The sequence below is a fragment of the Toxotes jaculatrix genome, chromosome 21 (assembly GCF_017976425.1).
Source record: "Toxotes jaculatrix isolate fToxJac2 chromosome 21, fToxJac2.pri, whole genome shotgun sequence".
Taxonomy (NCBI): Eukaryota; Metazoa; Chordata; class Actinopteri; family Toxotidae; genus Toxotes; species Toxotes jaculatrix.
In genome coordinates this window covers 15,984,984-16,129,162 of record NC_054414.1, presented here as the reverse complement: position 1 = coordinate 16,129,162, position 144,179 = coordinate 15,984,984, and the positions used below count along the sequence as shown (strand labels likewise).

The following is a 144,179-nucleotide window of genomic DNA, read 5'->3' as shown; positions in this document are numbered from 1 at the left end:
TGATTGACCTTCAAGCCATAAAAGAAAGCTTTTAAACATTTGTGGGCTGGAACAGTACTGAAATAGGTGGTGTCAGGGACAGACGTAGACCTCGATAATGGGATTTTATAGGCAGTAATATACACTGGAGATGTATTGTCATTTAAAAGACCTGATCGATAACTGAAATGTGGAAGCCTTTGTCACTCTGAGACAAGCTGTTTTTATTTTGTCTCATCTTATATATTTTATATGTTTTTTTTTCAGGTTTTACAACATTTTGACAAATATTTATAATATTGAGCAGAACAGATAGTATATTTTGAGCTGTAACTTTACAGTATGATAAAGTTGATAGAGTTTTTTTTTGCATCCTTTTAAACTTAGAAATGAAAATGTGTGTATTGTAGTTAATATACACACAAACACATACTAAAACAATGCAGCCAAGCATAATTTCACCCCGCTTTCTTGTAGTGTTTGTTATAGTGATTTATTTATTTCAGAGTCCTTTTCCATGCAGTATTGATGTTATTTTCTCTGTAAAACAAAAAGGAGGCTACCTGTCTGGACCCTATGACTTTGTCTCCGTCTTTCTTGTCTTTGTTTTCTTGAGTGTTCTTGGACTGTTGCATTAACTGTCATTATCTGTCTGTTGGAGGAGCAGTGACTTTTTTTTATATTAAATCAATTTTAATCTTCCTTCCTTGTTTTCTATTTAAAAAGAGAATAGGAATGAATGCAATAATCCATATCTGTATGATTTTCCCATCAGAGTTCGGAGATAGCGCGTCACATTCAGAGTTTATTTGCCAGACCTATTTGATTGTGATGGGCTTGTCTTTTTTCTCAGACAGACACCGTCTTGAACTCTGTCAGCGTGAATAGATAGAATGAACATGGGACTTTCCTGAGAGAATAAGTAAAAGGTTCAACAAAGGCCAACACTGTGAATTATTAAATCTCTTTATCTCAGCTTGGTAACATAGCCCATCATTTGAGAGATGAGGGCTTTGCAACCTACTCGATTAATTTGACAATTTTGATGGAAAGCCTGCGGGATGAAACCTGAATCAATTGTTTTATATGTTTTTCTGTGTTTTCTCTCACTTTTGATGTCTGCAGAGACTCATTATGGGCTCTGAATTTCTCTTTGCTCACATTCTACTTTCAGAGCCTCACTGAATTTTTTACAAGGCCAGAGGATCTTCAGGTGGTACCACTATCTTTAAATCCATTGAGTATGCATTGGTCTGTATCTCTGGTATATCTATACATAATGAATGGAGTGAGTCTGAGAATGGCATGTGCTGTACGCGGCAGGACTGTGAGTAAACTCATTATAGAGCTAGAACATGTACCGTATAGCTACTTTTATGGTGACAATACTGAATTTTTATCTTGGATCAAACTGCCTTTTTGTTTTTCTTTTTTGAAATACAAGAGTCTGAAGTACAAAGTACATTTTAGGTTTTTGTTTTTTTTCTCCTCTCCTCTAACTTTTTAATGCTGGTTGCCACTCTGGCTGCAGAGGAAAATTTATTTTATTCATTTCACAAATGTTGCACTAAACATTTTCATTAAATGATGAATAAATGTAGTCCTCAGTGTTCTCAAGTCTCTGCTCTTTCGGTCCTTAGCAACCCCTCACTCATCACACCCCACGCACACAAACAACTTGCACATGCTACGTCGCCACAAGTATAATTATTTGTAAGAGGGCTTTTTAGGAGAAGTTCAATCCACTCTGTCAGTGTTTACACTCTCAAAGCTGATGTGGAAAGCCACTGAGCCAGAGAACATTCATGATGAAGGACTAGAAGGGCCACCGCCCGAGTCCTGTTGTGGTCCGAGCGTGCCCCCATCAGACGTGAGCGTTACCACCTCTGTGTTTACTCCTGGACTTCAGTGTCTAACAGGCCATGAAATTACATTTCCACTCTGTGAGGAGAGGTCATCTCTTCAGTGCTTCACCTGAAGACAGCAAGCCAATACAGAGTCAAACTGTCATTTTAATTCGTGTCTACTGTCTAGTGTTGGACACCTATTTTAGTTTGTTCTCTCACTCGTTGATCTGTCCCCTAAAGGGTTTTAGGAATTACAGCAATTCACACACTGAGAAAAGGGTCATATTCACTGAATTGAGATCCACCTTTTAACAGTACTGTCTGGACATTTGACTCAAGGACAGCGCACAGCTAAACCCCACAATCCATCTACTTCAACAATGAAGAAGGGAAGAATAAGGAAGACATACTCCCCTATGGCAATTCTATGGACACGATAAATGTCTGCATTTCAAAAAAGACAAAAAAAAGGGAGATTAATTCAGCATAGCCTGAGTTAAGTTTCCTAGCTTTTTTTTGGCTTGTGATCCCTTAAATCTTAACAGTGTCTCCTCACACTGTTAGCATAATTATGTCTATGAGCTTCGAGCAGTTCGACCAAAGAGGGATTTCCCTTCCTGTATTGTTTCATTTGAATACATGAGACTCGAAGAGGTAAAACCTTCCAGGATTTCACAAGACAAATGCAAAGATAAGAGAAGTATCTGAGAAAAAAAACAGTTTTGTGTAGCAGCAATGTTTTTCTTTCTTATCCCTTTAATCATCTCATGGTCGCCCACTTTTATCTTGAGACCCCTTGGGGGGGGTCCTGACCCAGAGGTTGGGAAACACTACACTTAGTCTCAGTTTTTCTCTCTTTCTCTGCAGATTTACCTTCAACCCTGTAATATGAAGACATAAACAGCAATAATATAGCTCTACCAAGCATTATTTAGTCTACCAGCACACGCACCCAAACAAAATCTTTACCCCTCTCCCACTGATAAAGCACACCCCAAAACCATCATAACGATAAACCAGTGAGTAATTGTTTAATAAATCAAAACTGTCAAGCCAGCCGGGTACTGTCTCTACTCAGGCTAGGTTTCCTGTAGCATAGCCCCAAAAAAAAAAAAAAAAAAAAAATCCACAACTTTCATGGAAAGAAAGATTTAAGTTCTCACAAAAAACTATAACTTGACAAGACTTTTAAGGTCACCTAGGACACCTTGTGAACCAAGGTATCATTATTTCATGCTGATGGACATTAATGACAACAAGAAGGAAAGATCAACAGTTTGTACAGAATCCTAATTTTAGAAAAGTTCCCAATCAGACATCCAGGTCATACACAGTGAAGCTACTGTGTGAGCTGGATACTGAACATTATTTAGGAATCCATCTTCATGAATATAGCCTGGTCTGAGCCTCATTTCCGTATTTCTACATGCTGTAGTATGATGCTTCATACATGTCTGACACAAGTTTCTATCTCATTTGCACGAGGTTGATGTGGGTTGCATGTAATTCCAGGACAGCTTTTGTCTGCATGTATGAGATTCATTATACACACAATATATACATGATATTCCTTCATACATTCCACTTCTTGTGCATGTGTTTGTGCCACATACAAATACTGTTGCTTCATTTTTTTAATCTGCTCAAAGAAAACAGCTGATTTCAGCTGAAAATCCTTCGCAGGGATGCCATTCCTTTGCTGATCAAATATTCATTGATCAGTTTCACAACTTGTTGGATGTGTTATGTCTATTTTCTTTTGTTGCATTCTGTTCACAGCCAAGGTGGCCTTTACTATTCAGATCAACGAACAGAGACCTATGCTGCTTTTAATATTTCCAACCACATCATTCAAACTGCCAAACGCTAATGAAATACACATACTGTAATATTCAACACCTGTGCTCCAACTCCCCTGGTAGGTCTCACAATCTCCTTTCATATTCCAGTTTCAGGGAAATGGCGATATTCTCCTCTGAAGATTACCGGAGGTCATTTTGAGCAGAGGCAAAATAAGACGAAATAGAAATAAGGAGAGGTGCTTCTTAAAAATTCATACTGTGTTTATCCCTGACGTGATTTTTCCATATCACAATGGAAGACAAGACAATGCATGGACGATAAGATCTATTGGGTTTATTTTCATTGTCTCTGAACTCCCAGTCTCCTCTGAGGCGATGCCCTCTCTCAGCCCTGACCTTCTCCTCACTTACATCACAAGTTTTCTCTCCAGTTGTTTTCTTTCCTTTTACTACTTTCTTTTATTTTTAATTATACAGGTCCACAACTTGAAAAGACCCTTGTTGCCTGCAAGAAAAGAAAGAATCAAGACAACTTGTGCCTTGGTGTATGCGAAAATTGTCAACACTGGTGTGCAGCAGCCAGTCAAATCCTGAAGTTATTAATGCAGGTCATGTAAATTGGGCTTTATTACAGTACATGCTCCAGTTGTGCAATGGCAAAATAGTAAAAGCAAGGCAATTAGACAAGCTCCAAATGTGTGCTCCTTTGAAATCAGCATTATGTTTAAGATAAGAGTGTGCTGGTTTGAAACTTGTCAGGGGACTCTGAAATCCCTTTAGTTTCAGAAAACCACCATCCATAACTTTCTTATTAATTTTTCAAAGCAAAGCCTTCACCTAAGAGTCAACCGACATGATAAACCAAGCATTTCACTACTAGTATTTTAACAAATAATTGCTGTTAAGCCAAGTAAAACCTCTTCCCACCATTAGAACTGCTGTTGTAGAACCCGGGAATAATTAACTCTCAAAAGTGTCACAGCAGCTTCTTAAGCCGTGTCTGTTGAATTTGCAAGCAAACGGCTTTGATTTGGTGTCTGACCCAGCATATTTGCAGGAACCACTGCCTGTGTGGCAGCAGCATGGCTGTCTAACAGTATGGCTCTCTGTCAGCGTTGCTGAAACCTCAGATGTAGACATGAGACCTGATTCAGACCTGACTTTGAGATCAGTTCCCTAACATGCTTGACTTGAATAAATATTCAGATCAATGTAAGTCTAAGGTTTTGACATGTCAATTTGGCATAATTGGCAATGAAAAAAAAATCAATAAGACTGTTCACATCTTGAATATTTAATTATTAGGCCCGTGCACTGACAGAAATTAGTCTCTGCAAAACAAATGCTAGTGGTTGTGAGAGGCTGGAATTATTCTCACTGTTGTTTTGAGCTAGATAATGTTAGCACTGTGCGCAGACTGCATTAGTTTTAGCTAGGTGTTCCTAATAAACTGAGTAAAGTGAGTGTATATGCTTCGATTTTAATCAGTCCAGCTGTCTACACAGGTCATAGAAGGTGGAGCACTGAAACTGTTGCTGCTCCTCTGCCAATTTGCAGAAAATAACAGTGAAAATAAACTTCCCTCCAAATAAAGGGAATTTAATTTAAAATGCTGGTTAATTTCAATAATCAGCATGCAGCAATCTGAAAAATTTACAGTTCACTTGCAATTGTCTTGTCATGCTTGGGGCATGATTTAAGGACTTGCCCTTAAGGCCTTGACTTGTCCCAAAAGACTTAGAAACAACTCTGGCCGACGCACATAACAGACATTCACTTAATTACTTGCACTTCTGGAGACCCTAAGAAAAAGAGCAACTTTCTTTCCCTGTGTCCTGCCATCACACTGGCCTACAACCTTACACTCTTCTCCTTTATAGAAAATAATGGCCATTATTACATTTTCAGTTAGGTTTTCTTGTATTGTGTTATACTGAGAGCACGCTGTGGAAAAAAGAGACAGGCCTTTAATTAGCAGTGCTTCTAAGTCCCATGTCTCCACGTTCTACTTAGGGCAGAAGTACTGACCATTCATTCGAGCTAAGATATTTTAAGGACAGCGATAGCAGCTCACAGTCAGGGGAAGGTTTGTGATTAAGAGAGATCCACATCCGTTTTAAGGATATACTTGAGACCAATCTTTGCTTTCAGTGAAGCTAATAAGTGGCTTTTTTCTCTTCACAAAAAATAAAAATGGTTGTATAATTTGACTGGTAGAGGCAATTTTCCGTAATAACTCTTCTCCCATTGTGATGTTCACATAATTAATCTCCATTAGTGGAGAGAACAGACCATGTATAACCAAGGGAGACCAAAACCAGTTGGACTTATGATCCTCTGTTCCTAAGGCAGCAATCGGTAGGTCAGCAGGTGAACCTGGCTTTCACTTGATTTTAATCTTTCAGTCAAACCACTGCGACATTCTCTAAAACTAAACGTTAAAAACACTTAAATATATATTTCTAAAAGTAATGGATAAAGAGTTTAAAGAAGAAAGGTTGGGAGTCACTGCTTTTGACAATTAATATATATAAACTTTTGGACATATTGGACTTAAGCAAATATGTCAAACAGCAAAAAAACAAAACAAAAATAACCCATAAAACATCCTGCATGCTGTCTCCCACCCCCTTTTACTTCACACATTGTTTTCCATACCTTCATTCTGACATTTCGGCTGACGTTCATGTGCAGTGATTCACCTCAGCTGTAGACAAGCGTGATGCCAGGTGTTTACTCCAGCCTGCAATCAGCTGTCGAGTTTGACACTGAGTCTCCATGATCTTGTCAACAGGCGCACATATTGTACGCTACATCAAACACACACTTGCGAGCACACACACTCACATCACACAGACATAGAGCCTACATGGGTTGTTCATCTTGCAACTTGCATCAGTGGGATAGATCTGTTCGGCATTGAGCCTTGTCATTGCTGTCATCTTAATTTTGGGCTTGGCACATCCCCAGATCGCCCCCCTGCCACCACACACCATCACCACCAACAGCTTCCTTTGTACCATCTTCAGAGTGGAAAATGGATGGGACACCAACCACGGACTGTTTCACTTCTACGAGGTTGTGCCTCCCTCTCCCAATCAACACAGAGCAAACTTCTTACAACTCTCTGGAAAAATGGGCAAAAAAAAAAAAAAGAAAGACAGTTTTATCTCACTTTTGCAAATACTCGCCCCTCATTTCATCAAGCTCTCCCCTGTGAAATATATCCCTCCTACTCAAGCCAAAGACCACAGGGGCCAAAAGCCAGTGAAGGCTCTTATTGAAATTGCCATCTTATCAGACGAAATATCGCCAAGACATCGCCTCACAAATAGAGTGGTAATAAGTCTCGGTCAATTGAGGTGCCTTTTTATATCAGCCCCCTTAGCGTACGATGCAGCAGTTTTGCTATTACACAGATGTTTGGAAGATAAAATGGCATCACAGCGGTGGCTGGCTCTCTGAGCTGCTGCAGGGAACAGCTGTCAGAAACGGTGCTCAATGAGAGCGAGAACACACACACACACACACAATGCTACAACACTATCATAAATTATGCCACTATACAGTAAATCAGATTGTTTTTTTACACTCTTCAATCAAGTAGGGCAGAGCACACACAATAACGGAGCAGGAAATTAGTGTAGATGGAAAATTTGTGTCCACACAGAGTGGAAAACAAGTCATACTCCTGTCAAGAAATTCATCTAATTTCACAGAGCGCAGAAGGAGAGAGGCTTGATGTTGCACATTTCAGCATCATCTTTATTGAATTCTAGCCGGTTCTTGCTTCAGCCCCTTGACAACGGCGCGGATCAATATCTAAACAGGTCTATATGCATTTTCTGCTGTGTACTTTGAAAGGCCTGCATTAAGATTTTTGCCTTTCTCTTTTCTGTCATTCTGTCTTTTATGAACATACTCGCAGTTCAACCCCTCTCAATGCGCCCTGATTCGGGACATGCTCTAATCTCAAACCACTATCTTCAAAAGGCCATATGCCATGCCTCTCTTTTGGGCCTGCCTGAGATTGCCTCCCGGTAAGCACTTTCTGGGGAGCTCTATGGGGATTGCAGTGTTTGATCTATGCTACCTGGACTACAATGGAGCTGCAGAGGAGGATCCCCTCTCTCTGATCTCTTCCACATACTGGCAGCACTCTCCGTCTCCCAGTGGGCTAGGCTAATGCCTTCTGAGAAATACAACCTATTTCATAGCTGCTCTATTCCAGCTATTTCAATTCCAGTCGTTCAATGTCTCTAATCCAATTGGAGCTTTGAGATATCGGTGGCCACAGCTAAAGCCAAGTAGTGGTTCTCCAGGGTCAGTTCTCTATCGATAAGAAAACCACCCTCATGATGAAATACCGGTCTCATGCTTACTTTTCTTCTGCCAATCTAGAAGCTTTATTTTAATGAGATTGGTGATGGAAAGCACATAGGACTTACTTGTGGTCATTTTGTGGCCAGGTTTGCTTGATATGACTAATCACTGCTGAAACTGAGATGATATTAGAGGCTTCAGTCTGCAAAAGGCATAAGACAGCTATGTTCAGGGTTTGGTTTGGGTATGGGTTTGACATCAGTTATGAACAGTCCTGTCTTTCACAAAGGTCAATCCCAATAGGAAACTGAAATATATTTAATGGAGCAACTTAAATTTGCTGGAAGGAAAATGACACATTTGATTTCTCTGTAGTTCTGGTGGTGAGAGAACTTTTGCAGGAAATTGTTCACTGATATTACAGTAAAGCCAAATCTTGAACTTACAGGAGCCTGAAAGGCTTTGGCTCTTTGCTTGTATTTCTACTGTGTTCTACAAACCAAAGCACTGTGGATATACACCATTAAAAAGTCAATACCAAGACTAACAGCATTTCATTCGGAACGAATGCAATTGTGAGACAGAAAACGATGTAGTAAGCGTGGCTAATGCCAATTTTCTTTTGCATTTAGGCTTTTTTTTTTAAACATGAGTATCTTTAAATGAATGGAAGGGCAGCAGGAAGTGAATGGAATAAAGTATAGAAATGAATGGCACCAGAGCCACTCCCACCCTCTCTTCAAATCAACACAAATTTTAAATAACTCAAACCATGTCACTATCAATTCTGAATTCATGGGCCAAGCGTCAAAACCTAGAGTGACAGTCGTTTCAAATAACACACGTAACTACTCACTGAACTCTTTATTGCCTTTTCCCCCATCAAGGAGAATTGGACGCCACCAAACTTCCGTGGGCAGAAATTGCTTGGACCGCCATAACAATGATTAAACAGGTGTGACAACCAAGCAAGATAGCCCCTTATGCACATAAGACCCAGAGTTATTGATTTATTGACTGACAATGTGACACACCGATCTGTTCATGAGTAAGCCTACCTTAAACAGGGGGACAGAAAAATACTTGGGCTGACAGGGTTAGTAATATACTTGACTAGCATCATCTTCAGAATAGTAAGAAAGCTGATGTAGTGTGCATGTGAAAAACATTAAGACATTGAGCTAAATAGGACGTGGAGTTAAACAAACTACTTAAAAACAGCTAAATAATCAGATTGGATAAGAAGTGCCAGATGCACTAAAGAGACTGCTCAGCTCAGACACTAATAAATTAGGCTGATAAAGTAACAGGGTAAAAAAAAATGCAAAGGCATATGCTTCAACAGCTGAGCCTCTTATCAAGCTCGAGTCAGTTTATACCTTCAAGCTGACCAATAAATAAGTGCCAGCTACTCTAAATGAAGCAGTTAGGATCAATGGCTGAACAACAAATCTGGCTAACTCCATAATTCATTCCTTCATTTAGTTGCTCCACATTTGAACACAGTGTCAATCACCCTCTGGACTATAAAACCCAAACACCTAAAATCTATTTAGACAGACTAATGGCATGTGTGCTTCAGCTCTCAGTGCCACAGGCTTTGACCCCCATAACTCGCATTACCAAGCAATACATATGTTTACCAGCTCTCCTACTGCAGGGGTCTGTTGCCACAAAATAATCTCTCTTGTTTGATCTATTTTGTGGATTTTTCCCTTACAGGACAAAATAGTAAATGAGCTCAGAGTCATTTTAAAGGGCATGCATGCTGAGCCAGGCCTGTGTCGTTACCTGAGGTTGTATTAGTGTGTATGCAAGGGCACAGCCTGTACTGTTTTTTTGTGAGTACTCTGTGATGCGATGTCTTCTTCTGTGCAGTAAATATGGTTTCATACAGGTTATGAGAACATACAGAGAACATACTGACCATCAAGTTAACTTGATGGTCAGTATGTTGATGGTCAGAGTGTAATAATAAGGCCATCTTTGCCCACTGCTGTTCTGTCTTTTTTTTTTTTACACATACCCAATCAATTGCAAATGCCCTTTCTGCATAATAATTAAAATTCAATTACCTGCAGATATGGAGAAATGACTTTCCTTCTGGAACGTACGTTTTGCACATCTATTTCCCCTTTGTCGCTCCTAATGCAATTACAGAAAAGCGTTAATGGGAGTGAAGATCAGAAATGGAGAAGTGTACGAGGGGGAGTGGAAGGATGAGAAGACGTGGGTCAGAAAACTGATAATTCATATTGATGTCTGCAGTTAAATGATAAAGCCGCATGCTCCTCTTGGTGCCTAAGGAAGAGACTGGTTGGTGACGTGACGCTGTGATGCAATTTAAACTATCAGAAGTTTTTAAAATGAGCAACATTTCTTTCCTCTAGTTTGTTTTGGCGAAAAATGTATTATAATTTTGACATTTCTACAAGCAAAGTGCTTATTTTAGAATTTTATACCAAGTTTCCAAAGGGCTTTTCAATAAATCACTGACAACACAGAGGAGCAATCACTGAGATTGAAATAATGAAAACGAGAAAAGGGTGTTCTCTTGAATATATCATTCCACAATAAATCTGCGATCGTTAGTAAACAAAGGGAAGACAAATAGCACTATTGTCAGATACATTCTTCCATTTTCTATTTTTCCTACCACTTCACATACATGTTGCACACAGGAAAATTAGAGCGAGTCGCTCAGCTAGAGAAAACAAATAATGTAGCTTAAAATAAACAATCTGTGCTTTTTCTTCTGCATGTGATAACAAGACACAGAAGCTTGATCCATTACAGTTTATATCCCTTGCAAATCTTATCCAAGCTTTAAGAATGTCTGATTTGTGAACACGGGTCTTATTTTTGTAGTTTTGTAAGAGACTTTTCCCCTCAAAGTTAAACAAACTCAGCTTTCTTTAAAGCTAAGGTACAGTCGGTTTGTCAGAGCAGTTGTACACATTCTGTCTTCATGTGTACAACTCTCAACTTCACTGAAACAAAACAGTAAAGTTGCAGAAAACCAAAGCAATAAGATGCTAAAAGGCTCTATAATGCCAAAAGGAACTGCAGAGTCACATAGTAATTCTCTGTGGGTTTGTCAGTATTCCAATTTTTCCGATTGTTCTGAACAATTAACCTCGGTCCTTCACCAGCAGCACTTTTGATGAATCTCGAGAAAACACAAGAAGCACTGAAGGCAAACCTGAGGAGTACAAATGCTTAGGAGTGAGTGAACATCCTCAGAAGAAGATTCCCTTTTAGAGCAACATCTGATATACAGCACAAGAGCAAATACATGTCTTGTACATGATGTTTAAATGTGTATATATTGACTCATTGAAGTGGTCCTGGATCCCAGGGCAGTGAAGCATGAAGCTTTATGATAGGAGATTACACCAAGAACTGGGCCTCCATATCTCTGCTGAAGCCTAGAGGGGCTCAATAGTTATCTGGCCTTTTCTCATTAACTGGGAGATGAAAGTGGGAGTTTGTCTTCGGTCATGCATCCCTTAGAGAAAACCTGGACTGGGACATTAATAAAGGCCTAAAGTCTGAAGGGAATCACTCTGGTCCTATCTCTCATAGCCAAAAACGAGTCATTTCTCACAGTGATATTCACATAAGCCGCAGCTTCCACTTCTGTCTTTTCTATTTCCACAAAACCCCGTCTCACACCAACCCCTAAATCAAACAAGAGCACTGTCTCCTCGAACCAGAGAGGGGTTAAATCTCACAAAGCCCTTGAGATTCATATGGTGTGTTACAGTTTAACAATGAGGCAGTTATGGCTGGCTGCCTAATGTTTAACATTATAACATCACATGTGTATACTTGTCCTGAAGCACCAAAGAGACTTCTAGTGAAGGGAAAACCCTGACCAGGGTGAAAGGATATGAATACATGACCGTATGGTGTCACTATTATCAAAAAGAAAAGCAAGTCTTAAACAGGTCATGGGCAAATAGGACTTTTTTTTTTTTTTGTTAATTTTCCTTAAAAGACAATAGTGTAAAGAACCCCTCTCCTTTTTCACAGCTTCTCTAAAAAGCATACGTTAACGCAACGGAGATCCACAGCCTCACGTTCACAAATGAATAGGCAAGGCCAGTGTGGTTACTTTGAAAGATCCACATGCAGTCAGCAATAGCTACTCCAGCAAGCTAATTTCTGTTTACTTTCAGTCAGTCTGAATTAGAAAAAAAAGCATTTGAAATGATTGATGTAGAACTGGTGTTTCCTTAAGCATCAGGAGACTAACTTCTAGCTTGATATACATTGTTTTGACAAAGTCTGTGTATCCTGAATCTCTATAACAGAGGCAGTGAGTACAGTGTCAGTATGACCTATAGTGCTTAACATAACTATAACAGTAGGACCCAAATGATCACAACATGTATGTTTATCCTCATATTCCTGGCAAAATGGGCAGTAAAATAAGTCTGTGTGTCTGTGTCAATAGTGTGCTGTGAGAAGCATGGGGATGTTTAAGGTTACATCTCTGAAGTCCTGCTTATTACCACCAGTATCAGCTTTTTCTCATATTATCACAGATACAAGATAAAAGACCTGAACAATGTCTGCATTTAATTTTCAATCAAGTTTTCTCAGCTGAAACAGATTACATCTGGATTTTGATGTAAACAAAGAGAACAAAACGTTGTTTCTGGCTTCACAACAACAGGTCTCTCACTGTTAAGTTAAACTCAGACCAAGTCAAAACATTTAAATAAAATTCAATAAAATATAAACAAATTACTTTGGGTCTATAACATACTTATCACAGTTCAACACAGACTGAATGAATGAATATGAATCATTTTTACACTGGTCACTGCGTTCATCATCACCACTAGATGGAAAATTAAGCAAATATACCCAAACTGGGTGCATCTTTACAGTTGTCTAAGTCATCTCTCTGCCAGGCTTCCATCCCTTACCCTGTCCACAAATAAACGCAATTTAAAAAACAAACAAACCCAACTACACTTAAACCTGACCTAAATAACCCCATGTCGCTTGATACTGCAGTGAATCTTGTCCGCGATTGACCGTAAAAAGCGCTTTACAGGGGCGGGAAAAATTCCCCTGTCGGGAGGCCTCCCTATGTGCCGACGCCAAAAAAACATAAGAATCGCAAAACTTTTCCTCACCACACCACCTACTCCAGTCTCCCCTTGGAACAAAACTTGGCAGAGTGAGACGAGCCAGTGTTTGAACTCAAAGTCCAACTTACCCTCCCTGTATAATAAAGCTTCTATCAAAATTTGGCTGGTGATGATGGACAGCAATGCAACTATGCTCAGGACACAGGCTGAATACTATTAAAAATAAAACAACTCTTACTTTGGAGGATCCCCAATCCATCTACATCAGACCTACCGGTGTACCTCCACCATTTACTGATGGAAAACTTACTGACCTAACAATTATTTTACTCAATATCAAAAAATGTGATCACAAATGTATTTCAGATGCCAATACAGATTTTTAAAGCATTCATAAAACATCATCCATGGTAAGAGTCTGTGCTTAATCAGCACTTGAGCTTCACTACGAGAAAATCAGTCCATTCACTTCCTGGATGCAGCAGATTCACTTCTGGCCGTGTCCTGTAGTTTGAAGAGCAGTTTGCAGACTTGTGCGATGTGGGCTGCAACAGTCCTTCAAAGGTGAGGTCCGGAGATCTCGGCAGTGTCCAGGGCTTGGTGGATCAGGTCAGGCCGCAACATTCCCCTTCCAGCCTTTCTTAAGGTTGCACATATGACCTGAACAGAGGAATAAAAGACAATCATTAGTAATAAATAAAAAGCAAAGAGACTTAAGAAAACCTTCAACATGACCTCAGATCTTACCTTTGGTTGCTACTTGCTCACTTTCTCTGACTCTGGTGTCTGCTGCTTTCACATACTGTCGTGGAAGAGTCCAGTGCATCCATCCCTGCATGGTGGAAAGTCTGCTGGGAGTCTCTGAATTCATCTATTCATCAGTCCATTAACTAACAACTTCATCACATTCCAGTTCTGTATTGCCTGTGGAACTCCCCTTCAGCATGTTCTGCCTTGGTCTTGTGATGTTTGCAAACCCTTCCACAGAGGCTCAGCAGTAATTAGCATGTCCAATGTCCTGACGTACATGGGGACAGTCTGAGAAGACACTATTGTCTTCTACTGCACTTTGCACCTTGCACCTTTTGCAGATGAATAAACAGGTTGACAGCTCCATGTCTTTGGCTCAGAGACAGAATAGTAATGATCAAGCGCTAAAGAGTGCAAGATTTTCTTCATCCAAATTACAAAGTTAAATAAATTCACAGTAACAAAAAAGAATTACAAAAAAGGATAACTATGAAAACAAAAGAATAAAAAAAATACACACAAATATGTAAAGTCAAACTAAAATAAATAACATGACAAGTATATGAAAAAGGTGCTAAAAGACAGGTTTATAAAGATCAGCAGTTCTACTTCAAGACAAAGCCTGTTATCCTTAAGACTTTCTCTTCAATTCAGCCCATGACAATGTCTCATTTCAAGTATGTCAATAGCACATAGCTCAGTAGGAGCAAATTAGCAACTGCTGTTCAACCTGGTAAACTTGACATATATATTAGGTTTTCACAGTGGTCACTGCGTTCATCATCACCACTAGATGGAAAATGAAGCAAATATACCCAAACTGGGTGCATCTTTACAGTTGTCTGAGCTATCTGAGTCGTCTCTCTGCCAGGCTTCATTCCCTTACCCTGTCCACCACACAAAGAAAAAAAAATCAAATGGCACGAACCCACCTACACTTAAACCTGACCCAAATAACCCCATTTCAATTGATACTGCAGTAAATCTTGTCCGCGATCGATATGACCGTATGTAGCGCTTTACAGGGGCGGGAAAAATTCCCCTGTTGGGAGGCCTCCCTATGTGCCGACGCCAAAAAACGCAAAACTTTTCCTCACCGCACCTACTTCAACCCAGAAAGGTCCTACTCCAGTCTCCCCTTGGAACGAAACCTGGCAGAGCGAGACGAGCCAGTGTTTGACCTCAAAGTCCAACTCACCCTCCCTGTACAATAAAGCTTCTATCAAAATTTGGCTGGTGATGATGGACAGCAATGCAACTATGTTCAGGACACAGGCTGAATACAATTAAAAACAACTCTGGTAACTTTGGTAAAGTAAGTAACTCTTACTGGTAAAACTTCAGTTCCAACAACAGAGTCAATAAATGGTCACAGTCTGTGCTTAATCAGCACTTCAGCTTCACTACGCAGAAAATCAGTCCATTCACTTCCTGGATGCAGCAGATTCACTTCTGGCCATGTCCTGTAGTTTGAAGAGCAGCTTGCAGACTTGTGCGATGTGGGCTGCAACAGTCCTTCACAGGTGAGGTCCGGAGATCTCGGCGGTGTCCAGGGCTTGGTGGATCAGGTCAGGCCGCAACATTCCCCTTCCATCCTTCCTTAAGGTTGGACATGTGGCTCAAACAGAGACAAACAATCATTAGTAATAGGTAAAAAGCAAAGAGACTAAAGCAAGCCTTCAACATGACCTCAGATCTTACCTTTGGTTGCCAATTGCTCACTTTCTCTGACTCTGGTGCCTGCTGCTTTCACATACTGTCGTGGAGCAGTCCAGTGCATCCACCCCTGCAGGGTGGAAAGTCTGCTGGGACTCTCTGAATTCATCTATCCATCAGTCCATTAACTAACAACTTCATCACATTCCAGTTCTGTATTTCCTGTGGAACTCCTCTTCAGCATGTTCTGTCGTGGTCTTGTGATGTTTGCAAACTCTTCCATAGAGGCTCAGCAGTAATTAGCAAGTCCAATGTCCTGATGTACATGGGGACAGTCTGAGAAGATATTATTGTGTCACACTGTACACCTTTTGCAGACTAATCATATCAACATGTTGACAGCTCCATGTTTTGGGCTCAGAGACAGAAAAGTCCAAATGTAAAGTTAGAAATTAAAAAAAAAAAAAAAAAGAAAACAAATGATCAAGCCCTACAGAGCACAAGATTTTCTTCATCCAAGTGACAAAGTTAAATAAATTCAAAGTTTAAGAAAAAGGATAACTGTGAAAAAAAAAAACATACACATAAATATGTAAAGTTAAACTAACATAAATAACATGACAACTATATGGGAAAAGGTGCTAAAGGACAGAAAACTGAAAATTTGGGAGCAACGTCTGCAAAAGACAATGTAAATAGTACATAGAATGAATAAAGAGTAACACCATCACTAGAAGTTGAGCCACAGAATAAAGCCTCAGTTCATTCATAATCAAACTACGGCAGCTACAGAATCATTTAAGCAGAATTTATGGTCTGCCTAACTTCAACATGTCTTCCTCACTCGGTTCTTTCAAGCACTGGAACAAGGCCTTAACTGTGTCTTACCCTCTAGTGTGTTTAACATGGTTTTTAAAACATAGTGAAAGATTTTTCTATCATGTGTAAGCATCTTTTCAGGTTTGCCTTCTGAAATGGCTGTCACTCTGTTCAGGTTTATGAAGATCAGCAATTCTACTTTAAGACAAAGCCTGTTATCCTTAAGACTTTCTCTTCAATTCAGCCCATGACAATGTCTCATTTCAAGCATGTCAATAGTACATAGCTCAGTAGGAGCAAAAAAATCCTTATTGTTCAACCTGGTAAACTTGACACATGTATTAGGTTTTCACAGTGGTCACTGCGTTCATCATCACCACTAGATAGAAAATGAAGCAAATATACCCAAACTGGGTTCACCTTTATAGTGGTCTGAGCTATCTGAGTCGTCTCTCTGCCAGGCTTCCTTCACCCTGTCCACCACGCAATTTAAAGAAAAAAAAAAAATCAAATGGTACAAGCCCACCTACACCTGACCTAAATAACCCCATATCACTTGATACTACAGTAAATCTTGTCCGCGATTGACTGTATGTAGCGCTTTACAGGGGCGGGAAAAATTCCCCTGTTGGGAGGCCTCCCTATGTGCCGACGCCAAAAAACGCAAAACTTTTCCTCACCACACCTACTTCAACCTCCGCTTGGAACGAAACCTGGCAGAGCGAGACGAGCCAGTGTTTAACCTCAAAGTCCAATTCACCCTCCCAGTATAATAAAGCTTCTATCAAATTTATATCTAGAAATTTGGCTGGTGATGATGGACAGCAATGCAACTATGCTCAGGACACAGGCTGAATAGTATTAAAAAACAACTCTTACTTTGGAGGATCCCCAATCCATCTACATCAGACATGCCCGTGTACCTCCATCATTTAATGATGGAAAACTTTCATTCATAAAACATCATCTATGGGCTGAATAACTGCTTGAGAAAGCCAAAATCAGAAACAAATTTACAGTCAATTCATCAGATAACAAACAGCAATGTTCTAACAATGATTCCATTTAAACCAATCATCAACAACCAGCCAAAATACAGGCAAGTCATTATCAAAGTCTTTGTCCTTATAATCAGTTATGATAATCTTAGAGAAGTTATCACCAGGGATTAACAAGGGTAATCAAGAAATTAAAAGAATTTACAGAGAAGCACTTGGAGACAGTTAAAAAAAAAAATAAAAACAAACAAATAAATAAATAAATACACACACACACACACACACACACACACACACACACACATATATATATATATATATATATATATATATATATATATATATATATATATATATATATATATATATATATATATATATAAAACACCCTTACCCTAACTTCAACTATCCAAATTGAAAGTTGAAAGGACAGTCTGACTTATCAAAATGCCTGTTTTACTTTTTTTTTTTTTTTTTGCTGTACATTCTGCCAATCATCTGTCTGCCCAATGCTGGGCCCCCAGATCAACCCCTAGCAGGCTGATTAAAGGGAGAGAGAGAAAGATGTGTGAGTGTGAGTGTGAGACAGAGTGAGACAGAAGGACAGAGACAAGGTAAAGTGATGGCACAGTGGCTAGGCAAACAACCTCATACCTCTTGAAGACTAGGGTTAGGGAGCCACGTCGGAGGGATGGACAGGAACAAATTCTCTAGGAGGAAAAGTTATGGCACGGCGGCCAGACATCCCAGCATCAAAGAAGTGAAACTCAAATACCTTGTATAGCCTCTTCTCCTCCCACGTAGTCAAAATCGATGCTAAAAAGAAACAGGCAGGCAAGCAAGCAAACAAACAAACAAACAAACAACCGCCCGACCAATAGAGACTGAGAGATGACCGCTGGCAGCCACAATGGATGGACCGGAACAAATTCTCTAGGAGGAAAAGTTATGGCACGGCGGCCAGACATCCCAGCATCAAAGACGTGAAAGTCAAATACCTCGTATAGCCTCTTCATCCAACGTAGTCAAAATCGACGCTACAAAACTAAAAAAAAGGGGGGGTGGGGGTGAGAGGGATTAGACCAGGGGTCGGCAACCCGCAGCTCAAGAGCTGCATGTGGCTCTTTCATCCTTCTGCTGTGGCTCCCTGTGACTTTGGAAAATAAATAAGGAGTATTTAAATGTATTTTATTTTAGTTCATTTGTTTTTTAAATATAATTCTATTTGAGGATTACAGTGATCTTGTAACATTAAAATAAAATGTTTTAAATTTTTTGTCGCTCAAAATATGCGTCACAAACGCTGCTGTGCGACACCCGGTGGCAACATTTTCAGGTTGACAGCTGACTGCACGCTCCAGTACACTTGATAAAGTGATGACGGAACACAGAAGCAGACGGCATTTTTGGTTTGCTGCAGCTGGATAATTTAAGATTTTTATTTCATAAATACGAGGAGGACTCAAATTGACATTGAGTATTTTATATGAAAGTTAGCATTAACCAAGCGTCTTTTCTACGGAGTTCAAAATGTTTTTGTTACATGCAGAAATAAAATTTCGTGTTCTCTGTAGCAGTTCACTGATTTCATAACTGCAACACACACAGTTTTTTATACAAAGCATACATGGCTCTTTAAGTATTCAAGGTTGCCAACCCCTGGGATAGACACACTGGCGATTGGTCGGGCGGACAGTAATAATTATGGCACAGTGGCCGTGTGTGAGACAGAAAGAAAAAGAGGGTGAGACAGATTGGCATGGTAGCCGTGTGTGTATGTGCGTGTGTGTGTATGCGCGTATGTGCATGCGAAAGCCAGGTCAGCACAGAAGCCGACACCCCAGCAGCAGAATAAAAACTTCACTCACAACTTGTTGATTTCTTCTCATGCTGATCTGTTTGTGGACCTGAAAGAAGAAGCAGAAGAAGAACCAGCTCAGTCTGAGTCTGCAGGTCAGCATTCACCTGTGAAGACTGGTGGTTGGACTGATCCTGTCCAACACTCACACTCTGTGGACATCAGTTCACTGAATATAAATCCATCTGTGTGAAGCTTTATACACAGACTGATGAGGGAATAATCATTTCCTGTCATAGTTACTGATCATATTGGAGACTGTGATGTTTGAGTGAGGATGACTGTGGTGCAGCTGCCGTCAGAGCAAACCACAGCCTCAGGTTCAGCTTCACCCAGGCCGCTGCTGCACCTGTGAGCCAAAGGAGCAGGTGCGCTTGAGACAGCCGCAGTCCGCGTGCACTGACCTGCAGCTCTGGACTCTAATATAACTAATAAAGTTTATGTGGGTAAAAACTGTGTCTCTGTCCAACTCTGACGACTCACAGGCCTGTCTCCACATACCCCTGATAACCTGAGCCCGTAGGAGGTGAACTGAGGGTTTACTAACGTGAACTGAGGAGGCTGCTGAGGCCTAATTATCTCCGTGCCGCTCCGCTGTCCCGCGTGTCATATTCAGCCTTTATCTTGACCACATGAACCACATCACGGACCAGAATTTAAATATGTCAAATCACCAAGACTGAATTAATATTTACTACAGAACCAGGTGAGCTCCACCTTAAAACATAACCCCAGTTAGCACGAGCGCACAGTGGTACCGTAAACTGTGACTGTTTTCGGAACCGTGTCGTTGGCGCGCTCGTTGCGGCTCGTCTGAAATCGTGGATTGAAATGCTGTATGTACTCACCTTCCGTAGAAAGTCCAGAAAGCCGTTTCCAAAGCGTCTGTCCGAGGTGAGCGGTGCGATGGAGACACGCGGACTGAGGCTGTGTGCGCGGGCGTGAGCAGAAAATGGCGTCTGCGGCTCACGCGGTGGATAGGCCCGGGCCCTCTGTTAGCAGCATCTGCAGAACAGAGATTCACAGGCTGATAAACCCGGTCTGATACACCTGGTCTGTTTCCCTCAGTGTGCTCACACTGTCTCCATACTCACTCAGAAACTCGGTGGATGTCTGTGTTCCGGGCACACGCGTTCTCCTCTCCTCTCCTCTCCTTCCAAACCGGCGCGGTAATGGCGGACTCGGTGCCCCGTGTGGTGGTCGCAGTTGTACCGTGGTTTAGCTGAACTACGAGCTGAAACCAGCTCCAACACACGGCTCAGCGTCCGGTTTTATCAGGTTACACACTGTCTCAAAGCCCCGGGTCTTCACCTGATGAGCAACAGTATTTCGCAGATTTGAATGAATTCACAACCAGCGTCTCGAGTCTTCCTGTTTCTGGCGTCCCGCGGGACGCGGCCTGCACCTGCCCTTTTTAAGTCCCACCCCTCTAACAACCAGGTGAGTCCTCATCTCTGATTGGCCAGTGATAACTGGGCCAAACCATTATATCACAGGTCATGTATTATGAAACCAAACATAGAAACCCATAGGGGTGTACCATACTGAAATATTTGGTATGATCTCCTACCAAGTAAATACAGCGCCGGTACTGTTGATACCATACCAATGCCAATACTTTTTTACTCAAAAAAGCAGCTTATCTACTTTTGTGTGGGGCAGAGCAATGCATCATAGTTTATGAAGTGAATGCAATATGCAAACTTGAATGAAAATTTGAATGTTCATGATCATTGAATGATTTTGTGATTTTTTTTCCAACTCAATCATGATTATAATCATGATAAACACAGGACAAAGATTTTAGGCAAATAAAAATACTTAAGTCGAAATTTAAATTTTACTTTTTCAGTTAAGATTTTTGTTCAGCTTTTTGTTCAGAAACAATATCAATATATAAATACAACAATATATAACAAAATGACAATATCAAGACTATAAAGATATAACAAAAGAATTTGCTTGTATTACAGACAATTGTCTGTGAAAAATAAAATCAACAGGGCAAATAACTAAACAAAAGCAAAAACTACTATTGGCTGTCATTCACAACCTTTACCTAAGGTCCCCTTTTGGGCCCTGTCCCCATGTTTAGAGCCACAGATTTATAGGTTTTTGTTCATAAATAATAATGTTTACATTCTTCCCTTTTAGTGCACTTGCTGCAATTGCATTTGCTGGCCACTAAATCTGCTACTGTTACTACTTTTATCTTTTTTATGTTTGACTTTTACTGCAATTAGTATGACTACTGTTATCACTGCTAATCACAGTAATAATTTGTCTGATTCTAGAAATGGCTCTAATGTGCCTGCACCATGGGACACTAGAATCCTCACAGGACTTTGTTTTCTCTTGTTTTCTTGCATGCTGATGTTTTGCCTCATTGTCCAGTAGCAATGTAGTGCCCTGTCCAGACTGTTTCTCTATGTGGGCCGGCCTGTCACGTGTTTCTCACACACAGCTTGTAGCACACTATCCGCTGCTGTTGCCTCTTTCAGTTGGCTGAGTGTTTCATCACTCAGGGAGTCTGTGGCCTCCATGGCATACACTGCTCTCTCATCACAAGGGTTCTCGTTGGCATTTTCACCATCTCCACTTGCTGTGGCATGTGAGAGCGTGTCGGCGATGTGCATGTGCTTGCCTGGCGTGTATGTGACGTTTGTTTAGCAGTTTTCGCTATGATCAGACTGCACAGTTACTGGTCTACCGTAGGCATACTGGTGGACTCTCTTGGTGGCAAACACTATGGCTAGCAACTCTTTTTTTATTTGAGCATACCTCGTTTCTGTGTCATTTTTCTTTGTTGTAGTTCACTCACTCTGTTGTTTCATTGATGGGTGTTATTACTTTCCTTTTCTGCACCACTAGTGGCTCAGTCATTACAAACCCTATTTTAAACTTGAGTGCAGAGCCCAGAGTTTTCACCAAGGTTCTAAACATGCTATCTTGACATGGCATGTTTGACTAAAATAGAGATCTTGAACATTTCCATTTGATCAAATGGTGCAGCCATTAGACCAAGCACTCTTTGGTTTGAATATTTCAGTCAGTGCAAGCATAACAGAACTTCAATCACGAGCTGGAGCAAGATGCACGAAATATGTAATATAGTCTGACAGTCTGGAAAAAGATTTTTTTTCCATCCTCCAGGCTAAGGACAAATAAAAGGGGAAACTGGATGTTAAGGGGTTAAATATTGGGAATGTTCAGTGTATTCCCTTCTTGGTTTTTCTTGTGTGGTGGATGTTATTGGCAAATGGTCTTTATGAGCCAGACACCCTCACATGACCAAGTAAAAGTCAACCTGTCTGACAAACATATGAAGATTTGGCAGTCCTAAAATAAAAACTCAACACATTTTCTACCTCTGTGCCCAGGTTAGTAAGTCATCCATGCCCAGAGTTTATACCTGGCTATGATACAAGGAAAAGAAAAAAAAAGATAGCAGCTGAGTTAAGGTTTGGCAGAGTGAACCTTCAAGCCCCTGAAATCTACGAAGATGGATGTCTGGAAATGCTTTACAAAAGCACATCTTATGAATTTTAACTGCTCTCCCTTCCAACTCGCCTGGATAGAACAAAATAGAGAAACACAATGTTCTTCCTTGGAGGTTTGACAGAGATATCAAAATAGACTTTGCCAATTTGCTCTTTGAATTCAGCCAATTAGGCCAGGAGAGCCAGATGAAGCTTCCTGACAGTGTGACTGATCTGAAACGCTGCTTTAAATTAGGCCTATAGTTTAGACTCCTTGGCTGTCAAGGTGTACACTTTCATTTGTCTCAGCAATTAGCCAGATCCTGGATGATTATCGTATTCATATTCCTGTCCATCTCAGATGACGTAATAAATCTAAATTTGGAATAAAGAAGGACAGATGAAAAGAAACAGGCTGTACAAGGAAGACAGGAATGTAAAATTGAGATTTTCTGAGCCAAGGCGGAGGGGAAACATTGATCCAGGTGGAGATGGGAAAAACAGGTAGAATATTACAATATCACTACAGATGAATTCTGTGCTTTACCTGACTTTTGTGTGCCAACTTCCCATCCCCTCTGTTGAATTTGGTGCACAGATCTGCTGGTGAACTCATATCATCAAATACCAAGAAGCAATCTTCAAAAATAATGGAGCTTGGAATGAAAGATGGAAGCCAATAAGCCATGAATAGAAATAGATTTACATCATGATTATAATTTGAAATAGAAGCAGAGTTTGTGGTCAATGTAGAGTACAAATATACATTAGAAAAGCATACTCTGTGTACAACTCAATAAGCACCCCTGAATGACACCAAAATAATGGCTTCCCAGAGTTCAGTAATAGTTTCCACTGTGTGAGGAAGTTTTTTTTCTCTTTTACTTCTGTTTCTTCAAAAAGATAATGCATAAAGTTTATATGGATTTTGAGAACAGCTCTCTCGGAAATGTTCCAAGGCCTTGTTTGCTCCGTTTTATCTGTTTAATGCTGAAGTCTCGGACGCCGGAAGACAGCGTATGACTTAATTAAATGTACTCATTTTCATTCAGATTCCTTGGCAAATAACTTTGAGCTTTTCTTAGGATTCTCCTATTTGATGAGAAGATGCCAGAAGAAATGAAAGCCCATCTTTCCAAATGACAGCGATTTAGCTCATAGACAGGAGATTGTGGGGGAGCTTTCTCAGTTGGGCAATTTGATATAATATCTTCATCTAATAACAGCCATTTCTTCAGCCTGAGCCTTTCCTGGTTTCTAACTGGGTTTTGTATGACTACCTTGTGAATTACCTGCGAGAGTCATTCCACTAATGGCTTTTTAATCACCTTGAAAATCACTATATCCACCACAAAAACCGTTCCCTTCTACTTGTAGAGAAACTTCTCACTTTTCTTTAATGATCCTTCCAAGCACACAGTGTTATTGTTTTTCTGTTGGTGCGTCTTTCTGTTTGGGGTGAGGACGGCTCAGTCTTAATGGCGTCTTCCTTCGCCAATTTTCAATTTATTCACCGGTTCTCCTACATCATCTCTGACAAAGCAATGAGAAGCCACCGAAATAAAAAAAGGAAGGAGAAACAGAAGGAGACACTGTGATCCCTTTGCTGAATGTAAGGGGAGGTAATCTAAATTGAGTCAAATCCATAAAAAGATGGTATTAGACTTTCATGGTGTAGCATCACTGTAGAGAGTAACTAATAAGGGAATTAATCCTACTGCTGCGGCTCAGAGGCTTCTCCTGCCTCGTCCTGCTTTCCTAATCTATCATTTCCTGCTCTTACAAACAAATACTATGCTCATTCACTCATGTCATTGTGGCTATAATGGAGTAAGCATGAAAATGCCACCAGTTTAGGTGTCAACTCTTGTTAGCGTAAAACTTGTATATCTGAAAATGCAGCTTGCAGAGACTTGGCACCATGTATGAGGGGGCAGCTGAAAGTGAGTCACATTTTGCACTGACTGTTTGCCAATTCCTCACAACCATTAAACTGATAGCGTAATGGTTCAGGAAAAGGCCAGAAGCCTTGATCCACAGTGCTGAATGAGCATGCTGAAAACATTTAACCGGTTCAGTGGTGTCCTTTATTACATTCTCAGAAAATAAAAGACAGTGCTTAGGCGCCAGTTAAAGGCAGCAGCAAGGGACTGTAAACTACTCCGTACACGCATGAATACAGTTGCAGAGCAATATTAGCAGAGCTGGAATTGAGGAGTGTCAATCCAATTTAAAGAAGCTCCGAGGGACTAATATGAGGATAATGAAAATACGCCAAATTGTGCAGACAGTGAGACAAAATTAAGTCAAATGAGACTTCCTTCAACTGTTAAAATCAAACATGTCTAATATCGTCCTTCAAAAAAAGACTCTGTTGCACATAGCTGGGATTGTAACTTTGGAATATGAAGGACAAATCTTCATCAGTTTTAACTGGAAGTATATTTGTAGGGAGTGAGAGATGTCACAAAGAGGGCTGCAGGGCCTAACAGTGTTTTGGCCCAGAGTTTCCCCCATGGGGAAGATCCATAATTCATATGGGAGTCATGCACTTGTCACAGTGGTTCTGTATAGTGAGTTCCACAAAGTGGAGTTTTGTGGGTAATTGGCAAACACAATTATAATGCATCTTCCAGCATCATCCTCCAACGGGAATCATGCATGGTTCAGTTCCTTCACTTGTCTACATGGTAATGTGCAACTGGTGGTGTAAACAAGGGTGCCCTTATTGTGTGCATGCATTTCTAACATATGATTGTTGATGACCAGTTACTCACACAAATACACACATATGCAGACATGCATAGACTGGAATATCTGCAGAGTTTTGTATTAACATTACAGAGTTGTGCAAAAACAAGTCTCATACTCTCCAAGTTGGAACTAATTGCTCGTATCAGCATATTATTCCATAATGTAGAAGGGGTGGCCACAATGACACAAATACCTGTGGAATATAATACAATCCAGTATGACACCACCAGAAAACAGAATGTCACAAATTACCATAAGGTTCGGCCAACACCTTTCTGGCATGTGCTCAACAGAAAATGAGCATTCTGAGCCTCACAAAGCTCTTTACTTCAGACCTTCCTCATTAGCTTAGACTGTGCAGGTGTTCATATGATTGTGTTGCCACCTGTATATGCTCCATGCAGATTCTCATGTTGCATTAACACATTTGTGGAAAACAGTGCCACTACTCAAGATGTGAATCATGTAAGCACATGGCTTTGTGCAGACTTGTTGTTGTTGATCCTTAGGAGCATTGTGTATGGCCAGCCTGTGCTCTTAGCTCAACATGCACCACTGAATTAATGCTAGGCAGAGAAGAAATGTGTTAGAGTTTCACCATCTACAAATGGAAAAGTGAAAGACTAGTAGGCTTCATGCCATGATTGGCCAGGTGTGGAGATAAGAGGGAGCTAGGGTTCTCTCTCTCTCTCTCTCTCTCTCTCTCTCTCTCTCTCTCTCTCTCTCTCTCTCTCTCTCTCTCTCTTTTTTTTTTTTTTTCCTCCTCCATTCTTAACACAATTATTTCTGCCTCATTTCAAATGAACAAGCAAGTGCAGTGCTATGAATGCGTTCCGGGAGAGACTTTCCAAAAATGTGCTCTATTACCCTAAAAAAAAAAAAAAAAAAAAAAAAAAAATACTGTGTCTCCCCCTTTATATGTTACTCAGTTTTTCCACTCCGCCTCACAGTGTGGCTTTTCGCAACACACTTAATTTGCAGCAAGGTCAGTCAACACATCGTTCGAGCTAGCTCTGATTGAACATAACCCTCAATTGAGATGTATTCAGGTTTACTCGCTTCTAGCCTAATGCACCAGTCATGTCCTCCAGATTCAAGCAAAGGAAGGCTGCTGAAAAGACATTTGGCAGCTGTACTTAGAAAATATTCTGTTAATCATCCTGATTAACCACGTCATTATACCATTATGTCCTAACTCAGACAAATCCAAGTCTACTGCACTGAATGGAGCATAGCATTAAAAGCAACACACTAGTGGTGTATAGCACATGACATAAACATGTAAGCCCACACACTGGTAATGCTTTGACACACATTGTCATGGGCTGACACATGTCACGTTGTCAGATTACACTGCCGTCAAATTAACCAACCTCAACTCTACAGGAAAACGGCAATTTTATCACACTCGCTTCTGTAACGGCACATTCCAGCTGCTGTACCATGACTGTTCCTACTGACACAAACACAAACCGGTGTGTGTTGCTCTTCAGGCGGTTGCATTAGCTGAGCTGCATCATCTGCTTCATTCATGCTTCACCATCAGCAGCTAATTCACCAACTGTAGCCTGACACATCCACTACATTAACAGTATGTGCTAAGTTTTTGGGATCTAACTGTACAACTCTGGTAATGGTTAGTTCTTTGACTAATATCCAGAAGAACAGTTACCACATTATTTTATGTGTGAGCTGAAGTTATTTCCATAACCCCATTATCGTAATATTGTAATTTGATTGTTTATCTAACAGTATTTAATTTTATCACTTATTTTTAAATATTAGTGAACATTTTTTGAACTGCCTTTTCCCTTCTGAATCCCATTAAATATGTTGGTAGAATGACCTAATTTCTCCACAGAGACCCATAATATTTCTTTTTTAATATTATTCTCTTTGATCTCTCCTGCTAGAGTTGCTACTCTCCTACAATACCACTCCTCCCCATGTTATCGCCATTTTGTACTTTCAATGGAGTCCCACTGAATTTTAAAAAGTGTACAGCATATTCTAAAAGGCTATATACCGCCTATGATCTGTAACTGCACAATTCATATTTGTGAAACTCCAGTTCTCTTACAGAACTAAAAACGAGAGGTCCGTGACTGTGGTGATGTCCTGCTATTGAACAATAAATAAATAGGATAAATCATGAATGGGATTATGATTGTGGGTATAAAAATATGAAACCAAATACACGACTTGTCCAGATTTCCCAGGATATTCTGTTGGCTTCTCTCACCATAAACTCTAAATCCTCTAATGCATACCATTGGTAACTCAAAGATGTTTTCCTAGATCAGGAGAAAGGGAAGAATTTGGGGTATAAAACATAAAGCACAAATTAATAGAGATTATTGAACCTTTTTTTCTTTTAGTTAAAAAAAATAGTCAATCCTATCCCTAATTTCAAGAGACATTAGATGAAGTTAAATGCTCTCTATTATACCAACTTGGCACTATTAACACACGTGGGTGTGCAAGAGTGTCTGCGGGTCAAACCTCATCTGTGTTGCCATGGAGAAAATGGCTCAGTGCTTCAAGGTCAAGACTGGGTCAGTAATGAAAAAGAAAGGTAGTTATCACTCTTTAAAGACATTGCCTTGGCCTGTCAAGGTGGTACACTGTCTCTTAATACCTACTTAATATCTGGTGTTAAGTTGGTATTAAGAGACAGTGTACCACCTTGACAGGCCAAGGTGGTACACTGTCTCTTTATACTTACCTGGTGTAAAGTTGTCTGTGATTAGAAAAACCGAAAGTGTCCTTAAATAAGCAGGAGCGGAAAATTTATTTACTGTTACTTCTTCTGTCATTTGCACCAAACTAAAACATTTCCACAGAAAGCTGTTTAAATATTTTGTATGATAAAGACACCGTCCCTTAAATCCATTAACTTTTTTGGACTTTTGATCCATCTCCTCCTCCTCCTCCTCTCCCTCCCTAGAAGAAATATCCTCACTCACTGACTCTCTCTCTCTCGCTCTCTGTGCTGCCTGAAAATGATCCTCTCATCTTTAAATTAAGTTTATGAATTTATATTATTGCTTTTATCAAAAACAACTATGACAGATATATAATGATGATTTCTGATCAGGTTGACTAAACGATGACAGATAACCTGAACCAAGTTATGTGACCTCGGTACAAAGATGTGAGACAAGACTTTTGATAAAAGACAACTTGATTAGGTGAAAACCTTCCATCATAGCCCCTACAGAATGCTAAAGAGTTTGTACCTCCCAGTTACCTCCTTTTATCAATATAAAATTTCAAACGGTGTCAGAGTGACTGGAGAGGGGCATTTCTTGTTTTTAAGCTGTTTGAGTAGTTTCTCTGTGACTTTCATCAAGAAAGAAATGTGCATGCCTCCATTGGCAGTCACTGAATGCACAAGTTACGGAATAGATAAATAGATCCATTTTGTTTTGGAGATCGTAAATATCTCATCTAACTAAAACAGTATGGTGGCGGACAGATTGGATGAATATTCAGTGACGTGAGGGGAGTAAGTGGAAAGGGAGAGATTTCAATATACCTCCATAAAGCAGTAGACTGCAGCGGCAATATTCTCTATGCACAAAATGGCAAGTGCTGGTTAACTGTTTTTGGCATGTGAAAATAGATTCTCAGCCTGGTGGCCATTTTATAGCTTAATCAGGGGATTCAAAGAAGGACTTATCTATGATACCACCCATTGCCCTCAGAATTCATCTTAATATCTTTTGGTACAGATCATCACCTAATTACCACTGACAAAGAGCAGCTGGAAGGTACATGGTATTAGCGGAAGTAATGATCCAATGGTAATGAGAACAGTTAGTGAGATATAGACATTATGTAGATATGGAATGTACTGATTAACCCAACGGAATCAATTTTATGGCCATACTAGTTTCAAGTATTGAAAAAAAGGCATTCAAGCAATGTAGAGGGAGGAGTGTGGTGTTTTGTTTGACTCGTGACAGGATGTGCTGCAAAGGGTCATTTGTATACAGTTGTCATGCCAACCATCTTAGACTACTGTCTCATCAGGGTTATCTTGGATTGGGCGTGAAACTTATGAAAGTTCTGAGCAGGGCTTGTTGAAAGGTGAAGGTGAATATGTAGCTAATGAAGGTGCATGTTACAGCAGAAAACACTACTTGGATTGACTGCTTCCACGCTAAGGCTTTATTCACGCTTAACGCAAGGGGTTTACGGATGTCCTGCTGTAGATACATGTACATTTTGATCTATAGTTAATGACTGGATAGCTCCTGCTGGTAGCATCACTGCAACACCAGATTCATGTATTGTGCATGATGCATATTGCGCTCTAATTACATTCCCCACGCTAAATCTCTTTGTTAGGTGTGTGTTATCGAGAAGCAGCAGATTTCTGGGGTTTTCTCAAACTTCCTTAACATCACAAACATGTTGGAGGAAACACGAGCACCCAGTGACAGTTGTTATGACAGTCTTGGTATCTCCCATAGCCGACGTAGCACACAGTTATATTTATGAGGATGTGTAGTTTCAGCGGATATGGAGCCAGTACATGTAACTGCCAAAGCCACGTCCTGAAACCTTCACATACGACTATAGCTTAATTCTACGCGGGTAACTAAGCAGAATTTCTGTCAAAAGCACCAATTCACAAACCAATGAAACTTGTCATCTTGATTACTGCATTTGTAAGCTGTTCCAGTGTTAAGAGCTTCTATAGCCGACGGCCTCTGAAAACACAGAGGCCAGAAAATGGTAGCTGGCTAGTGCAAGCCTGCTGTCAGCCAAGACTGACACTGTGGGTGCAGAGTTGTGCAGGCAAGGGCAATCTGACCGAGGGCATGTGGGACAATAGACATCCTGGCACTGCAGGCTGGCAGGTGTGTGTATGTGTGTGCCGGCTGGAGGGAAGCAAGTGGAAATTGATGGTTGTACAGATACTGAATGGCAGCTGGGCAGGTCTCAGACATGGTCCAGAGGACAGTCAGAGAGAACTACTTGTTCGTGATGTTCTAGACTCTTCTGTACAGTCAGAGATGAGTCAGAACAAAACTGCCTGTACAGAGAGTTTCCATGAGCCAGAGGCACGCTGAAATGTTGTCGTTTTGTTGCCAGGGAACTACTGTACAAACCCAGTACAGCCCTCTCTCTGATATTCAATAAGAAGTCTGAGACATTTTGATCCTAATCAAAAGGAAGAAGATTAGTTCAGTGGTTAAAAGTTCTCATCTTAGAACAATGAGTAGTCGGTTTGATGAATCTTTAAATGCAGCAGTGAGTATACTTTTACTGTTCAGGAATTTAAGCCCAGAGACCACCAAAATGGTGTTCATCTGTGTAAATATCACTGAAATGTTTATCAAAAGGAAGTTAACAAAACAAGACTGAAAAGATAGAAAAACGCTGAAAATGTGTAATAAGAAGAATTTGAAGAGATAAAACTCAGCACCACTCCTCTTATTCTTATGCTATCTTCATTATTTCTCTGTGTAACACTATTCTTTCATTTTATTTTCTCTCCTCACTCTTCATAAAAGACAAAAGCCTTTTTTCTCAAATTCTGTGTCCAGAGTAAGATGGCCTCCAGCTGCAATTCACCTTGTTTACCCTCATTTATTCTTTCTTTCTTCCTTCCTTTCTTTTGTCTGTTGAGACAGAGCAGAAGTTTGCTCCCATGCCTGAATTAATCACATTTATCCTGTGATTCTTGGGCCATGGAGTTTTGAGTCGATGCTGGCTACCAACTTTGCATGTACATCTGTTCCCACATTTAATGATTCCACTTAACCCTTCCACTTCAGAACATCTTTTCTCTTCCTCTGTCCTTTTGACCTGCCTGCCTTTGTTTCTACACTTCTGTCCACCTTCAATGTAATGTCTCTCAGTATAATTCACGGCAATGGTGGTCGAGTTTGTCAGCCCTGAGGCCCTGCACAGTGGTGAAAAGTGGAAAAAGGCCTGCGGGCTAACAAGTGGGATAGATGACTGCGTGGCCTGGATGGAATAGGTAATCTCAGAATTCTTCTGTGCCAGGGTTTCTTAAAATTGTAACAAAGATTTAAATTTTCCACCTGTGAAACATTCACTGCAACCCTCAAGCTCAGGGTCACCCTTATGGTTGGCTGTGACCCCTGTGACCTCCTCTCACAAGCTCTCAATGCAGCTTTCAAATATGCAAAATACAACTGCTGCCAACTCTGGTCTGAGGAGAAGACTCTTCTTCTTCCTCCTCTCTGCTCTCCTCCGGTTTTCCTGGCTTGACCAGGCCTGAACGGCAGCAAGTTGTGACGAAAGCCACACCGATTTGTCACACAGCAACTTGCAGTGACACATTGGTCTTTGGACATGATAACTGAGAACTTCACAGAACTTTCTGAGCAGTTGTGGCTCCTCTGACAAGTCTGAGCACATTCACATTGAGATTCTGTCAGGGTAAACCCTCAAACTCCCTAATAATCTCCCCTCATTTGCAGATGTACTTTAAGTTTGCCTCTGATAAGGCTGTCACAAAAGGGAGCAATACTTGACAAATCAATCTGATCAATGATCATGGAGATTAGTGAAGCAGTGCATTAGAGAGGATGCTGAGGTTCTCTCCTCTTGCATTTCTAATGACAGGCGCACTTGAACATAACTTCAATGACACAGGCATTCATTTCCATTTCACATTAACTTTTTAAGCTTTTGTGTTTCATCCCACATTATCACCGGCGGTGATTTCGTGAGGTGAATAACATTTTGGATACAGTTAATCCTTTAAATTAAAAAATAATTTAAAAAATAATCGTTATAATAAACCCAACCACCTCTGTGCTATTTTGCAGTGCATTCATGCCAGACATGCATTTAAAACCTTCGACCAACTTCATGACTGGAGTAAATCCAATAATGATGGTTCAGTAAACTATTTCTGGTAATCTTTTGTTGCTTCTCAGCCATAGATCAAATTGTGATTAATAACAGAACCTGCCGCTGAATTACTCATTAGCTCCCTGGTGGAGCCGCTTCTGCTGTTGCTCATACAGGCCTGCAGGCAGAAATGATGTATGTCATTACTACAGTGTCTGTGGTAGAGCTCCTGAAATTCCATCATCCACGCTTTACGTGTCTGTTACAGTTAAAAAGCATCTCTGAGCTAAGATCTTTTTTTTTTTTTTCCTGTAACCTCACCATGTCTTTTTAATAAGCCAGTGCATGGTTACATGGTACGATCATCCTTCAGCCTGAGGACACATATTTTTATTCCAATTACTGCCTTTACACAAAAAATGGGATTATAGTTTTGGGCAACTATTTTAGGACCAGGTGTGTCCAAATAAATAAATAAATAAATAAATAAATGAGTTTTCGGTGCAGGATGAATTCACAAACGAACACTGCTGTGTAAATAAATTAACAGTCGCCCTAGGTGGGCTCTCTGAATCCTTTTTTTTTTTTGGCAATGAATATAATAATTTGTGAGTATCTTGCATTGTGGACGTATGCTTGGAAGTAGAAACAAAGCTCTGATGCACTGATCAGTAGATCATAGTCCTAGGGTTTATGTTATAGAAGAATTTAGGGGCACAAGTCTGATGATAAGGGGTGTACTGGTTAATTCTGCCAACATGACATTTAAAACAAACACATTTGATTGCATGAATGTCATGTTAGTATAATTAACCAGTACACACAGTACATTAACCAGTACACCCCTGAATGACATTCAGTCCTGCAATTAGTCCCTTTCCAAAGGACAGACAACTAGTGACTGGCAGAGTCCATTCCTTGATACACAGCGTCTCCAGTTGTCATCAATGAGGATGAGACGCTGTTCAGCTCCATATTAACAATTAGTCACTGCCCTCTGCTGTTCAAAATCCAGCACTGCAATTATGAAACCACATTTAGAATCAGACTGGGTTATTACAAGCAGCTTGGCACAGAGGACCATGTTTGTTGCTCTGCGAACAAATGGAATAAAGATCATCCCGGTGCAGAAAGAGCTTTAGTTAAACCTTGCATGGTCATTCGTTATAATCTATGAGGCTAAGCTGATTCTCCATTTGCACCCTTACTGCAATACATCCACCCCTCACTGATATGGACACTCAGGATAACAAACAGAAATAGATGATATAATAAAAATGGGAGAAATATGGGGAAACACACACACTCTTACACGCTCACGTACATGAATTGATAAAATTAATAACATCAAAATTATACAGGAAAATATACTCAAAACACACATAACACTTCATGTTCGGTCTCATATAAAAACCATGTAACATTGTTTTTACAGCTTATTACTTAATGACTCATCCTTATTTTATGAGAAACTGACAAAATACTTTTTAGGGAGGTCTCAGAGACTCCAGTCGACAATACTCACACTCCTCCACAGATAAGTCTATCTAGTTATCTGTTATTGGAGTTTGTTTGTTCACTGTGGTATCTCAGTAACATAACTATGAAGGATAACACACTATGAATTCATTTACCTCGATGATTTTTTGGCAAACAAAGGAATAACCACTCACCCAGCACTTCATGGGGAGCACCATTCAGATCCTGAGTAGTTCCTCCCTTGGCTCTCAGCCTCAGTTCTTCATGGCATGGATTCCACAAAATGCTGGAAACACTCCTTTGAGATCCTGGTCCATGTTGACACGATAGATTTCTACAGATTTATCAACTGCACATTCACGCTGCCAATCTTGTGTTCTGCCACATCACAAAGGTGTTCTGTTGGATTCAGATCTGCTGTTTAGAGAGACCAATGAAGAACACTGAACTCCTTGTCATGGTCGTGAACTTGGTTTGCATTATCATTCTGGAAGTAGCCATTAGAAGATGGTAAACTGTGGCCATAAAGGGATGAACATGGTCGACAACAATACTCAGATGGTCTGTGGCATTAAAACCACAAGTACCTGCCTGAACTTTTGACACAAAGTAGGCCGGGTCCATGGATTCACACTGCTGATGCCAAACTCTGACCCTACCGTCCACAGCCTCAGCAGAAATCCAGATTAATCAGGCTAGGCTATGGTTTTCCGGTCTTCAGCTGTCCAGTGTTGGTTAGTCTGTGCCCACTGTAGCCTGAGTCCTGTTATTGGCTGACAGCAGTGGAACACGACATGGTCTTCTGCTGTTGTAACCCATCCAGCTCAAGGTCCGACGTGTTGTGCATTCTGAGATGTTTTTCTGTTCAGTTGTAAACAGTGGTTACCTGAGTTACCGTGGCCTTTCTCTCAGCTCCATCCAGTCTGGCAATTCTCCTCTGACCTCTCTAATCAACAAGGTGTTTGTGTCCGCAGAACTGCTGCTCACTGGGTGTTTTTTGATTTTCCACCATTCTGAGTTAAACTCTGGAGACTGAAGGGAGCGGAAAAAATCCCACAAGATCAGGAGCTTCAGAAATACTCAAACCAGCCTGTCTGGCACCAACCATTCCTTTGGTTCTCAGTGATAAAGGACACCTTTTATGATCTTTAAAAATGGATTTGGGACTCAGCAGCGTTTTACGGAAGCTATGAGCTCCCCTTACATTTCCTCATACATGAGGAAGGAGATGTTTTACATCAGCAAAGCCAAGCTGTGTGTAGGAGAAGTGTGATTGAATGTCAGTTGGAAAAAGACAGCAGGCAGCAAGGACTACAAAGCCATGCTGAGATAAACTATTCAAAAGAAAGAAATGATTTGAGACTGTAAATAAGCACAGAAAACAGAAAGGGAGTGATGGCAAAAATAAATAAATAAACAGCTGCATTCTGCAGCATGGTCTTTGAGCCTGTCCTTGTGTTGCGGTGACTGTGGAGTCAATGAGGTCCTCCTTTGAAATCCTGTACCATTATTGAAGCAAACCACTCTCTGTCTTTTACCCTGATTGACACAAGATTGCTGAAAATTTAAAATCCTGAGAGAAACGTGTCCAGTAGTACAAGCACTGATTGAGTATCTGGGGGGAGATGGCCTGTGGACACGGGCAGACAGGTAGATAGCAGGTTAATTAAAAACGACTGCTTTGGTGTTTCCTGTCTTTATGAATTAATGCCAAAGTTAAAGTGGATCTCCATGGAAACGGACTACCTTAAACTAAAGAAATGTAAAGGAAATTGACTCTTACTGTTTCACAACTCTGACTATCCAGCAGGACTGGCTCATTAATTGTGCTCTGCTGCTGTGGAAATATATGGAATTATTTTTGTCAGGTTGCAGGGATAATAGATGAGAATTTCTTCGGTGTGAACCGTTTATATACTTAAAGGCTTATTATTCTGGCACCCTTTGGATTTATCTGTCTTGACAGTAAAAGATAATTGAACTCATAAGTCAGCAGGTATGGTTGTAATGTGTGTAGTCTCAGAGGTGTCTCAAGCAAATCTTTTTTGCTTTTTTTGAAACAAGCAGCCATAATTTACAGTTAGTCTGGAGCTGAATACCTGACAGAATATATACCACAAAGGCACAACACAGCGGTTTTGCAGGAAACAAACTGTAGGGTGCAAGCAGTTTCTTCAATTTTCTTCAATTTTCAAAGACGCAATTATGCAAAACGTAAAGCACTTTGATTTCTCCCTACAGCTCAGTGCTTTGGCCTGAACTGGATGACATGCCTGCTGTCTCCTCGCTCAAATATTTGTACCTCTGGGCGTACAGCCTCTCTGTATCCACCTTACCTTCAGTTTAAGAAGAGAAAAAAAAAAGAATTAAAAGTGGAGTAAAGTGGATTAGAGGAGATAGACAGATATAAAGAACATATTCATAACTTTATTTGAGCCAGCACATAAAGTATTTCAACAATCAGAAGGCACATATAATTGGATTAAATGCAGCCTGATTTGGCTGCTTATCTTCTTCCTTTATAGACAGGAATGTTGCCTCACTCGGAGACAGTCTTGACCTTGGGCTGTTAGATAAACCTGGAGCACTGACTCAACCTGCTGTGTGAACAGCAAATTTTTAAAAAGTATTTAATTAGAGCATGAAATGTGTTTTCAAACTTGCCTTTGATCCTTACAAAATAATTTATTTTTCTAGCAACATCAAGTTTTTGGAGGCATCACTTTTGAAGAAGTTTCATTGTCTATACAAGATGAGCTGTACTTGACTTTTTCTCCATTGAGTGGGTCAAAAGGCAGAAAGGTTGCAGACATAATTAACTGTTGAACTGATAATTAAATGTGAAGAAAATCAGGGTATTACACTTGTTTTTTTGATCAAACAATTTTATTCATGCTGCCTGTACATTGTGTAAGACATTTTCATTAGTCAAACAAACTGCAAATCCCTCTGAGACTTGTGAATTTGGGCTATAAAAAAGTCTATTTGATTTCAGGTAGAGGTAAGGCTCACAACGCAGACCGAAGATGGATATGGGGACTTGATTCTGCTCTTGAACTCACTTTAGTACGGGGCAGCATGCATCATCAATCAGAGCAATGTTCCAGGTCACCACCACAAGTGAAGCCCACCAGGATGGCCTGCTCTGCCAACAGCTGTCACCACCAGTGCTCATGTATCACGGAGTGCACCCTGTAGCCATCCACTTTGTGAGAGACTATGCTCTGTTTGTCCATCAACATACAGTATGTGTTGTACCAGAAAAAAAAATCCATGTAAGGTCAGATGATCACTATTCACCGAGGGACAGGAACAGAAACTGCATATGGTCCTCTGCTGCTTTACAGAGCTGGATGAAGAATGGTGTCATCAGTGAACGATGACAAAAGCACCGTACAGAGGGTGAGGAACGACCTTTGTACATAATAGTCATGCTTTGCTGGCATTATTCATATTATGTATGTGGCATTATGTCCTGTAAGATGCACACTGTGTTGAAGAAAGGGGCGTATGTGTATAATTTGTGTCCAGTTAAGCACCAAATTAATAAAGTCCAGAGGCAACTGATCACTGACGAGCAGCAGCCCAAGACGAGTTGTGTACATAAAGCATGGATGAGATCATAAATAAATAAATAAACAAAAAAGAATATGAATAGTCATCCATTACACTTTTATGTCTCTTTGTCGGCTCCTTTACAGTTTATTGTTGTTAAGAGGGGGAAACCTGTTTCACATTTGTTTTTTTGCGCTGACTTTAAACTCTAAACTACCCAAATTAACCACAGAATCGAACTAATTCGCCAGTTTCCTTACAACCTCACCACGTGTGATTCGCTTTTCTTGATTAAGATTGGCCCTCTGCGGGTGCCATAGTGAAGTATAAAAGCTCTTTGAACCGGAAGTCCCGCCCCTTTTCATCCCCTCTCTGGCAGACTGAGTGAGTTTAACATTGGCACACAAATAAACTTACAATTTCAATCATCATCCATCCTCTTTATTGCTAATACTTACATCCCATTTATCCTAACTTTTAGTCGTTCTCTTCAGCAGCTAAATAACACGATAATAATTTATTATCCAACACTTTTCTAGCCGGTGTTATAACCGATAAACTGACACCATCTTTCTCTGTTCTTCCGCAGCGCTCAGTCCGCTGAAACGGCAGCATGGTAAGGATTTCTTCCTATTTCAGTGCTTCACTTGCTAAGTCTACATAACCGATAATGTTGTAACTTGTGACTGGAGGTGTATCGTACCGTGAATTGTGTATTTGTAGTGAAATATTAATCAGCATAGACAGGTTGAATAGTGACTAGCATTGGTGATTTAGCGTTAGCTTAACGCTACTCTCAAACGCGCATAGGCCACCCGGCCTCCGTCTGTTTCTGAGGACATGTCCACCAACCCGTAGTAGTGTTCACGCAATTTATCTGCAACTCCCAAACTAGAAGATAAGATTATAGTAGCTTCTACTGTTCTGAACTGGCGTGGGTACCTGAGGTTAGTCACTACCAGGAACCTTCAGTAACGATGTCTTTACCGCCGGCAAGACGTCCAAACATCCGAGGCTGCTGTGCCCGTGATGCATTCACAGTCTTGCAAGAATAATGATGGACCAAGTGCTGAGTTTCGATATTTTTTTCCAGAAACGCCAGTTCCACCGGTCCACTAACATCGCGTTACTGTACAGCCTGTCTGGATCGAGCTGCAGTGCTCTGTCTAAAAATGATAATCTGCTTTGTTGTTCTTTACTCGTAGCCTCGCAAGATAGAAGAAATCAAAGATTTCCTTCTGACAGCCAGGAGGAAGGATGCCAAGTGTAAGTTAAACTCTTACTGTCTTACCTTGATTGATTTGTCTAACCTTCCAAAACCCGGTGTCTTTTAGTTGCACACAGCTGGTAACCCGAACATGCTAAAATGTGAAGTTGCCTATAGGAAAGCATAGAGATTAAGATACATGAAGTTCCAACAATAAATGAATAATGAACTGACATTTTCTTGGGTTGAAATGTAGCATGTCTGTCAGGGAAATGACTATTTTCTAGTACCATATCTTATAAGTGTTTTCAGGAAATTATGGTGATGCAGAATAAAACTTTAAATTAATCTGGTAAGTTAATCCGAATAGATATTTGTATTGGGGTGAATCTGAACGCAGCCTTGTTTGTTCATCCGATATGAGGCTCTTAGGACAGTGTGTTGTTTGCTGTGCAGATTACAAAGTGCGATTAGTGATATTGTGCTGCATAAATAAAATGTGATCTTGTCTTTCTCCAGCCGTAAAGATCAAGAAGAACAAGGACAATGTTAAATTCAAGGTGCGCTGCAGCAGGTACCTGTACACCCTGGTCATCACAGACAAGGAGAAGGCTGAGAAGCTCAAGCAGTCCCTGCCCCCAGGTCAGTAGTAATAATAAAGTTAGCATGTGAAACTAACACATGATGACTGAGACAGCAGTGTAGAAAAAGGAGGCTTAGTTTGAACAGGGAAATCCCAGTTGGACATATTGAAGGGTTTCTGCATTTAAATGAGTTTTGTACACTTGACCCCGAGCATGAAGTCTTACATTGCTCTGATTTTAAGAAGTTTGCATATTTCCTGAGTGTAATTAAAGGCAATCTGAGGAATTTTGGACGACTAGTGTCTTAAGAGCACGTTTCCATCAGTTGGTCCTGTTGTTTATCTTGTACCAGAATGTGTTAAATGATGCTTATGCATCAGGCTCAGGCTAGTGGAGAAAAAGGGACTTTAAATGTTAGGTAGAATAGTCTCCTCGTTGTAACATGGGCCATAATATTACACTTACTGATATGGGACAGTTGGCTGGTGAACTGCTCTGAAGCAGTTTTCACTCTTAATTTGAATGAGCGTGTGGCAAAGATGTTTCTCTGCTTTCAACTATAGGATGTTATGTGGCTGTTCACAATATCAAAGATTTTAATGGTGCATAGGCCTAAAACTACAGCAAACCTATTTCATCCCAGCTTTGAAAAGGGTTGAGTAAATTATTGTGCGGCTGATAATGATGTAGTTCTTGTCCGAGGAAAAACACATTCGAGCGTAAATAAAACATTAAGTGGCATCTGTCTTCTTTGGAAATGGTCCAAGCTGATGCAGTTGTAATTAGTCTTTATTGACTGCAATGATTAGGTTGTGTGCTGGATTGTGTGCATTCAGTTAAGTAATTTATTTCTAATTGGCTTGACAAAAAAATACTGTGTTGTGCAGAGTCATTTTACAACAGGCCTTAAGTTTTGAGTAGAAGCCTCATTGTAGGAAACGTATGGATGAATTAAAAGTATTTCTTCAATCTTTAAATGTAACTAAATTTTTAAAGGTCAAGTCACTGGTGATCCAAGGTTTGTCTGTTTGACTTGTCAGATGTTCAGTGATGGCAAATGTATGATGGTATTTGCAGTAATTATCTCCTTTTAACATGGGATTGTCATGCATGTTTGTGTCCTGAAACAATATTTGTTCAGTGAACATATTTTTTATAGATTTTTTTTTCCTTGTCTTTACAGGTCTGGCTGTGAAGGAGCTGAAGTAAATCCGTGATGTACAGATAATTGTAATAAAAAATGGAAAACTGACCTAAGAGTATTCGGCTTTGTGTCTTTTGTATTGTATTGTCATGCCATGATACAAACATGATGGGTTAGTAAAACTGGACTGCATCACAAAGTGTTCAGTGTTCTGGTTATAATGTGTAGCCAGCTTGTTAGAATTGGAGAGGTCATACATGGTGTCAGATCATTAATCAGCCTGAAAAGTACAGGCTCTGCCCTCTGTCTCAAGGACAAGTTGAAATAAAACCACAATATGCAAACTTTGAGTCCTTCATTTTCTCCAGGTGTTTAACTGCCCTGGCCACATTATATCTGACAGTTTTTGTGTTGTAGCAGGTGCAGCTCACTGCTTATTCTAATCTGCAATGAAATAAATATACATACCCAGTGGGGTCTAAAAGATTGTGACCACTTTCCCATTCACTTAAACGGTGAACTGTTTGTGTTACAGTTAATTCCAGATGCCGACATTGAAGATTAAAGCAATAAATTCCCTACCAAAGGATACAAAATGAATGTCAGTGAAAAAGCTTGACAAATCAGGTAAAATGCCTTGAAAGTAATTTATTCATTTGTCCATCAAAGTAACTTGAACAACTCTTTATTAAACCAAACGGCCGATATCTGTTAAATACAGCACGTCTGAAATATTGTACACAAAGGTGTGTAATTAAGGACAGAAGCCAATCTGCATAATGAGCAGCAGGTGAATCTTGTTATATTGTGTGGCAGTTACAACATGCATAAAACATTATTCTTCCTAAATGAAGCTTCACACGGACACGATATAAAAACACGGTGGGGTTTAAAATATGAAAAATGAAGGCAGTGATTGCAGAAAGGGTGAATTTATCTGTGAAACATTTATGAACAACCGGCACTCGGTGGGCTCATTTGAAGTGTACTGCAGGTTCAAGCTGTAATTCTCTCGGGTGACCACTAGGTGGCAGCGCAGTGATAAATTCCGCTGTGCGACTGATAAAACGATATTTAAACAACAAACATTACATTAATGTGGAAATATTACTACTCAGTAAACGTGTATTTATTAGGTTAAGAGCTTTCCCTCAGAATAGCTCGCAGAACGATGGTTTCAAACTCCTTAGTGTGCCGTCTTCGCTCGCTCCCGTGTCATGCCCATGTCCTGAACCTTGTATCGGTGCGCGTTCCCGCTGGTGACTGCGCTCTGTGCGCTCGGAGCAGCTGTCGGTCGGATAGTAGCTGTGGGTCCACACAGACACGGAGACATGATGGACGCACTGTGATTAATTCTTCTTTCATGAGAAGCGCTCGTCGGATTTCACTTTGCAGTAACGCCGCGGTCCGTGCAGGACTTCACGAACGTTTTGTCTCACGTGTGGCCCAGAGCGTGTTTCCACGAACCAGCATGCTTTTATCGCTGCCTTTGTTTGATATGAGACTGGATTAGGATCTCCGGCGGCGGACTCAACTGCCCGCTTTGGTCAAGAGAGAGGCTAATTTACGCTGTAGCCTAACTTTTTTTCTCGGGGCAGGGATGTCTCCGGCTCGGGTGGATTACATTGCGCCCTGGTGGACTTACTGGCTTCACAATTTCCCTCATATCAACCTGAGGTTTCAGCCCATTGACAACAGCTTCCAGCCTGAAGAGGAGAACTACCAGCAGGTCAGTAACGGGGCTTTATCAGGAGCCCAGTTATCAAGCACAACCGGGGGACACAGTTTGCCTACTGAATTTAATGGTATTATACTGTGCTATTTTATATTTTTCCTTTATTAGGACTTATGCACTCCTTTGGTGTAGCTAAAATCAGTTGTAGGGTGTTTATTATCGTTACGCCTTCTGATTCAACTTACATTTTACATTATTGATGACAAAAGTGGTCCATAATGTCTCTCTGAGTGTCCTCCAGTCCACCCTGAATAGCCTGCCACAGTCATTAGGATCTACACCCAGTTCCATAGATCAGTGAACAAAGTCCAAAAAACGGGCTGTTTGTTTGTTGCTGTCTGGTTTTGGTGTAATTTTAACCGGTCTTTCTAAAAGCGGTTTTACTCCTCACTGGAAGCTGGTAATACACCACGGAGTCATTTTTTTTAATCAGGGAAAATTACAGAAATCTTGTTTCTGCTTCGCTTTGCTGTTTGCTGGTGGATGCAGAACATGCACATGTTGTAAATACTGCCTTCAACTGGTCTTGCTGACAGTTTTCATGTATTTTTAAGTGGGACAAATAAGTAGTCTTTGGAAAGGCAGAGTGCGGCTCAGGAAGCACACTTGTGGGTGAATGTTGGCATAGATGTGTTTCTCCCATGGGAGTCAAAGTGGTTCCCATCCAACTCCAGAGGCGGAGACAGGACTGTTTCACACAGCTTCAAAGCAGGTTGGGATCAACTGTTGTGGATGACTAATGACCAGCTTGTAAGCACATGTCAAATACTATGAATGTTTTATTATTTCACTGTTTAATTTTTCAAGGGCACAGCTTAGCTCCTGTCAGTGCACGTAGTTACATCGTGGTGAGAACAGATGGCATTTAAGTTCACCACCGTGGCAACTAAGCATGATGGTCTCCAGTGTCAGGTCAGAGGTCCTTCAGTTTATACTAATGATGGAGGAAAGGAAGGGTGCTGCCATGTTTTGTAGAATCACAAAAAACAATAGTGTGATATATTATCTGATAGTACTTTGTGATCAGGTTTTCACTTTTTCCATCAAGGATTGCACACAAATATGGGCAACAGGGTGGAGCTGAGGTTTGGCAATCCATCAGCAACCAAACCATGCTATTTTCACCTCTGTGGTTCTGTGAAAAAGGCCTCTAACTTACTTTTAGACCCCCTGGGGGCAGCAGAAACAAGCTGTCAACAGGGTGCATGACAGAACCTGTTATCAGTTTGGGTCTCCACCAACTCCTGAATGAAACATCGGGCTCTCAAGCTATTAAATAATCTACTCTTGTCCATAAGCTAGTCACTCTCTTTTTCCATCCTCTGTTTGGTGCCAAGCAGGTAGCTGAAGTGAGTCTTAGATATTTTAGAAAAAAAACGGCTCCATATTTCTATAGATAATTTGAGGTTTACACCAATCGCTTAATTTTTTTGGTGCCATCATCTGTAGCATCATACAGGCTTCAACATTATCTGTGGTGCAAACCTTAACTTTTAGCTGCTATCTCTTCACCAGCAGCAGCTGTGATAGGTTTCTGCTCCACAAGATATCAGATGGCAGCACAACTGAATTGGATTTGTTTTGCACTGGTATCAGGGAGAGACAGAGAGAGGCAAAATGAGGGAGTTTTTTTTTTCTTCACATGCTGCCTCTTTCCATTTTCTGTAGTAGTGTGGAAGCAGACTCAGGGCCACGGGTTGTGGTAAGGGAGGGTGGTGAGTCTCAGCAGGAGAGCAGAACTTCCTCCTGAGGAGACTGTCATGCACAGTCAGTCAGTCAGGGGTGGGGAAAGCCCCGTCAACGCAACCATCAACCTTTCTTGTTCTCTATGATGTTTTTTTTTTCACTGCCTTGTCTCTGACACAGCTGTGCTCCTGTTCTCTTTTGTACTTCTTTCCCATATATACATCAAGCCCTTCATGCCCCCACTTTGCAGCACAATTTTCTGTAAAGCACCAAAGCTAATGACACAATTTCAAGCTGATGCAAAGCTATTTAGGGCATTACATTTCCTGTCCTTTGTGGGCTGTCAAGCTAAATTCTGATCACCACATCCTGTGCAGACCACATTAGAGGCAGTAATAATGTGCTATATGCAATCATGAAATGAAGAGCTGGATAAACAGGTGATTTATTTCCCCAGGTTGTAGTTGTTAAGTTTATTATTCTTGAATTATCGAAGGCTGGTGTTAAAGTTGCTAATAAAGTGACTCATATCAATATAATCAGTTTAATATGGTCAGCAGCCACTATAATACAGTTATGGAATGTGGATCTGTGTTTAAAGGAGTTTGTTTGTAGTGCTTTGCAAAGCATCACACTTTGGTATTAATGAAAACTATTTGTGCTCTGGGATGTTTAACTGTATTGGAACTGATTTTTGTTTTTGAAGTGTTTGATAGTAGAGAATTCAGTTCAACAGTAGAAAAACTTAGCTTATAATCGATGAGTGTAACGTCCACTCCCTTCGTAAAGGAACTACTGAATCGATGTTTAGTCTGATACTGCTGTGGAGAGTATATTGAGCAGCTGAGCCATGTCTTTAACCCAGGCCACATGCCTTGTCAGTGGAATTGGCTAGTTGTAGTGTGGGCAGTCCTGGTGAATTCCTCTGTTGGCTTAGGGCCACTGAATGTGATGGAATGTAAGGGGTCAGGATCTTTCACTGTGCTTTGTCTGCGTGTGTGTGTGTGTGTGTGTGTGTGTGTGTGTGTGTGTGTGTGTGTGTGTGTGTGTGTGTGTGTGTGTGTGTGTGTGGTGGTAGGTGTTTCACCCTCTGTTGGAGACTGCTGTTGTTACTGTGTAAAGGAATGCCCATCAGCTGAATCGCCTGACCAGAGTTTTTCCTCTAATTTCTGTCTTCTGACAATAAGAAAAGCCATTTTTCTTTATCTCAGTCCTCTTCAGCAAGTTGTGTGCGATTGTGAAATGTATTTCACTGCTTCGTATTTCCCTGTCCTGAGGCCTGAAGGATGGGAAGACTGAAAAAGCTCACCCAAAAATAGGACGGGGGCCTAGTTTTTCTAATATTTGTGTGTGTGCTGAGCCAGACATCATGTGTAGGTCAGCAGGTCCTACTCCATCTGACTTCCCTTTCCATTTCCTGCTTTGTGACCAGATACTGCAAGATACTGTCTGTGTCCATCACCAAATGGACAGATGGTCCCCATACTCATTCAGCCAAGAGACTGAGATACGATCCAAACAGATATGCTTACAACATTTTATTTTAATGGTTAATTTGTAGTACTTATAAGTGCCATCATCAAGGACTTGATTAACAAAAGGTGAGAACCCCAGAATAATGCTGAGAAAAAAAAACTCTTGTGCTTCAGTTTGCTTTAATTGTGGTATGTTTATGCAGTGTGCTTCACTCTTTTGGTCTCAGCACCAGCAAGAAGTGTTACTGCTATTATCGAGGCCAATATCATCGAAAGTTGGAAACTAGGCCGTTGTTTTCTACAGTAATGAACTGAGCCGCGACTTAGAACCGTCCATGGTCCTGAGTTCAACAAATCATGTTGTAGTGTTGGTCTCTAAGGAATGAATGAAACAAACAAACTCTAAAGTATTAATCAGTTGGATTTTCATACCTTTGGACAAAGCCAGTGTAGCTGCTTGCCCCTGTTTCCAGTCTTTATGCTAAGCTAAGCTAACAGGCTGGTGGCTGTAGCCTCACATTCACCTTTGCCCATGTTTTCTATGAACAATAAATATTTTCCCATGTTTGTACTTGTGTTCATTTTCCAAATTCAGCCCACCCCACTTAATAGAGCAGCATTAGATGATTAGTAAAAGGAGATTCTTATGCAAAATAAATACATTTTATTACCTTAATTAACATGAGCAGCTAGGTAGATAACAAACTTCCTGTACGTAATTGGAGATGATAATAGAGCATTTGTCTTTCCCCAGGCACAGGACAACAAAGACATTTTGCATAATAGCAGCACCATTTGTCCTTGACAGCACAACATCCTCCTCTCCCATCTCACTAGTGATCACTTTAATGTCCAGCTCAGACAAGTTTCTATTGAAAGCTTTTACCTTGCTATTACTGTGGCCCAGAATGATACCAGATAAATGAACAAGCCATAGACGCATTCAATTACAGGAGCAAACACACACTCTTAACACACTCGGTCTTTCTGCTTCAATGGTTTTTCTTACGGAGATTCTCTGGGAACAATGTTCCACCCGAATGCATCCAAACAGTCTCCTCCTCCAGATCTTTCTATTTTTTCTGTTGTCTTTGTTTTCCCTGTGTTTCTGTTTTTTTTTTCTCTGTTCATCAGCATTTCCTCCACCTTCCCTTCTTTGTTCATTTATGTTAGACCTTCCTATACCAGTTTAAACAGACGGGCCTTTGTGTCACAGGCAGACTTGAGAGAATTTATGTGAAGTTGTGAGCGTAAAATATGTTTTTTCCCATAATGTCTTTCAAGTAATTAAATGCGATAATTGCCCACTAAAATGCATTTATTATTTTTCTCATTATACTCTTACATTTGTTAATATTTCTAATTGTACGGTTTCAAGTATTTGATTGCATTTGTGCATCAGATAACATCATCAAATCGTGCCGTTTCAAGCAAATTTTACTGATTACATCTAATTTCACAACTAAATGCATATACTGTGCTGTTTGTGTTTAGTTTGTGTGATGGAAAATGGAAAATTATTCATGCCAAGGGCTGAAAATCCATTATCTGTTCAGCTATCACAGCCACTCTGATTGCATTGGTAATTTACCAACTCCTATCGCCGCCTCCTCAAGAAAATCAATCTTAAATCGTTCTTGTCGTCGTTGATTTCCATGCTCCTTGTCTTAGCGCAGCCTCTCCCTGTTTGTGTGAATGATTGTGTAATCTTATTGTTAAAGCAGTGATTCACCTCAGCTCAATCTCTGTAGCTCTCATGACGTCTTTTTTTTTTTCTCCATGCAGCCGTCTACTTATTCCTCGTTTGTGTCATTCATATGCACAGAGAGATGCACTCACAGTGGCCCCTCTGGCTCTGCAGAAGGTCATTAACCCCAATCTGTCTCCGTAGTGCTTGAAGCCTGTGATTAGCATCACCTGATTGGCTTGATGGTATGGCCGAGGTCTGTACTAATAAGACGGTATGTCCATACCTCATGTTGATCTAACAACATTCAAACAGGATATGACAGCAGTAAATGACTGTTCTTGGTGCTGTGGGGTTGTGATTGCTTGGTGTTCCTCTGCTTTTTCCTGCTTTCATCATTTTAGTTGGCGATCAACGGCGCAATAAGAATCTTAAGCAGGTCAGATCAAATGCGTGTGCCCACTCGCCAGCACTGGATGAACTGGGACAAGTGGATTCATGCAAACACATTCCCCTCCAGCGGAAACAACAATGAAAGTCTACTCCTCCATGGTGGCTTGGGGGTTGGGTTTCCTTTGTTGTGGGGGTATAGCATCAAAACCATGACCCCTGTCTCCCCTGAGGGAAGGGTTTGGGCTCTGGGTTCAGAGAGGGTGTCAAGGAAACAAGGAGATAACACACTTGACTGCACTCCAAAGATGTGCTGGAAGCGTGGCCTGCACAGAGAGGCTGCTGGAAGGAGATTCATGCGGGCTATACAGAACTACAGGAATATGCCAAACATTCCTTTTTGCCAAAAAGCTAAAGACTAAATCATAGGAAATGAGAAAGGACAATACCTCACAAAGCCCAGAGACTTTCAGTTTGTCCTGCTAAAATGTTGACGGCAACAAGGAAATGCAGCTCAACAGATTTAAAGGATCCTTTAGCAGTGAAGTCCCTTCTTCCTGCCTTTTCTTTTTATCCTCCTCTCATCCATATCCCATGGGTCACATGGGTCACTTTGCTGGCACTTAGTGGCGTCCCAGCTGTGAACATGGGAAAGCCCATGCTAAGTGTACACTGCTGGAAAAGACCCCAGGTCTCCAGGGCATTCACCTGAGTGTCAGAGTGGAACAGGCAGCAGCATAGAGGAGGACAGTGAGTTGGACTGCTCCACTGGTGAGCCCCGCGGTGATGCCATTTTAGCCTGGGTTTCTCAAGGCACTTGAGAATTATACTGTGCAGTTTGATTTCTAACCGCAAGAAGAGACTCTGCTGCTGACTAGGTTTTGGTTTTTAAGGTGGAATTTCCCTCTTTGTCCATGTCTTCTTCTTTCTCTAACTGACCTGACACCCGTTTAACCCCTGTCCCGTTAAAGGAATGTCACTGTCCATTCAGGCTGCACACATCCTGCACACGGTGCCTGGAGACCTTCTCCACCTACGCACAGCTGTCTGCCACCTGCTGTGGAGCAACCATGCTTGCTGAAGGCACTTCATATCGCTTAGCGTGCACTCCAAGCTTGTGGAATTCCACCGTTACAAGACTTAGTCCTGCTTAGCAGATGCACTGTAGCAGATGGAAGCACTTTCCATCTCTGTATTTTAATTATGGTCACTACTTGTGTATTAAAAATACATTTTTAATGGTTGCTCAGCATAAGTCACGAATCCCACTTAGACCGCTGTGAATTTGCATCTGTGTTGACGTACAGCACATCCTCCGTCTCCACTGTTTTCTGTCTCTTTTTATTCTGCTCCAATAAAGCACCTTTAGTGCTCATCAGGCGGTTTATATTCAGGTCAGATTTTCTGGGTAAAGCTTGCCATTCCTTTTACATGGACATCGAACATTTGGAAAGATTTTCTGCAAGAAATGACTTTTTGGGGTTCCTTTGATGAAATGAAGTTGAAGCTGCCGGGCTGTGAAGCCTTAAATATGGACTTTTACATCGTACCCGTGAATTATACCTCCCACAATACCTTTCTCACAACTGAAAAAGAAGCACCCACAAACTTGATCCTGGGCGGTTCAGATTCTTCTCCGCATTGATTTCTGCATCCTTGTAGTCTTCAGAGTATTCAGAGGTATATATTTCAGTACTTTTTCATATCATCTCGTATAAAGAATTGATAGTTATTCTGCAGTCATCTAAAATCATATCCAAACATGTCCGTGTTTGTTATATTTTTCAAAAGGCTTCCTAATAGGCCATTATAGCATCACCGTCCGTTTATCTGACTGTCCCATCTGTGCTGTCATCCTGCGATTGGTTTTCATCATACCTCTGATGGGACATGGGGGAGTGTAAATGACTCACCCTGTCCCCTGTGGGTCATTTCTGCTCCAGGCTGTTACTGCCTCATTATGCTTTTTCCTTTGTCCTATAGGTGCATGGTTGAGTGTGTGTCTTTGTGTGCAGGCCTCTTCTTGTGTCTGTTTCATACTCTGCTCTATCTATTTTCTTTCTTCTATTAAAAACATAAAATTATTTTCCAGATGATTAGGTACACAATCGCACACTTTTATTATGCATTCAGCTAATACTGTGTCACAGGACTTGATTCAACTTTTTGGACATGTTGAAGGCTGGAATTGCTCTGAACTGTTTTTTAAAAACTGTTTCCAGTATTGTCCAACCATGGATGGATGAACATAAACTGGACAAAAACAGAATATAAACAACACAACAGAAGGAATTATTGTCGAGCTTTTGCAAATGCTCACAGGTTCTAGCTTCACCTCTACTCTATGACTTTATAATCGTAACCATTTACGAGGAAAAAAAACAATATATTTGTCAGTGATGATAATAATGTTTTGATGCAGCCATAATTGTATTGCATTGATGTGCTTCATAAACTGACACCTTTGCATTTGGTTAGGTTCATACAGGGGCCACATGATAGTATCAGTGAGTAACAGATGGCTCAAAAGTTCCTTTGAGTTCATTTGTGTGTCATCCATTAAATGAGTCCATTAGTCATTCTTTGAGGCAGAGCTCATGGCTGATTTGTCTTGTCACACACTTGTGTTCATTTTTGTACATTAAAGAATGAGATTCTTAGGTTTGCTCAATATTTTGGGGAAATCGTAGCATTATGCAATGTTCCCGCCTCAGGGCGAAGTCATCTACAGTGGGAAACTGGGCCGTGCACTAAGTAATGAAGAGTCTGTCTGAGGTAGCCATGTGGATGAGGTAGCTCTGTCTTTGTCTTCCCATTTCGGACAAAGGCACGTGCAAACACACACTCCGTCTTTGTTACCACCGCCGCCCCTCTTTTTATCTTCACTGTTTTTTTACTCTTTTTCATCCACACCCTGCTGTCCCGATGTTTTCATTATCTACAATATTCCCTCCATCATTCTGTCACTCTCTCTTTTTATCCCCCCCCCTCCCCCTCTACTCCCTCCAGATCTCGGGGATTGCCTTTCCGCTCAGCCAGATCTTCCTTCCTTTCTTTCCTGTGTCATTGCCTCCAGCCACATGCTCACCCCACCCCCTGTCTGTAGGGACAATTGAGAGGAAACAAAACAGAGAAGACAGTGCAATTGGCCTCTTGAGCTAGGAGTGAGTAAGTAAGGAGAAGGGTGTGAACATATCGAGTCTGCTTTTATGGGAAACTACTCAGACCAAATTTAGGTAGCAGTTAAGTGGTCAGAGCTGCCAATTTGATTTTACCAAAGAGCGAATGTGTGCACACTCTGGTCTGTAAAAGATAAATGGTGTTTTTAAAGTTAATGGAAGGTTGGAGCACTTGGGAAGCGATGGTTCCAGGATGGGTTTGTGGTATGTGTCTTTGTGCACGTACAGTCTCTGTGTGCGTCCTTCCACTGAATGGATGCTACATAATTCAGAAGCCATTATTTTTGCGCCTCACTACTGAAGAGAAAGGACAGTAGACACAAAGAGTGAAAGATAGAAAGAAAGTGGAGAGCGTTGTTTTGGCCATGACTGCTTTAAAAGCAGCAGTGGAATAAATGTTTGTCCAAAAAAGTGTGTATTTTTAGTTTCTTCTTAAACCCTATGTAATTTTTAAATTATACAATGGGCTTTGAGGGGGTTTAACATCTCAAACACTATGAAACTTAATACTAAAAAAATATCATTCCTTTGATGGTCTATGTGAGCCCTAAGGAGCCAGTATCCTTAAATGTCTACCATTTTCCTCACTGGTCGCCCCCCTCCCAACATTCCCTCCTTTTTTCTGCCTTGCTTGGCTGCAGAGGAATCACAAGACAGAGGCATGGCAGTTGAAGCAGGCCTGTCACATGCTGCTTAATTCAAATAGGCTGTGATAATTCGCCTTTTCAGTCGTCCTCCCTCCCTTTCGCAAGGGCACCAACTAACCTGTGTGTTACCATGACGATAGGAGCGGCTGGGTGGCCCAGCGTTTCAGCAGGAGTTTCCCCCCTTTTCTCCCCTGGTGAACAATCTGAGGCTGTCTCCCACCCATCCCCCCACGTTCATATTATCCACCTGCGCCCCATATCTCCATCTCATTTACTTTGTTCACCTCAATTACACCCAGTTTACGCCAGCTCTCATCGCTCAAAACCCCACCCTGCTTTCAGATCAGACCAGGAGCTTCTCTCTCTCTCTCTGTCTCTTTGTCTCACCTTGGTGCACACTGCCATTCATCTGTCTGAGGGCACCCATTAACACATTTACTGTCCATTCTCTTAAACTGCGGCACCAAATTTCCACTAATTTCTGCACCTATTTTATGGGGCACTGGAGAATATGTGAAAGTGAAGGGGGGTCAGTCACTGTAACTTCTAACTCTCAACCCTTGACATTTGTGCCTTTTCTTTTTCTTTTTTCTTTATTTTTTTGTTAGCAGATGTGTGGCCCTCTACATGAAAGGCATGTAGCCGTGAAATGGGACATGATGGGGCACTGCACCCCAACAGATGGAGCTGTGGGAGAGGAGCAAGGGTAGAAAGTATGATTGTTTAAGGGGGAATGGAGCAAATGATAAAAACATCCATGGTGCAAAAAAACAAGTGGGTGAACACACATAATAGTGATATCTATATATGTTTTTCAGTTGCATTTTTTTTTATCTTTCATTAGCAAATTTGACAGGATAAGAACTGAGTCAGTAAACAGCTGTTTTAGGCTGCTGCGGGGCATTTTTCAATTTGCAGTTGACCTGGCTTTTTTACAGCAATCGCTGACATAATCCTGCAGATTCATCCATTTTTGGATTTTAATCCCACTACTTGACTTGTGGGACACATGACATCACAGCATGAGAACAGATGGCTCAGCACCAAAAAGATTTCAGACAACCTAAAAGGGAAGAGCAAGGGGGGAAAAAAGTGGAACTGTGCTTGAATAAACCCATCTGCTCACAGATGGCTGCAGAATTCATTTCAGGCTGTTAGGACAGTCTTGTTGCTATTTTCGTCACGACACTCCATCTCTCGCATAAGGTGGGATGGGGGCTAAAGGAGGAAGGAGAGGGAGAGAAGTAGATGCAGAGATGCACGAGGAGGTGTCTGCTCTCCAGCTGGAGACAGGGGACGCTGGGAAGGAGGATAACAGGCTCCCAGAATGCAGCTGGCCCTGTTTCTGGGGCTGGTGTAGACATATTCATTAGTTTTTATGTGTCTTATTACCTCACTAATCACATTAGCTGCTGTCGTTAGTTTGAAATTGTTTGTCTGGAGTCACAGAACATCATCCTTACATTATGATGCTCTAAATACAGAGCTATTTTGTGGAGAAGAAAAGGATGTTTTATGCAAAGAGCTCTTGTCATTGTGAGATTTGGTACAGTGGGACTAGTTGAATGGAAATAAAGGAACCATTTTTTTAAAAAACTGGCCGAATGGTCCAATTACTTGTTCGGTCATTACAACACAACACGTCAGCAAACAACTGCCTCTTTACAAATCCAGCAGACACAGCAGCATTAGCATTCCCTCTGACCACCTGACTCATATATAAGTCCGATTTTTACTTTTATTTAGAATGGAGTGTCGTTAGCAGCTTTACTTACCAAAGGATCTGAATACTTCTTCTACTGCTGTGTACATTTTACTTGTTGCTGGATGACTTTTAATCTAAAACACATTGAGAGGGCATTGGTTTTAATTCAATATGCTAGATAAGCAAATTTGCTTTGCCTTCCCTTAACAGGTACATGAACCAACAGGCCAGTCCCCCAGAAACTTAAGTTACATCATTCTGATTTTGATTTCAGTTGATGTTTGTTTCTGGGAAACATTAGTCATAGGTGACCTTACATTGCAGGTAAAAATAGTTGTTCATGATATGAGGCCTGAGATCTGACACTACTTTTTGTCCCTGACTCAACTGTGTCATGTCATTTCCTCCCCCTCTCTAGTCTCTCATATTCCTGGGCTGTGTGGCGGCTGCAGGGCTCGGCCTCAACCTGCTCTGTCTGGCCATCTACCTGAGCTGTTTGTGCTGCTGCCGCAAAGATGAGGACGAGGAGAGCAAGAAGCCCAACTCCTGCTGCGTCACCTGGTCCGCTGTCGCTGCTGGCCTCATCACATGGTGAGAGAATCAAGGCGCAGACAAGCTGTTATGACTAACTGCTGATTACAGTGCACACACGCTCTCTGTTGATGTCTGCCACTCTGTTGTGTTTTCCCATTTTCCCATTTTTCATTCAGTATTCCTGACGGTGAGCTATAAGTGGCATGATGTTTTCAGTGCACAGGCTCTGTCTCTGCTGTATTCCCACATGAGATCCATAACTTATTGGTTCATAGTGTGTAGACTCTTTGTGTACTTGTCCATAATGTATATGTGTACATGCATTCCCCTGTCTTTGTTTTCCCAGTCTTATTCTTGAGGCGTTCAGGGTCACTCTTTCTGGTCTACACGCTTGTCAGTCAGATTCTCTTTTGAAATACTCTAAGCTTCTTCTTCTTAGTGGTTCTGCAGATACTTGTGATCTGGTTTCACATTAGCAAAGCCAGTAGTTTGTATTACCTTCCTTTTGATGAGATTAGTCGTTGATCTGTCACTTCTAAGTCTCTTTTTTTATCTCTGCGAGACACTGATGTGGCCGAGGCGGACGAAATCTCTCAGATAACTGGTTTAAAAGCCAGATGTAAAATTAGCAAAAAGGGAAGGTTTTGATATTTGTATAGATAGCAGACACCCTGAACACCCTGAACCATGTATTTTTCAAAACAGCTCCTGAGGAAGCTGTTGCTTCTGGCTTTGAGTGGGTATTGACACAATCAGCTTATAATTATATGGGTCTGAGTTTATACTGGCGTTAACAAAATATCCTCTTAGTGCTCTGACCACCAAGCGCTATACCACCATTGTGGGAGCAGCCATTCTGATTTGGGTGTAATGTGAATATTCTGCTGACTCTGTGCATTACTGCCCGTGACAGCCCACTGGCAGACAAATCTCTTCACCTTGATGCCTTGAACCTCTGGATACAATGCAACACCTGAGTCTGCAAAATAAAATAGGGGTTGAGGGTATTATACAATATATACACGAGAGACAGATGAAAGAATCTCTTTGTTCAGTAGCCTAGTACTGTATATCAGTGTAGGTGCAGGCTACACTACAGGAATATTTTAAAATACTATGGAGATTATATACATTTGATTTAAATAAAGCATATGAAATTCACTATACACTACAACATACTTCGTATATGACAGAAATATTATAGAAGTCTTGACACTAAGTGCAGCGCAGGAATAATAATGGGTTTTTCATGCTTGTAAACAGCATTTCTCCCGGCTTAATGCTCACCTGAACCAGCAGACTATAAAGTTTATCAAGCATAACCTATTTATTTTGCTTCAATGAAAACCTCCTGTTTACATCGCTGGATGGATAATGCAACGCGGTGCAATTATGGAAAGCAGGTTACAGGTTACTAGTGGTGAATAAAATTAACATTTTTGTTTAGTTCCATTAGCAAAGATCTTGTGTTACAAGACAGAAAAAATAATAATCTGTAATGAATTTCAAGCTTAGTTATCGCATCTTATGCACGAAGAAATGGAGTTTGTTTAACAAACCACTTAAATTATTCAAATGAGACTATTTTAGAGGAGGAGAACTGTTTCCTTATTTGTAAGATGGTATGTGACCCAGTGCTTCCCCTCAGACTTAACTGTGGTGGAGCAGCGTCGATGTGATTTATTTTGGCTGGAGGCTGCTGGATCTCATCAAGTTTGTGGTGAACTGAAAACTTTCCTGATGTGAAGCGACATTATGTTTAGCTGCAATAAAGATTAATGATATCAGTGTTATAGCCTTTAGCTGGTACACAGACAACCTAGATTTTTTTTTTAAATTTAAATCCAACTTTTCATTTTCTTAACATCATGCTGCTGCTGTGTCAAACTTGCAAATCAACCCGTTACACTGCTGACAAACTGTAACAGTAATCTTTTCAAACCTCAAACTAAAGGGACAAAGATTCACTAACAGTCTGTAATTAAGTTACTGAAACACATGGACCAATGCCACATAGTCAGCACTTACATCACCAGAGAGAACCTATTAAATCAGTCAGTGAAATATGCTCTATCTGTATGGTAGCTAACTGAATTTGCTGCCAGAGGAGCGGTTTCTTCTCTCAGCCACGTGAGAGTCATGTTTAGCAACTAGTAATATTAGATCAAGCTTCACGCATTACTGTGCATTATTGTTTCAGTAAAAGGTTCATTGTTAAATCTACACACATTGTGGTTTTGTGGCAGTGTAAAAAAACCAAAAAAAACCAAAACTCTTTCTCAGCACAGCAGGCTAAAGCATGTGTTCTGTACCACTGTGGGTTTTAAATATGCCAGTGATTTATAGTACATAAACTTCCTTCGTGGTCCTCAGCTACAGAATGCAATTTAATAAAGTGCAAATGAAATAAAGAAACAAAATAAAAGCTTCATCCCACAGACTTTTGAAAAGGGAACATTTAAAATGATGACGAACGCTCTGAATGTCAAATTACCTTTGAATCACTGCTCGGAAAAGCGGCACTGAAGCACCAATCATACAACACTTAGCTTGGTTCGCACATATTCAGTGATTTCTCTCTGTCAAGGGCTGCAAATGGCTTCTGTTCCCAACAAGTCAACCAGTCTTCATTACGTGATATTTAATTATTTATGTGCAGTTTCTTAAATTGTGGAGTAGACTCAAAAGTGGCAGCACTGCTCGCGTTAAAGATGTGTGTTGCAAAATCAAAATTAAAAGGGGAAAAAATACAGCTGCAAGCAGCAGCTGACAGAGGACGGGGACACTGGGAAATGTGTGTTCTGTTGTGTAATGTGATACAGTATATTCACCAAGTCATGCTGCATTTTGACTTGAGAGGTTGGCTCAGGTTGTTGGCTGCTGTCAGAAGCCCTTATGAGTTGATTTCCTGGGTAGTGGGTTAGATTTGAAACCTAATTGAAAAATGTCTTGCAGCTTTGAGGGTTTTTGTTTTGCTTGTATTTAGAACTATTTAAAAAAAAAAAAAAATCTTACACGCAAAACAAATGATATTAAAACTTTTGCTAAATTTAGATAAAAACTTATTTTGAAATGCCTGAATATACAGTGTGAGTGTTATGAATGCGTAGGTCTTTGTATCCTCGTCCATGTACCCTCTTGAGAGGTTGTAGTGGAATAAACTTTAAGTTGATGTCTTCTTTATTCAGTGACAGAGATGGTCTTCAGACAACCCCCACACTTTACACACAAAATCATGACCATCTGTCTGGTCGTCGCTTCTGTGGAGCAGCTCAGGCTTTAAGTGGAAACCTGTGTCATGTTAGATCCTGTAAAAAATACCACGTCACATTTGTTCATCTCTAAACTTTGTGCTCAGAAATAATCCCATTACAGCGACCTGTTTTGTTCTGAGAGTTTACTTGGCCCAGCTTGATAAACTGTAGGACTTGTGAGATGAATGAGATAGGATTTCCTGTGGGAAATCAACTCTCCTTCATCTGATTCCCAACTTTGATTATGTCAGTCCGCTGGATATACCAGAGGATGGATGTGATTGCCCGGTGGATTTTGCATTGGACCTGAACTGAAGAGGAAAACTGGCTTAATTTTAATCTCATCAGTCCAGGTTCTTTCCTTCTTTTCAGCCTCTGTTTACTCGTCACTCCTATTCCCTGTTTCCACTTTCATTTTTGCTTCCTCTCCCTCTACACACAGTCCTGCTCGTCCTCCCCTCTTCCGTATGTTTCTGCTTAAGGTCCTGCCGTCCTCCATTCTAATTATGTTTGACAGTGGCTGGAGCTGATACGCCGTGATGTCCATCCTAATTAACACTGGTGAAGCCAGAGCAGATGTCACTCAGCTGTGGTTGCAGCCCTGCCCATGGTGTAGCACATTAACTGTGTAATTATACTGTACCATAACTGATCAGGCTGCTCATGTGGAAGACATCTGGACAGTGACAACGCCGCTTGGTTTACTATAACTATGATAGTTTGTAGTTTATGATATTTCTAGTGTGTATATTACTGTGACAATTTAGAAAAGAAAAGGTCTTTAATATCCTGTAAAAAGTTAAATGTTGTGTGTAATCTCCTAAACAGTAACAGTTGGTCGGAACAAATAATTGTGGGACATTCACTGAGTTCATTTCAGTTCAATTTGAAATACTTTACTCATCCAACGAGTTAAGCATGTTTGCATATACAAAAACCCACAAACAATTCATCCACGTATAAAATCAGTCTGAAAATTCAAAATAAAATGATGGAAAGCAAAAAGTTGAGTAGTTCAACTAGAGCGAGTGGTTGTGGCCAATCTGTGACTGTCCAACAACATCCAAAGCCACAAAGACACATAATCTCAAAAAGGAAGTTATTCTCTTTTCCAGGACACTTAACATATTTATTTGTGTTTATTGTGGTAGGTATCTGTTGCCAGACAGAAATCAGAAATGAGAAAGGACTCCACATGAAACGGAACAGAGCAAGATGGCAAGAGAGATAAGCTGCCTGTTTACATCATATCAATGTCCAGTACATTGGCTCCAATAGAGAATTGCTTTGGCACGCGAGCAGCTTTAAAGGAATAGCTCCTAGCAATAAAAATGTACCAGCTGTAGTGTTTTAAAACCTTCATTCACTTTTTCAGGGTCATCTATTCTGACAATTTATAACTTTGTTTTCCCTGCGTCTCAGGCCTTAAAATGGTTGTTTTGGAAATTTTCTAGCTCTGAAAACAGAGATGTGTTCATGAAAATATGAAAGGAAAGGAGCTATTCGTGTTTTATATTACAGGCTCGCTGCAAGAGGACGTTTGGGGTGGCCCTTGCTGGGACTTTAGGAGGGCAGGGTAAAATATAAATCTATCTGTCTATATTTATCGTCTCAGGAGAGTCATTGCTGCCATTTTGGGGCAAAGTCTCAAATATTCAAACATGTCTAATTCTATTTAAAGTAGCCAAAGGCCTTTTTCTGCTGCAAGTTGAAGGTTCCTTTTCTAAATTCCCTTCACTGTCTTTTATCCACTTTGTCATTTATCAACATGACAGTTTGGACTTTTGTTCAGTGCATGTCTACTCAAATCTATGAGATTGTCTCTCTTTGAATTAGACCATAGATATTTCAAGGAGCAGCATTAAGCAAACTGGGAGGACTGATGGAGGTAAGGAGGGGCAGAAAAGCAGATTCTCCCCCTCTCTCTCTGTGCACATGCCCCTCTGTCCTCAGTTTCCTCATATTAATTAGATTCTGCTCCTAAAATATTTGCACGGTTCAAAGAAGTCAGTGTTTCTCCCGGCTACTTTTACCCAATACATTTTTCTGCTTCTGTGGCATTAGAAGTTCTGTGATCAGAGATAAAAGGAGAACAGTTCCTGTGGTGTGTTTTCTTTTGTAGGTGATCCTTTCTGGTGGGGAACAAAAAAACAATCCAGCAACAAAAAAAAAAAAGTATCAGTATTTGCGTCATCAGTGGATTGTTATTAAATGTGGGCACATGAAGCAGGGCAGATCTTCTTATATTTGTTTTCTGTTTTCTTCTGTCTTGCTGTGTTTGTCCCATTGTCCTGCTCTCGGCCTTTGTGTCATGTTATCTGTTGTAAACTGTCTCTCTGTACACAGAATGCAGTGCTTGCTTGGTTCACTGTCAGTCTGTCTCTTGTGGTTTGTCTGTATCTGCCCCTTCCCGTCTCTCTCTCCATACTGATGATTTTATTCATGCCTTCTCTGTCTTTGGTGTATCTCCTCCTCCCTTTCTTCATGTCTGTCCCTGTGGGTTAAAACCTGCCGAGTGGGAGGTTTACCTGCAGGGGTTCGGTTAATGAGACTCCATCCTTGTTGTACTAATCAGGAAAACAGCCCCTGCTGTTCTGCCCCACCTGCACTCAGCATCGACTGCCAAACTGCTGCACAGCTATCTCTGCCAGACTTCAGCTACTCCAGTCGAACGTTGTAGGAAGCATCGTTGACCGTGGATTTATGGTCTCTCTTTTCTGCTTAATGGTTATCCGGAGTATCAGGGAGGATTCAAGGCCAGTCAAGAGGTTAAGAAGACTGCTCTACATCTCAATTAGGCTGCCTCCTGCTTATCTTCCCTTTGGTACTGACTTGACCTGCCCCTGTGGTTTCATCTGGAGCACATTTTGTGATGGGGCAGTGGTGGTTTATTCCGTTGGTTCCCAACCAGGGCTCTTTACCCCAGGAGGTACTTTGCTTGGGGAAACAAAGATTGTGGGATAGCTCACCTAATTAGAAAAAAAAGAAAAAAGAAAAGAAATCCTAATTAGAATAAGAAAAGCATATTTTCATATTGAGTCAGCTGTGACACCTGAACACCATGTGAGTCTGTAAAAACTAGCAGGCAAGCAGAGAAGATGGGAAAGTTAGCTTAACATGATGGATAACTGATTAAAATAGATTGCAAAAGTAACAGATAAACAGGGAAACTGTTGAAATAGGTCAAAGTAATGGATAAATGGTTGAAAGATAAGTGGATGGGGTGAGATTGGAGAAAAGCCCCACCCATAGGAGCCTACCAGCAGTAGGCATACCAGACTTACATCATCCTGGTAACAGTACCAGACACCCGACACCAAACTTCTTCCTTGGCCCCCCACATAATAACTACGGCCGCTAGAGGTCGCCTAACAATACATCACTGCAGATCGTAATAAGCTGCTCGTACTGATGACTTATCGTACGTACTGATGACTCATGGGCCCGTTTTTTTTACAGGACATTCAAGAAAGCTCTACTAATGTTTTATGGTTTATTAGATAAGTGAAGAGGAACCCACTTATCATTAATTCTCGTAAAACCTTGTAGAATTAATGAGGTCATAAAATATTGATTCATAATAAATAATCAAGTCAAATAGCCACGAACTGCATCTGCTCAACTCTAGGCAGCGAAATGTGCCCCAGTTAAAGCATTATTCCTCCCTGTTTTATATTAACTGACATCGATTATCAGATAATGTACTGAGCCCCGAGTCAAAATGGAGGTGCATCTATGAGTTAGCTGCAGCCAAAGTAATCGCACACAACGGCTCTGCAGTTATGAAACTTATATTCAGTCAGTGTGTATCGATTCATCTATGTGGTTATTTCAGAGGCCACAGTTTGTGCTGCTGTTGAACTGTATTGTGTCATATTGAAACATGACGTTTGATAAATTAAAGGAAAAATCTGAATAAATGAGTGGTGAAACAATTATCGCAGATGCGGCACCAGCTGAGGAAGGTGTACTGATGAACTCAGAGTATGAAAAGTTTCCTCCAGCAAATACATCAGCGGAGGTTTTAAGCTTTGTCCTCTCCTGAGTTTGACACATAGAGACTGCGTCTCATCTTATGATAAATTTAGTTGCTGTGTGGTGGTGATTAATGTTTTATTTCATAAAAGGGTAATAATTTCCTGCAGAAATTAGCAGAGGCAGTCTTGGCAGGTGGGGTATGCTGCCTCTAATACAAAATGTTGTGGAAAATCTTGGCAGTTTACTGCGCTGGGTTACCAGTGTGACCTTCAGTTCTTTACACTAGCTAGACTTTCTAATGTATCATGGGCATCATTGTGTTTGCAGAAGATTCTCGTGCCTCCAGAATACGCTGCAACACATTACGTTGCTACATCAGATCTGTTTGTGGGGTTTAGGTAGAGAAAGATTGTGTAGCTGCTTCCAAATCCATTCAGATGGCAGCACAATATGACAGCACTTTGGGGAAAACCGAAGCTCGGAGAGACTACTTAAGAGTTTGTGTTTGTGTTGGTGGTTATTTTGTTTGTGCTGATGCTCCAGCTGAACAAATGAAATCCTCGGATGACTGAATCTGTAAAAACGGTTTCAAATTATGCACACATATTCCAGAACCCTGTATGGTGTAATTTCTGGTTCAAAGAGAGTTGTTTACATAAGTGAACACAGAAATTCAAACAGTTTCAAGCAGCTTCAGTGCTCTATAGATACAGTATATTTATTTTCCCTGCTGTAGTAAAGCATTCTGTTTTTGAGGTCTGAATAAACATGTCCATCAAAAGTAGATTTGCTTTTTCTTTTTTTTTTGCTGCACACAGTATCAATTAGTCTTTATGCACTTCTTTAAACTATATTTTATCACATTGTACAAATAGTAAAAGAAGCAAGTCGAACATGGTGGTGGTGAAATGTGGGGCACACAAACATTTCATGGAAGGGATGCAAACTCTGAATTAATCTGATATCATGTCTCCCACAACCTAAACTGTGTGTGAAGTCCCACAAGATGCTCCCCCAAGAGACACACACAGCAGCTCTGTCTTTCCAATGCACAGTCAATCACGCTGTTTGGATGAATATGTTTACCCTGACAATAACTATTCAGTGGAGAAAATATGCCCTATAACAGTCTCATTCCAGGGATTGTCCCAAAGTGCCTCATTAACTTTGTATTTTTTTTTTTCCAAAAGTCAGTGTTGATGGGGAAATTGATGATACTGCTTTATGATAATGCCCAAATGCCAGGGTGAAAAAGAAGGCATGAAATATTCATAAAATGTTGTGTAGGTGCTGGTGTTGTGTTGTGCCACACTCCTTGTATATTTCTACCGCAGGATCGCACAGTGTTGTGGAACTGAAAGAAAATCAGTACTTTCAGGTTCTTTAATTTTGTTAATTCAACAAAGGTTCTAATGATGGCGTGGAAGCAGACAAAGGACATCACTTTGGACATACAGGATTTACAAGCCAAGCAGGGCTGTTGTTGTACTCTGTTCCTCTCATTAATTTATCAAAGGCTCACCTGTCCCCTCCATCCCTCTTCTCTCTGCAGCGTTGCAGTGGGTGTGGGTTTCTATGGCAACAGTGAGACCAACGATGGCGTGTACCAGTTGACCTACTCCCTGTACAATGCCAATCACACGCTGGGCGGTGTGGACAGTCTGGTAGGTAAAACACAGATCGCTCAGATTAGAGTCACATGATGAATTCCTCCTCCACATAAAGACACACACACATCTACCTCATCATGTCCCTGTATAAATTAAGGGACATCGTGTCTTTAGTTTGTAAAAACAAACAAAATTTGTGCTATTTCATAACGTACAGTTTACAGATGAGGGACCCATCCAGCTACAAACAAAAAGCTCGGAGTGAAGGCTTCAGCAATGTTGTGTACGCACCCACAGAGACACACACACACATACAAGACAGGAGGAAGGCCCAGAGGACTCAGTTTAGTATGCTTTTAAATGTTTTTATGGTCTTTTTATGGCTTTTTACCACGACACACAAATTGACAGCTTCTCTACACAAAAACTCTCTCCTCCCAGACAGAAAACACACACACACTCTCGCCTCTCCACCTTCTCTCAGCCACTGTGGCCTCAGTAGAAACAAAGAATCGTCCTGTGTCTTTCTTGTGCTCGCTTTGGCTCAGTACATGTGCATGATCCTTTTCTATTTTTATCCGCCTCACTTCCCATCTTAGACACGCTCATCACACAGACATCCAAATGGAGCTCACTGTTTTGCGAATTTCACACTAATGACGGGACATATTTCTTATTTCAGTCAAGAGTCAAACACAAACAAGTTTGTCTGTTGGAGCAGACAAACACTTGGATATTTTCTCCCTCTGGATATTCCCCACCAATGTTTTTGAAAAAGCTGTTTTTGAAGTAATATTAAAGTTTCATTATCTGTCAACAGTATTAGTAAAAGCACTTTGCAGTTCAGCTTTTCAGTCTGAGCTGTACACTCAAGACATGAGGCTTTGACTTGAGACAGGCTTCCATCACAAAAATGATAATTTGAGACTCAACTTGGACTCGTCCTCAAAGTCTTGAGATTTGCTTTGAGACTTTACTTAAGATTCATCTTAAATTACTTCAGACTTCTCGTGTCTGACCTGAGCTTTGACTTGAAACTTGTAAAGGGACTTGCCTTGACAGTTTTGACAAAACACTTGACTTAAGACATGCATAGACTGACTACAGACTTGATTTGAGACTTATGTAGACCAAAACAACTGAACTGTAGATTGACCCGAGACATGGCTTGAAATTTTTGACCTGATACCACACTTTGACTTGATTCTCTGTAGATTGACTTGAGACTTGTCTAGACTTGAGACTTGACGTGAGACTAACCTGTAGATTAACCTGACTTGAACTTGGTGTTTTTATTAGTAATTCAGTGTTTTTGTCAGTGTTAAATTTGGGAAAACAAAAACACGACACCATATTCTTTTCATTTTGATATGAGGAACAGCATAATTTATGGCCAACAATATATTAATGTATCCTATTCCATATTATAGGTTTATGAATGTAATATTTGTTACCATTGGCTGTGTGTTGTAGTTTCAGCAGTGTGCGAACAGCATCGGTGTCAGTGCAGGCAGAGACCCTGGGTGACTTGCTGTCGAAGAGTAGGGATTAAGTCTCCATCTGTGTTAATGGAGATTAATGTGGTGGTATGTGAGCCACTCAGCGCAGTGACTCAGTGTGGCCTCAGTAATAAACACTTTGCAGAGAGGGTGTAGCGCCCACAGCGCACTCACCACAGCACGGTTTTGTGGCATTTTAGAACTTCTTGCACTGATGATGAGGAAAAACGATCTCAGATTTTAATGGAGAGTAGTTCTTCGCTGTCTGGCACTGATTTTCTTTTTCACTTTATAAATGATTTAAACTGGAAACATGTAAGAACCCTGTGACTAGTGATGTTGGAAGATCAGTACAGCTGCCAGTTGGGATTAGTTCTCACTTGATGCACATTAACCAGCTAACACAGACCATAAACATGTTTTTTTATTGTATTTACTCCATTTCATCAATGCAACCACATTTCTGGAATGTATGAATTGATATTCACTGATTGTCTCTTATTCATCTTGCCAAGCACTTAACCACGTTCATTTCTCAAAATCTTACCAACAAAAAAAATCATCCAACATGTAGCTCATGTGAAGGCTTGTCGGTGTGTTCCTCTGAGATGTGTGAGCTCATGCAAACACGTAATTGGACATGGTGGCCTTTATTTTAGCATCTTGTGTTTGCGAGCGTGCTCGCCTGTGTATGTGTGTGCGTGTGTGTGTGCATTAGTGAGTTCACTGCAGGCAGCTATAGACTGTTAAGGAGTCTAGTTCTTGAGAAGGACAAAGAGCCCAGTGTGCCACACACGGTTCCCAGTCTCCCCCCACATAATCAACCATGAGCCCAGGAGACAAAGCCCTTTGATGGGGTAGAACAAGGAGCAATGCTAGCCTGTCTGATTGGCAGAGTCGAGATTGAAATTGGTATTGAAATCATTGACAATGAGGGCTTCACCGCCCTTTGGCCCACACAAATGCCTTTTAGCCCAAATCCAAGAGAGTTTAGAAGTGAGTTCTCTTCTAGAGACTCGGTGTGTAGAGAAGAAGAAAGGAAGGAAGTTAGGCTCATTATCAGCAGAAGCTTTTTTCTCAGCTACTGTTGAGACCTTGATTAGTTATGGTCTGGAACATATGCTTATGATGTGTTTATGAACACACACACAGAAACACACACTGTCTCTCTTGGTGAGAGTGTGAATTAAGCACAGCTCTTGCACAGTGAGAGAGGTGCTTTCTTTCTACTTACTTTCAAACAGTGACGCAATAAAAGATCAACACGGCTGTTAAATCTGGACACCGGCCAGCCAGAGAACTTTATCTGTGCTGCAACGGGACTGATGTGACAAGTGTTTAGACCCACTAATAATAACTTCATTGTTTGGAGATGGGTGTTGCTAGAGGCTTTGGCAGCCAGCAGTCACCCGGTGGAGCGGGTCGGCGTCTGGGTCAGTCAATGAGCATTTGGCCAGAGTCAAACACAGTTTGGATGTGAGCCCAACAAACGTGCATATTTCCACGTCATTCTCATTATAAGCTTTTTGTAATAATACAAAAATAAGAAGCAATTCATGATGTGAGGGAGTAATGATGCACTGAAAAACTGATGATTTTTTCAAGTCAAAAGATAATTGGAGTGCAAATATCTTCCCATTACTCTTTGCTTTGAATACTTACTGATATTTAACCTGCTTGTTTTTGATTTCTGTTTTTGGGGAGGGGGTTTAATTCAAACACAGAGAGAATATTTTAACTCCATACAGACAGTCCCAGTTGCTTCAGTGGAATTCAGATGCCCTTGATGTGAGCTGAAATTTCTAAGCACTGTGCCATGTGCATGTTCACAGTCTGACCCTGTTTTTTGGCCGGGAAAAAAATAGTTCTGAGAAACGGCTCTCTTCAAAGGAGAGTTCAAGTGTCTCGGGGCCTTGGGGTATTGCTCTTGAGAGCGGGTAAAATAGAGTGTGAGAACTGTGTTTACATTTTTTTTCATTTACAATGGTGAGATGGCGTGCCTTGTTTTATTACTGAACATGGGACTCAGGTTTGGAGTGGAGATGGCTTTGCTAGGTGCGTGTTACTGAAAAAGGAAAGACCACTGAGCCGTTTTTCAACTTGCTACATGTCGCCTTGAGTGTCAACGATCTCCGCTGGCATCAGAAAACTATAGGAGAAAACACAAGCAGCCCATGGTGTTGTGGTGTCTCCATAGCTGCTCGTGTACGTTACGTTTTTCAGCAGTCTGTGCACAGAAGCACAAACCGCTTTCTGCTCAGATCCCCCTCCTCTTGTGAACTTTTGCTCTCTTAAGAACTAAATTATAGACATTCGTAGGGTTGTTGAACTGCTGTCTTCTGGTTGTGTATCGCAGTACTTATAGCTAACAGTTTTCTAGCATCACAATCTCTCTTCCTTCATTTGGACAACCGTCTTTACTGTGTGGGCCATCGGTTTTCCAGAAGCCTGGACTTAATGCCTGCTCAATGTTTCATCAGCAAACCCATCAACGTCTGTAAGTCCCTCTGCAGGACAACCTTTTAAGAGCTCTTTGGTCATCAAGTATCTAAGAGGAAAAAAGCAGGTAGGAAATAATGTATAAGAGATTTTCTGCTGAGCTTTGTTACCCAGCGGTGGAGATAGTCTCTCGTTCTTTGAGGTGACCGAGCTGCCGAGGCACTTCAGACCCATGTTCCATTTCACGCTCTAGCTCCCGCATTCAATTTTAATTGAAGAAAGTCTCTCCACTATCAAGCAGAGACAATGAGTCAGAGCAGGAAGAAGGGATCATAACCTTTGTTTAACTTTAACAAATACACTCATTGGACCTCATTTATCAAGTGATTATGGGACAAGTACAGAATATAGTGGAAGTGATTCTTGAATGCTTGCTCAGCAGCGAAAATGAGAACAATTTGGTTCATAGACCGAGAAGTCGGTGGCAGCCATGATGTGAGAGTTGTGTGGAATTAGTTGGTCATTTACAAACTGCATAACAGATCCCAAGCTAGGCCCTTTTGGTGAACCGAAGCTGGAACACAGCACATGATCCTGTCCTCAGCAGTCTTAATCTGGCCGGGTCTTTACAGTGTGATTCACAACTTTCAAAAGAACAGCATGAAAATAAGCAATGTTCTGTTTCAGTTCGGTGGCGGGCTCATTCTCTCCGAGGTTTGTGTCTTAAATTAAAAATGCCCTTTTACAGCCGCTCTCTGTTTAATGCTCTCAGAGTCATCTCTGACGCGTCGCCTCCTCGGAGGTCGTGCACCAGCCCCAGCAGGCCTAAAGATAGAGATCCAATTCTACTGAAGGAAGTGGAATTTATATTCTGCGGAGTCTGAGAGGCGGGATTGGAAAGTTGGGGGCAAGACCCACACACTGTCACTTCAACAAAGAGTCTTTTTCCAGTACTGATCTTGCGATATATGTAGTAGGATAGTAGGAATGAGGCAAGGAAAAGGACGTGAGACTATGTGACGAACTCTGCTTAGGGGCTTCAGAATAAATACATGCTCATGTAAATGAGAACCTTTACATAATGCCCACTGATCTATATTCTCTCCCCTTTCCTCAAGCTAGAATCTACATTTGATATTTGACAGCCCATTGTCAGTTTTTGAGCCCAAAGCCTCTTGTCATTTATCAGGGTTTCTTATGTCTTTTTGTTTGTTGTTTACCCTCCAGCATACAGAAATGAATATCCCACAGTAAAATAGCTTTGCACCGAACAGATTCCAACACACATTGTTTGTTTGGATAAGATGTGAGGCAGAGAACAGTTCTCCATTCCCTCAAAACATCAGACTGAGATAAAGGCCGGGAAGACTGGGACTGGGAATCATATCTCCTTGATCGCTGTGGATCACTTAAACGGTGAGGATCAGACCAAGACGAAGGAGAGATTAGCTGTATTGCCCGTCTCCCAGAGCGTTTTAGATAAGATTCTCACACAGGAGGCGAGGATCACGTACATGCCTTTGTTTCTCATCGGTGATTTCATCTACTTAGTCTCATGGACGAAGCTGTATGGATGAGTGATCAGATAACAAACTACAGGCTTGTGTAAACACACATACTGTATATTTGATTATATCATTTCTATTTTCTACATCAGTTTTGCATATAAGTAAAAGAATAGAAATACAGAATTAATTAAACAGACGAGGAAATCAAGATCAAGAGTTACCAAATAGGCTTAAAATATCATATTATATGTTTTTGTATAACTTTAACTTAAATCTACAAAAAAAAATAATTTGACTTTGGTTCTTTTTGTATCTGGGATGTTTGTCGGTACTGTCACAGCACATAATGATTTGTAGGTGAAAACATCTGATGTTTTTTTGAAAGAAAAAGTGGCTTTTAAGAGTGAGTGCCACAATGAATCTGCGATCTGTGAAAACAGAAATACTCAGTCAGTCATGTTTGGCTTTTCTCTTTCTTTGCTTTTGCTTCTCCTCAGTCTTTCCATAGGCCGTTTACTGGGCCTCACATTGAATGCAAACCCAACTAATTACTTCCACCCAACCTCTCCACGTCTCAGCTCCAGCAAAACCCTGTCCCTGACAAACACAGCAACAATATGAGTTGTCTCTCTTGTGAATGCCAAGTACCCAGAGCTGAATGAGAGCATTTATTACCCTTTTTAATTATCAAATAGCAGGATGTCTGTCCCTGTAAACAATTTCTCCCTTTAAGCAAAGTACAGAGTAATTAAACCAACGGAAATGAGTAGCGCTTGTACAGGAGATTTTTGCTCCAAACATATTGTATGCCGTCTTGTTGTGTTTGGCCGACAAGGTAAAAAATCTGGCGTGTCAAAATAAATGAGTGACTTTGTCTTAGTTTGTTTGGTCTTCGCCTCAGAGTATCACATTTCCCCTTGAGGAATTGATTAGATAAATGATTTCATGGATTTACCAGGTTAACAAACTGTCGGTCTCATTAGTGAGACGTTAGAAAAAAGTCTGACAAACAAAAACAGCAGTCATGGAATACAAAACTCCACTCTGCACCAAAAAAACTACTATTTCACCTCTGGGCCCTCTGGTTTTGGCAGTTTTCCAAGCTGAACTGTTTACTTTAAAAGGACCTCTTCACCAACACCCACACTCGCTTCTCCAGCTCCCCTACACTGTCCTCTCCCTCTATCTCTCTCTGCGCTGCTGCTGATTGGCAGCATAGACCAGCCTCATGTTTAGGCTAATCTCACCTTTGGCCACTTTTTTTTTTCTCTGGGAAACTTTTTTAGACTAAAAGTTGACCAAAGGCACTGAGACGTGAGCAGGATAAGATAACTCTGTCAATATATTATTATTTTAGTGGAAAGGTGGAGGACATAAAACATTATCGTCTCCTCAGGCTGGTATGCTACACTGTTGGCAGCTTTGCAAAATGCTTCCCTTACAGTTACCACAGAGGTAGCCAGTCACAAATTATGTTACCTATAATTTATCAGTGTATATTTCTTTCTTTAACACTGCCGTCACAAGAGCCACGCTGTCAGCATAAGATTAGAAAATCGCTTTATATTCAGTTTATTTACGGATACACATAAAGATGAACTTTGATTTTGATGCCGGTTTTATCAGTGTAACAAAAAACAGCAGCCTGGAAAAGCAGCTTGGACACACACACACACACACACACACACACACACATTCGTGCACATTAATGCAGCTGTTTCCCCAGGACTCTTCCAGTGTAACCACTGAACAGCAGCAGCAGTTGACTGGCTGGTTGAGTGCCTCGCTTCAAGCAACAGAAAACTTCTATATTTAGACATCTTGCCCCTCTGTGATGAAACAATTCACAGCACTCCGGCACTGAGCCTCATAACCAGCAAAGAAGTATAATAAAGTTAATGTAAAGAAACTGAGCAAAGAAATTAAAAGCCGCTGGTGATGATGTTTCTCTGAGTTGAGACCACAGATATAACATCTACTTAGTGAGATCCTCATGATTTTGAGTTAATTGCTTGATAAATGTTTGTTTTGAAGGAAAAATACTTTTCGGTTCGTTCATGTAACCTCACAGTTGTCAATCTGTTAGACTTTCATCTAATTAAATTTCCTGACTGTATAGACTTTTTTTTATTCTGCAGTGATGCTCTGGGTTTCTCGCTTGGTATTCCCATCCCATCCTCTGCTCCTGTGCCCTACAGGTTACTGGCACCATGGGCAGCATGAAAAGCGGCTTGCACCAGCACCTCGCAAGGCTGGACGAAATCTTCGCCACGCGGGGCGACTATGTGCAGACCCTGCAGTTCATGCAGCAGATGGCTGACAACGTGATCAAACAGCTGCTGGGACTGCCTGACTGGGCGGAGGCTAAAGTGGACCTGGCATCCATCGCTGATCAAACGGCGAACATAGAGTACTACAGGTGAGGAACAGAGAAATACATGTCTGGCTTGTACAGTGTGCAGCGTGGCCGGGGGGCTCTGTTCACTCTCAGTGCTGGTAATGCTCCAGATGTACAGGTTTCCAGTTAAGAGAAAACCTCAAAAATTGGAACCCACCTAAGTGGATTTTCTCCAAAGCTTTAAATGTTGTTTGCTGTTGCCGTGAATATTTTCAAAGGAATACTGCACCCAAAATATTGTGGGATGCAGAAATGTACACATGCATCTCTGAAATGTAAATTAGTTGAGAACAGATTTATAAATATAGTTATTAATATCTTGGGAACAAGTTGCTTCTTCATACACAGACATCCATGGTGGTGCTAGTTTATTTTGGAGAAGATGAATAATCATAAGGGAAGGGGGTATTTGATTAGCCCGGAGGAACAGATCACATATTTACGAACATTTTAGTTAGTTACAAAACACAGATATATGTACCTCTTAAAGATGTGAGATACATGAAATTTTATAACTTGTTTTTTTTTTTTTATTGCTGCAATTACTGAGCGATTTGTCATCTGAACATGCAGTTGAATGTATAATTCATGTGTAGGTTGTCTCACTCTGCATGTTATGACCTGAATACATCACAGGATATTTAGTGGATGGGATGTAATACTGTGGTTGCATGTGTGTATCACCCACTGGTGTGAACACGTGGTTCTGTCATTGAATCGTTCAATCATTGCATCAACTCTTACCCTGCATAGACCCTAATTATACAGTGCAGTAGTCTTTAACAACTACAGAATTTTAAACTCAGTCTTATCATCTCAGAGCAGAAACAGACACATGGGCCATTTATTTTGTCCTTGTGCAGGCTCCGTGGTTATTTCTGCAGGGACAGACAGGCTGGTGTGTTTGTATTGATCAGTAACGTGACTCTTCTGCTTGTCCGATAATTCAATACCCCACATATCGTCACGCTAATAGAGCAGGCAGACTGAGAGCTGACAGCCAGACACTGTAAACTGTTAATGGACTAATTATCACTCCCTCATCCCTGCCGATAGTTTGTGTGTGTTTCGGGGGCGTGCGTTTTCGTGTTTGATTGGACTTTTCACAACCTAAGTGTTGATGTCTCGGCGCTGGCTGTCTATCTTTAGTGTACTCGTCCAGAAATATTTTGTTTGCTATTCAAGCTTGCACACAGTGTTTGTCATGTTACTTTACTGAGTCATAAAAATTACAGAGCACTGATACAGACCATCATCCATTCCAGGAATTGTTCCACATTACTTGTTATAGTGGCCCAAAGCGAAAAAACTCTAATTTTTTTCTCTCAGAACAAGACAGGGGATCTAATTTGGGTGAAGCCATTCTTCAACCTGATATTGAAGGCCAAAGCTGGCAAACATCTGCCTCCATAACATTTAACTAGCCCCTACAGATTTACATGGAGCTAATATGAAGATGACAGTGACCTCTGAGCTCTCAGTGAGGGGCTTTTTCTGTCAGGTTGCCACTGTCAGCCCTTTAAATTGAACCTAACACATTTAGAGCTGCACTCAGCTATCTAATACAGTTTCTCAAAGAAAAGTGCTTTTCTATTATACATTCCTGAAACCACCCATCCCCACGTGTCTCTGTGCTGTACTCACTCTAATTAGATTAAGATAACACAGACAAACACAGTGGCAGTGTCACCCAAGAGCTTCCACGTGCATGTTGACGCCCCAGCTTCTTGTGCTGTACCCTGGCAAGAAGGGAAAAGATTAAACCAGAAAGAAAAGGCAAGGAGGTGGTGGCGAGGGAGAGAAGGGCAAGGGAGAGAAAAGGGGGGCAGAAAGGGAAAGAGAGAGAAAGTGAGAAAGATAAAAGAGAGTGGATGAGAGATGGATGAATAAAGGGAAAAATAGGGAGCATGAGAGATGTGGGAAGGATACTGTACAGCTATGGAGACAGATTGATGAGAAGAAAAAATAATAATTAAAAAGATAAGAAGGCTGCACACATTGATGTAGGAGTGATGAGTGCAGGAGGGACGATGGGAAAAGAGAGGAAGATGAACGCTGATGGAAACTGAATAGAAGAAAGTAATTGGAGGAGAGGAGAGAAAAAATGTGGTGGCTTTAATTAGATATATAGATTACTAGTTCAGGGTGAAAAGGTGATATAACTGCCCCTGCAGTCTTTTTTTCACAGCATAAAACATTCAGCCATATGGATTCGAGTCCATTCATTATTAACCATCTGGACAGGCTCTCTGGGTCCAGTCACAAACGGACCACTGCTCATGTAACAGATGGAGACACTGAGGAGGGCAAAACTGGACAGGAGTGTACTCTCAGGCATGAACACACACTCATACACACTTCAGATGACACTTATTGCATGTGCCTGTTGAGGTGAAAATAAGTGGGACACGCTCACCTTTTAGTTTCTGATCCCTGCTTTTCTAAAGAGCTTTACTATTCTGTTTTTTCACAACATGAATCTTATTTGTGTAGTTTTGGCCACTGCTTCTGTCCGTTTCGTGGTTTTTGCCAATTGGAATCGCGGCAAAAACTAACTACAAAATGAAGACCTGGGTTGTATGAACCAGAATTTCCCTTTAGCAAAACTCTCCATGCTTTGCCAAGGCAGACACTCATCAGCGGTAGTTTAATTTTCTGTCTCTGTCTGTCTCTGCAGGTGGCTCACCTACCTGCTGCTCCTCATCCTGGACCTGATCATCTGCCTGCTGGCCTGTCTGGGCCTTGCCAAGCAGTCTCGCTGGCTGCTCACCACGTGAGTCTAATATGCACTGTAAAACGGAGCTGTTTACAAAGACACAAGCTGCTTTTTTGTTTACAATGAAAAGAAGCAATCTGTTCCATTTCTTTTGTTTTTATGTGCCTTTCTTCCATCCTACACAACAGGAAGGAAAGAGAAAGATTGAAGAGGCAGGGGCAGAACTGATGAGAGAACGGGTGGATTGGCAGATTAGCAGACTAAGTAAACCAGAACTGACTGGGAGACATCATAGGAACAAATACACTCATTTTGTTTTTGACATATTAGTGCTGCAGCAGCTGCTACAGATTCAGTTATTTCTCCAGATGTTACTGCATCAAACTGAGCATGCACGGTGTAACACAGTGCTCACTTTTCCAAATCAGACATTACCTGTATATTTTCCTTTAGTTACTCGTAGGTGTGTTTATTTTTCTTCATGTAGGTGTAAATAATTAAAGACTGGAGTTTGTACCAACACTGTCACAGTTAAATACCCTCTCGTCTTGTTATTTCAGTGAAGATCAGTCTTATTTGAGAGAATGAGATGAATTAGTATGAGCTGGTGTTGACAGAGGGAGCATTTCCCATCGGAAATTGCCTGTGAATGAGACAGCTAAGTATTGGATCAAGTCCTTGTACAAACACTGCCCTATTAGCCCTGTTATATTTCACCATTTGCCTTTTAGCATTGCCAGCAGTAGGCTGAACTTGCTCAGAGTGTTGCCGTCTCAATAGCTTTGCTGTGCAAATTGGATTGGAGAGCTGTGGAGAGATGGGAGCGGAGCCATTTGATGTTATCAATATAACTTCCTGAAAACTGTTATTCCAGCTTAACACTTGACCTGCTTTAAATGGCTTCAGACACGAATTACATTCAGTATCAGAGCCAGTGTGCTGGATCTCTGGAGCCTTGTATGGCATGTGATTAATTATTTAGCTTTGTATTTTTAGGCCTTTTTTTCAAATGAATATTTTATTGATTTTACCTTTCATAAGTGACAAGAAAACAAGAAAAATAAATAAAAGCACAACCAGTGTATATCAAAACAACCAGGCATGATTTAAGGAAAGTTATTAGCAATAATAATTATAATTTTTATGTCACAGTATTCTCTAGATAGGAAGATTTTTTGGCCTCTGAAAAGGATTCAGTGGGGACAGAAATTTCAGTGAAAACAGGATGTTTGACCTGACATTAAAAAACACATCTTAATACACATTGTACTGAAAGATGATTCTACAGTTGATGATACATTACACACAAATACTGAACTGCGTGTACAGTATGTATTCACAAGCAGTACTGCTGCTTTTATTTAATCTTACAGTATTTATAGCTGAAGTGTATTCATCTCTACTGGGATGTCATTTTTTTTTCTATCCACTGTAACAGAGCTTTCATGGGGCGTGAAATGCCTCCAAGCCTGACCCAAGCGTCACTCTGTCTCCCTCAGTCAGTCAGCTAAGGGTGCGAATCATGCTAAACTTGCCCTACTGGCCACAAACCCACCCCCACTTCACCCTCCAAGCCCTTTGCACACATGAGATGAGTCAGTGTCAAGAGTGTCTGTCCTCCCAAGGGATGCTCTCTTCCAATAGAGTGGAAGTGGTTGCAGGCATTCAGGAGCAGATTACACTCTGGGGGCCTGCCGACTCTTCCTGGTGCTTGTAACTGGCCGGCTCGCCTGACACACAGTAACAGCTTAGACAGAAAGAGAAGGAGCTATCCGCAGACCTCGATGACACAAGTTATTGTTTGGATTTTTTTTCTGGATTATTTCTGTTTCAATAGAGAAATGTTGCTGTTAAGTTTCTCAATCGGCATTTTTTCATATTTTGAACTCTGCGAACAAAATTTCCATCGATGTCAAATGTATTCAGGTGGTGGCAAAAATCTCAAAGCCTGAGTGCATAACACAGCAACTAGTGGGTGAACTGAACCTTAAAATATTATGATGTAAATAGAGCATAAGCCCATTTTAGGCTGCATTTTATGGATTGCAGTGCTTGCGTGTCCCTCATGCAGAAGAAAGTAAAGGAGAGAGGAAAACTATTTCCCCCAGTGACAGAAATCATTAGAGCTGTCATGAACAAGGACCTACAGCAAGAAGAATTGCTATAAAAACAATCAGTGAGATCAGCTCAAATTACAATGATGCTAAATCACAGCATTAACAAGGAAAGAAAGGAAAATAAATTTTTACTGCCTGGAGGAAGCAAGTGGTAACAGGAGCTCTGTGGAGAAGGTAATAAAACAGTTTTACAGGGGAAAGAGCTGTTCAGGTAACATTAAATGTCCAAAGTACCAACTCACTAACTCTCTATAAGCCCGAGGAAATGGCAGCTGAGCTCAGCAACTAGTTTTCCACTTGTGCAGTTGAGCTTGTTGATCAAACAACTGCTTTCTCATTAAAAGTATTGTAATGTATGCAAGAAAGTACTTTTAGTTTTAAACCAGACAAATGAACTGATTAAGATAAAAGTCAAGAAGACCACTAGTCTAGACAGAATTCCACTGAGGGAACAACGTGTCCTTGAAATTACTCTTATGTGCGACTTATTTGCAACAGCAAATACATTTTGAGAGAAACGTAATGCTGCCTGAATTATGTTTTTATCAATATAATGAGGAAAGGCTTTTCATTATCATTTCTACCAGATGTTCACTCGCAACAAATTTCATTTCATCCTTCATGACGTAGCATTTTGAGGTATTTTGTGGTAAAAATCCAACAGTGACTGGGAAGTGTTTATTTTATTAACATTAAACCAATCTTGTTGCCTAAGTCTTATCACACAAGCTAGCCCCATGTAGGTATGGTTTGCCACAGGGACGTGTACTTGGGCCTGAGAATCTATATGATGGAGATGACATAGCTCGTTAATATTGATTGCAGGAGGAGGTACAGTCACAGAACTGCAACTTCAGTACCAAGAAATGCAAACTTTGTTGAGATTACACAAAGCTCTACAGAGACAGAGACAACGAAGGTGCGGTCACTTCACAAACCGATAATTGAGATGCTGAGAAAAAGCAGCTGGTAGGGAGAGAAAAACTCATTAAATCAGCAAAGGCCAAGTGTTCTGCGTAGTCTTCATGGTTAAGACGTTCTGCACATCAAAGTCACAATCCGTGAAAAAGTCGTCTTGATTTGCTCAAGACACATCAACACAATATAATGAGGTGCGTTCTAAGTTAGTCACTAATAGTCTCTGAGATGACAGTCACAAGGCAGAAGCCAAAATTAGAAGTTGAGAGAAAGATGTGATTATAACAGCAGTTTACAGCAAAAGATTCCAGCTCTTTTTCAGTTGAGACGAAAACGTTCTTCTCACACTGATTTAATTCAGAGTGACTTGACCTCATCCTCGGTGGGTGCATGTGCTGGCATCATCTGCACTGCTCGTTGGCCTCTGTGACTTTTTCACTTGATGTGCTTTGGTGTCAGGTTTACACCCGATTTGCTGCTATTCTGTGAAGCTCAGTGAATCTCCTTTGCCCACCAGAGCACAAAACTGAACACAGGCTTGCCTGGTTTGAATGTGACCTGCTGGCACTGAGGGGGCGATCAGGGGGCGTCACTCCCATTTGCCCAGGCACACTGTGTCACGGCAGTTTAAAGAAGCTCACGCAGTCCAGTTTTACACACCCTGCAACAACAAACTGTGACCCTTTAAAAGGAAGCGGTTTTCTTCTTGTTCCCCACATTAAATAGTATGACATTAGAACAGCTTTTATATGTTGTTTTTTGTTGGGTTTTTTTTTCATTTTTAAATCATGATGAGGACTCTGTTAGGCTTCCTACTGTATCTCTTTACCCATTAAATGTCAGAGCTCAGTCAGGGCTTTGTATAAGAAGAGAAGTAGGGAGACACAACTACAAGAGTGAAAAACAGATTAAAAGGGAGGCAGGGAGAGAGGTGCTAAGGGAATATAGAAAGTGAGAAATGAAAAAAGAAGGAAGAAGTGAAAGAAAAAGAAGGGGTGTTTTAGAAGTTCAGTGTTTGGAGCTCACCCAGTGTCTTTTCAGCACATTGTGAAGTGGATTAGCCGTGGAGCAGGAGAATGTTATGGAGATGAACAGGCTGGTACTAAGCCTGGACATGCATACACAAATAATGTTTAAACTCTGGCGGCATGCTGTAAGGGGAAAATCGAAAGTTCCAAAGTGGTCAAATCAACAGGAGCTTATTGGATTTTCTGGAGATTATTAATAAGAACTGATCTATGATTGGACCAGTGTTCTTCTTTTAATGGGTATTGATCTTCAGTCTTACTGAACACACACAGGCACATCACTGCTCCCCTGCATGCAGAAACATTCACCCAAATCTTACTGTCTGTCTCTCTTTTTACTGTCGCGTGTCTCTGATGTCATTTACTGATACTGTGAGATCATCAGGGAGGGAGCTCTCTGTAAAATAAAACCACATTTTTATATCCTCATGGGTGCAGAAACAGCCATCCACCCAGGGGCCAGTGGAGCGGAAATGCTCTGCTGCAGCGGTATGTTGAGGCTGCAGAATCAGCTCCCACAGAAAAAAGCATGACCTCTGACTTTTTTTTTTTTTTTTGCTGATGACAGACCACTGAAATCACCACTCCTAGCCTTCGGGGCTTACACTGTTTCCTGTCAGTTGCAGAAAATAATTCCATTTGCATCACTGCATTCCCTGTGTGGGATGCTTATAACTAGATTCACAGCAAAATTCCATTTTTTTGCTTTCATTTTGAGGTTGTCCTTTCTTTTCCCACCTGCATATATTACAGATTTCTTCACCTTACAGCATGTTATTTGTTCCTTCCATTTCTTATGAAAACAGCAAGTTAATGTGGCTATAAATTATATTTTTATATTAACACAGGATCACATATGTTGCCATTTTCCTCAGCTCTACAGAACTTTAAAGTGTCTTTTAACAGATTACTAGGATTTTCCTGGCCCACTATTTATGGTTTTGTTTCAGAGTTTTTTTGGATAGCAGCAGGCAGCTTTTTTTTCATCAAAAAAGTCTCTTTTTGTAAAACACACTCTTTGCTACCTGTCGAGCACCAAGAGCCTGGCAAACAAAGTTAGCGCCTAGCTGTTGAACATAGTGAAGCATTTGGCAGCCAAGGAGTCAGATTTTTTTTTTGTTGATGAACAGTGAAACAGAGCTAACAGAGATAGAACTTACATTTATACATGCTTCGTATCTGTAAAGCAGCTCTTCGCTATGAATTTAAAAGGTGATGATGTGTCAGTGTTGTGTTACTAGATACTTTCCAGATTTTCTAATGCTGTGCTGTAAGAAATGAATAGTGTCCCCTTATGATAAATACAAATGATTGGAAATAACTTACTGCGAAGTGATGTAAATCATTAATGATCGTGTTTCAGTTGGACACATCCCAAGCTTTACTTCATGTGGATAAATGGCGAGCATTTGATTAACACTGTGCCGTGACCTTGTTTTTGCTTTGTGTTCCTGCAGCATGATGGTGTTTGGAGTCCTGACCCTGGTCCTGAGCTGGACATCTCTGGGAGCTGACCTGGCCACTGCTGTGGTGAGCTGCTTCACCGCCTCTCCTCTGTCTAACAGTCTGACCCAATATAAACCTGCACAAACATTCCTGTAATCAGTTCCTATCATGCCTGGCACTGATGACAAATTGCTTTAAGTACATGCACACTGCACTTGAAAAAATGTCTGTCTCTGTCTGGGGGTAGGGGAGAAGAGATGATTATACGCTGCATCCATGCATTGCTTATGTGTACATACATGTATGTGTGTATACTTGCATTTAAAAAAACATCTCCTGGGTGTCAGTACATGAGGAGGCATAGCAGCCATCAGAGCATCACATTAGTTAAAGGTTTTTCCACATACTGAACAGGCTCAGGTACAAATGAGCATCTTCTTTGATGAAAACATTAACATAAGATACATTTCAGTGGAGCCAGTTTATTAAAAATTGTTGCATAGCTGCTAATCAAGTGTCTTTGTAGCCTCGCCAGCCTTAATAATTCTTTAACCTGAGTTTTAATTATTCTTTGTAAAATGTGAGTGAGCTAGAACAGCCGTGTCCTAGTATTAGCACCTCCTCACCGCCCAGTCTCAAGTTCTTCTGATCCTAGTTTGTCTTTCTGTAACTTCACGAGCTTTTGATCTCTGCTGTCAAACGGCACAACACTAAAAATAGACAGACAAAAGAGCAAAATTCCCCAACCCGCACCTTGTCAGCATCATTCTGCAAGCCTGAATAACTTGATTCAAAGTCAAGGAGAATTCAATTGCAGCTTTTAAAGCTTATCATACTGAATAGGTGAAAAATTTCAGCGTTTTTGCCACTTTTATGGTCCCACAGCAAAAAAAAAAAAAAAAAAAGAAAGAGACACACAAATGTTTGAATGACCTAGGGGGGAAGAATCAATGTGAAAATTATGTGAAAACAGAGAGAAACATTTAAAAAAAAAAAGATTATGATATGGATGAACACTGGTGTTTGACTCACCTGCCTGAGGCGTGTGTGCTATTTTTCTCTGGATGTTGTGTTTTGTCTCGGGGCTGCAGAGGACTGTTAACATGTGTGAGTTTAAGTTGGAGATAATGAGCATTGGGTAGAAAGCAGCAGGAGGTGTGATCAGTTACAGCACATTAGTCTCCAGTGTCATCTTCCTTTTAATTTACCAGTTTAATGTCTTCTTTACAAGTCTGTGGTCTACAGTGGTTGAAATCCTGGTGGAGTCCTTTGATATCAATGTTGTGGCACATCGAAAAACCACGAATTAAAGTCCAAACTCCTACATGCATACAGTGTTAACTTTCAGCAAACAGCATACAGATCATTCACAGTTCAGTTTGTCTGCATCTCTGTGACATTAAGTGTGTGCAGGTGGAAAACTGAGTGTAAAGATAATACTATTGAACAGACAATGGGGGAACATAAATATCCAAATCAAATGTAAAGGCAGTCCAGCCATTTGTTACCTACCATAAAATACTGAGAATTTGGCTGAATGGAATTTCTTTAACACTCATGGAAATCTGGAAGCAGCAGGGGAAAGATCAGGAGGCCACCAAAAATATAACGATCGATCCTTTGAGGAGCATCTGCAGCATCTGCTTCATATATCTGCAGCCATCAATGCCAGGCCAAGTGTTTGTCAAGGGGGTCAAAGATTTTGACTCATATTTAGACATGAAAAATATTCCTACCAAATTCAACTCTACCTTTGCTCTTTATCTCTACTTGATAAATGACGTTGCTTTATAGAAATTGCTTTAAATCATTCTTACATTTTTCCTCAGTGTGTTACAAAATCATTGCATTTAGGTTGGCCTGTTATGCAACCTGTCTCATACGTGGTGTTTGGCTGAGGCTGACCTTGACCGGGTTGTTTGGTTGACATCCACTGGGCCTTTCCTCTGCCAGCTTAAACTAGCTCAGATTTCTTTATTTCATGTATTTTTTCCTGTGATGATGAAACTCAGAGTCATGACTCAGTGCACAATATAAACATCCATCATCCAGCTTCTTTTTCATGTGGTCATATTTGGGGACCTGCAGAGGCTGCAGAGCATAGTAAACACTGGACAGGGCATCTGGCCATTGCAGGCCTGAAATAAACTCTACACTCTACACACCAAATGGTTTTAATGGTTTTGCACCTGTAGGGAACTTGGATGTAAGAGGTAAAAACATGCCAACACCAGTGGCCACTTAGCCATCAACGGCCCAAACATACTACTGCCATCTGAAAATGCCTGAAAATCAGTGCAATGCTTTCCTCACTCTCACCAGCCTCCTCCACCCTGACTAAGGGTTGAGCTCATGAAAATGTATTTGCCACTGCAGCCAGACTGCTGTGTCCCACTTTAAATGAGATCGAGCGTGGTAGCTGTTCTCTAATGATGTCAGACAACCTCCGCATCCTGGGGAGCAACAAACCTGCATGCCAGTGCAGTGTATGAGTGTGCAGACAGATTATTTTTTTGTCTTTCTGAGGACCGACGTGTGTGGCCACAGTCTGTGTTTACAGGTGTGTGTGTGTCAGATGTTTTGGAGTCTGACTGACTTCAGATGTTTGTGTCTCTGCATGGGAATCTTCACATTGTGTGCGCGTGTGTATGTAGGCTACAGTTAAATTAGTGCCTTGGTACACAGTAAATGAATGCATAATGAATGCACCCCTTCACAGATCTCTTTAATTACAGACAGCGGGAAGTCAGAGCTCTGCAATCTCTAAGAATCACTGTTTTCCCCTCAAGAATTCTAACAAACTTGCTATTGAATTGCAGAGCTCCTTGGTATCTAACAAACCGACTGAGGAAACTGAGGAACTCAGCTTGCTTTTTCTCATCTGTGTGTGGGATTCATTAGCGTACCTCGCAGAGAAGGTTAAGCTACACGCAGTGTGCTTGTCCTGAGCCCAGGGGACATTTAACATTCAGACAGCGCAGTTCGGAGGAGACGGCCGCTCCGCACTTTTGTTTTTTTTCTTTTGCTAAGGCAGGTTTCTTGTTAGCACTGTGCAGTGAAGTGAAAGTGCTCGTGAGTGACAGAAGTGAAAAGTATTCCCGTCTAGACGTGTTTAAGTGGATTTGTAAGAGCAGCCTGTCCTCTTTATTTTCCCTTTTGTGTCAAAAAGTGATAAAGATGATAGTCATCATTGTTGTTCATCTTCGTCAAAAGGACTTTCGAGTGTTAAAGAAGTATTAATGTCAGCTAAAGTACTTAGTATTTGGACACTCATTCATTTCTTCTCTGAATTTCTGTTTTTAACTTCCTTTAACTGTTGAATCTTTTCTGTTGTGTCTTTGTTGTCTGTTCACTGCTCTCACACTTCACCTGTTTTGTTTCAGGGCACAAGTGATTTCTGTGTGTCCCCTGACAAGTACCTCATGAGCCAGACAAAGAGTATCGTCAGTGCTGGTGAGCTTCGGTGTGAATAATGTGACTAATATTGTATTAATGGTGTTGTACATATGAGAGCAGAAAGCTGTGGCCATGACACTAATTGTGTTCCTATCCTGTGTGTGTGTGTGTGTGTGTGTGTGTGTGTGTGTGTGTGTTTTCCACAGATATTGTTCATTACTACCTTTACTGTAACCAGACTCTCTCCAACCCCTTCCAGCAGGTAAGAAGCATATGTTAAACTTAGGATGAACTGCTCCATATCTGATTAAAGTATAAATGAACAGGCTTAAGAATCTGGCCAATCATTCAATCAATTTGTCATTATTCAGAATGTGTTACTGTTTCATACCCAGTGGCTATAACCCTTCACCTTGGTTACATTACCATTGTGTCAGTAGCATTTAAATGACTTAAATTTAAAGCAGGTCCTAACTATATATTGAAAAAAAGTCATTTAAAGGCAGCTGGGACATGGATAATGTAACCTGGATGTCTAAAAACTTGAACCTAAATGTCTAGACATCTTTTGACCTGTAGTTCACTAAATCAGATCTGGATGGGGAGTTCATTTCCCTGCCCCTCAAGCCTCATCTTTGTCAAGCTCTTTCTCTCTGCCCAGCCCTGTCTGTCTGACTTACATCCTAACCTCACTTCACAACTTTTAATAGAAGTTACAAAGTTGCAGAGCATCCAACACTATCTCCCAGCCTGTCACCATTTCTTTCTTCCTCTGTGCCCGTATTTCTTCATTCCTTGGCATGTATCAACAAACAAGCAAACAAGCCAAAACATGCCGAAGTGATACAAAGCTGCCAAGACGAAGGCTATAAAATTGGAGATTAGACGAAGCAATTTGGTTAATCTTCCTCTTCCCTCTCTTTCGAGGTTCTGTGAGATTTCTCTTCAGAGAAACAGAGCAGGGGTTTTGAGTCACATCACTGACTTTACCGCTGACATCAGTCAGTGGTAAAGGCAATTTCTGCGAGCTCTGGCCCAGTGGAGCTCAGATCTTATTATCTGGCTCTCTTAGACATGCCCTGAGGATAACAAGAGCACAGCAGCAGAGGGCAGACAACCATCACCCAGCCTGGTAAACAAAGTCAGCTCTCTTTTCTCTGCCGCACATATACCCAACAGGTGCAAAGTTCACAAAAAAGCTGGCAGATACCGGAGTTCACACTGACTGGCAAACATGCAAGCTCTCTCTCTCTCTTTCACTTCTCTTATGTCACTGTCTCGCGCTCATGTATTCTTAGCCTGAACCGCAGCAGTGCCCTGTAGTTCTACCCTCTGTGCCCTTGTACTTCATCGCTCTAGGCATCACTCATGCTTCAACTCTGCTTCTTTCCACAGCTCTTTTTCTTTCTATTCTTATCATCATCGTCGTCTCCTCGCCTTTTCATACTGTCCTCCTCCATCCACTTTCTCTGTCCTATTTTTACTTTATTTGGCTCAGAACAAGCTCACCCGAGCTAAAGTAAAAAGGCCAAATCTGCTCAGGCCATTAGATTGTGCAGCACACAGCAGTTTGACCATAGACAGTTATGCAGATCCAGAAAAAAAAGTCAAATCAGAGGAAAGCAATTACGTTTATGGATAGTTGAGGTAATTGACCATATCCTGTTTCAATTTACCATTGCGCCACAGGCCAGGGGGGTTCCACACTCCTTGTTAGGTTGGGTGACTGTGAAGACACAATTTTACTTGGAGATGAGAAAGATTAATTCATTTATGGTTATGCTTGAAAGTTAATTTAAAAAAGGCACAGGGCAGAAGGTGCTGTCTTTTAGGTAGGATGTGATTATCCAGTTATATTCCGCTGAATGTGGAGGCTTATTTTGCCCCCTGTTGGTGAGAACATAAACCTGCAAGACTGCAAATACTGAAACTACAGAATGTTGTAATGTAGTGACAGGATATTTTAAATTAGCTCAGTGCCCTAAAAATAGAAGTGTGCAATATTAGAAAAAAACGTGTAAAAAAAAAAAAAAAGTGCTGCACTAAAACTGCAGCTAGTAAATTAGCTTCAGCTTTGGCCAGCCGTGACTGCACCCCAGCTCGCCTTAGCTGAAGCTATTTCATCAACTCCTTCTTACCTGTTTCCTGTGATTGAAAAGTCAGTTCTGATGCTTCATCATCCTCATAATTAAGTTTGTTTTACTACAGTCGATAAGGCAGAAGGTAAATCTAATCATAATAGAGACAAAACTAACACTGCTATAAGCTAAGATACCCTTCAGATATCAGAGGACAGCATCTGACAAAGACTTTTTTTCTTTTTGGAGGTGTGGGTGGGATAATCCCCCCACAAAGGCATAAAGTTATGGTTGCACTTCTTACATAACTCTTATACACATTTGCGGTGAAGCCTTTAAGCTGCAGACCCTTTTTTGGAGTTACAGAAGTGAATCATTCAGTGTTGCCACTGCCACTAAGGCATTAGGCATCCTTGTGTTTTGTCTTGCACACACTGTTCTATGTCCATTGATACACAAGACTTTGTGGCAAATGTCCAATTTGATTTGGCCTTTAAGGCTTGTTACCATTCAAGGCTAACTCTGGCCCACGTGTTAACTTTGACTATGAATTTATCTGGATTGTCCATCTAAAATAAACTAATGTATTTACAGAGAAAACAGATTCAGTATGTAGACTACTATGCTTTCATCAATTGCATGCTGTTCACTTTCTTGTTTGCAGCCTCTGACCATCTTCCAGAGGTCCCTGACCACCATGCAGATCCAGATCCAGAGTCTGCTGCAGTTTGCTGTACCTCTGTTCCCCACAGCTGAGGTATCTCCCACATAAAACACTAAGCTATAGTCTTGTTCTGTAGTAAAAGAGAGCTGACTTATTTTAGGAGTTGCATCAGAAGGGTGTTCTTGCATAAATAGGTGCTGAAGTATTTTTCAGTGATATGGTCATCTCTCCACAGGGAGACTTACTGGGTATCCAGCATTTGCTCAACTCCTCGGAGGCCAGTCTGCACCAGTTGACCGCCCTGCTGGACTGCAGGGGGCTCAATAAGGTTGGTACACCGCATCCTAATTGGCATCACAGCAGCACAACTAGGTCAGCAGGAGAGGAAGTGGCCATGCAGGATTTCAGCATAAAACGGAAAGTCGAACTAGAAACAGAGCAGAGCAATGCCCAACAGAAAGGATCTGAAAGTTAACAAGATCGACTTCTCTATGCTGACTTGTACAGTGTTACTGGTGGCTGCAGTGCGGTTTACATGAATAATGTGCATGATATGAATGAAGTATCTATCTTCCTGGAGACAACACACACCGGTGCTTTAGGTGTTTTTTCATCTTTGCCTCATTTTGTCTGCCGTGAATTCAAACACGGCAGTTAGAGTCCCCTTGTATGAGCAAACTGTGCATTTGCTGTTTGTGTTTATATTCTGTTTTACCTCTTTAGGACTACCTGGATGCAATGGTGGGGGTGTGCTATGATGGCGTGGAAGGTGTGCTCTACCTCTGCCTCTTCTCCATCCTTGCAGCCTGTGCCTTCACTGTCATGCTGTGTGCCATTCCCAGGGCATGGAGACAAATTGCCTGCAGGTCAGTTCGTTCTCTGCTCATCTGCCTGCCTGAGCGCCCTCATTTCCTCGTTCTGCATCCATCTCTATGCAGCATCACATACTGTACTGTGTGAGCATGTGTGTGAATATTTTTTACAGTTGTACAAGAGCACGTGTTTTTCTACAAATGCAAACCCTGCTGTGTGAGTGCAAGAACTAGAAAATACCTTCTCAAAGTATCTAAAAATTCACTGGCATTTGTCTGTGCCTCCTCCATGTAAACATTCCTTTTATTTGAAATGTCACTGTTCACCCATTTAAAGCACCATACAGCTTATTTTGCATGTTGTAATCCATTCACATATCCTCTGCTACTGCACATAGATGAATTTCCCATTTTTCAGGTGGCATTGTTTTTGACCCATTTTAGTGCACAGTGAAAAATTACTTGCAGAGACTTGGAAATTGCTTACGAAAGATAATACATCACACTGAACAATTAACCACCTTTATTTTGTTGTCATTTATATTATCTTCATGTAGTAATGCGGGTGTGAGCAGGAGCAGTTTTAAAACACCTCTTCCAACCTTTTTCAGTGCAATAGGTTACAAAATTCACGGTGTCTTTATTGGGTTGGAGTTCCTGACAGCAGAGCGTGTGAATGCTTATCAGCATGCGGCTGTCAAATCTCAGAAGTTTCTGGAAAGAGTCCCTGCTCACAGCTGTATTACCCTGCACTGATAACACAAATTTGTCAAAAAATGGTGGTGAAATGTTGACTGTGATTGATTACATGTACCGAGAGAGCAAATTCTGGAGTTATACCATAAAGAGCACCTTTTTTTCTATGATTTCAAAGCAGGCTTATGGACATTTATTCATTATGGACATCAACAATAACGTTATGATCAGAAAGTGTAAGGCGCACTGTAATACACTCTGTGTATTGTGTGTAGGTTAAGATTGTCTGAATTGTGACGTAGAGAGGAAGTTAACTTAGTTGTCTCCATGGGTTGTGTTGATAAGCAGGAAAATCAGCCTACCAAACTGCATTAACTAATTTTCCATTGTGTTGTGTAGGGAACAAGATTACGACGACATCGACGAGGAGGACCCGTTCAACCCACGGGCGAGGAGGATAGGCTCTCAGAACCCCAACCACACCAACATGCACAGCTTCTGCAGCTACAGCAGCAGCATGGGCAGCCAGAGCAGCCTGCACCCCCCCGCCCCCGCTGTCTCCAACGCCCCCATGTCTGAATACATGTGAGTTAACAGATATAATGTGTGCAACAAAGTGTTATTTCAGAATTCCCCCAGTTTCTGAGCTACCTCTGTCATTCTTTCTCAGGAACCAGACCGCTCTGTTTGGTGGAAATCCACGGTACGAGAACGTGCCTCTGATAGGACGAGGATCTCCACCACCTTCGGTGCGTTGGGTCCCAGAGGCCAAGTTATTCACATGATGTCTCTTCCCACTGAGCTGACAGACAGATTTAACCTTCAAAGCACAGGATGCGGTTTTCATAAATAACTGCTGCACAGCCCACTTCCTTCCTTCCTTTACACCTCTCAAACATTAAGCCATATTTAATAACCTTTCTCTGATTGTATCAACTTTTCTTAAACAATTTTTGAAGAGGTGTTCTGTTCCTGGACACTGTGCCTTTTTCTGTCCTCCTTAACTTACAGGAGGCTGACTACTGTACCAAAGCAAGGAGAGGAGAAGTAATGTAGTTAATATTTAATCATGGAGTGAACATCTTTTAGTATCTCTCAGGCCAGTTTCCCAGGAGAATGTGACATGGGTCTTAGCCCATAAACTTGCTCACTGTTGACACTAAAGCTTTTCTTCCTCATTGAATACGTTTGCCCCCCACTGGGGCACTTGTCTCCTGTCAGACATGAAGTACATGACAGAGATAAAAATAGAAACAATTTGTATTAAATTTTCATCGTGTACAGCCTCGCACATACATCATGCCGTGTATCTGTGTGATGACATAAATGCATTCTGCAAGTATCTGATCATAAGATCTGTGGTTTTTATAAAAGGATATTTTAGAGAGATGATGTTCATCAAGTCTGTCTATTCAGTTTTGCTGAAAGGACATAAATACTAAGTACCAAGTCTCACCACAGTAGATTATTTTTTGTTGTTGTTGAAGCAATAGAAAAATGTGACGATTAGCTCTTGCTTTTGTGGCACTAATCATTCACATTAACCTTCAGCCTCAATTTCTAACTTAGACTATAACCAGAAAATGAGATGTACTTTGCCTTTTGACTTCTTTCTTAATTAATACCAGCAAGTAATGTATAATTAAATTCTCCATCATGACTACAACTGTACAGCACCATGCAGTAGTCTTCGGCTAACAGCTTCTTTTATATATTTTTTGTTTGTCCGTTCGTCATGTGTATGTTTGTTTGTTTGTACCTTTCATTTCTATATTTCCTTTTTTTAATCAACTTTTGGAGATATACTCTCAGCAGTATAGAAACAGAGTAAGTCTTTTCAACTCTTCCTCAGGATTAACTCCCCCACTTTCCGTCTGTTGCATCCCTGTCTTTTACCTTTCCTTCACCTCACATCACTTTGGTTCCTGTGCAGTTTTCCCGTTTGGCATGGCTTTAAACTCACAACCTGTTGTCCTCATTACAGACAGTCTTTCTTGAATTAGTGAGGGATGTCTGCCCCTGGTGTCCACATGGTGGTACTGTAGTTATATTCCTGGATTTCCTTGCAGTTAGCCCCTGTGCATGCAGTCCTGCTCCAGTCATTCAATTCTATAGCTTGTACTGCCACAAATCGTTTCGTACCAGGCATTTTATAGTGCTACAGAATTTATTTCATCAGGGTATTAACAGATGTAGAATGGTCAAAGTGCTTGAAATAAGCCAACTGTACATATGATGAGTAAGGGATTGGTTTGTTTGAGCAAACTTTAGGTTGCATTTGTTATCTATGCACTTAGCTTCAAACTTTAGCTTCAAATACTCAACTGGTGTAGGCTGTAGGTATCAAAGATGGCTCATACAAGTTTGGATTTGTGCCTTTATGAAAGACAGTGACTGTAATTAGCTTGGATTAACAGCAGTTACAATTAGGGCTAGGTATTGTTTGAAATTTGTAGATACTAGTGTTGATACAAAACCAGGGTTTCAGTACTGACAGCAAAGCTATTAACTGAAAAATATTCATGTTTCTTTTATTTAGAAAAAGTCCTCAAATGTAGAATGTTGTCTGAATAAAAACAGCTGTACAAGAATTTTGCTCCAGGAAAATCATGTAAAACTGGCCAAATCTTGATTTGTGTAAATAAGATTAAGAATCTGATGCCAGATTTTAGTACAGCTTCAGAAACAATTTGGCATTGAGTGAATTGGCATTGAAACATTGAGGGTTGAGGTTCAGTACTCATACTTAGTTAAAATACATTCAGTGGACAACCAGGGCTACTTCAGAATGTCCCGAAATGTGTCACAGTGTTCATTAAAAGTTTTCAAACCACTCTTGCAGCATAGTTCACTTCTCTGCCATTGATCTGTGTGTTAACGTTGTGTATGTAGCAGAGAAGTGTATTATTCTGCAGGAGCGGTTTGAGAAACCTTAATAGATTTAATTTAATCCAATGTAACTGCTGTAAACCCAAACTGACTACATGAACTTTTCACAGCAACCTTTCAGGGCTTCAGAGAGTGATAACTATTTGCTGACAAGACAGATTTTCGGTGCACTATATTACCTTTAAGCGCCCCCCCCCCCCTCCCCCACCATGACATTTTCTTTCTTTTTAGCTGATGATTAGGTTCAGTTCATACCTGTGAAACCTCACTATCAGCTCAGAGAATCGACCTGTAATGTTCTCCCTGTGCGTGTCTCTGTGTGTGTCTTTGATCCACAGTACTCCCCCAGTATGAGGGCCACCTATCTGTCCATGACCGAGGAACAGAGTAGACACTTTGGGAACGACTTCCAAGCATAGACTTCTTTATGTGTCCAAGGAGGGAAACAGCATCACATACACAAACACACACACACACACGCTCAACAAGAGAGAGGTGTGTGGCTTTTCCAAGCATCACAAAGAACAGTGTAACATCTAGTTTGTCCAGGACTCCAGCCTGTGCAGACTCAGGACAATAGAACCATATCTGTACTGTTCTCCATGTGTTGTACACTCATAAATGATTGATTTCCCTTTGCTGCCCCAAGACCTTTGTTAAACAACTTAACCTGCTCTTAATCTGTTGTGTTCCTTGGCTACCTGACACAAGTTTCGAAATATGAACTGTATAAATCAGCCGTATCATCACACATGGAGGGGGGGGGGGGGGGGGGGGAGAAGGTGTGATGACAGATGATTGATTATTCTGATAAAACAAGTGATAGAAGTAATGCTGAGGATTCATTTGTCACTAGAGTAAAACTAAACAACATGTAAGAAAAAAGAATTTGAAATTTGTCTCCTGTTAAATGAAATGTTAAATGTTTCCTTCTACAACCCTTCAAAGCTTTTAAAATGAGGTGTGAATTACTTTTGACAGCTTACATTCAGGTCTCCAAAGAGGAAAATGTGAACATGACAGCTGATGTAAACTTGCCATAATATTTTCTACGCATTAGGCTTCATGCTTGATATTTGTGAAGCACAAACTCAGCACACAGCAGGAGGTACTGCTGAGATATCATTTATTTACATCCATACACAGACACACCTGTGAGTGAAGCTTTATGTTTCTAAGTCTCCGGAGACGAGACAACAACTTCTGTAAATAGGTTGTACATTAACAGACTGGTGTCTTATTCTGATTTGATTTTGTTTAAACAATGTGCCATTTTTTATATATTTTTTCTAGTTTTGTGTGGCGATGTCACATAGGATCACTCTTTTTCTTTTGTATTTTCTAAAGGGCCATTAATTCATATTTTTTGCATATCTAATTCAACTAATACGATAAAGTTGTCATTTCTGCCGTAACTTGGGAATCTGTGCTGCTCTAACTGTAATTAATGAGAATATTCAGGTAATTATTTTCATCAAAACAACCTCTCCAAACAGTGCATGTTTGGATTGACTAACAATGGTTTTCTGTAGAGATTTAATACATGCAGTGTCATTTAATGATAATGATTTTGTTAAGTGTTGTTTCTTTCTGCATGTTACACTGCGGGCACTGAGAGCGGTGCTTCATTTTGTGTGTGACCTCAGACTGTGGGGTCTACGTGTGAGTTGAATAAACCAGTTTTGAGTACAGCTTGATGTGACTTCATGTTGTTGTTGGATGTTAATTCCCACCAATATTTTTCGTGCAGCTGTTTATTGTGTGCTGTTGCTTTGCTTTATTTCATTTGCTTGGTAGATCTGTTTCTTCGTGGTATGACCGGTGTGGGTATCTGGTCATTTTGTTTAAAACGCTTTTAATTTAATATCCTTGGACTTCACCTTCTGGCCAAAACAAGCTGTTTGTAACTCTATTCCCAGAAAGGCCATTTCTATGTCTTCCAGCAGATGTCAGCATAGTGTAAATCCTCCATGAAAAGCTGTTGTGGTTAACTGCATACAGAATGTCAGAGTATTTCAGTTAGTGTAGGTCACTTTAGAAGGTAAAAGATTAAACAATAACAGCCTACAGTTATAATGCATTTGTTTTTAAAATTTGCTGACACACATAAACACAGATTAAATATAAACAAACGGATTTTTTTTTTTTTTTTTTTTTTTTGCATAATGCACAATATTTTTTTTTTATCTAAAGCAATGAATTATTTAATTTAAATTTTGTAATCGGAAGTACTATTGTTTACAGTAGGTAGCTTGATACTACCGGTGCTCCGCCGATCTCCCAGGACAACATGCGCGTGCACACACATACAAACACGCGCACACGCTTACATACACATACACACACTCAGGCAGCAGCAGCAGGACAGCGGAGAGGAGCGACAGACAGGGAAGTGACTGTAGCAGGTGGGGTGCTGCTGCCGCCGCCGGTGTTACCTGCCTCTCCCCGGCTCTTCCGCCCCGCACACCAGGTGAACTGTTCCCGTCTTCGCGTCTCTAACCTGCTGAGTGGAAGCACACGGGAGCAACAGCGGCGCGTCGACGCACTTAGAAACGCGGAGAGCGAAAGCTGGGACTCGGCGAGACAGAGGTCGTGAAGTGAAAAAGACGCGGAGGCGAAGCCGTCCGCTCGGCGGGTAGCTGCTGTTTTTTTTTTTTTTTTTTTTTGCGCCGACAGTCAGAGACAGTCAGCGAGCCTCGCAGCAGCTGCGGAGAGCCCAACGGTTGTTGAGAGAGAGTGTGTGCTTGTGTGTGTTTGTGTGTGTGTGCGCGCGCGCGGAGGGGCTGCAGGTGGCTTTTCAGAGGAGGTGACATGCAGGTACTGAGCAGGATGGTCCAGTGTCCCGTCTGCTGTTGACGCTCATTATCCTAAACTCTGACCCGAAAGTGACCATGAAGGACACGGGGGAATCAAAGGACCATCAACTTACCGTGAGTTCACACCAGCGCCGCTGTCAGCTCCGTCCTTTTACAATGTTGTTGTGTTTTTATTCCTAATTTTCCCCGAGTTTTAACATTTCACCCATTTACTCAAACATTTACTGTTTGTGGTCAGTAACACAGATTTAATCATGTGAGAAATCTAATAATTGTGCATTCAGTGGTCACTATATTAGGCACACCAGTACAATTCTGCCATTAAGTTCACTTTTATTGTGCCTTTAATGTTCAGTTTTTGTCGACACTGTATGAAATGTGTACATTCAATTGCCTGTTTATCACTGAGGCCGTAATTAAAGGTAGCGTTTAACTGGACAGCATTATACTGAGGGGTGTTTCTCATTTTTTGTCAGTATTTATTAATTAATATATTTTTAGGCTTTGGACATTTGTTGAAGTCACCTGGAGCTATGGGGCATTATGATTGGCATTTATCACTGTTTTCTGATGTTTTATGTATAGAAAAAAAATAACTGATGGATTAATCGAGAAATCACTCCATAGATTAATCAATAACAAAAATAATCATTAGATATAGATATCCCAGCCCTTACCCACCTGCACTGTGTTCTGCAGCCCGTATCTGAATTATTGAAGTGGCTGTTTCAATTGCCTGGCCTCTCTCTTGTCCAGCATGTAATACACTTTCTACAGGGTGCTGACAGAGAGAAGACCCCGTTATTCCACCCCTGTCACTTTGGTTGGACTAAGGTGGATTAGTATAATAATTACAGGTACCCCAGAAAGAACCCGACAGGCAAAATGTTTTTCATGCTGCAGTGTCTTCAACAGTACATCTGAGTTATTCTTACCAGTTACATCTGCCAGCTACCCTCTGGGTACATGACACCACTGCTGTGATTGTTATTGTCTGTTCTCATCCCATTTTACTCCCATTAAAAGCTTTTCTGCTGATCTCCGAATGTTTTTGTGGAAAGACATCATGCAGGGAGAGAAAGGCTGACAGCGGGGTGACTCTGAATGAGTGTATCAATGTAATAAAACTACGTTGCACTCAATTAGTGACTGTGCATCTGCCAAATGCTATTCGGTGTTGGAAAGGCTCATATACCCTCTAAAACTACAGGTGCCTGTTTCAGATTTGAGATGATTGTTGCTGATTGTGGGAAAATATCGTCACTAGAATTTGTCTCTTACTTTTTAGCAGGAGAAATCAGACTTGGAATTAGTTGGCCAAGCCTTTCACCCGCCTGTCCTCTATACCTGTTTATCACATTCACTGTGTTGGTGGCATGTAACTTATCCCAGCATGCACTGGGCAGCTACACCCTAGGCGGTTCATAAGTCTGCCACAGACCTAACACACACTGACAGTCAGACACATTTATACTCATATTTACATCTATGGATAAATTGAGTTTCCAGTTGACCTAACCTGCATGTGTTTGGGCTGCGGGACTGGAAACTAGAAAAAACATGTCAAAATGAGGATAATATGCAAAATTCCTACAGAAAAAACAGCCAGTAAGGTTTGGTTTAAATCCAGGACTGTCTGCATGAGTGTTCTTTACTTAATAGGTCCATGGAAAATTTTCTTGTATCCTTGTATCCTGTGTTTGACATTTGAAAGATTACTCATGCAGTTGTTCATTTACACCTCCATAAATTTGGGATATTAAGAGTTTCCTCTTTAAAGAAGTGTCAAAATCGATGATGCACAGGCCAAGATATTCAAACCTTCAGCCAATACTATAGGTAAAGCTTTGTTTGCAGTAGTGTATTTTCTTTAGACTGTCAGAGCCTTGTTTTATGCCCACATTTTTTTCAAATTCTACATCCACTTTTTGTAGCACAGGCTTTCTTTCTTTTGAAATTTTGTAATCTCAGATCTCAGGCCATGCTAATCCTGATGAGCTCCTCAAAGATTAATTTGTAAAACTTGACAAAGCTCTTCTAGGGCCACACAAGAAATATTCACCTGGTTTCACCGCTTGTGGACTGATTTTGACGTTTAAAATGAGCGACATTTAAAATTCACACACTGACAGATAAACCAAATTTATTTCCAGAACCACACTTTCTTTCAGCTCAGAACAAACCAACAAGTAATCTCAACACATTTATGTATTCAGATACAACAGCCTTGATACAGACTGCAGACACACATCCTGTGTAAATAAGAGTTCATTTAGTGTATAAGGTAGAGGACTCTTGTGCTGTCAGTGTCATTTCTCTCCATCATTTTCTAACCTATAATTTCAGTAAATTGAAAGTCTCGGTGTTGATTAAATTCAAGGACGACTGAATTCGCTCTGTGTGCCGCAGGTTGCCTTGAGGATCCGACCCCTCAGCGATGCTGAGCAGGAGGAGGCGGCTACGATCGTGGCCCACAGAGTGGACGACCAGGTGAGATGGCCCTCCTTTATTCCACCACTCTGTGTGTGTCAATATCCTGTTCACCTCTGTGCATGTGGGTGAGTGATGGGGGTCAGTGTGTGTGTGTGTGTGTGTGTGTGTGTGTGTGCTTGTGTGGCAGAGGGCTGTTGTCTCCGTTTCAGAACCCTCTTCCTGCCTGTCATGAGGCTGCACAGGTAAGGTATCTGCAGGGACCTCGGTACAGCCAGCAGCTCCCTCATTTGTAAAGCTCAAATGTCACATTTCATTTGTAAACGAATGCTGGATGACTCAGACCTGAAGCAAGGAGAGTGACCTTTCTAACGACTGATAGAAAGCTACAAATTCTTTCATAAGCAGAAAGCTTCGCACTAGTGAATACGTGGGGCTTAACAAGGCTTGCGACTGGTGCAGTCAGTAATAATTATTATTGCTATGGATTCATTAAAGAGTTATGTACTTGTTTTGTGTCAGCTAGTAGTTTAAGAGTGCTCCACCAATTTATCATTGCACTCCTATAATATTGTCAGACTCATGGCAGACAGTTAAAAAAAAAAATTAACTAAAGGCAGCAGAACCAGAGATACTACTGTGTGCTGCTGCTACCACTGTCTCGCTTGCTGAAAAATGGTCTAATAGTTTACCATATGATTCCGTTAAAGCTGTTGCGTCACGCGTTGAGATCTGAAAACAGATAATACTAACAGCCTTATGCCTCGCTCTGTTCACTCTTTTCCCACTTGGGTCTTTTTTTTTTTTTCCCCTGCCCATTTTAGATGGCTTTCTGAATTATTTGGCAAGTATACTGCTTTGAATGGAGCCATTATGCTAATTGCATTTTCCATTAGAGTAAAGCTTGACAGGGATGTTTCTGAATGAACAGAATGTAGACTGGCTAATGGCAAAGAACTACTGTCATACATATTATATAAATTACACTAGAGACATGGATTTTGGTATTATTTGTTCTAGCTGTACAAATATATTGAAACCCACTGGGCCTAGATTGTTGTCATGCAGGTGAGATGTTTTTTTTCCTGAGAGGATTTTGTCCTTAGAGCATGACCACTGTGCACAGTATGGAATACGTGCGTTACCAGGTGACCTCCCACATGAGAAGGACATACTGTGCGTACGAGCTCCATGAGGACCATATTTACTGGCAGTCCTTGCTTTTGAACTGGTCCCTCTTGGAGACCATTTAGCAGTACCACCGGTGAGTGTGTGATGATGATGAAGGAAGTGCAAATGATAATGAGCTTCGTGACTCGGAACCTGCTGAGGCGTCTCCCCACTCGGCGTAGGCTGACTGGGGTAATAGCATGTATACTGGTGGTGGGCCGCTTCTCTTAATTATGCTAGAGGGAAACATTATATTCATGCAAGGGTGTGACTAGAAGTGTTTGCTCATGCTGCTGAAGGCTTTTACTAGCGAACCCTTCTAGAAACAGATAATCCACTACGCTGGGATCTGACTTGTTTGTCCGTCTTCTGAGAACTAATTCAATTAGACCAAGTCTTAAGCACAACATCAGCACTTCTGTCTGCCATGACATCATTAAAATAGGCTTGGACTCAGGGGGATTAGACGATAGCAGCAGGTGGGCAGACATGGTGCTGACAGCACAACGCCATGCAGTCACCACAATAAGGCTGTTATTGTCTCTGTTCACCCGCGGTTTGTTGATTTTACCCATGAATATCACAGTTCAAACTGTATTATGTCCATGGAGAGAGTTAGAAATGAGGCACAGGATTAGTGGGGCTTACAACGCACACTTGTTATTCAGACAGTAGGATTGTGCGAATCTGCTGTTTACCTAGGGTTTACCTGGACTGCCCTGACATGAATGGAGGGTATGTAGTGAGGTAGGTCACAACAACACCTGGATGGGATTATAGTGCACGGGAAAGTAGAATCTCTTTACCTACAACTGTCACTCTTCCCCCCAGCCATCACACGTCACAGATATATGCACGTAAATTCATACAGATAACACCTTCAAACATTTCCAAACGTTTTCCTTTTGCAAACACGCGCAACCGTGTTCTGATTACTTTGTTTGTGAGACAGACAAGCAGGCAGGCAACGACCATATGGCCTCCAGGTAGTGCTCAGACAGATTAGCAGGGTGCTCGCTGCTCACTTGGCTGACTGGGTGGGAGTACCCAGATCTGACCGTCCTGGCAGAAAGCAGACAACTCGGAGCTGGCTAAGCCTGCGGAGATGAGCTCATTGGGTTTTAGCTCAGGTTAAGCCTTTTGCCACCTGCTCTCTTTCTCCCTCTCTTGCTCACTCCCCCCCACTGACAACCTCAGGGGATCCAGCCGCTGCCTTTCATGGACCACCTGTTGCCTGTTATGCTCAATGGGCTTTCCCTGTCCTTGAGTGAGTGGTACACAGGATAAAGGTGTACTGAGGTGGATTTATGAATGAGATATTAGATGGCTCAGGTTTAGCTGTTTTCATTCAGGTACGGTCATGTTATTCTAACTAAGTGTTACAGGCAGAGGGAGAGTTGAACAGCCATTTTGATGAGTGTCATGTAATTACACCTTTGCGTCAGCAAGAGACGAAGTGTTCTGGCCGGCCTCTTAATGACATAGGTTGGGGAAATTAAGAAACCAGCCCAACCAGTGTTGTCCGGGACACTATGAACAGTGAAATTATGTTGATCATCAACATGATCAACAAGTTGTTTTTCATATTTATATTCTCAGCTGATCACTACTGAGAATAGCCTTGGTCAGACCATATTCCACGCAGGAGTAAAAGACTGAGAGAGGTGATATCATCCCTCTTTAAGAGGCTAATGGGAAAGCTATGTTTAGTCCCCAAAGGATAAAGATGGTTGCTCAACCTCGTATCTCACGACTGATTTCACTCGACTTACAAAAGACTGTTGTGGCATTGAAAGCTAAACATACATTTACATACATAAACATAAACATACATTAGTAGGAGTTTAGAACATGCATTAGACAGGATAACTTAGTAGGTATACACTACAGAATACACTTAATGCCTAAAATCACGTTTAAGCTTTAATACATTTACACAGATCCCAGGTTCCCTGTTCCAAAACAATTTGTTGTTGACAGTGATGGTTAGGTCAGTACAGTAATCAAACAGTTTGTAAATGTATTCATACACATGTTGATGTAAATATCCTGTTTGTGGAACTGAGTGTTTACACCCTGCAGGTTGTGTCTTAGCCCTCGAACTTGTTAAGCATGTCTTCTGCAGTGCTGGCCTGTCAGCAGCAGCACAGTGGGGAATGCTTTACAGTGAGGCCTCGTCTCCATGGAGACACCTAGACAAGGTCATGGCCATTGTTTGTTTTTGTTTTGTTTTTTTTTGTTCCTCTTCCTCAGTGGCACGGGGAAGAAGGCCACAGCAACTATGGGATTTTTTGTTGTTGTTTTTCGTCTGTGCAGATGAATTGGCTGTACGAAATATATTCTTTGCTGACACATTTGCTCAGCTCAGTTGTTGGCAGACATGTCAATACAATCTGGGGTGGATTGCAAGTGCAGTAGCAATAAAAATATCGCAGTAGTGTTGATTATTTCAGAGCATATTTTGTTGTTTACAGAGTACAGGGATCTTAAAACCCTTCTTCATAACAAGAGGAGTGGAGGCTTAAAAAAAAGACTTTCTCACCATGTATTCATTCATTCTTTTCCCTGACTAAAAAGACCTTTGGAGCAGGTGGTCCATTCGGATCCCTGAGCGAGAGAATGTCGGCCAGCAGGCACATAAAAATGCACCATTTTGCCTCCCATTTCCTTTGTAAAGATCAAGTCCTTAAAAACAATGAGCAGCATTCAGCCTGTTCCAAGCACAAGTCTACTTGATTACAGTACGTCCATGAATTGGCAAATTTTCTGCCTTTGTAGTGTACAAAGCACCTCACCTCAAGTGCTCAGTGTAGAGTTTCCGCTAACCTCTACGCAAGTCTGTCAGTGAAAGGAGATTCAAATTGCCTTCACCTCAGAGGTTGCACTGTTGTTAGCCTTGTTCAGCAAAAGCAGCTCCCCCCGGAAAACAAACTACTGTGAATTAGAAAGGCAATGTACGTCAAATGACTAATCTGGGATGTTTGCACCGGTTGTCAAATACAGAATTGCAAGCAAATGTGAGTTTGTTACAGAGGAAACTCAGCGTGAATCCGTAGTAATTCCAGGTAGTTCCAGGCAGCATTATACTGGTTGCCGGTGAAAACGTGGTAAAATTGTGAAAAGTGTAGGTAGCCATCCTGAATCCTGCAGTCTGGTTTTGATGTTGATCAAAACCAAACTGGAGGATTTGTTTTAATCAAAATGCAAACTTGTGCAAACATAGCTAATTTAATTTCATTTGGAGAAAGCCTGCTGCTGGCCTGAGAGTGAAGGAGAGTGACTAACATGCATCAGAAATGCTCAAAATTTGCATAAAAATGACGCAGTTCCCTTGCTGTCTTAATATTCCCCCAACCTCTGCTGATGGAAATGTCCTCTCCAAAACAGCCAATCGCCATAATAGCCTAGTTAAAAATCTGGGGAAAATGTGAAAAAGGGCACACTTTGTCTATGCACAGTCTTTTTTTACGACAGTGTTTGAATAGCTTCATGTTTGGACAAGAGAGGGAAAGGAACTACAAATAGCCATGTCCTTTTTAGCTGCCAAGATTTAACCTCCTCACAAAGCGACAGAGCCAGGAATGAGACCTGAACCTAAAATGGCAACAGCGGCGGAGCGGAGAGGAGCAGAAGTGCAGACGAGGCACCGTAGTCCTACTTTGTTGCAAAGCTAGGTTAATATGTCAACACAGATAGACTGTCTGACCCCGGAAGGTGGATAATCTTTGCTGTCCTCATGTTTTCTTACTCCACTTCTCCTCATCTGCCTTTCGCTGACTCCCCCTATCCCTGCTGCCCCTTCCTTTAGTCTCTTTCACAACAAGGGCCATTGTGGGTAGGTCTGTGCATGTTTGTGTGTGTGCGTAGTATGTGATCCCTCTCAGTGCCCTCCCTGCTCTTCCACTCCTGATCATGATGAGAGGGCAGGGCGTGGCAGCTCACCACAAGAAGCCACTGAAGGAGACTAGATGCTGGAGTGGCCCTGTTGTTGGTTCTTCTGAATAGCTTTTAGTGCTCAAGTAAACACGCTCACCTCCCCTGACCAACTCCCTAGGAATCAAAATGTGTTCATTAGGCAGTTTGATTTTTAAAAAAGCAGTATTATGTAATCCAGTTGTTAAATAACAGAGAACATAATCTAGCCGGTGTGGTTTGCATCTTGGCGTGTCCTCAGGCCTCTTCTGAGTCATTCTTCCGTCCACAGAGGGATGATGAACAGGAAGGAGCCACCTGAAGGACTTTTACTGTAACCTCATCTAATTATGTTATAGATTACACAAACATGCAGCAAAATTGTGATAAGAGCACATCCTTTGTTGATGTGTATGTTCATGTATGTGTGCGCTCAGTTCTGTGTAACAGAATCAGGAGCACAATGTTCCCCTGCTTCCTCCGTGGGCTACCTAATACCTCTTATACAAGCAGGAAGTACAGGTCAGCCGCAGGGCCATCGATGTGCCGTCTTTATTGGGCTCCTGGCCAGAGAGAAAGGCAGGGATTGGTCCATTGTAACATATCCAATAGGGCACAAGTTGATTCTCACAACAAAGCTCACATCAATGACCAATCCTTCTCTCAAAATCTCCTGAAGACACTAACAAATTGACCTGAATGAGAATAAAAAGAAACACCAAGTAATTGAGAATTTGATATCGAAAAAAAGTTGTTGAAGGGGTCAGGGGTATGGTGTGTGGAAACAGCACCAGGTGGGCAAAAAAAGGCAGAGGGAGAAACCAGGACAGAGATAAGAGATGGAACTGGGGACAGACAGATTTGCAGATCAGTGATTGGCTGTTTACAGAGAAAACATCTCCCATATGTCTTGGGGCTAAAGCAGCTACAGGGAGTAAGTCTCTGTGGGGATTTTTCTGTGTAACACCCCAGTCATAACACCATGTTGTTTGTCTGGCGAGGCTCAGCAATGACACTGCCTTTCCAGAAAAATGGAAGCATGAGCTATAGTTGGGGACAATGGAAATATCTGCGTGTGTTACCTAAGCAGGAAGTAGTGTGACCCAACACTACCTTAACCACAAGGGTGGCAGATCAGAAAAAGCTGAGTCATTTTCGGAAGCTGAAATGAGTCATGCCTCATTTTGTTGTTTTGAGAGCTGCATCCAGAGATGTTATAAATGAAAAACAGTATCTGGTTTTAAACCAAGAAACATACTATTTCATAAAGAAAAAAAGAAATGAAGTTTAATTGCAAATGTGCTGCTAACATGCGAGTCCCTTTGGACATGTGCTGTGGAGGTTGTAAGGATTTAGGCAATGACTGTATCCAGATGTATACTATTATTACACAGTATGAATGTTTAGCAGTTACAAGAAATCAGTGCACATAACCATTTGCTACAACATGGTGCCAACAGATGCCTGTCAAACTGTGACAGCGAAGCACCACTGACAATGGAACATCACAAAGAGAAAGCAAAATACTTTTCTGATGGTTTGATAGTGTTTGTTTTGCTTTCTTTCTTTCTTTCTTTTGCTCTTCCTCTCTCACCACCTTTGATATGCGCACTGACATGTTTGAAGGATGCTTAATTTTGGCACTTTCCCATTGTGAGCACACTCAAATCCCATTTAGTTGCTCTATTTTTCATCCTTTCAACTATTTTGCTTTCTATATAATGAGCTTTACAGTCTCTTGAGACTGCTAGCACTCATTGCAATTCTTTAGTTTATTTCTCTTTACTCTAGTATGTCTAAGAGATGTCTTTCATCTTCAAAAAACAGAGAACAGTGTGTTTTCTTAAACCCTTTGGAAAGTTGATTATGTGCTATGGCTGCTGAAGACTCGAAGCTTCTTGGAAACACTAATGGCTGCTTTTGTGTTTCACACAGATGACGTCTCCCACTGTGTCATGTCTGATGGGAGCAAAATGGACTAAAATGCCTGAAAATAGCATGCTGTTGAGCACCGTTCTGCTATTACTGATGTCATTACATGTGAACATGGGTGTGAAGTTAACGTGACACTGTGATGAATGGCAGCGGCAGCACATCTTACTTCTGCCTCCTTCTGAAAAGATCCTGCATAGGGCATTACTTACCAAAGGTTCAACACATGGTTTTTCTGACTTTAATCTATGAAAACTGACAGAGGAGAGCCAAATAATAATGTTAAATCATAACAATAATATTAATTAATTATTGGTTTGGTCGATCTCTTCTCCTTCTTCTGCAAAAATGTTAATCTGATATTATACAGTGGGCAGTTTGAGGGGTATGTGGGGGGGGGGTGCCATCCACTTTATTTGCACAAAATGACCAAAATGCATCTCCCCTGTTAGCCTGACATCCTCCCTCTCCACCCCCTAGTAGGGTCCGAGGGGTTGTTTAGTTTAAAATGTTAGTCTTGTCTGCCTGACTCGTCAATCCTTTATCTGACCGAGGTTTGTGCCATTTACAATCAATGGCCCCGACCAAGCCTCTGAAAGATCAGTGGCCTAACTGTGATAAATCCATGGCGCTGTCCGTGGTGCTCAAGTAACACATGGATTTACAATTGTGCCTTTTTCTCTCAGTCCCACCCTTCTGTCAGTTTTGTCTTGGATCCATAATATTCTCTAAACTATTTACTATAAATACTCAAGTCTATTCTATATTGTAGCTTTTATGCTCTGTAGAGTAGTGTCACATTCATGATCAAAATGACAAGTAGCAATGAGCGTGTGTTGGTTGGTTGAGTGGGAGCAGAGGCGTGATCCCATTGGGCCATCGCCCCTGTACTCTTAAGTTGTTCCACTGGCTCTGAAATGGTCAGCCTGTGCCTAGATGTCGTCCCGCAAAGCCCAGAGGGCTGTAACTTGATCCTGTGTGGCGTGTGTATGTGTTCATGTCAGTGCGTTGTCATCTGGATAATTGGTGATTGTCCTAGTTTGTGTGTTATGGCCGACCTCCGGCCTCTGACCTCAAAGCTACCTCTGACCTTCAATGGCCAGCAGCCTGCGCCAGTCTCACAAAGCCACGCAGGCTTTCCTGCCAGTTGGCGGACCTTGGATGTTTGTTGTTTGGTATGGCACCAGTAGCTTTGCTGGTAAGCAGCCCAAATACCTGGCTAGGAGGTTGTGTTTTTTGTGGCGTTCTGTTTTGAGGTTTTTTTTTTGTTGTTTTTTTTTTGCACTTATTTGAAATAAGAACATCTGCCACATGGATGCTTAATATTTTTCAATATTTTATTTTGAGGGTGACCTTAGGGCACCCTGCACCCTTCCTCTGTAACACTTAATTGAGATCTGGGAGTTCAATGGATTGCTTTCACGAATGACAAATTGCTGTATTGTTCCTCGTATCCTTTGTAACCATCTGTGCCTTTGCCATCCAGTAATACATCTGTGCTACATGGCCTCAAAACAGACATGACAAGATCACTGAGCAAGGAGGAAAAAATGGACAGGTGGCAGAGAGAAAGAAAGAAAAACGATTTCTTTCATCCAATTCATGATCTTTCAAGCTGTCCTGTTGCATAAGGTGCTGGGAATCCTATTGCACAGACTTGTGTGTGTGTGTGTGTGTACAAGTGTCTGAGTCGGAATTACAGCGACCCTTGTCTGACTGTACTAATCTGACATTCGTTTGCCACAGCCAGACGTCTTATGTAACGTCAAATGAAGAGCAGACCTTGCCACCAAGCACCCTGTATCAGGTACACTGTGAGCCAACACACACCTCCGTTCATCAAGAGCCCCTGAAATGGGATATACTCTAGCATTGTTGGGGTGCAGAGAGGGCAGCTCTGAGGTTTTCTATCAGATAACCAGCTGCAATTGTGCCCGCTGGACTTTCCAAAGCTTTGGTTGCGTTCCTGAAAGAGCAGCCTGAAAGGTTGCCCCGTTAAGGTCACTGCTTAGACCTGATTGCTTTCTTTTTGTGATCTTGATCCTTTGTTCTTTGCCGTACTCTTGACGCAGCACACAGATGTCACCATTATGTCATTGTGCAGCCTAAAGATAAGGGAAGGGGATAGGGGAATGCATGCCCAGCTGTTGACACCTATTCATTAAAGGACTTTTTGACACTGTGAGACAGGGCTTTTTAAAACATGAAGCTATATGATCCCACTCGACTACTCCACAGTGACCACAGTGTTTCTTGGGAAAGAGGGTTGAAATGAGGATGTTTTCTCGGGGGGAAAAACTAGATACAGAGATGGACATACACTTCAGATATGACACACAGACAAAAGCACTTCTTTTAATCTCTCCGGTGCATACACGGTCAAACCCATCACCCTGATAAAGGTGAATGTAATCTCATGACCTTTGAAACCAGAGCAATAAAAACAGGACACAAATGTAAGCAATAAAACGTGACATGAGTGTGGACAGGTGACCTGGCGCGTTATGGCCCTATCACTCACTGATTCAGACCCCGTCTGCATGTTTTTGTTGAAAATGTCCCTCTCCATCTGTTGTCTCTGTCTCTATTCTCTCTGTTTCTCCTGCCTCCTCACTTTGGGTTTCTTTTTTTTTTTTAATCTTATCTGCCCTTATTTGTAGCTGCTGTATTTATCTGCTTGAGAGACTTGTAATCTTGTTAATTACGTTTAAAATGTTTTACAACACACAAGATTTCTTCAGTTTCTCTCCCACTGTCACCTGCTGGCAGTGAGACCAGATAGAGGCCTGTTTGTGATCACCATGGAGAATATTACACAGGAAGACATTTAATTTAGCTTCTAATCAAACTTTGTGTGTTATTACAGTATGAGTGGTGGCCAGTACACTGGAGGCCATTTATATTGTTGAGATTTCCAATTGCTCTTTTGTTGTTTTATTAGTGATCCGAGCCCTCATTTAGATGTAATGAAACCAGTGCCTATAAAAAGGTTTGATGTCTACACGACTGCTGACTTTTGTTGCCAGTCTTGGCAGCATTTGCCACTTGGCACATGATAGTGGAGCGAGTCAGGGACAACCAACCAGGCTTGTGAAACCGCACCACATCCAGGCTTTGAATTATGGATCCGCGGTGGGAGTTAGCAGTGCTATAATCAGCAAGATGGCCAACCAAGTCAACCCTGCTGCTTTAACGACCAGAACAGCAGGGCCTCTTGATTATAAAACCCATCAGCCAGGAAAGGCGCTGGGCAAGGGTGCTCCATCGCACCCCACTGCTTTTTATGGCATAGGGATAACTCCATCACGCTAATTGGTTTCATGACGCCGCATAAGCAAGCTGTTGTTTTGACTCTGGCTGATCCTTGTAAGGAAATTAATATTTTAGGAGCCTCTTTTTTTCATAGCCACAGTGTGTAAAATTCACGCTCTGGCCATTTGTTTTGTCAGCCCCCGGGGTCAAGTTAAATTGAGTCAAGCCCTGTATCCCAATGAAAAGTGGCTCTCGCATGTGATGGCCATTGTGACAGGAGACAGCATGATTAAAACTGCTAAAAATGACACCACGTTTACGGAGGCTGTCGACCAGGAAATTGCTTTCCTTTTCACTTCATGTGGTTCTTGAGTCCGTCAGGCTTCTGGCCCACTTGAGTCAAAACTGACGTCCGCTTCAGTAGTGCCCATGAATTAGTCAGAGGTCAGCAAAAAAAGGGGTGATTAGTCCCAGCAGAAAAAACAGAGCCAATTTAAACCCCGGTAGATAATCTGATCTTGAGATCACTCACCTTATTATATGTTATTGAATTGGACCATAGCTGTCTGCTAATATTCTGATCTTTCCGGATGTTTGAAAGGTCATAGCTACAAGCTCAACCAGTGAACCAGTTTCTTCTTTCCCGATAGAAGTGCAGATATAGTTTCTAAAGACAGAATTAAGCACCATGGACGTTTGGAAATCATGCAGTGGACTCTAGTTTAAACTGTCAAATGTTTACAGATCGAAATGACTGCCTGCCTTGACAGGTTTTCAACAACAGAAGGTTAGACAATTGGCAATAAGAGGTTAGAAAACAGATACACAGGCAAGTAGACAAATGGATAGCTGATAAATGTACTCCCTGTGCCTTCTCATTAGACCCACAGCCAATGTCCCAGTTATTAATTATCATTGTCATAGTTACGGCTTGTCCAGTACTTTGTTCATTAACAGTAGCACCAGAACATTTCTATTAATCTTATCAGGTTGTATGTGTTTGCTGTTTCGTGCCAATTGTGTTAGGAGAACGGTTGCCGTGCAGCTGTCCACTGACTCACAGCCCGGTTTTAAGCCTGCTGGATTCGTGATTCACATACAGCAAATACGAGGATGAATCGATGAGCTTTTCTGGGGGTGATTCTGTCTGTTCTGACTCTGCCTCATGACTAACTGTCAGTTTGATCAGCTGATCTCTGTGTGTAACAGATCCTGCTCTAATGGCTGTGTGATCTCGTTGCTCTGTCGAAAAAAATCCCCAGATTTATCCTGTAGAAATTAGTTAGTAGTGTGCAGTGAGTCACCTTTTGTTGCATGTGACGTAACACTTGTGCAATAGCACCATCTTGAACAAAATACCCAGAATGTCAGCTGCAGCTAATAGTTATTTTCATCATTAATTAATCTACTGATTATTTTTGCAATCCACTTGGTCTGTAAAATGTATATGTATGTATAAAATGTATATTTAAAAAAAAAACTGAAAATATTCACATGAGAAGCTGGAACTAGAGCATATTTGACATTTTTTGTTTGAAGAATTACTCAAATGATTAATCAGTTATCAAAACATTGAATCATTTTCTGTCAATAGTTTAATCGACTAATCATTGCAGCTCTACTGAGACCTGTTGCACACTGTGATTAAGTGATCTGTGACTACAACAAATGCCACCTCCTGTCATTTTACACACACGCACACTGCGGGGGAGCGTGCTGGCCTCCTTTCTTGTGGTCAGTCGTGCCACCTTGCTTGCACGGACTTGCTTGTTGCGGTGGACATGAACCGCTTCTGTCTTAGTTGCTATGTATGTACAAGTACATGTTTCCATGCAACTGTGTGAGAGTGAGCAAGAGAGTGAGGGAGGATATGTGGGAGATTTAATGGTATCCATGAGACTGCCATGGTTCCAAATGCTCCTTAACTTGTTCTGCACACTGGACGTCCGTGCTCAACAGCTAGGACTAACCTGTGGTTCACCCAGGAAGTACAGGTTAGGTCTTTGTTTCTCAGAAGCCTCTTAATTGAACACAGCGGACAGTCTGCTGTGAAGGTCACCTGTGTTGGCAAAGCCTAGGCTCATTATTGGCATGAAAACCTGGCAGCACATGCCCAGACATCTAGTCTTATGCTGCTGTACACGATGTACTGTCATTAGAGCCTGCGCTTTATAGTCTTATCACAAGACTTAAGAAAATTAGTGGTATAGAATCTGCCTGAGCAGCAGCTGCTGTGTGTGGACGTTTGTGGGTGGAGCTGTGGAAGTTACTGTAACCTAAGAAACACAGATGACAGATGGGACTAGAGGTGTTATCAACACCCTTGGTCCTTAATGATTTTCCCAAGTGCATGCACAGGGACAAAACTCTGCATGGATGCGCACACTATTTGATACCTGCTATACGTGCAGTTGTGTAAGAGCATTGTTGCACACTCATAAGCTTTCACAAGGAACACAGGCACACACCATGCATATAGTAACAGGTTCACACTAAGGTGGCTAAATTTGAAAAGACTCTGCTCTCCAGAGCAAATATGAGAACACCAGTGTCATGTTGTAATGTGTACAAGGACAGTGAAGGCTTTCTGGTGATGATGTATGCTGTATGGAAGTATTACTGCTGGTGTCAACCGCTCCAGTGTCTGACAACAAAAACCAGAGAAATAAGATGGGAACGACTCTGCTATATTCAAACACAACAAAAGAGAATAGATAAGACAGACTTCATATAGAGTGGGGGAAACAGTGACTGAGACTGGCTACCACTTACCAGATGATGGTTGTAATTCCCAATTTTGTGAACACCAACCAAGCTTGTATCTATATATAGTCATGTGGTCTGACAGTATAATCAGTGGAGATGTGCCCTGATCTGTAGACAACCATCTGTAGACAACCACCCAAGCCTGCCTCCAGCCCTTACTCTAATGTGGACTCATTCACAGATGGTGTGAACTCTGTCATAGTGCTACTTGTCCCACCCTACTGCACAAAAAGACTTGGAGCACTAATTCTTCTGAGTGTACTTATTGTTTCTGAAGATCCTCAGATTGGCAGAGACTAAGTGACTTAATTGCTTCTGACTTTGGATACTAAGAGAAGTACTCCCTCGTTCACAATATCTTTCCTGCGAAATGCGATCAGATCTCGTACGTCACTGCAGCTGGACGGCATGCAGAGAAAAGTTAGAGGAGAAGTAGGTAGCTAAGAGGATGAGGAAGGGGAGGAAGGATCAGAAAGAGGGTGGAATCAGCTGTTTCACATGCGACTCTGTTATCCTCACATGTTCTCCTCATCCTAATCTACTCACTGTGCATACTACAGAAAAGAAAAAAAACTCATAGAAGAGATATCTTACAATAGCTTTTATTCTCATTGAACAATGTCCAACAAAATTATAGCAGCCAGAGTATCTTGAGCCCAAAAAAGGCTTAAACTCAAAGGGCAAACAAGTAGTATTGCGTCATCTTCCCCACCTCTCCATCTTTCCTCTTTCTCCCTCTTCAGTACTTCATCCCCCTTTTTGCTGATTGCAGCCTGTGTGAGCTTGCCATGCTCCCTGCCTTCACCCGTTGTTGTCAGTTTATTAGAAGTGAAATCTCTCCTCTTGAATTTCAATTGAGAGGCTTCAAAGTGAGCGGCTCAGTGGTTGAGGTGGTCATCAAACAAGCCGGGCGCTTCAGCGTTAGAGGCCTCAGAGGACTCTCCAGGCCCACTGCTGGAAGGAGCAGATCAGCTGAAAAACCTGGCAAACTCCCAGCTGCCCCGTGGTCGTATCTGAAATTATCTCAATGTTTCTCTTTACTATCTTGTTTTCTTTATTACTGGCTTTTTTGCCTGTTACATAGCAGGAGATTCAAGACCACAACACTGCGAGGGGCATAATTTTCCTTAAGCTGTTTACAGCCTGTCAAGCCAGTTGCATCCACTCTGATTCAGGGATTTGTCAATAGTAATATAATATTTTTTCTGATGTCGCGCTGTGGCCTTTCTGTTCAGCATTTGGTCCCTGAAATGTTCTTTTGGAGAATTGTGATTTACTAATCGTAGTGGGTAAGTCTTAGGCTTTGCCAGACAGCACAATTGGAACAATGGCACATCTCAGTCTCTGTGTATTCACATAAAACGTGGTTCTGCTGCATGCACTAAAACATTATTTGAGCAAACACAACCTGCTGCCACATTCCCACTGAATTCACTTGAGCTGGTCCCTCTCTCAGATGCTATGAATGTCCTTGACATGTGGTCTGTATGTATGGCAGATGGCTTGAGTGGATTCCCATTTGCATACATGCATACATACATGCTGTAAAGTCTGTCATGCACGGGAGAAGACAGTTTCCCTTGAGATTTCCATTCTTTCTAGTGACTTTTCTTACAGTTATTGGTAGTGAGATGGTGGAAGAGGAAATGTTGACTGAAAAGCAGAGAAGCGCGTCTACGTTTGATTTTACAATTTGACTTTATTTCTCAACTTTTTAGGCCACTCTCACTGCAAGTCACTTTTTCCATGCTTCTTCCAGTCTGATCTGAACACACTAAAGTCCACTCGCACCAGGTACAATAACCTGGGGCAGTTAACGTGTTTCCTTGACACTGATTGAGAGTGTAAATACTAGTAAGCTTAAGGTAAGCTTCAAGTGGTAGTTTGAATGCAGCCTTTCAGTCTTTCAGTTGTCCATGCCTACTCATGCAGACATGCAAAGTGTCTCAACAGAAACAGACATCTGTACCCATCTGCAACAGACAGCCATCTGCATTTTATTCTTGTTAGCCCTAACAGCTGCTACATCTGTACAGTGTACCTCCGTTTATAATTCCTTTTGCAGCTATGCATTAATACACATTACAATCTAAACAAGCAGTAAATAATAACATACAATCTGGAATCTTCTAATCCGTGATCCATCCAATTACAATTTAGTTGTGACGTCCCAGCTGCCCTTTTGGTAATTTACTTTTGCCACCTTTTCAGACTGACGTCCACTGCAGAACTTCAACTCCCTGAACTGAAAGCACATTTCCTCATTAGCTCAACTTCCCAAAGTGATTGACAAGAAGGCATATCAAGTTAATGGGCAGCTCATACATCAATATGGGCTTGGAGACTAACCACCTACTCATACTGTGTTCCTCTTTTTTTTTTCTTTCATCCTCCTGTCTTTTCCCTTTCTCTACCTTCCTCTTTATCATTAGATGGTGGTTCTGATGGATCCCATGGAGGACCCAGACGACATCCTGCGTGCCAACCGCTCCAGGGAGAAGACGTACATGTTTGACGTGGCGTTCGACTACTCAGCCAGTCAGGTCAGTCGAAAGTTAAAGTAAAAAAAAATTAAAAGCTGAATGAAATTTATACAAATTTGGCATTATTTGTGTTCCTATAATAAATGTGTTCAAAATCTTTACGTTTATTTTCTTCTTCCTGTGCAGGAGGAGGTGTACAGAGCTACAACCAGAGGGCTGATTGAGGGCCTCATATCAGGCTACAATGCCACTGTGTTTGCCTACGGACCCACAGGTTTGTGGGAGTGAGTGAGTGAGTGTGTGTGTATGTGTGTTGATTACCTATGACTGTTTTTGAATAGAGGTGTATCATCCACCAATCACACGCATTACGTTTCTGGCCCGTAATCTCTGGTCAGCTCGTCAGCACACACAGGAAAAGGATGACACGTGTTATTCGTGTGTTTTGGTTTTTATTTTCAGCGCAGGTCTGATTAGAAAATGAGTCACGCTTTACCTCCCACATTTCCAGTGGGTAGGTTCTGATTGTCAAAGGATAGTTAAGCACTATTTCTCCATTTAAGTTGCCCATCTGTCCCTGACTTCTTCTTCCTTCTGTCTGTCCATCTGTCTCAGAGATTCAAAGCTCTTTGTCTGCTCCTGTGGGGAAGTAAACACAGGTTTTAATGTGTGTGTGTCTCTCTGTGTGTGGAACAGTGTGGTCAGGCCAGCCAAGGCTGACTTAAAATGGCACATCTTGAACATTTAGTCATACAGACATAGTAAACACTTAGTATTTAGCTTTCATAAGATGGTTTGATTTTGAATACAGTATTTATTTTAGGTAAGGTTAACAATTTTTAAATACTGTAACCAGGAGTAAAAGATCTTTAAAACGGTGTTGATTGATTCAAGATTGACTTGTTATAACCTATCCTTCGTTTGAAATGGTGACTCTGGCTGCCTGAAGTCTAATGTTCACTCTCTTTTAAGTCCAGTCTGGTCTCCAAAAACTCCAACTATCTGGCTCATTAGCTGCTAAATGCTCCACTGTGTTCTCCAGCTGGTTGCTGACTTTGTCTGCCTGGTTTGGTGCAAGTCAGGTAGCATGAAGTGGGTTTAATGGAACTGCTGAAAACATCTGTCTGGAAATAATGCCGATGAGAAAGAGTCAAAAACAGTAAAGTTACACGGATAAAATGTCTTTTTCTTAAATCTTCTTTTCTGGTTTCAGGTTGTGGGAAGACATACACCATGTTGGGGACAGACAAGGAGCCAGGCATCTACGTTCGGACGTTAAATGACCTGTTCCGTGCCATTGAGGAGACCAGTGACGACATGCTGTACAGCGTCTCCATGTCCTATCTGGAGGTCAGAACTTCATTTTCCAACAGCTCGTCTCCAGGCGTATATTCTCATCACAAACACACAGAATCATCTAGTTAATGCAACAGTGATGACACATCTTGTAATTAGCCTGCAGTGGGGCTCAAAATATTATAGCCATTAACGTGAATGCTCACTCAGAGTTTAGAGATTTCTCCTGATTTCTTCACGTTTGAACTGCAGATATCGGGCTCCGTTTCTGTCAAGTTCATTTAGAACTTCTTCTTTCGGCACCATCTGTTCACACTGAACATCTGTGGTTGTTAGCTTATTCCAATTGCAGGCATGTACTACTGGTGTCACTTTACTCTTCCCAGGCATTCATGTCACATCTGAAATGGGCTAAGCTGGCATCCTCATGCACAGTCCTGTAGAGGAGTCCAGACACAACTGAACAGATTTTGGAGAATACTTAAATTCCACACTGTTATATGTGTGTTTTTATTTCCCTTGTGTTTTTTTTATAACTCATCTCGATGCTGTTTTTATATCTCATGTAAAGCTCTTTGAATTGCCTTCTGAATTGTTGCTGAAAGGTGATGCACAAAGGCACTTGCCTTTCCTCCCCTTAAAAGAAATCTTTTTCATAACGGAGGTGAAATACAAAGTGATAGTCAGCCACAGTGCACCACTGGACCATTGTTGAGCATCTATAACTGGCTATTGCGTGTAGTTTTAGCGGCTTGTCTCTAACTGACCCTTGTCAGTGGCCATGTAACAGCTTTTCAGTGTTGTATTGTTTGTGGAGAGAGTTTGTGACAGAGCGATGTCTGAGAGGCTGTACATCAAAGCGAAGCAGCAATTTCTCCAGTGTAGTGTGGTTTCTCCCATTTTTCATTATAGCTTTTTCTTTTCTTTTTTCGTCCACATAGCAAAGCAAAGCCAAACTGCCAATTAAAGCTTTTATATTGGAAATTCTCTTCCAAGAAGATATAATAGCAGCCTGTTTTGTTTTGTGTGTCTCTCCGTGCAAATACAAACTACTGACTAATTCTTTTCTGTCCTGCCGACACAGAATGTACTTGAACGTTGTTGATTAGCTGGCTGTTGGCTGTAGTGTTTACACTGTGTTCAAATGCAACTTTTAACAGAAAATCTGAGGCAAAGTTAGGTGAATTGGGGTGAAATGAGGCAACGGGAGCCGATGCAAAACATTAAATCAGTCAGACTTTGTCAGTATGAGTTCATTTATGTCGGCTTAGAGTGTCAGGTCAGGATGAAGACTTACAAAAGACAACACAATGACAGTTGAAGTGATTTTACCACAGCGTCACTCAGAGTATGGCTGTAATTCTTTTGTAATGTTACCTGTTACTCCAACACCACTATAGATTGGACAAGATTTACAAACGCCACAGTAAGTAACTGATTGCGTACTGTAGGTGTAGGTGCTTCTGCATGCTGTACTGTAAACATGCTTTTGTGGCACAGAAGCCCAGAGAGCATTTAGGTGTGGAGTGATCTGTGGTCCTTCTGGCTGAGTTTTTATCTCTGCCTTTGTCAGAGGATGATGAAGCACAGATAAGACAGCAGCCTGATGATGGTGGTTTCTCTGCCTGCCTGCTGTGGTTCCACAGCTCATTATTGAGAAGCAGGTACAGCTCAGACTGTGTTTAATGACAAAGCCATTTTTAGCACTGGGTACAATGGAGTTTCATTTGACTCTGATAGTAGTAACTAAGCCTCACTTGTGTGACTTCAGTATTCCCATGTAATGAGCTGATTTGCATCTTTACTTTAATGAAACTGACACTGAAATTAGTAGAGAGGATCAGTGAGTTCACTGTGGATATGTTTTTCATCCTTCTGCATAAAATGTCTTGTCAACTTATCTATTTGCGCTTTTCGCTTTGCATGTCGCAACTTTTTAAAAGAAAAACACACAGGAAACACTGTATGACACAAACCTTGGAAATTCAGGATCTTTTTGGTGCTTTTAAGTGTCCATTATGGTTTTGCTCCCAAAATTCATTATGGAAAAGATGACAGCATGAATATAAAGAAGAAGTCACATTTATTCATAAAATGTTAAGGCTGTCACATGAAAGGAACTGAGAGAGAGAAGAGGAGAAAGAGAAATGATTATAACAATCAGAATAATTACAATAATGATTATAACCTTGTATAGACAGAGAAAAAATGAAAAGAACTTTGAACATTCAGCCTTCAACAGAAAATGAAAATGGCACAATACAAGCACTTGTTGGGTACAAATTTTGTCTGTTGGGAGGAGGGTTTGCATCAGACATAGAAATAACATTTTGTGTTTTCAGTGCCAAACACTATCATTATGTTCAGTGATTGACAATGTTATTGAAGCTTAGCTCTTTAGTAGCACTCTGGGTGGGTGGAAATGAAAATTTTCCCATTAAAATGCCAATCATGGAGTCTGGATGTTCTCTGACCTTTATTGAACTCTTCAGGATGAATCCTGACACGAGACTGTGTGTGACGTGTGTGTTTGCTGTTTCCACGGAGCAATCTGTAGCCGCTGTCACCACAAAGAGTTTAAACGCCATTTTACAGCCTGACCGAGCGATGTGCACACATCTACTCCTTTTCTTGTTCAGATCACGCTCTCTTTCACACGTGCAATCTCTAAAACACATGCACAGACTCACACACAGCAAATGCAAATAAATATACACTGTACAGCTAAAAAAAGCACCTTTGGTTTTTCTTTACCACCTGGTTGTACGCAGTGTTCCCTCCCCTTTTTCTTTTATACTTATTTTGGTTTTGTTTCCTAGCCTTTTCAGATTGAGGAAAATTAATTGGAGGAGAAACCTTTTCAGCATTTGCCATTTATGGATGTTGTTGACTTTTTCTTTTGTTCAGTGTTTTGGTTTATAACCAAATACCTGCAAAGCTTACTGTAAGTGCAGCCTCACAGAGCCGCGAGCATGGCTGTAGACTGTCGTCTCTCGTCTTGTTCAGACGCCACCAGCAATGAAATAGTACAGATAGAAAAAATAACAGAGCAAACACCCAGCTGTCAGTGTCAGTAAAAGCATCCCCCTTTTCAGAGTGTGTGGCCGGGGTCTGCTTGACAAATAAAAACTTCTCAGTGGTTTGTCATCCAGCGGTCGTTTTCCAGGATGTCACTTCCTTCACCGGGCTTTTATGTGGATAGAGGCGCTTTCGCTGCACCTTCAAGAGAGGAGAGTACTGACAGTGGCTTGATGACAGCCTGCCACCCAACAAGCTGTGGTTTCTAAATGACAAGCTGCTGAAAATATAGTCCTTGATGTTTTTGTACCTGGTTTGGGTGTGTGTGGGAGGCCTGAAAGCCTGAATGGAGCCTTTTCTTTGGATATAAACGTCTTTCCAGTTTATTCATGTCTATAACTTAAGGAACATAGCTTAAGGAGGTCAAGAAAATAAACTTTTAGGCTTTATTTTCTAGTCTTTATTGCAGGTGCATTCAGCTGATGATTTTATATTTCTGTCTGTGTCTTTTTAGATCTACAATGAGATGATCCGTGACTTGCTGAACCCATCATCGGGCTTCTTAGACTTGAGAGAAGACTCAAAGGGAGTGATTCAGGTTGCCGGCATCACTGAGGTGTCTACCATCAACGCTCAGGAGGTGAGACAAGCTACATAACCCTGCACTACTTGACTCATTTGTTTTAATCAAAACATTCAGATTTCATCCATGGTAACTGCAGGCGGCACAAAGAACTCTGCATGTGTTTTGTCAGATCATGGAATTGCTGATGAAGGGGAACAAACAGCGCACCCAGGAGCCCACAGCCGCCAATCAGACGTCGTCTCGCTCCCACGCTGTGCTGCAGGTGGCCGTCAAGCAGCAGAGCCGTTGTCGAGACGTCCTGCAGGAGGTCCGCTTTGCACGCCTCTTCATGATTGACCTTGCCGGCTCTGAACGAGCAGCACAGGTGTGTATATACATACTCAGTCAGGAGGTGTCTAAATGGCTGAAATTGTTTTTAATTGGTAGTTGTACAGGTGGAGAGTTTTATGGTTTATGTGAGTACCTGCCCGTGTGACTGCATTTTTTTTTTTGTCAACGACCTTTCTGCCAAATTCAAGTTCAGAGACTTTGCTAAGGTGTCCATTAAGAACACTGCTCCTTTTAAGCCTGTATGGATACATTACACATGTATGGCCTCAAAACTACAAGGGTCTGCTTTGTGAGTGTGTCTGCACTCATGTAGCCTCTAACTGTAGTCTGCTCACTGGGGATGCTTGGCAGCGAGCCTTTACAGCAGTCAGAGGATTGAGGTTCCCATAAATCTCAGGAGACTTTAATAAAAGCCTCTTTATATCTGCCATCATGGTCCAGTGTGCTGTTTATTGAAGTAATACTAACCTTTTGGCAAATGGGATCATGTTATAGTGCAACATGACACTTTGCACATTTAGAAAAGTAAAGTTAAAGTTGTCATTGGCAGTGGGAAAAGTACTTTTTCTTTACTTGAGTATTTCCATTTTATGCCACTTAATATTTCTACTCATCTACATGTGTTTGAGAGCTGTAATTACTGGTCTCGTTCTCACAGAAAGATTTTAGCATGTAAAGCATGATGCATTGTCATAGATGTAACTACGCAGCAGTCTATAAAATAGAAATTAACTCAGACACCCCATGAACATAATCTAATTTGAATCATTTAATTGTTGTGATCAGTATTTTGTTGATTTTACCTTTTACAAGAGACAGCCACACTGAAGGAACAATATTAAAATAAAAAAGAAATAAACACACCTGCAGGGTAAAATGATAAAACACAAAGTAAAAAGTAGAAAAATGGAATATTGAAGATGAGGAGCAGTTTCATGATTGGCAGATAAATAATTTTCCAGCACCGCCAGGCGCATGCTGCTTAGCTGCTCTGTTGGAGATACTGCCTCTGGTTTAGCACAAGTACAGTCGATACCTCGTGCGGAGAAGAGCAGGGCTGTATTGTCAGACAGAAGGAGCCGTATCTGCGAGCCAATTCATGCTCTGGGTTTTATTATTGCTTTGACCTCTTTTTAAGTAGTGAAGTGAGTACACTGAAAAGCATTTGTTCAGTTCGTTGTTCACAGTTTTTCAAGTTGAGCCTGCTTTTGTCGGTCAGATGAATAGATTGTCATTGTTGGTCGCCCATGTTAACAATGCCACATCTTTGCACACCACTAAAATAACGTGCAAACAGTCAGCGGGTGAGGACACTTATTTACCATGGAGACTATTGATGAATAGCACATATGGCCTCCATTAGGAGCTGGGCAGAACAGAGAGCTGTTTGTCACTTGAGGACATGGGGAACATTTTCTCTGCCTCTACAGAAGAGGAGTTTGCGTGGTCAGTAAAAGGTGCAGTTGATTTAGTTCAGGCAAGTATTGATGGAAAAAAAGGTGGGAGGTAATGCCATCTCCTGGGCAAGAGCGGAAGCAGCTACTCTGAAAGAAACAGCCAAGATCCTGCATGTTCTGAGGTGTGGGTGCTCTGGTGGCCAAAGTGCTTAAAGCCCCTGAAAATTTCTCTGTAACATAAAATATTCATGACTAAATAAGCAGCAGTCAAAGTTTAGAAAAAGCTTCCTTGGATATGACCTCTTCTTAAGAGAGCTTACTGCACTAACAGTAAGCTTTGCGGGTAACTCAGAAAGTAGATTGAGAAATTAAGTTTTCTGGGTCTTAAAGGCGTCACACACATAATCTGAATGTCCCCGGTTTCTCTCTCTCGTCTTATTTCCTGTCTACTCTTTAACAGAGGCATAAAATGTCCACAAAATACTTTAAAAAGCTCAGTCTTTCTCGCTCACGTCTATCTGTCTGTCTGTCCGTTAGACTCAGAACAGGGGTCAGCGGTTGAAAGAGGGAGCCCACATCAACCGATCCCTCCTGGCTTTGGGCAACTGCATCAATGCCCTGAGTGACAAAAATGGTAACAAGTATGTCAACTATCGAGACAGCAAGTTGACTCGCCTACTAAAGGTATGACAATTTAAAAATGAACAAGGGACCAAATCCAGACTGTCATACCTGTGTTTTATGATTCAGATTTCACTTTTTATCTCTTGTATTCATGTCCCTCTGACATCTTTGATTGACAGGACTCTTTGGGCGGGAACAGCCGAACTGTGATGATAGCCCATATTAGCCCCGCCTCTGTGGCTTTTGAGGAGTCTCGCAACACGTTGACATATGCTGACCGTGCCAAAAGTATTCGAACACGGGTGAGCTCAGAACACGTTAATTATTAAACAGAGATCAATAGAATTAATACCACAATAAAATATCTCATTGTATTTATTGAAAATATGCTTCACCTTAGAATATGTTGACTTGGCATACATGGCTTTGTAAAGAGTTAAGAGCAGATATACAGATATACCACGCAGATATCTAAGTAGTCTTTGTCCTTATCATCACTGTGTGCTTCAGGTAAAGAAGAACCTGATAAATGTGTCATACCACATTGCTCAGTACACCAACATCATCTCAGACCTGCGCTGCGAGATCCAGCGGCTCAAGAAGAAGATTGCAGATCAGGCGAGCCGGCAGGTCAACTCAGACCGGGCCGACATCCGCAATGTCCAGGGTAAAGAAGAATATTTGCCAGATGAAGTTGTTTCCTACTATATGTATTACACAGCGCCTGTTTTTGACTGCCCTCCTCTTTTCTGCTCTCTTCATCTTTCCCCACTCGCAGCTGAAGTCCAGGCCCACTCCAGCCAGCAAAGTCGGGCAGAGATGGACCAGCTGAGAGAGCAGCTCCTGGATGCCTTCCGCCAACAGATGGAGATCAGGAAGACCCTGATGGAGCTGGAAAACAGCAACATGGAGATCCAGATTGACACGTCCAAACACCTGCTTACCATCGCAGAGTCAGTGTTTAGCATTTATGTCCTATCTCTCCCATCTAATGGTCCAAAGAAGTTAACTGACAAACTTAAGTTACAGCACAGTAAGGGCGACTCATCCTCAAAGTTTCAGTGAGAGTATTAATTCTCTGAGTTTTGTATGAATCTTTATTCCAGCTCTGGTCCATAGTTTAACCACTGATCAAATGTAAAATACTGTGGACGGTGTATTAAACACCAGGTAACTATAGCAACCATAATTCTGCCTCTTGTTGCAATCAATGAACTCTACATAATGAGACAGACCTAACCGTGGGTTTGACTAACTATAGACCATCTTTAAAAACAGATAATGATCGTGTAGCTGCAGGAAACTGATCATTATGGCATAGCTGTAAATTAGAAACCTAGATAAATAACTCTAAAAATGGGGATTTGTTTTTTACTCTTAGCTGGGAGCAGGAGCGGAGCAGGCGCAGGAGGAAGTGGCGTGCAGAGAGGAGAAAGGAAAGTGTGAATAAGGATGAAAGCGAGAAGGACTCTGATTCCCCAGAGTCTCCCCCTGACAGCACTGAGACCCAGGAGGTGGCAATAGCCAGAGAAAATCTGGTCACTCTCATGGCTGAACAGAAAAGGATTCACAAACAGAAGGTAGAATCGTCAGTCTACTTGAAAAATAAGAGAAAATTGTAGTGTGTTTGTATAATTTTAGACCTTATGAGACAAAATCCAAGTACAGAAATCTGATTAGCCCCTGTTGTTTCTCCCCTAAGACGCTGCTTGAGCGCAGGTTTCTGGAGCTTCGAGATCGCGCCCGTCGCTTGGAGGAGCTGCTGCCTCGGCGGGTGAGCTCAGAGGAGCAGCGCGAGGTCCTCGGCCTCCTCTGCAAGGTCCACGAGCTGGAGATCGAGAATGCAGAGATGCAGTCCCACGCACTGCTCAAGGACAACGTCATCCGACAGAAGAACTTTGTGGTTCAGCGCTTTGAGCAGCACAGACACCTGTGTGATGAGATAATTCAGCAGCAGAGACAGTTTATTGATGGTGAGTATATCAGCACTCAAACACTCAAATTAATTGATAATGAAAATAATTGTTAAATTACAGCCCTAGCCTAGTTTTTGAGCACAATAAATTTGTGGTTCATTGAATTATACGTGTGCGTGCGTGTTCCAGACCACAGTCTGCTAGTGCCCCCCCACCTCCAGGAGCTGTATGATATTTACATGAGGGAACTGGATGAGAGGAAGCTGGACAGAGCCATGGCCCTGGATAAAGTGACCACCAGACACACCATCAAGGTAACCCCAGTATAAAGAAACAGCTATAGTACAATATTAATGAGGTGACCGTGTCTGATAAATGCCCTGCTCTCATTTCCAGGAGGGCTCTCTACCCAAGATCACTCTGCCCGGTCAGGGTCGCGACAACATGCAGGACGTAGACTCAGACCAGGAGAGCGTACGCAACATGTGCCCTGATAACAGACGAGGCCAAGCCAAGATTCGTAGACACACCTTGCCGCCCATTCTGCCTGAGCCTGAGCTGTAAGAGGACATCCAGTTCATATGTTTCCCATTTAGAATGTATACAACAGCTGTATTTATTATCTATTATTCATAGAATTAAAGTATTCAAGTTTTATTAAAGCAAGCATTGCTATATGCCCACGTATTCAAATGAACAAGTTCATTTAAGGCTTTCCATTGTGTTCTCTTTTTTCCTGCGCCAGGGACAATAACAGAGTTTTTAAGAGCAGCCCTCATGCCAGGCAGATGAAAAACTCAGCTGTAATGACGCCACCCCCCATCCACATTAACGGGAAGGGCAACAGAGAGGTGAGGACAATTCTAATAGGCAGTATTTGTCTTTCTCCATTCCAGTTCAGTAACTACCCCTGGAGATGTTTCATGCTGTGAATTAATACAGTCTAGTCAGGAGTTGCTTTTCACTACAAGCAATATGAGTTCCTCTAAACTCACACAGATATTTCACTCTGGCAGAGACTTTTTATTTTCAACCCACACATCTCCATAAAAGAACCTCCAATATGAGCTGCCATAAGTATTTACTCTCAGCTCCTACATTCAGCTTTCCATGTCTATCAGTGTCTAATCATAATGTGGCACTCTGCATCTCATGTCTGCAGCTGCAGCCATTGGCTCCTGAGAGCTGTCTGAGCTACAGCCATCTCAGCCACAGTGTCAGCAGCCACCTGGACTCATCGCCCGAGAGCAGCGAGGCCGGGGCTGATATCCCCCTTTCACGAAATGGTATGATGTTCAAACTAGCGTTTTAGTGAGTGAAGGGTCATTTGATGAAGCACATTAAACATTTGGTTATTTATGGTCAGCAGTGCCCAGAAAAACACAAGTGGACTGTAAACCTGGATTTCCATCTCTCTACCTAGATCCACGTCCCCTCACTGAGAAGGTAGAAGTAAGAAAAAGTGGTAAATGAAATAAAATAAAATAACAAACCTCTCCTCGTCTCCACACAGAGCGGCAGCAGATCCTAAAGGGGGTCCAGAACATTGCAGTAAAAGCAGCCCGTCGACGCTCCAAAGCCCTGGAGGTGGATGCCTTGCGGTTACCCCCTCCCCCCTCTCCCCTGGACCCCAAGAAGCAGAAAAGCAGCCTTTCTTTGAGCGAGGCGCCCTCCAGAGGTTTGCCAGTGCGGCGCGGCAGACAGCCAAGCCCTGAGCTCAGACACGCCACCTCGGACGATAACCTGTCCAGCAGCACTGGGGAGGGACCCGGCCTGCATGTGACCTGGACGCGCCCACGTAACCGTCAGGTCACCACCAAGAACCAAACGCCCAGAGAAGTGGACTTTGAGGCTCGTCGCAAGAAGAGACGCTCACGCTCCTTTGAGGTCACTGGTCAAGCAGTGAGTATATTCAGTTTGATGTTGTAGATGTCACATAATGTCTTGTGCCTGTTTGATATGACACTGGCATCGAGTGTCCTGTGCCCTGTGGACAATCAGTCAAGTGATTTTGTTTTTCCTTCTCACTTGCAGGTCCCTCAAACCAAGACAGCCACCGCTCAGAGGTTCCGCCCACTGGACAGCACTTCAGACCCCCATCTCCACATTAACGGTCAGCCCCAGGCCCCCGCGCTGCGTCCCCAGTACAGAGGGATCCCTCCACTCGCCAAAGTCAGGGCACCCCACAACAGCCAGCAAACGGGTAAAGCGCTGTCTCTGTTGGTGGAGAGGTAGTGACATTCCTTTTTAACGATCTTTTTTATTGATCTTTATCTTTGTTGTTTCCTGTCTCTCCACAGGCTCAAATGCAGAGTCCTCTGCGGCCCACATAAATAACCTGAAGCGAGGGCCCCAGCTGCGGCAGCCCCAGCCCCTCCTCTACATCACCACCACGGGCACCGGGGGCCAGCGCACACGCAGACACTAAGCCATCACCGGCATTCAGCCTCAACACCAGCACTAACACCCAAACCAGCTGAGCCTGAAGGGGAACCCTCTAATAACTGGAGAGCACCCACGCTCACCTCCCAGCTCAGTTAAAATGAACACTTAACCCCTCAGTGACTGACATTAGGCAGGATTGTGAGGCAGTATGATGGAGACAATCCTGACAGTGGCTGGACACCTCCATGCAGGTCTCCTCTGTGCTTTATTGTGGACACTGAGCGATGGCGCTGACAGGCTGTGAAACCTACAGGCCTACAGATGCCAAAGATTTCTAGACGTACAGTGCATGTCCTGTTCTGTAAAGTGTTTCCACTTTGGCTTGCTGTCGTGCTGAAATACACGTGTGATCGTCAAGTCAGGATGATGTCAAGCTCATTATGAATTCAACACTGTACTAATGTTTGTGCATTATGAGTACATAGAGTTTGGTAACGTTCAGTGCTTGTTATGAAAGTCAGAGACGGAACAGTCAAGCTAATGTGGGATGTTTATGGGGCTAAACCTCACAGCAGTGATGTAAATGAGTATTGAGGGAAAACACTGGCTTTACAAGACAAAGGGAAAAAAAACAGTTTAATGTGTTTAATGAGCAAAGGCCTACTGTCAACATGTTTCAGTATCAATGTTTCTTGTAGTGAGGTTGTTTCAGTTTAATGACACACTGACATTTGAGTAAAAAAAAAAAACTTGATCATCTTGATTGTTGTGCACTTCTGGATTTAAACTCAACCTTGTATTCTTACACGCCCCAGGTCTATGCCTTTTCTGACCCAAACGTGACTGTTAAATGTCATGCTTGTTTGTGTAGATATACAGCAAAGTACTACAAGATGCTTTTGCAGATTAGTTGACTGTATTTTTAATGAATTATTTAACTGTTGCCTTTTCTTTTACGTTGTTGTCATTGACATTGTTTTCATATTTACTACTTTCTATGCTTTGTTTTGTACATTTTTTTTAATTTGTACCCAAATAAATTCAAATGAAATATGTCTACTGCTGCTTATTTTCCTGTATGTAAATTGTGTTAGAGTGTGTCACATTGCTTTTAGAAGTTATGAACTCATTTTTAAGACAAAAATATTCTATAATATAGTGGAAACGAGAATTTAGAGTGAACTGATGTGTAATATTCTGAAATGTCCACTAGATGTTGCACCGTGGCCACAGTTGGGAGATTTCAGGCTACAGTTCGCCAGCTGATGGGCCACATCTCTACTGACAACAATTTTCTCCAACTACTTGTAGTTCTCTTTATTTAGTGTTTATACTTCAGTTTTGAGATCTCACTGATTTTGTAAGGACTTGGGTGATCATTTAGATTAGTATTTATTATTTTACATATTAAATTATAAGCAGCCATTTTTTCAGTGAGTTTTCATTTCCAATAATTTAGCTATGGATGGAGTAAAGTTTGGGAAGGATTATTATTCAGTCTCCTGAGTCTGGGCTCATGTGCTGTGTGATTGACCTGTCTATACAGTGGTTGAAAGGTAAAGGTTAACTACACAATATCTGCAAAACCATTTCAGTGATATAAGGGATTTATTGTGCTCAAAAAGATCTGCACACCTTTCTCTAACACACACTGAAAGCTTCAATGCATTACTAATTTGGTATTATAACAGTACATTTATAATGATTGTTTTAATTCCTTGGCATCAAGCCCTGTCCAAGAAATAATTACCACAGATGCATGTGTGAATTGTTCTTGCAGACCACCTTGTTAAAGCGAGCATGAAAAAGTACAAGACTTCATTCCATTGTATTCGAACAAGCCCGAGTCGGAAATACCGCCTCCTCTTCTCTGATGACACCCCTCTTGTCCAATGAAGAATCAGTTGATGCGTGATTGACATGTCACTCGACCAATGGGCGGTGGGATTACGGCTCTCGAGCGGTAGTGCACGTACAGCTGATTTGCAACCCGCCGAAGCAACAGCAGCGAAGGAGGAAAAATGTCGCTGGCTTCGACGCGGACCGTTCTAGGATCAGTGTCCTTTTAGGAGAAACCAGACGGCAAATCGGTGAGTGGGACAGCCGTCACTAGTTGCATCCAAGGTTAGCGCTTGAACTGGGTCTGTCCCGTCCAGAACCGCAGCCGCTTGTTAGAGTTCTGCCCGCTTTGTGCAACGTTTCAGGCCTGCAGTACAAAAAAAAAAAGCACCCAGCCACGGCCGCTCATGGCAGCCATGATGATGAACGTTAGTTAAGATAAAAAATTTGCGTCGGTTTGTTGACAGCTGAAAACTCAGGTTTTTTGACACACAGCTACAAGTGAGAATTGACCACTGTGGTCATTAAAAGCTGATGAAGCAGCAGGAGGAGGCGACAAAGCGTGTGTCATTTTCCCAAAGTTATTAGTTTGCACAGTTACATGTTAATCATGTATTCAGGTCCGCAGCATTTACTCCTCACCCGGTTAAAAGTTAACATTTGATTATTCATGATATTTGATTATTGTGTGGACACTTGGACAGACACTGTCCTGTTGTTTGAGCCTCATCAGTGAGCCTGTCCCCTCCGTTACGTCTGCAAGCTGTGCGTAATGCATCTGGATGGATTTTGCGCTTTGACGCACTGAGAGGATCCGGATCACATTCCCGTGGTGTGTTTTCTTGCATGACAGCGAGTAAATGTAAAACTAAGACACAATGCAATGCGAGAAAGTCGGGATTTTTAGACTTGGCACAGGAGAGGACTGTCACAGACTAGATTAATGGGTTGTTTAGTGCAGAGGTGTCCAAACTGTTCCACAAAGGGCCGGTGTGGCTGCAGGTTTTTGTTCCAACCGCGCAGCAGCACACCAGACTTGACTCATTTAATCAACTGATCTCAGTCCTCAGACAGGTGATTGGTCAAACTGTGTGCTCTTGACTGGTTGGAACAAAAACCTGCAGCCACACGGCCCTTTGTGGAACAGTTTGGACACCACTGGTTTAGTGTTAAGTCTATTAGCACCTATAGTAGATCCCTGACCTCTACACATAAACATGCTGTGCGCAGCCTTATGCACAGTGTAGTGTAATTCAAGACCTATACCATTTATTTTATTTTTTTTATTACAGACTTTTTTTGTTCAAAAATTTGGTTTAATGTTAATGTCAGAGATACCAGGACAAATCCCAGTGGGCTGATAGACCATCAAAAAGAAATCCATCCTCTCTGTGTACCAGTCATTCGGGGTGCATGTTCTGGGAGTGGGCTTAACTGTCAATCACAACCATGTTTCAACCCACAAGTTATGTAATTTAACCCTGATTTTTCTTTTTCTTTTCTTACAGAATTCTGCTGTGGTGTTGCCATGAGAGATTCTAAGCTTTATGAAACTGTACAAAGACTGTGAAAAGTTCCAGCAGTTTCAATGTGGGGGGTTTTACCTTGTCTATAGAGAGAGAGTCAACCATTTAAAAAAGAGAAAGGTATACGGTAACACTACATGGGCCTCTAAGGTGATCTGATCTGATAATTGCAGCCTCTGGAGCCTTCTCCATCAGCTAGATAGGTAAAATTTCAGCAAGGTCATGGACCCATCTACAGGGATGGTGGGTCTGGATGCCCAGGGGAACATGGTTTTCACTGTCGTAAAGCCAGTTATGGGCATTTTTCAGGTGTCTTCAGAGCAAACTGGCAGTGTAGCACAAGGGGGCATGGGTCTACAAGGCTTATCTGAAAACACATTGGTCCTCCCTCAAGTGCAAGACCAGGCTCCGCTAGATCAGAACCAGATGGACATGCACAGCATTCAGCCTCATATTCAGCCCCAGATGCAGGTTTCTGCCCAGACGGAGGATGTGTCTCAGAATCAGGAGCTGCAACCAAACTCAAGCACAAATTCAGAGTCCAGTACCCAGATGCCATTTGCAGAGGTGTCCTCACTCCTGGATCCCAACATGAAAGGCTCTAAGGCTCGTAAGTGGCCAGTTTTTTGGGCTCCATTTTGGATCTAATTACAGCTAGTTAAAATACCAAGCTTGAATTTTTTTATATTGTTTCATTTTTAATTACAAAAGAACAATGGACAAAAAATTCAGGTGATTTATCTCATTTGTAAATTGAGTGTTATCTGAGTTCTTGAGTTTTAGTTATATAGTTTGATAATTTAGATCCTTTGTCATTTAAACATTTTCAGACTAATTCAGTGTGGTATTCAGATTTGATAAAAAATCCCAACCCTGCTGTGCTGATGGACTCACCTCTTCCTGTGTTGCTCGAATTTCAGGGAAATATCTCATCTCCTACGATGAAATTAAACGGCGCCTGCAGGCCCCAGAGAAGATGTCCCTGCGCTCCTTGGCAGCGTACACTCGGGTCAGCAGAGGCCCAGCCAGCAAGAAAACACTTCTGGAGTCTCTTAATGTACTCGGCCTCACACCAAGCACAACTACCTCTGTATCCTCCTCGTTCTCCAAACTCACCGAAGGTGTGGGTTTGTTTGTTTGTTTGTGTCTGTCTGTCTGTGTGAAGGAATGTTTACATTAGAGAACATGGAGTTTCATTGCAAGTGACTAAGAAGTGTTTCAATTTGTGTATGTTCTCAGGCGACACGAGGGCTTTGTGTGACGATATGAAGGATTTTGCCCATGACTACATTGACTACAGCAACATGGCTAAACAGCTCATCCCAGAGACAAATACAGTTCAACACTGGTCCAAAATTATTGAAACTAAGTACGTAGCAGATGCTCTTGCTGTAACACAGCTTTCAAGCCTGTTTTTCCAAGAAATTTTGGGAAAAAAAAAAAAAATAACGCTCTCTTTTTTCTCTAAGGAACCACCTGGAGGATATGAGAAAATGTTTCAAGGACCCAGACAACAGTGGTGCGTTTGACAGCGTCACTCATGGCCTCGGTCTGGGAATGTTAGATGTTGCACTGGACATGATCATTATGGTAATTGAACAGCAGATTCGCATCCTGTCTGGTGCAGCAGCATCAGACCCAACTGACTCTGGTCCGCCAATGCGGCGTATCCGCAGGCGCCACCGCAAGACCCACTCAGCTGACATGGACAAGTGTCACAAGGTGTCTGGAGGGCTCAAAGAGCAAGGGAAGGTCATTTCAAAAGGCAAGGCGCGAGGCAAAGCCAGGAAGAAAATGAGACAGGAAACTGGAGCTGGTGGTCCTGTGGAAACTCAAGCAGAGCAATGCAAGCCAGATGACATGGAGGATAACGTCCTTACCCTGGTTTCTGTGGGATATGAGACTGTTTCCAGTGGTCTCAGTGCAGCCGGAACTGTGTGAGTCCTGGTCACATGACAGGTCTAAAGAACAAATCATAGTCCCATTCAAAGGGACAAGCCGAGCTGGGTGGAGCTTCTGTGAAGGCAGTCACAGCTGTGGTGAGCTCTGCATAACGTCATATGTGACATCTCTGAGTCCACCTTAAGGGAATAGTTTGACATTTTGGGAACTACACATTATCGCTTTCTAGCTGAGAGTTAGATGAGGAGTTTGATACCGATCTAACGGCTGTATGGTAAACAGGTAGCTGGAGCCAGCAGGCGAGGCATGAGAACGCGATCAATCTTCTCTTCAAACAGTTGGCAAGAAAGCGATTAAGCACATTTCCCAAAATGTTGAACTGTTTCTTCAAGTGAATCCTCTGTTTCTTTAGTAGCAGGTTTCATAAGCATTTAGATGTCTAAACTGAATCCTACCATATATTATTTTTTCATGCTAGATTTTTAGTGAACAGACAAAACCAGTGGAAAGACATTGAAGAGGTCTGCATTATATTTTTTTGCTGGTGTTACAGTGTCTCCTGTTGTATTTATTGTCTAGATCTCCAGTTCTGTTGTTCTGTACTAGAGTAATGAAATTAATTTTCTGTTTTTACTGGAACCTCAAGATCTGAGTAAAATATAGAGATTTAATTTTCATAAGTACTTGAGTCTGTGATTGTGTTGTGGTAGGTGTCATAAACGGAGCAAGCTTAGTTTGAACTTATTGATCACTGAGTAAAAAGGGAACTGCTTTGTATATTTTGCAGTTTAAATTACTTTAACATCATAGAATTAGTTTAATTACACAACTCTGGAGAGAAGAAAATAATTTGAAATTTATTTCAACAAATCCATTTCCTTAGATGTTTTAGAGAAAGAAGTCAGGGTTAGAATAAATTTATCAGACTGAAGACAAATCAAAATTGCAATCCAACTGCCATCAAATAATATACTTGTGTACAGTAACAGTCTCCTGATGCTTACCTGTCTGTGTTGTTGTTTGGGATTGGATTTTCAAGAAGCTGAAAGGCATTGTGGGAGATTTTAAGGCCATAGGAATACGCCCAGCAGAGTCAGCCAAGTGCTAATACCTTAGCTGTACACACCAACACGCAGGGGATGGGGGGGGGGGGGGGGGGGGTAGCATTAGTGAGGATTTTCTCTGTATTAACCCTGAGAGGGGACAGAGAGCCAGCTGGAGTACATGGAAGACGGACTACTCGGGCGTGTTCAAAAAATACACAATAATTTTTATTTAGCACAAAACCTTAGTGCAGGATGGGCGTGAGTAAAGTTAGATGCAGAGAAGGTTGAAGTAGGTTTTTTAAAGCTAATGACTCCAAAGACTGGCACCAAAAGAAAGAAATCTGGCAAGAGAAAGAGAAAGGAGTATGATTACAAATAAGAGCTGTTTGTTTTGCATGAAGATGTCAACCTGAGACAGTTTCGCTGGGCGCTGTCCAAAGACCAGAGGACGGAACAGAATGGGACACCCTAACGTGCCGCTCACATACAGTTACACGCGATCCCACAGGGACAAACGCAGATCCAGCCGACTGCAACCTTACACACCAAATGGTGAGTTCAACAGCGCCATGGCTGATGTTTTACTGTGTAGGATCATTATAGTGGCTACGACATTGACGTGGTTGTAATATCTTTATTCGTTTAGAGAACCGACACACAGTTACACATGGGATCTGTCAGGTGCAGCCAGACTTTTACACTGTTGGCCACTGAGCAGTTTAATGAGGCAAGTTAGAGGTTTACTGGCATGTTCTTTCACACATGTTTTCATGGCTGGTGAAGAGATTCAAACCAGAGATCTTTACTTTCCATGAATCCTTAAAGGGACACACCAGTGTTGTTGTTTAACTGTTTAACAACAAATCATATATAATTTGCTTTCTACCATTCCAGGCAGCCATTGTTTCATATTCATTTCTGTAGAATATGAAGATCAATTAGCAGACTCTTGAAACCAGCACTTGAACATTAACACTGCATTATTTTTGCAAATTTGCATTATTATGGTGTGGTTATGCAGTTTAAGTGCAGATTGACTGGACTGTTGTGCTGAATTACCTTTTCACTTGAGTGGATTCACCGATTCAAGCGAGTTTCAAGAGTCTGCTAATTGATTTTCATATCACATGCAAATGCATGGAAACCAGTGGCTGCCAGGAATGGTAGGACAAATACACTGAAATTTGTCAAACAGCTGCACAGTTTGCAATATGATTATATGGGATTTAAAGTATACTGTACATGGTTAGTAGTTAAAACGTGCAAAAATACTGGTGTAGTTTTCTTTAAGCCCCCTAATATGACTCCACATGTTAATGGTCTGGTGTTTGATGAGCTGAAGGCGAAGAATATAGTGGTCACATTTACTAATCTCTATGTTTCACTGGCCTCTGTATAAATTAATTGAAGGACTACTGAAGAGAGAATTGGGTTTGACATGTGAAGGGTTTTATGTTTGCACAGACCTGCTGAGAAAATCTGGCTTGGTAAGTGGTATTTACTGTTGAAGTGTCCTTGACCAGAGCACTCACCAGGAAGCTGGTCAGATCTGCAGTATGACATGGACAGCAGCTTGGAGACATGTGAGCAGAGCTGTCCACTGCTTCCATACTGGTGCTTCAACTCAGTTTTAAACAAGTTGGATTAATTTCCACTGGAGTTTAAAGATCAATATAGTGAATTTCAACATAGAAATGTTATATTTGGTCCATGATTTTGACAGTAAATTAACTAAATCCTGATCAAAATGCAATTCTAACAGAAATTCCTTGTCATACTGTGCTGTTTATACCTCCAGTATTTTCCCTTTTGTGTCGCATGCTGTGCTTTTTATGAGCAGCCCAACCGTAATGACTTTCATGTTTCTTCTTCACCCACACAGCATCCATTCCTAATGGCCTTTTACTTGTGCCCCATTTTATGACTCTTGATATGTCTCCATTTTTCCATACCGCCCCACAGACAACCTGAACAATGCGTTAGGCGCCATCAGGGTCCTTGGTTTGGAGCTGATCGAGGATGAACTCAAACCACATCTGAACACAGTGCTGACCAACATTAAGGAGAGGAGTGAGTTCATTTGCACACAGTGTATATTTCATTTCCAATTGGAATTTATCGTAGGCTGTGAAATATCTCAAACCTCAGGTATAACACTACCTGCCAGACAGCATGAAATATATCACAACCTGTCACAGGCTTCGTGGTATATAATGAGGGTTTTCCGGGTTATTTCTTGTCATAGTATGTCTTTCACTTGATGTGATTTGAATTGCAAAATGTAGACAGCTCTGCTGCCACATGCAATTTACATATTTATGTGTTTCCATACCAGTATACCTAATGACAGCATACCTCCCACTATATCATAACAGCTTCCCATTCTGAATAATAAAACCTGTGGCAAAACCACACCTGTGAGAAATGGGGATCTGGGGGTTGAGAGACTGTGAAGGGATGACTGTTATAAGTCCCTGGCAGACGTTAAGCTGCATTTGTGTCTCCCAGCAAGAGAGCAACAGGGGGATAGAGAGGCAGAAGAGGTAAAGACAGGTCCCAGAGATCAAGCAGAAAACCCAAAAAGACTAAATTCACCATTCTGTCACGAAATTACGGGACAAATCATTCAAAAGCTTCAGCTGCTACAACTTCATATTCATGCAAGTTCATCTTAAAAGCTTTGGCGTTGGTCTCATAAAGTGGTTATAAGTTTATTACTTTATTGATCCCTCATAACATTCTAATGTACTGTGTATCGGTGTTGTGTTTACATGTACAATTCCACTTGTGTCCAGAGAAAGGCGCTGCTGAGCAGGTAGTGATAAGTGGCATCCTGCCAATCCTGGCCCTGTCTCTGAGGAGCAGAGGGCCCCTCACTCTGCTGACTGCAAAACTAGTGGCTGAACTTGCAAAGGAATGTAAGTCATTTATATGGATATATGTTTGTCTATAATTTCTTTATCCATCATTTACTTACTCGGTAATGAAGTGTGTGAGATCAGCCACGTGCCGAAAGCTTGCTTGAACTTTATTTTTTATCACTGTAGTTTTACGCACTCTCACTGAGTTTTTTTGTTTTGTTTTGTTTTGTTTTGTTTTGTTTGTTTTTTGTTTGTTTGTTTGTTTCAGCCGTGGTTCGTAAAGGTTTCGGTGATGCAGGCCTGGTCACGGCTCTGTTGTCGGTGCTGACCAGTTCAGATCGCGAACTGCTCCTTCACGCTGCGAGGGCCATCTCGCGAATGTCTTATGATAGCTGTAAGTGTCATAACCAGTTACAAATATCTCGTGACAAGTCCTGGAATTAAAATCCCTCTTTGCTTTTTGTTTCAAGTTAATGTCGTAATTCCTTCATGTTGTAAACCTTCCTTCTACGGTGGCCGATAAAGGCCAAGCAAATGCAAAAGTTGCGGTCAAAGCCAGCCGTCTCTCCTTTTTGCGAAGTCAAGCCGCTCCAACATTTTAAGTGCTCCCATGTTACCGTTTGACCGCGGTTCTTCCACTTCGTAGCCAGAAAGTAACAACTTCCATTGTGAGGCTTTTGCGTTTGTGTTGCGGCTTTTACGTTTGTGTTGCGGCTTTTGCATTTGCGTGGCCTTTCTCAGCCACCGTACTATTCAAGTACTGTGAGGTTTACAAAAAAAAAAAACGCTAGTCGTTCCAATAGATTTTACTATACACGTTTTCAAATGCAACACACTAAATAATTATTTTCTCCGTCTCCTTCAGCTAAGCAGCAGGAGCTGTTACTGCGACGCGGTGCAGTGCCTCGTCTCGTCGTCATCCTGCTTCGTTTTCCTGATGAGGAGGCCCTGGAGGAGGTGTGCCTTCAGGCCCTGTGTAACCTCAGTGGCATGGGAATGGCAGAAGAGGCAGGGATGGTCTGGGAGAGGGGTACATCCGTGAGGCCAGGGGAGTCCGTGTTTCATGGCGTTTCTCCTCACACTTGTGGTTTCGCTTCTTCTGTGACTCTGGTACGCGTGTGTCAGTGGGCACCAGGTCAATATGCGGTCAACATCGAGGTTTTCCAGCGCTGCTCCTCCTCCTTCTGGAGCCTTCATGGGAACAAACGCTCTGCTCGGTGGTTCCCGTTCTCCAGCTTGGGGAGTTGTTCAAATCTGCTGAAGTTGATCAAGTTCTCTACGAGGAACGTTCCTCGGACAAAAAGTCTGAAGATTCGTGTGTTCCACACTTTTCTCTGACAGCTGAAATACTGCAAACATGGCGGCCTAAACTAACTGGCAAACAAAACGGAATGGTTCCTGTGACCGTCTTTCAGTACTGATTATTAACATGCACCAAAACATCAGGGAATGTTTACACTCAGTAAACCTGGACAATCACACTTGGATCTGTTATCTCTGCTCCTGTCTTTTTGTTTGCATTCCTTGGCTCATTTTATGAGTTAAAAAAAGATCTGTTTTCTTCTCAAAATTGACTTTTCCACCACCCTTTGCTTTTGCAATGCATTAGATGAATCATGGATAAGGAAAATGCTGTAAATCAATTTAAAAACATTCTGTGTCTGAACATGAAAACCTTAAAATGAATGCTATCACCATGTCCTTTCTGATAATTTGTTCACAAGTGCTTGAAATCATTGTGAATTTCTGTCCAAGGCAGCAGTACAGACAGATTGATATTCTTTTATACATTGCAAGTCAAATATAACACTTTTTTTAAATTATGTCTCTTTCGATTTTACCCTATATTTTTGATTATTTGCAGATCTTTGACTCCCGCTTTAAATAATAAAATATCTTGGCACGTAACTTGTGTATGTGTCCTTGCAGCACACAAACAAGCTAACTATTATCAACCCTGGTTTTTTTTTTCATGACAAGCTGAGTGCCCACAAACGATGCCTCCCAGAAACCCCTGATCTGCTAAAAGCTTGGCTGCTTCGGTTCCTTCTTCTTCTTCTTCTCCTTCTGCACAACACTGTGCAGCCTTTCCGAACCAACTTCATTAGCAGAGGTGACCACTAGATGGTGTGCATGTGCTTTACAGGAACCTTTGCAGTCTTTGTACAGTGTAAACATTGAAGAAAGACAATTTCTGACTTTGTACACGTGCCTACACACATGGACTGAATCTAATAACGACAAGCTGCCTGACTGTACATCTCAGTGGATATTCTCAGTTATTTACATAGATTTAATTGGTTTACTTTCCCTTGCTGATATGAAAGTGGTTTGTGGTAGAATCTAAGTTAAAATGAACACTTGCGCTTTGACTGTAAATCTGTGAAACACAAATGCCAACACAAAGACAGACACGAGTGTATCCCCCTCTCAATCTTTCTCCCATTTCTCTTCCTCTAATTACCTCTCTTATTGGTTCCATCCTGCTCCAGGCGTCCAAACGCAGGGGCACGTCCTCTAATCAATCCTAACTTTATTACTTTGGAAGCCACTTAAATATTTGATGTGATAGAGATGAGGCTTTGGAATTATTTACAGGTAGACAAGAAGTGCACACACCTATTTCTGACTAACTTGATTGTCTTCTGTTGGGTTCAGTGTGTACTAAAACATATTTACATAAGAAAACAGAACTGCAGCCATCGATACACTCTCATTACTTGAGAAAACTGGTGCATTAGTGTCTGTCTAAATCAGTCCAAAACTGTTTTACTTGAAAATAACATTTGTCCAGGATGCTAATAAACGCCTGGGGCGGAAAGACATTTGGTCTGGTGAGATTTTTTACAGAGGTGAGAAGCTCAAACTTGTTAAAACAGAGCTAAAAGGGCGGGTCAGGGAGGAGAAGATCTCGTCTGCCAGCAGCAGTGCCTTGACTTCTGTGCAATGAGTCCTATCAACATGCTGTTTTTCAGCCAGTAGCAACGTGCACAATTGAATTATATAAACGCATCTGAAAAGAAGAATCATTTCAGTGCATATTAATAGATATAAACGTTTGGTTTATTTATTTATTTTTGATTTTTTTTTTTAAATAAAGCAATACTATGCCTAACACAGCTGCAAAATTATACACAACTTTTAAGAGCACAGATTTGACAGTAAAGAGGTTTAGCTCCGGTTTGTGCCTCTCATGTATTACCATTACATCACGGCACTAAGCTTCTGAAAAAAAAAAAAAAAAAACATTTACAAAAATATTTTTGAAAAGCCCAGAGGGTCATTTAACAACGCTTCTCGCTGTTCTGAAGGTATCGCTGCAAAAAACATTCTGTTCACTGCATGATGAAAAACTGTTTTAATCTGTTTAAGCTGCGCCTCTTTAATAACAATAATGAGATTGCCTTTTAATGATTTCATCCTCTACTTCACAATTTATTGGTTCTTTTGTGTATTTTACAGAATTATTTTTTTCATGATGTCATTTATCTATTTCATACTGAACACGCTGGAGCTCCAAATGGCACAGGATAAAATGACTGAAAGTTTCCATAAGTTATTGCCGCACTGTAATCAAGAAAATATGCTCTTGTTTTCTTTTTTTTTTTGTGTGGGTGCGTAGCTGTTGTCTTAGTCTTTGCACAAACACGTGATGCAACAGACACGTGAAGTGTTTAATCAGTAGCACCCCTTAAACTCTGTAATAGGAGATGCAGAGAGAGTGCATATATTACTTTTAATATAAGACTTATTAATAATGCATGATGAACTTTGCATTATGTGCCCTCAAACCCAGATAACATGGCTGAAGACTGTTTTATTGCTTGTCTTTGCAAATGAGTCATTTAAACTTTAATCCTCTTGTTGTTTTCTGTAGAAACAACTCCATGTAATTGCATTAGGATTTCACGGTGCTGAGATTCTAATTACTGCTTTCGTCATTTCTTTATTGTGGCCTTAGTTATTCTTAGCCTGTAGCGTCCTTCAGGAGAAGACGACAATCATCCACCGTGATGACTCACAACACATGCTTTTTCATTTGATATGGGCACACAAAAGGGGCACAGATTTTGCTGTAATGTCACACACAGGCAAACAAACACAACATCTGCAGGCACATACAGCAAATGGACACAAATCAAAGACACAAAAACAGAACATACACGGTTAGTTTTATTTCTCCAGACGGTGAATGTAATCGCTTCCTCAGGGTTTGGTACTTGTCTTTAAATATAACCAGTTTGATTGTGGAGCTGATAAGATAACACGCCCCTGATTTTCTGCCTCTCTGACAACCTGCCCTCATTTATAGACCTCTGTGACAGGCTGATGACAACTCTCTTCAGCAGAGAATCCGAATTAGCATTAAGCAATCGATTCTTCTGTCAAGTGCAAGTGAGTTTTTGGACAGATCCACTCAACTGCATTGTGTGTCATTCTTACTGGGGACAGTGGTGGCCGCGACCTGAGAGACGAGAGCTTGTGAAAAGAGTTCAGACCTGAAGCCTTGGGAAAGTGACATCAGCAGCCTGTCTCACGAGTCCATTAGGCAAGGATCTTCAAGAAAAATACGATGTCTTTCATCTACATACCATTTTCACAGAACTGACACAAGTACCGGGTGTTCAGGCTCATTTCACTCAATTACACTGCTCAGCCCTGACAGATTTTTAAACAACAGAATTGGTGAATTGATTAAAGAAAAACATTAATAAATCAGAAAAAGAGGAAATGTTTTTCTTCCTCTTGTTTTCTCACTAACATACATGAAAGAATCATGTTAACCTGTTATCATCCTGATATGATAGATATTGTACATGACGATATTAGAAAATTACCTCCTTCAATCAGCAAAACCTTATGACAGAAGGCATGGCATTTATTTATTTGTTTTGTGAAGGAGAGTCATAATTTAATCCGACTTTCTTTCCCGAAACCAAACTCTGCTAGCTGATTTCCGACTTTTGGACATTCAACAGAGAATCAGCATAAATAATGAGATATGTGGAAACTTTTTGTAATCAGTTGTGGCTTCTGTGTGAGCAAACCATGGCGATAGTAAAATGACATTCTTTAAGCTGCATTCTGCTCATTAAGATAAAGAAAGTTCAGCAAGGAAGATCTTTCCTTTCACATTCTGCCTCTATCAGTCCACGAGTCAGTCCAATGATCTTTCATGTTCCTTGAGCCTGTCAGTCCCTGGTTGGTGTTCATTAAATATCATTGCAGTTCTGTCGTTCAGACCAACAGTTGCACACACCACCCTCTCCCCATCACCACCATTACCTCCATGATATCAGGGGAAACTGAGAGTTTCCATCAACCACCTGCTGGCTTCACTCCACCACCAGCATCAAGGCTCTGGGGGATCCTGTCTTATCTCCTGTCTTTTTATGAAGTTACTACACATCAGTTTCTCTGTGTATTGAACTGTCACTGGTGAAACTAGTATTTGTGACTCTTTAATTGACTGGTGTAGTACTATTTCTATAGACATGTGGCATGATGTAAAATGTTATGTTGCTCTCTTTCTTTCAATGAAAACATATCACAACAGCGTCAGGCGAATTCTGCATTTCCTGAGCAGCAACAACATTGACATAAAGTGACAAAGCACTTTGCCGAGCATAAACCTTAACTGCGTTACCGTTTTCTCTCAAGCAGAGAAATGAAATTGGACAACACTTTAAACAGTCACATGAAACTTCATCCAGTCTCAGCTGAATGCCAGCACACTTGTGGTTGCCCCGTCATGGTACCAAGCTGTACCAGGTTGTGACAGGCACATGTTAAACTCAACTCCAAACACCAAAGAGCCCACCACGTCCCAGACAGCTTATTTTTACCCAGGAATGTCAGAGAGCTGAATGGTCGGTTCAAACGCCGACTCCTTCACTTCTATTTCTGTACCGACATCACAAGCAAACGCGGCACAGATGTAGCTCTCTCCTGCTGCTCTGAGCGACAGAATAAGGCTGATACTGGAACAGGCAACAACAACCACAACCAAACACTGAGGCTGTGCTTCAGGCGTGTGTGTGTGCGAGTGTGTGCATGTAAATGTGTGTGTGTAGCGGTGGGTTGGTGGGAAGGGAGGCCATCTGTCCTGGCCTATTACGTCCATCACAGGAGGGCCTTTCCACAAACACACACACACAACCTCATAGATGTGGTGGCTCATAGATGGTGTTAGTAAGGACAGTGCGTGGCTAATTGTGGACTTTCTTTTGATGCATGGCGTTTTGTTTGACGGCTGTTTCGAGGGAATATTGCATCTTGACATTATCAGCAGGGGAAAGTGCGAACATGGCGAAGGGACGGAGGGAAGGGCAGAGCGATGGCACACAAAGATGACACGGCAGATGGTTGATTGGAGATTATCACCGTGGGAGGAAACACCAGGAAGCCAATTAGGGGAGGGGACAGTGATGCGCAGATGGTTGGAGGACCAATCAAAATTCTTCATACTTGATCATGTTCTTCTGACTTTCAGAGTGCAAATCTTGAAAATGATTACTGGCCACAATAATGAGGACACCCTCTCACGGATCCAAAAAAGGACAAGCTGAACCATAGAGAACTGTTATGTGTAATGTAAAGCCCTGGGTCAGCCACCAGCGTGTGGACAGCCCTGATGATTGACTGAGCAGGTCATCAATAAGATCGAGCTGGCCAGTAACCAGTAAGACCAGTAAGTGCATTCATTAGGTGGTTTCAGAGAGTTAGACGGTTCTGTGAATGCATTGTGAAAACAACAGAGCAATGTATTGACATTAGTAACGTACTTTGTACTTTTGGATGCTTAAGTATGTTTAAAAGCAATCACTCCACAGTACTTTAACTCACGTAAAATTTTGATCAAGCAACTTTCATGCGTAGTTGAGTAATATTCGACAAGGTCTATCTATACTTTGAATCCAGTCTTGTCTCTTGAGTATTTTGTTCACCACTGGTGTCATTTTTCTAATTTTTGACTGTTTTTACTTCTACAGCTTTTGCGCAAATCTGGACTGCCTAGTCCGCTTGTGTCAGTCACCTTCCAGTTTCTATGGAGTGTTGTGGTGGTTGATGAAATAATGTTGGTTGATCCAGGGCTGAAACATAACAGTTTCATATGCACAGCTTTAGGTTAAGATAGATCCCTGCAGATTTTTCCATTACAGGGACCTACATGAAGAAACTGGGTTTTTATATAAGTATGTACAGTGGGTACGGAAATTATTCAGACCCCCTTAAATTTTTCACTCTTTATTTTATTGCAGCCATTTGCTAAAATCATTTAAGTTCATGTTTTTTCCTCATTAATGTACACACAGCACCCCATGTTGACAGAGAAACACAAATTTGTTGAAATTTTTGCAGCTTTATTAAAAAAGAATAACTGAAAAATCACACGGCCATAAGTATTCAGACCCTTTGCTGTGACCCTCATATATTTAACTCAGGTGCTGTCCATTTCTTCTGATCATCCTTGAGATGGTTCTACACCTTCATTGGAGGCCAGCTGTGTTTGATTACACTGATTGGACTTGATTAGGAAGGCCACACACCTGTCTATAAAAGACCTTACAGCTCACAGTGCATGTCAAAACAAATGAGAACCATGAGGTCAAAAGAACTGCCTGAAGAGCTCAGAGACAGAATTGTGTCACAGATCTGGCCAAGGTTACAAAAAAATTTCTTAAAAAATCCTTAAATGGAAGATGTTTGGGACAACCAGAACCCTTCCTAGAGCTGGCTGTCTGGCCAAACTGAGCAATCGGGGGAAAAGAGCCTTGGTGAGAGAGGCAAAGAAGAACCCAAAGATCACTGTGGCTTTATAGCAGAGTGGCCCGACAGAAGCCTCTCCTCAGTGCAAGACAGAGCCCTGACTTAAACCCAATTGAGCATTTCTGGAGAGGCCTGAAAATGGCTGTCCACCAGCGTTCACCATCCAACCTGACAGAACTGGAGAGGATCTGCAAGGAGGAATGGCAGAGAATCCCCAAATCCACGTGTGAAAAACTTGTTGCATCACTCCCAAAAAGACTCATGGCCGTATTAGCAATAAGGGTGCTTCTACTAAATACTGAGCAAAGGGTCTGAATACCTATGGCTGTGTGGTTTTTCTTTTTTAATAAATCTGAAAACATTTCAAAAATTTTGTGTTTCTCTGTCATTATGGGGTGCTGTGTGTACGTTAACGAGGGAAAAAAATGAACTTAAATGATTTTAGCAAATGGCTGCAATATAACAGAGTGAAAAATTTAAGGGGTGTATGTATGTTGGTCTGGTGATTTCTTCTCATTTAAATAGAAGAACACAGTGGTCCTTTGTGTGTCATGATGCCAACACCGCCAAAAGATTTTACCAAGGTTATGTAAACAAGCTAAATTAAAGCCAAACCATTTATGTGACATAAATGATCACTCTGATCATGGGTTCCATGTGAATGGAACAGTGTGTCTGTATGTAAGGATCCATGTTCATGTGTGTCCAGTAGTCCAGACCAGCGGAGGTGTGCAGCAAGCACTGTGAGCTCCGAGCTGCAGACTTAATGAACAGTTTTAAGAGCTGATTATGTTTGAGACCTCTGGGACGTTCCTTTAATCAATGATAACATGACAAGAAAGAGTGTGTGTGTCTGCCTGTGTGTGTGTGTGTGTCTGTGTGGTGAAGACGGTGGGGGGGGCTGGTGAGAGTAGAATGAGAATAGAGACAGTTACAGACCGAGACTGAAAGACAAAGATAGAAGCAGAATGTAAGATGAGTCACACACAAAGCAAACAGAAAAGAAGAAAAGACAGCAGCAGCAGAAATGACAGAAATGAAAATAGAGAGCTGACTGTGACAAAAACATCAAACTGGTCCTCGAACTTTCTTTTAAGCCTCCGCCCGTTTTTTCTCCATTTACAGTTTTGTGTTTCATTTCATTTTCTGCTTTCTGTACCTGTTTCAGAAAAATTCTCAACTCCCTGTTTCCCTCAAGCCTGCGGGTGTACAGTACAGTTTGAGTGGCTGTCATCCTGCTGAATAACGATGACAGTCTTCGTAAGTGTGGCTATTACTTTGTTTCAGAATGACTTCAGCTCCTCAGTCAGCTCCTCAGACAGGCAATACCTCGGACAAATCTCCCTGTTTGGGAGTTTAGTGCAGAATTTGATCAAAAGAGCCATTAAAACATATTTTATAGAGATGTGCTCACACACAAACAGTTCACACAGCAAACACATGCACCTGCAACATTAGAAAGAACAAGCTGATGGCAAGATGCACACACCTGAGCTGAGTTATGTCTGTTTTAGTATCAAGGCTTCCCTGGTACCGAGGAGTTTAGTGCTCAAGCCAAAGGCTCTTAAGTGCACAGAACAAACTCTCTGGGTTTTATTTAACCTAAATTCAAAGGTGAAGGGTCTTTCACGTAAAATGGTGCCGAATACAAATGCTATTCAAACTCATGATTGAACTGACTTGACCCCAAAGAGGAAAGGGAACTGTTGTGAAATCATGGGTCTGGGCTGGGCCAGTTAGTTTCAATGTGGAGGAAACAGGACATGTCAGCGAATGTGTGAAGGGCAGACGAAGAGTGTGAGAGAAGCAGTGAGAGGGAAACGTTTATGTTAATATGTGTATCGATGCCGCTCCTTGTCCTGGATATGTTAGGCCCGGAGCAGGCGAACCTGAGAGTGAAAACTACGTGTGATCCCTGGAGAAGCACGTTGCCTGACACTGGGATGGCTGACTGAGAGTATGAAGATGTATTTAACTTGTCTGCAGTTCAAGGTTCAAATTTAATCTGGACCAAACTCCACAATTAGCTTCAGAAGAATGGGGAAAAATTGGCACAGAACATAAACAGAGAAATGAAATTTAATACAGATGAAAATCAGTAGTATGCAGTTTTACACAGGTCTGACCTGACTTTACTACTTTTATAACAATTTATTCTGTGGAGATAGTTGATATTTCACTCAAAACTACAAATTTCATGTAAAAAAAAAAATGCAATTTTGTGCATTCATATAGTATAGCAGTCATGCATCTTTGTGCTGGATTATTTGTAAACTTTGTTTTTAAGGGCCAGAATATTTTGTGGGTCCTATTATATTCCATTTTTATAAATGGATAAAAGGCCAATAATGCTGCTGATAAATAAATAGTTTGCTTAAAAAGGCCACGGCAACAAATGACACATAAGTGAAAAAACAAGAAAAACAATATTGTGGAAGAACCCAAGCCTATAATCAAAAGGTATTATCAATACATCTCTCCCCTCCCAGACAGAATGAGACTGATTGAGGCCATGCGGAGCGCTGCTCTTCAGCAACCCTCCCAAGCCTAATTAAGATACAGACTTGTCTGATTAGCCTGTTGATTATGTCTGCCCAGGGTGAGAGCTTTCACACAGGCTGCAGACAATCTTTGATATCACTGAACGACACGTGATGGATACTTGCTTAATGGAGCTTAATGGAGCACATTTTCAGTCTTTGATCCCTCTTAAAAACACCATCAACAAGTATAGGTGCCTCCTGATAAATCCACAAGCAACATAGCTGCCACTTCAGCACTTCTGAATTATTTCTCCTGCTGTCCCAACCTCCTATATCTCCCCACATTGAAAGACAAAGCTGCCAGGCTTCCCTCCTGGTCCTCCTCCTCCTCCTCTCCTTTTTATTTCTTCTCGTCTCGCCTGATCTGTCAACGAGTGTCTCCCAGGCATCACTCTGTCTGACAGACGGACTATCTCGAAGTCGTCAGTCACTCCACTGCCTCTCTGCAGCCGTCATCCCCAGCCGGCAGGGACACCCCCTGCAACACAGCCGTCACACTGCAAATGAAGAGAGGCCCCTTGTCTCCTGAAACAGGGGAAGCATGAGAGGAATATTCCTCCTGATTAAGGAGCCTCCCTTCTCATGTGGTCATTAGCATTGCTATCAGTGGTTGTAAAGTGAATTTAAACAGTCAGGGTAAGGTTTGACCTTGAAGTTGAAGAGCGTGTTTCTGCTTTAATAAGGTGCAGCATTCTCTGTCCCTTTCACTACAGCAGCAAGACTCCTTTCCAAAGCCTGACATCTCAAAACTCAAAATACATCCTGTTGAATATTAATATTGGAAAATTTTTTAAAACCAAGGACATGATTCATGAAGTCGTACTGGACTTGCTCATTTGCCTGTGAAAGTGAAAAGCTACAAACATTTCTGCAATTTGAACATGGGTAGAAATTTGATTATTTCCGCTTTCATAGGCACAGTATCAGAAACGAAATAACAGCAACAGAAAGAACCAGGTAGATAAGGGCAGATAAAACTTCTCACTTCTGTTCTGGATAAATCAGGACAAGCTGTGCTTTCTTGAAACATATACCCACCCCTGCTTCCTTTGTAAAAACTTTCTGTCTGTAGGGTTATGACACTCACATTTGTGCCTTGGGATTACAGGCTGGTTGGAGTTTGCCAAATAACATCTACACATCGGCAGTATGTCTCTTGGAGGCGACTTCCATTTAGACTGAGGCACTCAGATGGAGATGTGAAGTTATAAATGTGTTTTCCCCCAAAGCATGACAGATAGCTGCACGACACTCGGAGAAAAAAAAAACATAACAGTAAGAGGGGAGGTGTGCACGTGTGTGTATGTGTTAGCATGTGTGAGTAAATAAACAGAGACAAATTCTCAATATAGATATACCCACTAGAGCTATCATGGTTAATAATGTGTCAGTGATGATTGATGGTCAGCCAAAGAGATGGGATAGGCTTGTTCATGTGTGTGTGTGTGTGTGTGTGTGTATTCATGTAAGTTTGTGTGTTTGTATGCACATGCCATATGGCTTTGTTTATCCTCATTTTCTGTTTTGCCCTTTTCCTCATTTCTTCCCTCCCTTGTCTCCCTTCATTCCCCCAGTACACCTGACCCCAGCTGTACATAACGTATACAGTATACACTGTATGTTTTCACGCTTCTGTCTATACAGCTGGCACGTGGAGGTGACATGAAATCTGAGTTTTATAGATTAATGTACCAAAGAGTAGCAGCAGAGTCAGAGCGGCAGAATGAAAATACATAATCTGGACATATGTCTGTTTAATGGGAGGTGACTGAATATGTTTTGCTGACTAGACCCTTTAAGCTGTTTTCTTTATCCCCATTCGTTCTCTCAGTATTTTCCCCAAAATGCCCCCCCCTCCTCTCTTAAATCATGTCTCTCCTCTCCGTTCAACATAGTTTTCAGTGTCTTCAAATAAAAAAAAAAAAACAGACAATACACTGTTGGTCAGTGCACCGGTTTGTCCACGGCCAGTAAAAGCATCTGTTCTGACGACAAGTGACTGAGTGGATAAAAATAACTACAAACCCACTAAATACAGATGACAAGTGTTTGGTTTGGTGAGCTGTTTGAACTGGCGTCACGTCCAGTCCAAACATTCAACACCGCTGCTCACACAGATGCCCAGTGACCTTGCTCTGTCTGTGTATCCACAGATGACAATGTTTGTGTGTGTGAGTGTGTGTACCTTGTTGAGAGTTTACATAGTGTGTGTTTCCAGGTTGGTGCTTTCTGTGGTAGGATGAAGCTCCAATGAAGCTGGAAATGTAAAAATTCATTATACCCACCTTATTAGCTTATCATAGTAAATATTACTGGTTTCACTTGCAAATATAAGGTAACCATCTCATTAAGCCATGTACCACTAACATTACCACCCACGCAGTAAAAAAAAAAAAAAAAAAAAGAAAACTAATTCCTGTCTGAAAAATTACAGCTCTGGTTCTGTAACAGAGCAGCTTTGTAGCTCTGTAGCATTATCCTGTTCATGCGTGTGTAAAAGCTGAACAGCTCCAGTCCACTTCAGCCTCGCATACAGACGATGCTTTCTTCTAAATTAACATATCACAATGAGAGGAGCTCACGTGCAGCCGACACTTCAGTGATTTGGATTCATCCGTAAACATGTGTTCTGACTGGTGTCTGTTTAACGTCACCAAATCTTAATAGCTTCACACACGACGATGTTATCGTGGTTGTGCCTATTTAAGCGTGCAAATCATGCTAAATATACTTGCACCATTATCGTAAAGAAAAAAAAAAAGTTTGAGTGTCACCTGAAGGCTTGACAGATGGCTCCTCTGTCAGGCAGCTGCAGTAAAGCTTGGTTTGCATAGTGAAAAACGCTTAACACTCAAAGAAACTTTTAAACATCTCCTACAGCACAAATGTGATCCGTCAAAACTCACAGCAGCAGGTCATCCTGATTCCCAATTCACTAACATACAGAGTCACAGAGTTTTTCTCTCATCCTTCTGTGTCCTACTTCTCCATCTGTTTCTTTCTTCCCATGTCCTTCACTCTTTCTTCCATCTTGTTGTCCTCTCTGTTTATGACTTATTGATCATCTCTGTGTCACTCTGTTTCTCTCAACCTCTCTCTCTGTGTCTCAACATGGTATCTATGAAGACAAATGTGACCCCAAGGAAACATGATATCAATTTTCCAGCCAAAGTCAATCTGCCACCATGTAACGAGGACGGATCCTCTCTCAGATGGAGAGAGCGAGCCAGGGGGCCTGGCTGGGTGGGTGTCTTCTAACCCTGTGTGAAAGTGTATAGTCTCCTGAGACCCAGCAATTCATTTTTGTCCTCTGTGGGGGACATGAGTCTGAGACCCCTAGGTCAAAATATCATATAACCTCATGAGACCCAGGGAGACCCACGAGCGAAAGGGATGTTCATTGTAAATGTCATAGATGCATAGATTCTAACCCTGTGTGAAAGTGTTTAAGTGAAACCGCGAGCCAAGGGCCCTGGCTGGCTGGGTGTGCTTGTGAGTGTGTGTCTGTGTATTCCGTGCATGGCAGGGTAATTCATTCTGTTGTGACAGTAATTCTGAGGGATTGTATTGATTGGTCCTGATGGAGGCTGATATCAAGCAGAAGGACACTTGTCTCTTTCTGTCTTTGGCTCTCTCACTAACACACACACACACACACACATTCAGAAACGTGTCTGGAGAGGCCCCATCAGTGGATAGAAATAGAAAGTAATCACATA

General features: G+C 41.5%; 5 protein-coding genes across 5 annotated transcripts; all 5 read left to right on the top strand.

The window, feature by feature from the left end:
* Nucleotides 1-37,567: 37,567 nt before the first annotated feature.
* On the top strand, nt 37,568-40,284 carry rpl38 (ribosomal protein L38). Its single transcript, XM_041066432.1, has 5 exons — nt 37,568-37,625; nt 37,831-37,857; nt 38,447-38,507; nt 38,968-39,090; nt 40,216-40,284. Exons 2-5 carry the CDS (start codon nt 37,855-37,857, stop codon nt 40,239-40,241), a joined length of 213 nt encoding a protein of 70 aa, XP_040922366.1. The 5' UTR covers nt 37,568-37,625; nt 37,831-37,854; the 3' UTR covers nt 40,242-40,284.
* Nucleotides 40,285-41,447: 1,163 nt separating this feature from the next.
* Nucleotides 41,448-90,351, top strand: ttyh2 (tweety family member 2). Its single transcript, XM_041029332.1, has 14 exons — nt 41,448-41,905; nt 53,099-53,271; nt 61,999-62,110; nt 69,701-69,921; nt 72,578-72,673; nt 78,137-78,209; nt 81,509-81,578; nt 81,728-81,783; nt 84,264-84,356; nt 84,499-84,591; nt 84,987-85,129; nt 86,171-86,356; nt 86,442-86,520; nt 88,999-90,351. The coding sequence occupies exons 1-14, from the start codon at nt 41,777-41,779 to the stop codon at nt 89,077-89,079; spliced, it is 1,605 nt and encodes a 534-aa protein (XP_040885266.1). The 5' UTR covers nt 41,448-41,776; the 3' UTR covers nt 89,080-90,351.
* A 1,002-nt stretch (nt 90,352-91,353) lies between these two features.
* Nucleotides 91,354-122,028, top strand: kif19 (kinesin family member 19). The gene is made up of 20 exons (XM_041067423.1): nt 91,354-91,590; nt 93,886-93,966; nt 109,371-109,481; nt 109,608-109,695; nt 110,635-110,771; nt 114,250-114,375; nt 114,491-114,685; nt 116,586-116,732; nt 116,852-116,974; nt 117,183-117,339; nt 117,451-117,625; nt 118,054-118,252; nt 118,375-118,645; nt 118,778-118,902; nt 118,985-119,148; nt 119,334-119,439; nt 119,751-119,874; nt 120,102-120,490; nt 120,623-120,791; nt 120,889-122,028. Exons 1-20 carry the CDS (start codon nt 91,552-91,554, stop codon nt 121,014-121,016), a joined length of 3,054 nt encoding a protein of 1,017 aa, XP_040923357.1. The 5' UTR covers nt 91,354-91,551; the 3' UTR covers nt 121,017-122,028.
* Nucleotides 122,029-122,964: 936 nt separating this feature from the next.
* Nucleotides 122,965-127,006, top strand: si:ch73-127m5.2 (uncharacterized protein LOC561202 homolog). Its single transcript, XM_041066416.1, has 5 exons — nt 122,965-123,063; nt 124,321-124,948; nt 125,259-125,459; nt 125,578-125,707; nt 125,808-127,006. Exons 2-5 carry the CDS (start codon nt 124,561-124,563, stop codon nt 126,277-126,279), a joined length of 1,191 nt encoding a protein of 396 aa, XP_040922350.1. The 5' UTR covers nt 122,965-123,063; nt 124,321-124,560; the 3' UTR covers nt 126,280-127,006.
* A 721-nt stretch (nt 127,007-127,727) lies between these two features.
* Nucleotides 127,728-132,046, top strand: si:dkey-21e13.3 (uncharacterized protein LOC100150043 homolog). The gene is made up of 5 exons (XM_041066417.1): nt 127,728-127,838; nt 129,249-129,356; nt 130,082-130,204; nt 130,416-130,541; nt 131,013-132,046. The coding sequence occupies exons 1-5, from the start codon at nt 127,745-127,747 to the stop codon at nt 131,483-131,485; spliced, it is 924 nt and encodes a 307-aa protein (XP_040922351.1). The 5' UTR covers nt 127,728-127,744; the 3' UTR covers nt 131,486-132,046.
* Nucleotides 132,047-144,179: the final 12,133 nt, after the last annotated feature.

Excerpts from the sequence above, each read along its gene's own strand:
- ttyh2 (XM_041029332.1), top strand. The coding sequence starts at position 41,777 with ATGTCTCCGGCTCGGGTGGATTACATTGCGCCCTGGTGGACTTACTGG. Across the intron at positions 62,111-69,700 it reads TGGGCGGTGTGGACAGTCTG|GTTACTGGCACCATGGGCAG; the intron begins GTAGGTAAAACA and ends TGTGCCCTACAG. Across the intron at positions 72,674-78,136 it reads TCTCGCTGGCTGCTCACCAC|CATGATGGTGTTTGGAGTCC; the intron begins GTGAGTCTAATA and ends GTGTTCCTGCAG.
- kif19 (XM_041067423.1), top strand. The coding sequence starts at position 91,552 with ATGAAGGACACGGGGGAATCAAAGGACCATCAACTTACC. Across the intron at positions 93,967-109,370 it reads CCCACAGAGTGGACGACCAG|ATGGTGGTTCTGATGGATCC; the intron begins GTGAGATGGCCC and ends CTTTATCATTAG. Across the intron at positions 118,253-118,374 it reads AAAGGATTCACAAACAGAAG|ACGCTGCTTGAGCGCAGGTT; the intron begins GTAGAATCGTCA and ends TTCTCCCCTAAG.
- rpl38 (XM_041066432.1), top strand. Across the intron at positions 38,508-38,967 it reads CAGGAGGAAGGATGCCAAGT|CCGTAAAGATCAAGAAGAAC; the intron begins GTAAGTTAAACT and ends GTCTTTCTCCAG. Across the intron at positions 39,091-40,215 it reads CAAGCAGTCCCTGCCCCCAG|GTCTGGCTGTGAAGGAGCTG; the intron begins GTCAGTAGTAAT and ends TTGTCTTTACAG.
- si:dkey-21e13.3 (XM_041066417.1), top strand. The coding sequence starts at position 127,745 with ATGGGACACCCTAACGTGCCGCTCACATACAGTTACACGCGATCCCAC. Across the intron at positions 130,205-130,415 it reads GGCTGAACTTGCAAAGGAAT|CCGTGGTTCGTAAAGGTTTC; the intron begins GTAAGTCATTTA and ends TGTTTGTTTCAG. Across the intron at positions 130,542-131,012 it reads GCGAATGTCTTATGATAGCT|CTAAGCAGCAGGAGCTGTTA; the intron begins GTAAGTGTCATA and ends CGTCTCCTTCAG.
- si:ch73-127m5.2 (XM_041066416.1), top strand. The coding sequence starts at position 124,561 with ATGGACCCATCTACAGGGATGGTGGGTCTGGATGCCCAGGGGAACATG. Across the intron at positions 125,460-125,577 it reads GTTCTCCAAACTCACCGAAG|GCGACACGAGGGCTTTGTGT; the intron begins GTGTGGGTTTGT and ends GTATGTTCTCAG. Across the intron at positions 125,708-125,807 it reads TCCAAAATTATTGAAACTAA|GAACCACCTGGAGGATATGA; the intron begins GTACGTAGCAGA and ends TTTTTCTCTAAG.